The sequence below is a fragment of the Salmo salar genome, chromosome ssa20 (genome assembly GCF_905237065.1).
Source record: "Salmo salar chromosome ssa20, Ssal_v3.1, whole genome shotgun sequence".
In the NCBI taxonomy this organism is placed as follows: Eukaryota; Metazoa; Chordata; class Actinopteri; order Salmoniformes; family Salmonidae; genus Salmo; species Salmo salar.
The window spans coordinates 52,364,290-52,481,588 of record NC_059461.1 but is presented as its reverse complement, the minus strand read 5'-3'; the positions used below and the strand labels follow the sequence as shown (position 1 = coordinate 52,481,588).

Genomic DNA, 117,299 nt, shown 5'->3' with positions numbered 1-117,299 from the left:
AACCACATACTGTAGAGGGAAAACATTAGTTAACAGGTTAGTTCGTTAGCTAGTTAACTAGTTAACATTTCACACAGATTGCCAGGGTCCAGTAAGCAACTAACGCGTTATAACCTGAGGAACGGCAAGGAGTCGTATACCAGTTAATACTATAGCGAATTGGTTAGGTTACTAACTTTAACTCATCTGATGTTGTAACGTTAGATAGCTAACGTTAGCTGTCTGACTTTATTAGACAGCTAATTTTCATAAACTCAATAATTTGATCAGATAAATTAGCTAATGTTGCTCAACATTTCTCTGGCTAGCTAACGGAGAATTCGATCCAGCTAGCAAGATTCTTAACAATGCTAACAATACTTGTTCCACCACACTTTCTCCTTCACCTCAAACTTTCCAAATGCTAGTTGTTTTTTGGTTACAGCTCATGAAATACGCTTCATCACCTTCTCACCCCCATCTCAGTGGTCAGGCTTCTCACCTAACGCTACCTCTTCGTTATCGTTCAGTGGACGTGCTGCTGTAACTGGCAAGCTGCCTTTCCACTCTCTGCTGCCTTTCCACTCTCTGCTGTCTTTCCACTGTCTTTCCAGAGTGCACGCTGATGCTGTAACTTGCAAGTCGGATGTCTCTTCTCTCTTCAGTCGCATGCTGCGCTGCATTCTGTTATATGAACGATTGGCTGAGCCTTGGATACAGCAAGTATTGCTCCAAATGAGCATCACTCGTTTACTACAGCCAGTAGTGATCCAAAGCCCCCCCCCCCCAAACTTTCTCATCGGATCTACACGAATCACGTAGCCCACCTATGTTGGATTCAAAACGGCGAATTTCGCCGAAAGGTAACTAGTTTGCATCCCTGACGTACCCCTAGAAATACACAGGCAGTGCATGAGAAGGTGACAAATAGAATGAGATCCCTATAGAAGAGTTTAACTTAATCTAAACTGAAAAATACTGTCACATATCTGCCATACATAGCCTAAAGACAAGTGGGCTAGTACTGTATTATAGCTAGCAGAGAGAAAGGAGAAGGAGTGATGGAGGAGTGGAGGAGAGGGGGGAGAGGAGGATGGGAGGAGAGGGGAGAGGGGGGGTACATTCCCCAAACCCAGCTAACCTACTGAGATCACTGGCTCTGGATAATTACAGCCCTGCTCCCCCCAGCTCCCAGAGTCGGGATGGGCTGGGCCATACCGCCCGTGTCCTCACAGACACACACACACACACACACACACACACACACACACACACACACACACACACACACACACACACACACACACACACACACACACACACACGCACACACACACACACACACACACACACACACACATTCATGCAAACACATGCGTGCAAACACACGCTGTTGTTTTCGGCACATTTGACCAATAAAATTTGATTTGATTTGACATGCAAGCAAACACACAAGCATGCACAGACGCACATGTAGCGCATGGGAATGTGTGAAACTTTCTCCTCAGCATGAAGTGTGGCCACTTGCACAGTTGAATTGTTCAATTTCGGTTGCATCGACTGGTAAGATGCTTCTGGAGGGCGGTCACGTGTGTTAGCAAAGCAGAGGTCCGGGGTTCGAGCCTCGATGTGAGCTGAATGGAGGAAGTGGTACGTGCTAACCAGGCAGCATGACGTCTGTTACACACATGTCGTGTCGCTCTGTCATCCTCATACACCACGTTTCAGATATCCTCAGAGACAGGAAATTACATTTAAAAGACAATGACCACAGGCTCAGTGGAAAGTGGCAAATCATGAATGAGAGATGAGTCACCTCCTTGGGCCTGCACTATGGGAAAGGGGGGAAACAGACTATCCCCTACTATCAACACCCTGGGTACTCTCAGTCCACTGTCTCCAAGAGGCTAGATGTAATCGTGAGAGCTGGAGCGCATGTGAAAGATTGTGACACACACACGTGCACACACACGCTGAAACTTTCCCATGTGCCAAGAGCTATCAGTCTGTGTGCAGCTTCAACAAAAACTGATACTTCAGTGATGATGGATTCTCAAGGAAGTGAGCAGTGCTGATGTCATACTCCCAGGCCGAGCCAAAACACATCTCTGTCATATCCATCAATTGTTCCCCACAATCTGCTCTCCTATATCGAAACCTCACAACCTTCTCCCAGGCCTCCCTCCTCTGGCAACCAGACGATCCCTGATTCAGCATGACATCATCCACACACACACACACACACACACACACACACACACACACACACACACACACACACACACACACACACACACACACACACACACACACACAGAAATCAGCAGGACAATAAAGGTTGTCCGTCTGTCAAACCTAACATTTTTCACTTAAAGACCCTGAAGTGTGGTTTGGAAACAACATCACTATTTGTCCTGGCAATGAAGGTCTGTCCTCCGGAACACTCATGAAAAAGAGAATGGTTTTCATTGAATTTGTCCACTTTAAAACCCCTTCAGCTTCTCCCTCTCTCTCAGAGTTGCTTGAGGACATAGTAGCGCTGTGGCGAGGATGCACAAGATAGGTCCTTAAAATAACCTACCTAAGGTTACTTAACACTGCAGAAACTCTGGAATCACACCTTACATTTTTTTTATTGAACCTTTATTTAACTAGGCAAGTCAGTTAAGAGCAAATTCTTATTTACAATGACGGCCTACCCCGGGCCAAACCCTAACACTGACGATGCTGGGCCAATTGTGCTCCGCCCTACGGGACTCCCAATCACGGCCGGTTGTGATACAGCCTGGAATCGAACCAGGGTCTGTAGTGACGCCCCTAGCACTGAGATGCAGTGCCTTAGACCGCTGCCCCACTCGGGAGCCCTTGTTGGCATAAAGACACCCAAAATCTCTCTTTTTATCTCTGTACATTCTGTTGCACACCAACGGGTGTTCAGTCCTTGCACACCATATAATGGATGGTGTCATTCCAAAACACCCCTTCACTGCAGTGAACCTGCTAATTACCGAGACAGTTGAACGTTAAAATGATTGAGCGTGACTTTCACCACTAAATAAACTTCCACAGTTCGACGAAGACACGTCAGGGGAAAACAGCTCCTCACATTAAAAGCCTTTCATTATGGCGTTAGCTATTTGCTGCAGTGACTGAGAGCCAAATGAGGCCCACTATTCTCAGTGCTTCTGGGGCTTGTGCAATGCAGGTGAATGTGTGTGTGTGTGTGTGTGTGTGTGTGTGTGTGTGTGTGTGTGTGTGTGTGTGTGTGTGTGTGTGTGTGTGTGTGTGAAATGTTGGATTGTATGGGCACAAACAGAGCGACTTATTTTGGCAACGCATGAAGCAGAGTTAAAAAACAGCTTGAGTGATGAATGACAGGCTGCTAGGAGTGGCGGACAACCCAAAGATCCCTCCTCACTCACACTCCCAGAAAAGGCTTTTGAGTTGCTGTGGATCCAGTGGTGTGTGTGTGTGTTGATGTGTGTGTGTGCGCGTGCGCACGAGGCAGGCTGCCCCTGCCAACTCCTAATGAATGTGTTACTGAGGAGGTGAGTGATAACTCTTAGACAGATGTGCCTCAGCTCACCTGTGTTTGTATGTGTGTGTATGTGTGTGTGTATATGTGTGTGTATGTATATGTGTGTGTGTGGTGGGGGGGAGTGGGGTATGATGAACACATGACATCTGCCTGTGGCACAGATGAGAGCTCCAGGATCTAGCCCAGCCATACTAGAAAAAACTCATCTGAGATTTGACAATAAACTACAGTTTGTAATGAAATACAGGAATGTGTCTTTGCCGTATCGGTTACTGCCACATCACTGAGCTTTCTACATTTATAGAGGTCTTAGGTCTGAATGAGGTTTCTACAGAGATGAAGCACTGTGGTCAGACAGTGGTGTTGACGCTGTGGTGGGGCTGTTAAGCATGAAACACACTGAGAATCTCACTGCCGATATACAGCCGATAGGTACTTACTTTACTTTACTGACTTTATTGTCCCCATGGGGACATTTTGTTGCAGTATCATGTACATTTTTAAAGTGGTGTTTAAATATAGTAGACACAAATTGACAATACAAAATTAATAACAGTTACATACAGTATATACCAATGAAAGAGACTAGCCTGCTGGCCTTACTGGTGGACAGGAACATTAGCCCGAGCTGTTTAGGAGGGATATCACACCTGGCACAAATGATTGTCTAGTTCTGTTTTTCCTGCTGGGGGGTGCCCTATACCTGCACCCAGAGGTGAGTAGTTCAAAGTTCAGGTACTATACTGACTTTGTTTTACACATTTTTCATTGAGAGTATTTTCACTTTTTGCATTGTTTGTTGGTTTGGCTTGGGTCTAAAATGTTTTTGTGAGCCTTGCTGAGAGCCCTGAATTTAAAGATCTCATCACCTTGCTTGCTGTGGTAATAATCCTTCTCAGCATATTGTTCTGGCTGACAGTGGCATTGCCAAACCAACAAGCAATGCAAAAAGTTTAAATACTCTCAATTCAAGATTTGTAAAACAGAGTCCGTATAGCACAGTCTACATTAAAAGATCCCAGCTTTTTGAGAAAGTACAGTCTCTGTTGACTCTTTTGTAGATCAGGTCTGTACATTTACTCCACTAAAGCTTATGGGCCAAGAGGACACCCAGATATTTGTATTCCTCTACAATCTCTATGTTCTGACCTCTGATAGATGTTGCAGAGGTAGGTGTTGTATGCTTCCTGAAGTCTATGCACATTTCTTTGGTCTTGTTGGTATTGAGGACCAAGTGTGATTCATCACACCACTCCACAAATTAATTTAGTACATTTACATTACATTTACATTTAAGTCATTTAGCAGACGCTCTTATCCAGAGCGACTTACAAATTGGTGCATTCACCTTATATCCAGTGGAACAACCACTTTACAATAGTGCATCTAAATATTTGAAGGGGGGGGGTTAGAAGGATTACTTTATCCTATCCTAGGTATTCCTTAAAGAGGTGGGGTTTCAGGTGTCTCCGGAAGGTGGTGATTGACTCCGCTGTCCTGGCGTCGTGAGGGAGCTTGTTCCACCATTGGGGTGCCAGAGCAGCGAACAGTTTTGACTGGGCTGAGCGGGAACTGTGCTTCCTCAGAGGTAGGGAGGCGAGCAGGCCAGAGTTCGATGAACGCAGTGCCCTTGTTTGGGTGTAGGGCCTGATCAGAGCCTGAAGGTACGGAGGTGCCGTTCCCCTCACAGCTCCGTAGGCAAGCACCATGGTCTTGTAGCGGATGCGAGCTTCAACTGGAAGCCAGTGGAGAGAGCGGAGGAGCGGGGTGACGTGAGAGAACTTGGGAAGGTTGAACACCAGACGGGCTGCGGCGTTCTGGATGAGTTGTAGGGGTTTAATGGCACAGGCAGGGAGCCCAGCCAACAGCGAGTTGCAGTAATCCAGACGGGAGATGACAAGTGCCTGGATTAGGACCTGCGCCGCTTCCTGTGTGAGGCAGGGTCGTACTCTGCGAATGTTGTAGAGCATGAACCTACAGGATCGGGTCACCGCCTTGATGTTAGTGGAGAACGACAGGGTGTTGTCCAGGGTCACGCCGAGGCTCTTAGCACTCTGGGAGGAGGACACAAGGGAGTTGTCAACAGTGATGGCGAGATCATGGAACGGGCAGTCCTTCCCCGGGAGGAAGAGCAGCTCCGTCTTGCCGAGGTTCAGCTTGAGGTGATGATCCGTCATCCACACTGATATGTCTGCCAGACATGCAGAGATGCGATTCACCACCTGGTTATCAGAAGGGGGAAAGGAGAAGATTAATTGTGTGTCGTCTGCATAGCAATGATAGGAGAGACCATGTGAGGATATGACAGAGCCAAGTGACTTGGTGTATAGCGAGAATAGGAGAGGGCCTAGAACAGAGCCCTGGGGGACACCAGTGGTGAGAGCACGTGGTGCGGAGACAGATTCTCGCCACGCCACCTGGTAGGAGCGACCTGTCAGGTAGGACGCAATCCAAGCGTGGGCCGCGCCGGAGATGCCCAACTCGGAGAGGGTGGAGAGGAGGATCTGATGGTTCACAGTATCAAAGGCAGCAGATAGGTCTAGGAGGATGAGAGCAGAGGAGAGAGAGTTAGCTTTAGCAGTGCGGAGAGCCTCCGTGACACAGAGAAGAGCAGTCTCAGTTGAATGACCAGTCTTGAAACCTGACTGATTAGGATCAAGAAGGTCATTCTGAGAGAGATAGCAGGAGAGCTGGCCAAGGACGGCACGTTCAAGAGTTTTGGAGAGAAAAGAAAGAAGGGATACTGGTCTGTAGTTGTTGACATCGGAGGGATCGAGTGTAGGTTTTTTCAGAAGGGGTGCAACTCTCGCTCTCTTGAAGACGGAAGGAACGTAGACAGCGGTCAAGGATGAGTTGATGAGCGAGGTGAGGTAAGGGAGAAGGTCTCCGGAAATGGTCTGGAGAAGAGAGGAGGGGATAGGGTCAAGCGGGCAGGTTGTTGGGCGGCCGGCCGTCACAAGAAGCGAGATTTCATCTGGAGAGAGAGGGGAGAAAGAGGTCAAAGCACAGGGTAGGGCAGTGTGAGCAGGACCAGCGGTGTCGTTTGACTTAGCAAACGAGGATCGGATGTCGTCAACCTTCTTTTCAAAATGGTTGACGAAGTCATCCGCAGAGAGGGAGGAGGGGTTGGGAGGGGAGGAGGATTCAGGAGGGAGGAGAAGGTGGCAAAGAGCTTCCTAGGGTTAGAGGCAGATGCTTGGAATTTAGAGTGGTAGAAAGTGGCTTTAGCAGCAGAGACAGAAGAGGAAAATGTAGAGAGGAGGGAGTGAAAGGATGCCAGGTCCGCAGGGAGGTGAGTTTTCCTCCATTTCCGCTCGGCTGCCCGGAGCCCTGTTCTGTGAGCTCGCAATGAGTCGTCGAGCCACGGAGCAGGAGGGGAGGACCGAGCCGGCCTGGAGGATAGGGGACATAGAGAATCAAAGGATGCAGAAAGGGAGGAGAGGAGGGTTGAGGAGGCAGAATCAGGGGATAGGTTGGAGAAGGTTTGAGTAGAGGGAAGAGATGATAGGATGGAAGAGGAGAGAGTAGCGGGAGAGAGAGAGCGAAGGTTGTGATGGCGCAATACCATCCGAGTAGGGGCAGAGTGAGAAGTGTTGGATGAGAGCAAGAGGGAAAAGGATACAAGGTAGTGGTCGGAGACTTGGAGGGGAGTTGCAATGAGATTAGTGGAAGAACAGCATCTAGTAAAGATGAGGTCAAGCGTATTGCCTGCCTTGTGAGTAGGGGGGGAAGGTGAGAGGGTGAGGTCAAAAGAGGAGAGGAGTGGAAAGAAGGAGGCAGAGAGGAATGAGTCAAAGGTAGACGTGGGGAGGTTAAAGTCACCCAGAACTGTGAGAGGTGAGCCATCCTCAGGAAAGGAACTTATCAAGACGTCAAGCTCATTGATGAACTCTCCAAGGGAACCTGGAGGGCGATAAATGATAAGGATGTTAAGCTTGAAAGGGCTGGTAACTGTGACAGCATGGAATTCAAATGAGGAGATTGACAGATGGGTAAGGGGAGAAAGAGAGAATGTCCACTTGGAAGAGATGAGGATTCCAGTGCCACCACCCCGCTGGCCAGATGCTCTCGGGGTATGCGAGAACACGTGGGAAGACGAGGACAGAGCAGTAGGAGTAGCAGTGTTATCTGTGGTAATCGATGTTTCCGTCAGCGCCAAGAAGTCGAGGGACTGGAGGGCAGCATAGGCTGAGATGAACTCTGCCTTGTTGGCCGCAGACCGGCAGTTCCAGAGGCTGCCGGAGACCTGGAACTCCACGTGGGTTGTGCGCGCTGGGACCACAGGTTAGAGTGGCAGCGGCCACGCGGTGTGAAGCGTTTGTGTGGCCTGTGCAGAGGGGAGAGAACAGGGATAGACAGACACATAGTTGACAGGCTACAGAAGAGGCTACGCTAATGCAAAGGAGGTTGGAATGACAAGTGGACTACACGTCTCGAATGTTCAGAAAGTTAAGCTTACGTTGCAAAAATCTTATTGACTAAAATGACAAATGATACAGTACTGCTGGCTGGTGAAGTAGGCTAGCTAGCAGTGGCTGCGTTGTTGACTTTGTTTGGACGTGTAGCTGGCTAGGTAACCTCGATAGTTTCAGTACTACACCTTATCATGATACAAAAGCAACTATGTAGCTAGCTAACATAGCACTAATCAAGACGCTCCTTTGTAATGTATTTAGTTTCTACAATGCTGCTCGTCGGTAATAGTTGGCTAAGTTTGGAAAAATGGCGTCGCGGGGAACGAAAATAGCTGGCTAGCTAACCTCGATAATTACTCTAAACTACACAATTATCAAACTATGACAAAGACAACTATGTAGCTAGCTAACACTGCACTAGTCAAATCGTTCCGTTGTAATGTATTAGTTTCTACAGTGCTGCTAGTCAGTAAAGGTCGGCTAGCTAGCAGTGGGTTTGACGATGACTAGGTGTGTTGACTAAGTCTGGAGTCTGGACAATGGCGTCGCATCGCGGCGCGGCTGGCTAGCTAACCTTGATAATTACTCTAAACTACACAATCATCAAACTATGACAAAGACAACTATGTAGCTAGGTAACACTGCACTAGTCAAATCGTTCCGTTGTAATGTATTAGTTTCTACAGTGCTGCTAGTCAGTAAAGGTCAGCTAGCTAGCAGTGGGTTTGACGATGACTAGGTGTGTTGACTAAGTCTGGAGTCTGGACAACGGCGTCGCGTTGCGGCGCGGCTGGCTAGCTAACCTCGATAATTACTCTAAACTACACAATTATCTTAGATACAAAGACAGCAAGGACAACTATGTAGCTAGCTAACACTACCCTAATCAAGTCGTTCCGTTGTAATGTAATAGTTTCTACAGTGCTGCTAGTCGGTAGAAGTTGGCTAGTTGGCTAGCTAGCAGTGTTGACTAAGTTAGGAGGATGAAAACAGCTGGCTAGCTAACCTCGATAATTACTCTAATTACTCTGAACTACACAATTATCTTTGATACAAAGACGGCTATGTAGCTCGCTAAGAAAAATTGCTCAGATCAAACAAATCAAACCGTTGTAATGTAATGAAATGTAATATTACCTGCGGAGCGAAGCGAAGTGCGACTACTCGCTCCAAACCCGGAAGCAAAACTGGGCCATGACAGTGGGAGGCCGTTCCTTCTCTTGCTAGAACAAAAACGGTACCTGCTGCGTGCCAACCCAGTAGCAACGAACCTACCGATTCTACTTGTCGATTAGCAATGCTCGTCAGTAGCCAATAACTTGACTTTGAGCCAGTCAGAGAGTACAAACCCCCATATGGTAGAGCCAACACGATATATATATTTTAAAGATGGCATTTTCTGCGTACATCCACAGATGAGCCATTCACACTTCATATGCAATGTAGGCTATGGATTATGGAGAGTGACTTAAATTGTTTCTTCGTTATCTTGCTAGGTAGTTATTTAGCTGAGGCCATCTGGCTAGTATGAACAAGGGCTTTCTACAAAATAGCAACATTAGGGCAGATAATGTTGGAATCTAGACCATAAGCAATACGCTCATATATGCATTGCCAAATAACGCTACTGCCACCTTCTGGTTTGGAGTATTTTAGCAAGGCTGAGTAGCTGAAGGTCTTTGCTGTGTGAACACATAAGAGATTGACTGCCAACACTCTGTTCAGAGGTGCTAAGTACTTTCGGCAGGCAAACATTTGACAATCCTACCGGTGCGTCTGAGCTTTTAGAGGGGAGACACCCTTCTGTGCGTCTGTCACAGCTGAAGACCAACACAGAGGAAAAGGGCTATTGGTCTGATAGGAGGAGTGAAAAGAAAGGCAGGGGGAGAGATCAGGGCCTAATGTGCTTAACAGTCCAGAGAGAGGAGTGTGAGAAAGCCATCAAGACCACACCTCTGTTAAAATGAAGAAGCACCAGTAACCATAACGCCCTCTGCTTCCTCCCCTCCATGTCCACCCCAGGCCCTTCTCTACTATCCCCTCCCCCAGACCCTCATTACCCCTGGTGGTGCTGGAGGTAGAGCTCGGTGTTGCCAGATTAGGCAGTTTCACACCAAAAATAATGGGATGCAAGAAAACACACAAACCCCGCACACCCAGCTCACAGAGCAAACTGTTAAAATGTGGCTACTTTTTAGTGGATTGGGCAGGACTTTGGTTCCAATTGTGCTAGAAAGTGTCAGTAGAATCTGGTAACACTGGCAGAGCTATACCGGCCTTGGGATGGGGAAGAAACCCAACCAGCCTCCGAGCAGCCTCCAAGTATGCTTCTATATTTTCCTTTAAGAGTGGAAAACATCAGATTTGTTCATGTTTAGCCTCTGGAAGACTATACAGTACCAGTCAAAATTTTGGACACACCGACTCATTCAAGGGTTTTTCTTTATTTTGACTATTTTCTACATTGTAGAATAATAGTGAAGACATCAAAACTATGAAATAACACATACGGATTCATGTAGTAACCAAAAAAGTGTTAAACAAATATGTTAAACAAATATATTTTATATTTGAGATTCTTCAAAGTAGCGACCCTTTGCCTTGATGACAGCTTTGCACACTTTTGGCATTCTCTCAACCAGCTTCATGAGGTAGTCACCTGGAATGCATTTCAAATAAAAGGTGTGCCTTGTTAAACGTTCATTTGTGGAATTTCTTTCCTTCTTAATGCGTTTGAGCCAATCAGTTGTGTTGTGACAAGGTAAGGGTGGTATACAGAAAATAGCCCTATTTGGTAAAAGACCAAGTCCATATTATGGCAAGAACAGCTCAAATAAGCAAAGAGAAATGACAGTCCATCATTACTTTAAGACATGAAGGTCAGTCAATACGGAAAATGTCAAGAACTTTGAAAGTTTCTTCAAGTGCAGTCGCAACAACCATCAAGCGCTATGATGAAACTGGCTCTCATGAGGACTGCCACAGGAAAGGAAGAGTTACCTCTGCTGCAGAGGATAAGTTCATTAGAGTTACCAGCCTTAGAAATTGCAGCCCAAATAAATGCTTCACAGAGTTCAAGTAACAGACATCTCAACATCTGTTCAGAGGAGACTGTGTGAGTCAGGCCTTCATGGTCGAATTGCTGCAAAGAAACCACTACTAAATGACAGCAATAAGAATAAGAGACTTGCTTGATCTATTTACAGTACCAGTCAAAAGGGATAGAGTGCAACTGGACATGCCTAGCTCTGGAAGGCAGTCCTAGTGGTGCTAGGATTCGTCACAGATTTATTAAGCTCTTAATGAAAGAAGAGTGAAGACAATGGAGGGAAAAACAAACAGAGAGGAAAGAGAAGGGGAAGCTGCTGGTACTTTGGGTGACGATGATGAGTCGTGTCTTATTTGCTGAGGTGCCAAGATAATTCACTGCAGAGGACTCCCACATACTCCCACATAACTGATAGATCTCTGCTGCTAAGAGAGGCCCACACTCTCACACAGAGAGTACACACACAGAGTACACAATGTACCTTTTGGAGTCATGCACTGTATGACCTGACTGCGCGCGCACACACACACACACACACACACACACACACACACACACAGACATAACTGATTAACTGGCTCCCTGAAGGCCTGATAAAACACTGTCTGCATGACCTCATTTCCTGTTGCAGCAGCCAGAGGGAGGATGGATAGACAGTAATCCGTTGAGTGGTAGAGGAGAGGAGAACACACACACACACATTTCCACTCAGGGTGTTTTACTGGCTGGGAATCTGCCCCCCTGACCTTTCCCGTGTCATGCTTTATGGGAGGTGGTCTGATCCTGATCTGTGACCCCCACATTGGCCTTTAACAAATTAAATACATTTGTCCTTTGGGGGTTAATAATGTTTTCCATCCTATCTATCTATATACAAGTTATAAAATTGAACCTCAACTCTCAGTCTCAATTACAGTTCCAGCGAGTTTAAGAGTGATGTCTGATGTGACGACATCATCAGGTTTTCCAACTTCTATCCCTCGTCGCTTAAATCATCCTTCCATATGAATTCATTTTAAATAGTCCTTTGCCTGCTGACGTCTGCCTTTAAATTACTGTATGGCTATGTAGGGAAATGCCTTTTTGGAAGTAAACCCCATCACTCAAGCTTGTGGCGTCAAGCGAGTTTTAGAAGATTCATTTTCAGTGGACAACTTTCTTCTTTAAATGGTGCAATGTGCCGAGGAGTGAGGAAAAACCTGGCCACATTTCCTGGCATGTCCTGGGAGAATCTACACCTCCTATTGGGACCATGACATCACATCAGTCCTTAGAAAAGCTGCACTGATGAAAATGCTCAGACTGTAATTACCAGGAATTGATTCTTCAAACAGGTAAGATGACAGAGGTACCCGGGAGGCCAAGGCCAGACAGCGAGAGGACTGAGGTACCCGGCAGGCCAAGGCCAGACAGCGAGAGGACTGAGGTACCCGGCAGGCCAAGGCCAGACAGCGAGAGGACTGAGGTACCCGGCAGGCCAAGGCCAGACAGCGAGAGGACTGAGGTACCCGGGAGGCCAAGGCCAGACTCAGCGAGAGGACTGAGGTACCCGGAGGCCAAGGCCAGACTCAGCGAGAGGACTGAGGTACCCGGAGGCCAAGGCCAGACTCAGCGAGAGGACTGAGGTACCCGGCAGGCCAAGGCCAGACAGTGAGAGGACTGAGGTACCCGGCAGGCCAAGGCCAGACAGCGAGAGGACTGAGGTACCCGGGAGGCCAAGGCCAGACAGCGAGAGGACTGAGGTACCCGGGAGGCCAAGGCCAGACAGCGAGAGGACTGAGGTACCCGGCAGGCCAAGGCCAGACAGCGAGAGGACTGAGGTACCCGGCAGGCCAAGGCCAGACTCAGCGAGATGACTGAGGTACCCGGCAGGTCAAGGCCAGACAGTGAGAGGACTGAGGTACCCGGGAGGCCAAGGCCAGACTCAGCGAGATGACTGAGGTACCCGGCAGGTCAAGGCCAGACAGCGAGAGGACTGAGGTACCCGGCAGGCCAAGGCCAGACAGTGAGAGGACTGAGGTACCCGGCAGGCCAAGGCCAGACAGCGAGAGGACTGAAGTACCCGGGAGGCCAAGGCCAGACAGCGAGAGGACTGAGGTACCCGGGAGGCCAAGGCCAGACAGCGAGAGGACTGAGGTACCCGGGAGGCCAAGGCCAGACTCAGCGAGATGACTGAGGTACCCGGCAGGTCAAGGCCAGACAGCGAGAGGACTGAGGTACCCGGCAGGCCAAGGCCAGACAGTGAGAGGACTGAGGTACCCGGCAGGCCAAGGCCAGACAGCGAGAGGACTGAGGTACCCGGGAGGCCAAGGCCAGACAGCGAGAGGACTGAGGTACCCGGGAGGCCAAGGCCAGACAGCGAGAGGACTGAGGTACCCGGCAGGTCAAGGCCAGACAGTGAGAGGACTGAGGTACCCGGGAGGCCAAGGCCAGACTCAGCGAGATGACTGAGGTACCCGGCAGGTCAAGGCCAGACAGCGAGAGGACTGAGGTACCCGGGAGGCCAAGGCCAGACTCAGCGAGAGGACTGAGCACGTGGGGTGTGTTCCAAAGGGCACACTATTCTCAGTGAACTACTTTTGACCAGTGCATTATATAGGGAAGAGGGGGTTGTAGACCTATTTACCATGTTTCTGTTCTATTTATTTCCTCCCTGTACTTATCTGTTCAGCACCTGACTGCCCCCCCGATTTAGATTTTTTCCCATTGATTATATACGGCTGCCAGGTGATTGAGATAATGAACTTCAATTTTTAAAGAAACCGGTTGACTTTGTCTTTTAGCTAGCTAGGTCTTTAAAATGTGCACTAAGAATTAAAACAAATACCAAATCGATGAAGGATGATGAAGACTAAATACATGAAATGTAAAATGTTTGAGGGCAGGGTTTTGTTCTTTCTGGATTCCACTAGAATGACGCTATTAGAGATCTCACACATGAAGCCCTACCTAGACTGCAAGGGACGGCTTTTTTTCCTCTGGTCTAAAATAAAATATCGCAATGCCCCAGGGCAGTGATTGGGGACATTGCCCTGTGTAGGGTGCCGTCTTTTGGATTAGACGTTAAATGGGTGTCCTGACTCTCTGTGGTCACTAAAGTTCCCATGGCACTTATCGTAAGAGTAGGGATGTTAACCTTGGTGTCCTAGCTAAATTCCCAATCTGGACCCTCATACCATCATGGCCACCTAATCATCCCCAGCTTCCAATTGGCTCATTCATCCCCCCCTCTTCTCCCCTGTAACAGGTCGTTGCTGTAAATGAAAATGTGTTATCAGTCAACTTACCTGGTAAAATAACGGTAAAATAAAAATGTGGGTGGGAACTAGTGTGCTTGAGAGCACAGACAACTTTCAACCGTATCTTAACGTACTCTTTCTGTTTGTGATAATGATTTACGAAAATAAGGGAAAATAAACGGACTAAACGTATTCTTGGATTCTCCTCTTTTATTGGATTGTGCGAGATTGAATTATCCCCAGGTTGTCAGTAAGTGGCATCAAGTACTTTTTTGTATTTGTTACTACAAACTGGTGAGATGACAGAGAGTTACCGGGAGGTCCAGGCCCAGGCCAGACTCCGTGTAATAACTGAGCACGTACTATAGTGTGTGTCCCAAATGACACTCCATTCACAGTGTACTACTTTTGACCAGTGCGTCATACACTGAGAGTACAAAACATTAGGAACACATTCCTAATTGTCTCAAGGGTTAAAAATACTTCTTTAACCTGTCTCCTCCCCTTCATCTACACTGAGTGAAGTGAATGTAACAGGTGACATCAATAAGGGATCATAGCTTTCACCTGGATTCACCTGGTCAGTCTATGTCATGGAAATAGCAGGTGTTCCTAATATTTGGTACACTCAGCTTATAGGGAATAGGGGGCCATTTCAGACACAAACCAAGCCAACGACATGCACCAAAGAAATGGTTACGAGGATAATGTTTATAATGTGACCCCTCTGCTTGCCCCTCTTACTCCCCTGTGTCTGTCTGGATGCCTCTCCTTTATCACTGGATCCTGGATGAATATAGCCCACTAACGAGCACTCAGACAGGTATATTACCACTCAATCTCAGGGGACTAACTCCCATACTGTATATCCCTTTCAGTTTCCATGTAAACAAACATGTCAACAGTCCGAGGATTAAAATGTTCAAAATATATTGTTACTCAACATGAAACGCGAATCTCAAATCTCAGGAGTCAAAACAACTTCAGCTTTCAAATGCTTGTCATTACCATCCCCACTTCCTATCACCATGGTGCACTTTACAGTTTAACTTCTCAGCCTGGCCTCAGAGCCATACGGAACACAGCCACTTCTCGGTAAAATCGCACAGGGCCTTTAGAAACTGAAGCCTCTTCTGGTCTAACTAGCAGCTGAGAGTTCATACTCATACTCTTACTCACATTGGCCCACATAAAATAACTATCCTATGACACTTATGTTTTTCTGATCGTACTTAATGTTTAGTTGTTGAAAGCCATATGAATCACACTATAGCCACTTACACTTATGTTTTTCTGATCGTACTTCATGTTTAGCTGTTGAAAGCCATATGAATCATTCTATAGCCACTTACACAACGTTTCAACATGAAGGAAAAAAAGTCTGTGCATGTGTCTTTCACATGACATCATCTCTTCCAAGCTGCTGCTTGTATTTATACCTTTCATTACACACTTGGTGAGGCCAGACCTGGGTTCAAATATTATTTGATATATTTTCAATTAATTTAGCTGCCTTTGATTGAGCTTGCCTGGTGCAATGGAAGCAACAGAACAGTGACAAAACCTTTAAAACGCGCCCATCTGGTACTCCAGGCAGTAAAGGACTCCCACAGAAGACTATACATAGACGGAAAACTCAGAGTGGATCCTGCTGAACAACTAGCTGTGAGTAATGATAGGATGTGTAAACAGAACACAGAGGGATAGAGAGCAACTGGACATGCCTAGCTCGGGAACACAGACCTTGTGGTGCTAGGATTCTTCACTGATTTATTTAGCTCTTAATGAAAGAAGAGCGAAGACAACTGAGGGAAAGACAAACAGAGGGGAAAGAGAAGGGGAAGCTGCTAGTACTTTGGGCAACGATGATGAGTTGTGTCTCGTTTGCTGAGGTGCCAAGATGCATGTGTCTTTCACATGACGTCATCTCCTCCAAGCTGCTGCTTGTATTTATACCTTTCATTACACACTTGGTGAGGCCAGACCTGGGTTCAAATATTATTTTATATATATATATTTCAATGAATTTAGCTGCCTTTGATTGAGCTTGCCTGGTGCAATTGAACCAACAGAACAGTCGCAAAAGCTGTGAAACCCGCCCATCTGGTACTCCAGGCAGGCTAATGCAAACATTCAAGGTTTTGGAAAAACTTCAAAGAGTATTTGAACCCATGTCTTGGTGAGACCAGTTCAGGCAACATGACCCAGCCCAGAGACGGGTGGATAAGCAGCACTGGGAGATGAGGATCCTTTGGCTGGGACTGTGTTCAATTTACTTGTGGACCACAATATTTTGCCCTCGCTATCTAGTTAACAAAACAGTTCTGAAACTTCACAACAGGTCAGAAAACTGAATTGGGACGGGGCATTGAGGGCAGTCAGGATCACTCTATCCTCTAGAGACTGCTGCATAATAAGAGCACAGGGTATTTTGTTTATAGTACATAGAGTAATGAGTAGAAAATGGTCCCAGCAGACACAGGCTGGAAGTTGAGTTGATAATAAGAAACTGTGGGATTACTTGTGAGGAGAGAGGGCAATGAGTGTTGGGTTATAAGAGAACAGCCACAGACAGATGAATGCAGGCAGACAGGCAGACAGACAGACGGACACACACACACAAATCTTTCCACTTGCTCTGCATGGATGTTGATTAAGTTAGTGCCAGTTAAAGTGTGTGGACTGTGGCTTTGTCACAAGGCCCGGTATGCTACTAATTCTGACTCGGGTGGACTTTCCCTGGTCTTGACCTCGACATTACACCCTGCTAGCTAGGCTTTCCATAGGTCTGCATGGAGACAACATGGCGACAGGGTCACTACCTGTCACATAGAGGGCAGACACGCACCTTGTGTGTGACATAATGTTCAAACATACACAAACACAAGTTGATGAAAAGAGAGACAGCATGGGCCTCCCGAGTGGTGCAGTGGTCTAAGGCACTGCATCGCAGTGCTTGAGGTGTCACTACAGACCCAGATTCGATCCCAGGCTGTGCCGGCCGTGACCGGGAGACCCATGAGGCAGTGCACAATTGGCCCAGCGTTGTCCGGGTTAGGGGAGGGTTTGGCCGTCCGGGATTTCCTTGTCCCATCTCGCTCTAGCGACTCCTTGTGGCGGATCGGGCACCCGCAAGCTGACTGAAGTTGCCAGCTGGACGGTGTTTCCTCCGTCACATTGGTGCGGCTGGCTTCAGGTTAAGCAAACAGTGTGTTAAGAAGCAGTGCGGCTTGGCAGGGTTGTATTTCAGAGGACGCATGGCTCTTAACCTTTGCCTCTCCCGAGTCTGTAGGGGAGTTGCAGCGATGGGACAAGACTGTAACTACCAATTGGGGAGAAAAAGGGGATAAAAGTACAAAAAAATAGAACAGCAATAGAAGAGGAGGGTCAGACTGTCAGAAACAAAAAGACTGACTGAGGTACAAGGGGCCAAAAATGAGACAAAAGCTATGGCCAGAGGCCAGACATATAACGGTTAAGGATACTAGAAGCAAGTTCATTTTATGAGGGGAGGTAAAATGCAGTGGTGTAAAGTACTTAAGTAAAAATACTTGAAAGTACTACTTAAGTTGTTTTTGGGGTATCTGTACTTTACTTTACTATTTATATCTTTTGACAACTTTTACTTCACTACATTCCTAAAGAAAATTATGTACTTTTTACTCCATACATTTTCCCTGACACCCAAAAGGACTCGTTACATTTTGAATGCTTAGCAGGACAAATGTCTAATTCACACACTCATCAAGAGAATAAACATCCCTGGTCATCCCTACTGCGTCTGATCTGTTGGACTCATTAAGCACACATGCTTCATTTGTAAATTATGTCTGAGTGTTGGAGCATGCCCCAGGCCATCCTTAAAAAAAAAAAAAAAAAAATGGTGCCGTCTGGTTTGCTTAATAAGTAATTTGAATTAAGTATATTTTAGCAATTACACTTACCTCTGATAATTAAGTATATTTAAAACCAAATACTTCGACTTTTACTCAAGTAGGAATTTACTGAGTGACTTTCACTTTTACTTGAGTCATTTTCTATCAAGGCATCTTTACTTTTACTCAAGTATGACAATTGGGTACTTTTTCCACCACTCGTAAAATGCTGTAGCTTTTTGTACACATGATGTCTGCAGCCTCTTATAGACACTAAGGTCTTACCCTGAGCAAATTGTTTAGTTAGTGTAACATCTGTGGCATTTGAAGGGATTACACAAGCAGCATTAATGAGCTCAAGCGAAACCACTACTGTGCCTGTGGCCTTAAACTACACATAACTTACCCTTGTCTCAAAAACTGGGCAAGTGAGGTTCAATGAAGTCAGTTTAATCCTAGCCAACTGGCACAACTCCTACTGTTTCTGTTCCCTTCCTATTGTCCTTTCTGTTTGCTCTTGTTGAACATTGATTTCACCCTCCGGTAAAAGCTACTCTACCAGCACATTTACCATCATTTACCTTATAATTAGTGTTTTTCTCCCAGAACAAGCTTTACACTCCACCAGCAGGTTCACAGGTGGCTGGTTTGGAGGAAAGCCAAGTCTGGCACTGCACTGGAAAACAAAAGCACCGTTTCTTCTGCCTTAGCTTTCATTTTCTTTTACAAGCCTCCATCTACCTTCTTCCACCTCCCAGTGAGATCTAGTGCTGTTTGTTTTCCATTGGAATATTTGATTAAGCCAGGGGCCACACCACATGCCCTTTCAGCAGCGGCAGAGAGGCCCATGGGTCCCAGGGCAGACTGTTTATAGACAGGGGACCAGGGCTGAGGGCAACTCAACAGCCCTTCCATCTGGTCCCACCTAAACTCTGTTTATCCTTCTGGCAAATTTTTATCCCTGACAGACTGACTCCTCCAGTGGAGTTGTCCTCTGTATACTTATTTGTTTATTTGGATCCCCATTAGCTTTAGCAGAAGCAGCAACTACTCTTCCCGGGGTCCACAAAAAACACGACATGACAAGAAACAAAACACTGATAAGAGAGTCACACAAATGTAAAATACAATGATATACAAAAAATGTCATCAAAAAATAATACAAACAATAAAACAATTTGTGTTAGTGTCTCTGTGTGTTTGCGTGTCCCCTCTCACAGTCCCCGCCTTTCCATTAGTTGTTAAAAAAAAAACGTTTTTAAAGGTAATTTTACTGTTTGCTTGAGTAAGATGGAAAGGAGTTCCATGCGATCATAGCTCTGTATAAAACTGTCCGTTGCCGTGAATTTGTTTTGGACTTGGGGACTGTGAAGAGACCCATGGTGGCATGTCTTGTGGGGTATGTATGGGTGTCTGAGCTGAATGTTATTTGATTGTGCAGACAATCTGGAATTTTAGTTAATAACATTTCTGCTAAAAACTAGGAGAGAAGCAGTTCATCTCTAGTCAACCCTCAACCAGGAAAGACTGGCATGAATGGTGTTGATGATAGTTCTGTATGTGCAAGTAAGGGCATGGCATGCTGCTCTGTTTTGAGCCAGCTGCAGCTTTGCTAGGTCTTTCTTTGCTGCACTTGACCATATTACTGGACAGTAATCAAGATGGGCCAAACCTCAAAGCCTGGTTCCTCTCTAGGGTTCTTCCTAGGTTCCTGCCTTTCTAAGGAGTTTTTCCTAGCCACCGTGCTTCTACATCTGCATTGCTTGCTGTTTGGGATTTCGGCTGGGTTTCTGTATAGCACCTTGTGACATCTGCTGATATAAAAAGGGCTGTATAAATACAGAGCCTGAACAACTAGTACAGTTGATTTGTGTCTAGAAACGCAGAACATCTTTTTACAACATACATATCACTCCCAATCTTCACAACAATTTTGTCAATATGACTTGCCCATGATAATTGACCATCCAATGTTATACCTAGGAGTCCTCCTCAATTTGCTCAATGGTCACACCCTTTATACACAACTCCAGTTGACGTTTAGGTCTTAGAGAATGTTTTGAAACAAATACAATGCTTTTAGTTTTAGATGTATTTAAGACCGGTTTATTATTCAATTCTGATACTGACTGTACTCCTTATTTTACATTTCCGTGAGCTCACTGGCTTTGGGTGCTGAGATGTAGAGTGTGGAATCATCCACATACATAGTCATTCTAGCTTTGTGGAAGACCAGTGGCAAATCACTTGTACAAATAGAGAAGAGTAGCGGCCCAAGGCAACTGCCCTGAGGGACACCACTCTGTACATAGATGATGTTAGAGAAGCTTCCATTAAAGAACACTCTCTGGGTTCTATTGGATAAATAACTCTCCAACCACGTGATGGCAGGTGATGTATAGCCATAGCAAGTTCGTTTTTTCAATAACAATTTATGATCAATAACACAAAAGGTAGCATTGAAATATAACAATACAGTTCCAACTATCATCTTATTATCCATTTATTTTAACCAATCATCAGAGTCACAATACAAGTTGAGCGCTCTTCTCTATATGCATGCTGAAAGTCGTATTCTCGGAAAGATAGCATTGTATTTGGTCAAACAATCCTCTCCAACAGTTTACTAAGAACAGGCAGCAAACTGATTGGGCGGCTGTTAGAGCCACTACAGGGTGCTTTACTATTTTTAGGCAGTGGAATGACTTTAGCTTCCTTCCACGCCTGTGGATACACACACTCCGTTAGGCTTTGGTTAAATATATACCAAATAGGGGTGGCAATACAGTCCCTACCATTCTCAAGACTTTCCCATCAAGGTTGTCTATACCTGGTGGCTAATCTTTATTGATGGATAACCATAGTTTTTCCACCTCTCTCACACTAACTTGACGAAATTCAAAACAACAATCCTTCTATTTCATTATTAGATATTTTATACAAAAATATGATGGTTCACAGTTCAATGTCTATAGACCACAACCAATCCTGACCCCAGTAAGACCCCAGATTGTGCATCCTCATAGTTTACAGGAAGCAGATGCTTAGTTAGAACTACCCGTGGGTCTACTCTGTGCATCCTTGAGCCTCCTGATCCCATTACAGCCCTTTCCACTGGTGGAGCTCTGAGCTGGGCTGTGTGGCAGAGCAGAGCCCCCCTGGCCCTCAGCTGACTCCTGAACCACCAGGCACGCAGCTTTACACTGGCTCTGCTCTGTGATGATAGCCTCTCCAGAGCCACAATTCTCCCCATGTGCCAACACTAGAGTCCAGAGGTATGGCTTGGCATTTGCACTAGCAGGGCATTGGCATGTACTCCACTGGACAGCTCTGGAGTGCATGGCTGTCTGTTGACTGTAGACCCAGAACCAGCCACTGAGCATCTACTCTTGGGCGAAATGAAGTGCTGCGGTGGGGAGCTCTGCTTCTCAAGACCCACCGTCCGTGCAGTGGCATGAAACACTGAAGAATCAAGTCATTTTCTGGATGGGATATGGGACATCTCTTCAATGCCTTGGTGAATGGCAGAATATGGAAGGTTCACTTGAGTATATATATATATATATATATATATATATATATATATATATATATATATATATATATATCACACTGCTCAAAAAAATAAAGGGAACACTAAAATAACACATCCTAGATCTGAATGAATGAAATAATCTTATTAAATACTTTTATCTTTACATAGTTGAATGTGCTGACAACAAAAATCACACAAAAATAATCAATGGAAATCCAATTTATCAACCCATGGAGGTCTGGATTTGGATTTGGATTTGAAAACCACACTACAGGCTGATCCAACTTTGATGTAATGTCCTTAAAACAAGTCAAAATGAGGCTCAGTAGTGTGTGTGGCCTCCACGTGCCTGTATGACCTCCCTACAACGCCTGGGCATGCTCCTGATGAGGTGGCGGATGGTCTCCTGAGGGATCTCCTCCCAGACCTGGACTAAAGCATCCGCCAACTCCTAGACAGTCTGTGGTGCAACGTGGCGTTGGTGGATGGAGCGAGACATGATGTCCCAGATGTGCTCAATTGGATTCAGGTCTGGGGAACGGGCGGGCCAGTCCATAGCATCAATGCCTTCCTCTTGCAGGAACTGCTGACACACTCCAGCCACATGAGGTCTAGCATTGTCTTGCATTAGGAGGAACCCAGGGCCAACCGCACCAGCATATGGTCTCACAAGGGGTCTGAGGATATCATCTCGGTACCTAATGGCAGTCAGGCTACCTCTGGCGAGCACATGGAGGGCTGTGCGGCCCCCCAAAGAAATGCCACCCCACACCATGACTCACCCACCGCCAAACCGGTCATGCTGGAGGATGTTGCAGGCAGCAGAACGTTCTCCACGGCGTCTCCAGACTGTCACGTCTGTCACATGTGCTCAGTGTGAACCTGCTTTCATCTGTGAAGAGCACAGGGCGCCAGTGGCGAATTTGCCAATCTTGGTGTTCTCTGGCAAATGCCAAACGTCCTGCACGGTGTTGGGCTGTAAGCACAACCCCCACCTGTGGACGTCGGGCCCTCATACCACCCTCATGGAGTCTGTTTCTGACCGTTTGAGCAGACACATGCACATTTGTGGCCTGCTGGAGGTCATTTTGCAGGGCTCTGGCAGTGCTCCTCCTTGCACAAAGGCGGAGGTAGCGGTCCTGCTGCTGTGTTGTTGCCCTCCTATGGCCTCCTCCACGTCTCCTGATGTACTGGCCTGTCTCCTGGTAGCGCCTCCATGCTCTGGACACTACGCTGACAGACACAGCAAACCTTCTTGCCACAGCTCGCATTGATGTGCCATCCTGGATGAGCTGTACTACCTGAGCCACTTGTGTGGGTTGTAGACTCCGTCTCATGCTACCACTAGAGTGAAAGCAACGCCAGCATTCAAAAGTGACCAAAACATCAGCCAGGAAGCATAGGAACTGAGAAGTGGTCTGTGGTTAACACCTGCAGAACCACTCCTTTATTGGGGGTGTCTTGCTAATTGCCTATAATTTCCACCTGTTGTCTATTCCATTTGCACAACAGCATGTGAAATGTATTGTCAATCAGTGTTACTTCACAGAAGTGTGATTGACTTGGAGTTACATTGTGTTGTTTAAGTGTTCCCTTTATTTTTTTGAGCAGTATATATATATAAGCTTGAAAGTGGAAAAGAGGCTAGTGAATGAGGGGTCGAATAAGTGTAAGAGAGGGTGATGGTGAGGGTGAGTGGGGACTTGGGTGGATGGGGGTAAGGGGGGGGGGGGGGGGGGGTGTACAACGTGCGTTTTGAGAACAGCTGCCATTCCAGAGTGAAGTGTTTATGGATTCCATACTCAACTGGCGGACCGCGGACTGGATCCGGATTCAGAACGGGGTCAATACGGATCGCATGTCCCGAGTATGTTTTGGGCATCGACCCCTGGTATCATATAATCACACATAAGACATTGAAGAATGCATAGAATTGCAGGAAATTAGCTTTCCGCCAACAAGAGGGCAGTGCAGTTTGGGGTCGCATGGGTTGAGAGATGGGGGTTTGTTATTATGCTGATAAATTACATTATCCAGCCGGACCTTTGCCACCTCGGAAATATGTATGACCAGACCTTCTCAAATAGTACTTGAGTACCCCGGTTTATGGTATACTTGACTATGTAGCAACTGAGAGATAGCATTTTGGCACAGTATTTCTCCATTTGTAGGGTACTAAAGACCTTATAACCAAGAATACTCCAAAACCTATGAGGCTTCCAGCTAGGAAACAGATTGGTTTTCAGCAGAAGACAGACAATAGTGTGTCAAACGCATTGAACTACAGCTTTTCATAATCTATCAGAAAAGGGAAAAAAGCCTCTATTTTTACTAATGCTATCAGCTGTAAGGACATTTCGTTGGCGACTTCGTTTGATGCTATACTTTTTAAATGTCAGCCACCAGTGCTGGCCATAACCCTGTATAGGCCACCAAAACACTGGCCCAGTTTCTTTACAGATTTCTCTGAACTATTGTCTATCGTCCTTGAGAACTATGATCAAATCATTGTTTTGGGTGATTTTAATATTCATGTTGACAAAGAGACTGACTCCAAGGCCATTGAATGTATTAATCTTTTGAGCTCTATGGACTGTATCCAACTTGTTACTGGGCCCACCCATAACCACAGCCATACTCTGGACCTGGTTATTACCAAGGGGCATTCTACTGACATATCCTCTATTGTTGATGTTGCTTTATCAGATCACCACTGTGGATTTTTTTACTACCCTGTTGACCACAGCACATGTTGAACACATTATTAAGAAACGCTATTTAAAAACGCTGAAGTTGCTACAGATTTTATTGAGTGCATGAACAATACGCCATCACCTATTCTGCAGTCCTCTGTAGGATTTAGTTGACTACTTTAATGGGAAATGAAGAGCAACCATTGATGCTAGAGCTCCAGTAAGGTTGAGAAAGGCCACATCCAAATGGGGAGCCTCTTGGCAGCGTTATCAGAAAGCACAGCATTTCATTTCACTGCTACACAAACGATACACAACTTTACATTTCTGTGGCACCAAAGGATTTTAGCTCCAAGGATATATTATTAGACTGTATTAGTGATTTAAAGACTTGGACAGCTCACAACTTCAGCTAACCTCCAGCTAAATCATGACCGAGGTACTTATTGTTGGAGCCAAAGCACACAGAAAGAATCAGGCCACACATTTTAATTCACAGGCAATAAAGATAAAACATCAGGTAAAAAACCTAGGCTTCATTTTAGATTCTGAACTCAATTTCGAATCACACATTAGGAATGTGACCAAAATAGCTTTTTACTACCTGAGGAACATTGCCAAGGTGTGGCCGTTTCTCTCGCAGGCTAATACATAAAGATTCATCCATGCTTTTATTACAAGCAAGCTTGACTACTGTAATGTTCTCCTGGCTGGTCTGGTCTGCCCAAGAAAGCCATTGGTCAACAGCTAAACATACAGAATGCTGCAGCACGGGTACTGACCAAGACCAGAGGGAGAGCACATATTACACAGGTCATAAGGTCTCTGCACTGGCTGCCTGTGAGCTGTGGAATTAATGTTAAGATTCTTCTATTGGTTTTTAAATCAATCCACGATTGTGCACTCCAATTCATGTCAGACATACTTTTAAGTTATGTACCCAGTAGATCCCTCAGGTCCTCTGGCACTGGCCTTTTAACTATCCCAAAGCCTAGGACCAAGAGGCATGGAGAGGCAGCCTTCAGTTAATATGCCCCCGGCCTCTGGAATAGCCTGCCAGAGAACCCAAGGGGGGCCAAAACTGTGGACATATTTAAGAGATCTTAAAACACACCTTTTTAGCATAGCTTTTCCTTAGGGTGCTTTATAGTGTTTCAGTTTTCATTGTTATTCTTTTTGTTTTTATCCTCTTGTTTTTATTCTCTTGTGTCGTAAATATTTCAGTTTTTATTTTCATTGTTTTTATTTGTTTTCTTCCTGTGAAGCACGTTGCGTTGCATTCCATGTCGGAAATGTGCTGTATAAATAAAGCTTGATTGGATTTGACATCGCACTCTCTCTGCTCCGCTAACTTAGTAGAAATCTCTAGAGCAAAAACAGTCAAAACAGCAGCAACTATTAAATTCAAATGAAAACAACAACTTCATACAAATACATTTCTTAGTGCATATTTTCATATCAAACATGATCATGCATTTTTTTTAAAGACAATCATTATTCCATGTCAAGTATTTTTTATAGCAAAATTAAACTAGTGGTATTATCATAGAGCAGTGCTATGACCTTGTGGGATAGTCCCTCGTTCTCAAATAATGAAAAACACATGATCAATCTTTCTATATCTTCTGTACTTTTATAATGGGAGAAACATTACCCTATATCAAATGACTTGATGGACACACACTATACCCACATTCCCGAAACAAACCCCCTGATCGAGAAGTACTGAGATGAAGAGAAGGAGGGTAGGAATGGCATGCCTGTATCCATGGAGATCAGCTCTAACCACTCTGGCATGTTCTTTCAGTAGGGCTTTCTCTGAACAGGAGAGACACAGTACAAACACAATGAGCAGGGAAGTCTTTCTCTCTCTCTCTCTCTCTCTCTCTCACACACGTATACAGTCATGTTGGGTTGTCACGATACCAGTATCGCGATACTACAATACCTGATTCTCCATGGCAAAAAGGAAAACACAAAGCAGACTACTTTATGTAAAATATTGTGTGCTATAGCTTGTTAAAGAAACATGTGATTCTGGGTGACAACATAAGGCTGCTTATTTCCAACATTAGGACTGTTTTCCATCAGGAAATTTAGTCTGCTTCACGTTTTGTTTCCTTGCCACGATACCTCGGAGTATCGCAATGCTGGTATCGTGACAACCCTACATTCATTCTACACACACACATCACAACTGCTGCTACCAAACTCTTACTATACTGCTCAGTTTAAACACTTCTCCCCCCTTCTCCAATACACATGTAAATATTGGACTATATATTTTGCCTTCCTGTATTATACTTATGCTAAAATGTTTATTGTATTCTACTGCCATTTACTTTATGTTCATATTCTTATCTTTTATTATTTCTTATGGTTGTTGCATTGTCGAGACGAAATCTGAAAGTCAGCATTTCTTTTGATGATGTATACCATGTGTATCCCGTATATACGACTAATAACACTTGAAAACGCACACACCCGCGTTATGTATGAAGATGTACCCACCTTGTTTGCTTTTCTTGCTGTGAAAGAAAAACAGTAAAAGTTCAAAAGGTTGTCCTAGCAAGCAAACAACAATTAGCAATATCTCAATTGGGTGAACTCATTAACAAACTCAACCTGGCAATGACTAAAAGGTAAAGGACAGAGTCTGTGGTGAACTAGAGATGCTCACCTGAGCTCAGGCGGGGTAGCATCACACACAAAGTGGCCACCATGACAAGGATGAATCCACAGCCAAAGAACAACCACAGGAAGTTCCAACTGTCAACCTCTGATAAAACACAACATCCAAAGTTGTATCAGTCAATGCAGTTTTTGTGGTATGCTCTCCTCTCAAAGCATACTACAGTACATACTGCATGTATTGGGGCTGCCATCAAGTGGCCATGAATTGGTGCTGCATACAGTATGGTATGTGTTTTGGATCAATATCCTCTGAAGACTATATTCATAGAGTACACAAAACCTTAAGAACACCTGCTTGACATACACTGACCAGGTGAATCCAGGTCAAAGCTACGATCCCTTATTGATGTCACTTGTTAAACCCACTTCAATCCGTGTAGATGAAGGGGGTGAGATGGGTTAAAGAAGGATTTTTAAGCCTTGAGACATGGATTATGTATGTGTGCCAATCAGAGGGTGAATGGGCAAGACAATATATTTAAAGTGCCTTTGAACGTGGTATGTTAGTAGATGCCAGGCACACCAGTTTGTGTGAACACCTGCAATGGTGCTAGGTTTTTCATGCTCAACAGTTTCCCGTATGTATCAAGAATGGTCGACCACCCAAAGGACATCCAGGCAACTTGACACAACTGTGTATAGTTGAAGTGGGAAGTTTACATACACCTTCGCCAAATACATTTAAACTTAGTTTCACAATTCCTGACATTTAATCCTAGTAAAAATTCCATCTTAGGTCAGTTAGGCTCACCACTTTAAGAAAGTGAAATGTCAGAATAATAGTAAAGAGAATGATTTATTTCTGCTTTTATTTCTTTCATCACATTCCCAGTGGGTCAGAAGTTTACATACACTCAATTAGTATTCGGTAGCATTGCCTTTAAATTGTTTAACTTGGGTCAAACGTTTCAGGTAGCCTTCCACAGGCTTCCCACAATAAGTAGGGTGAATTTTGGCCCATTCCTCCTGACAGAGCTGGTGTAACTGAGTCAGGTTTGTAGGCCTCCTTGCTCGCACACGCTTTTTCAGTTCTGCCCACAAATTTTATATAGGATTGAGGTCTGGGCTTTGTGTTGGCCACTCCAATACCTTGACTTTGTTGTCCTTAAGCCATTTTGCCACAACTTTGGAAGTATGCTTGGGGTCATTGTCCATTTGGAAGACCCATTTGCGACCGAGCTTTAACATCCTGACTGATGTCTTGAGATGTTGCGTCAATATATCCACATAATTTTCCTACCTCATGATGACATCTATTTTGTGAAGTGCACCAGTCCCTCCTGCAGAAAAGCACCCCCACAACATGATGCTGTCACCCCCTTGCTTCACGGTTGGGATGGTGTTCTTTGGCTTGCAAGCTTCCCCCTTTTTCCTCCAAACATAACAATGGTCTTCATGGCCATTTTTGTTTCATCAGACCAGAGGACATTTCTCCAAGAAGTACGGTATTTGTCCCCATGTGCAGTAGCAAACCGTAGTCTGGCTTTTTTATGGCGGTTTTGGAGCAGTGGCTTCTTCTTTGCTGAGCGGCCTTTCTGGTTATATCAATATAGGACTCGTATTACTGAGGATATAGATACCTTTGTAAATGTTTCCTCCAGCATCTTCATAAGGTCCTTTGCTGTTGTTCTGGGATTGATTTGCACTTTTTGCACCAAAGTACGTTCATCTCTAGGAGACAGAATGCGTCTCCTTCCTGAGCGGTATGACAGCTGCGTGGTCCCATGGTGTTTATACTTGCGTACTATTGTTTGTACAGATGAATGTGGTACCTTCAGGCGTTTGGAAATTGCTCCCAAGGATGAACCAGACTTGCGGAGATCTACAATTTTTTCTGAGGTCTTGGCTGTTTTCTTTTGATCTTCCCATGATGTCAAGCAAAGAGGCACTGAGTTTGAAGGTAGGCCTTGAAATATATCCACAGGTACACCTCCAATTCACTCAAATGATGTCAATTAGCCTATCAGAAGCTTCTAAAGCCATGATATCATTTTCTGGAATTTTCCAAGCTGTTTAAAGGCACAGTCAACTTAGTGTATGTAAACTTCTGACCCACTGGAATTGTGATACAGTGAATTATAAGTGAAATAATCTGTCTGTAAACAATTGTTGGAAAATTACTTGTGTCATGCACAAAGTAGATGTCCTAACCGACTTGCCAAAACTATAATTTGTTAACAAGAAATTTGTGGAGTGGTTAAAAAACGAGTTTTAATGACTCCAACCTGAGTGTATGTAAACTTCCGACTTCAACTGTATATATAAAATATGCTTCTGTAAATCTGCAGAAATGTGTATGAACACATACTCTATCACCGTACATAATCAGATTGGGTTGTAAGGTACTCAACTGTGCCTGAGAAAACTACCTTTACTTGAAGACTTCATGAGAAGTTCCTAAACCACCTAACCTGTGACGATGAGGGTGAAGCTCTTGCGGATGGGCATGCGCAGGGAGCTGTGAGACACCCTGCAGAAGTACTTGGAGCCCGAGTCGTGCAGGGAAGCGTGGAGCAGGAAGAAGGCCGACAGAGAGTAGGTCCCGTCCTGGTGGTGGCGGTGGCTGGAGTACAGGACAGTGTCCAGCTTCTCTGGTAGGAGGCCTCCACCTCCACCACTGGGCTCCCTGAACCACTCCATCTCCACGTCCAGGGGGTAGTAGCCCACTGCCTCACACACCATCTTCTGCCTCTCCGTGTCCACCAAGGAGATGACAGAGTCTACGTTCAGGGACACGCGAGGAGGCTCTGAGGGACGATGTCAGAAATGACTGGCATTACAATGAGGATGTTGGCGGTATATACCGGGAGATCAAAATGGCAGTCTATGACACCTTTAATTGGTTGTTATGGTTATCATGTCATAGATATGTACATATTCATACATATGTATACCATATCAGGTAGTGATAAGTCATTTGTTTATCCTTTCAATTTTCAATGATCGCGCAAATGAGTGAGCAAAGTGTCAACAATTAAATGTGTCTGCCTCATGTGTCGTGACCCCTAACCCCTCCACCTTACCCATGATGTGCAGAGCGATTTCATGGCTGCCAAACAGCGGAGGCACCGAGACAAGGCAGACATACGTCCCCTCGCTGCTCTGCTTGGTGAGGGGGAGCGTTAGGGATGCATCGCCCCTACCGATGCCCTTAAGCTCCACCCCGCCCCCCTCCCTCTGGCCCGAGCGGCTGGAGTGGCTGAAGAGCGTGGTGCGTTCGCTGCGTCGCTGCAAACGCCATTCCACTGTCAGGTCGGCTGCCTTGTGGTCCACGTCAAACTGACAGTGCAGGCTCGATTGCTTCATTAGGCCCACCCACACAGAGGGAGTGCGGGTGAAGACTAGCATCACAGCTACACACAGACACAGGTCACAGCCAAGGCAGGGCAGGGCAGGAAGGGGGGCAGAGGAGGGAGGGGAGGAATTTGGGGGAAAAAAGGGAGGTTATAGCTAGGGACTTGTTCTGTTGTGTGTGTGACATAGACATACTGCACAGAATGTGACTTTCAGGAGAGAGGAGTATTTTACAATTTACATGAAAATATAACTCACACATAGATCATAACTCAAGACAACAACTCCCTAAAGTAAATAAACAAGGGTATAAAAGGAAACACTGACCCCAGGAGGTTGGTGGAGCAGAAAAGGTGGAATGATATCAAATACATCAAACACATGGTTTCATGTGTTTGATGCCATTCCATTAGCTCCGTTCCAGCCATTATTATGAGCCGTCCTCCTCTAAGCAGCCTCCACTGACATACGCTACAGACTAGAGCAGTGCTTCCCAATCCTGGTTCAGGGGACACCAAGGGGTGTACATTTTGTTTTTGCCCTAGCACTAACACAGTTGATTCAACTAATCAATTTATCAAGCATTTGATTAGAATCAGGTGTTAGGGCTAGGCTCAAAACTCAAATGTGCACCCCTTGGGGTTCCCATGACCAGGAATGGGAAGCACTGGACCAGAGTACAGTCTACATCTACTGCAGGGGTGTCAAACCCATTCCACAGAGGGCCGAATGTCTGTGGGTTTTTGGTTCATGCTTTAAATTAAGGCCTAGACATCTAGGTGAGGGGAGTTCCTTGCTAATGAGTGGCCTTAATTCATCAATCAAGTTTTGGGCTCCCAAGTGGCACAGCAGTCTAGCACATCTCTGTGCTAGAGGCGTCACTACAGACCCTGGTTCGATTCCAGGCTTTATCAGAACTGGCCGTGATTGGGAGTCCCATAGGGAGGCGCACAATTGGCTCAGCTAGGGTTTGGCCATCATTGTAATTAAGAATTTATTCTTAACTGACCAGTTAAATAAAAGGTTAAAAAAAAGTGTTTAGAGAAAACCCGCAGACCCTCCGTGGAATGAGTTTGACATGAGATCTACTGCATAACAAATAGACGGAATCCAAAGTTTGAATTACTTGAGGTGGTTAGCATCTCTCTGTCTGCGATGGCCGCCCAGTTGCGGTAGTCTGCCTGGCCAGGTGTGGGCGTGGCAGGGGTATGTCTGAGGAAGCTGGTGATGACGAAAAGGCCGTCGGTGTGCCGTAAGGTGCAGGTGAACCAGATGTCGTGATCCTGGGCTCCTAAACCTGGCCAACGCACCTGGATACCCTCTGTGCTGTACCTGCGGATCTCACACTGCAGCTGGTGCTCCACTACTGCTCCTTCAATGTACTTCCTCATGTCCACCTTAGAGCCTGAACACACACGGTTTGAAGAGCACCTCTCAGTGTTAAAACACCAAACATGAACCATCAGCGTAGAAAACATAACCAACGCTGACATTTGTTTCGCTGTTTCTCTCATTCACCTGTAACAAGGAAGGTGATGGCATTAGGGTTCAATGCACTGTCCCCTGGATGGCCAAACTGCAGCCCAGCGTTTCTGTGTTGGTACTGGGTTTCAGCATGTCCCTCATCATTGAACTTTACACGTTCATCCACCAGCATACAGGGCAGCCAAGGCACCTGTTCTAAAGACTGGATTCCTGGCACCTCTGTCAAATAGATGAATAAGTAGAATAATCACAATGAGTTTAAAATGTTACTTCGCCTTTACAAATCAATGATAATTATAGGCTAACAAATAGTCCATTCATTAGAACTCTGAATGAGCACAGCATGCGAGAAACCGTCTAGGGAAAGAGAAATACTCGCAAAAATAATTCATAAGGTAGCCTACCCGCACAGAGAAATAAACAGATAACAATGTTGACGTTTAAACTCATAATGTTACAAAACTGTCTTCGGGAGATGTCTTTCGCTGCGCCATTCGACTCCAAGAACTTTCACTTTCATTTCGGAAATATTACGCAAGTGAAGAAAAAAAATGGAATCTGCTCGTGCAGTTGTCTGTAAGACAAGTTAACGTTAGATTTTTACAATGGCTTGTAATAGTAAACTAATATCATCAGATAATATGTGAATGAGAAAGACATTTTTAAAAAACTGCAACTAAACATAACCCCCCCCCCCCCCTATACATCCATACCATGAGCGGCGCTGTAAAGTCATGAAAATACATTTCGTCGCTCTTCAATGAAAACACATCCCGACCACGTGACGCGGACGTACGACGAGTTGTTTTGAATGATCGAAGAAGTTCAACACGTTTATTTTATTGGCTTCTTGTAATATCGCATTGGAAAGTAAGTATATATTTAAATGATTCACGTACTTGTCTCATTTTATTGTAAATCAGTATAATTAATTGAAGAAAAGTGTGCACGTGCTCTTCGTTGTAGTTGGCTTGGCGTGCTGTTGGGTGCAGCGTGGATGAACAGACGCACATTGAAGACTGAACTGCGCCTCACCCGAACACAATGATGACTCAAGGTTGCTATGAGATTTCAGTTGAATGCATGTGCTTTGTTTATAGCTATAAACATGTTAGCTGTATTCATTTGCATAACTAGCGAGCTGACACTGAATATACATTATTTTCTGTCAGTAGTACGTGTAGTGAAATGTATCGATGTGTTGGGGTAAAACCACTTGAATCACTTTGACAGGACACCTTTTGATTTGAACTAAACCTTTCATACATATTTGTGACTTTTTGGACCCGAATGGCTAAACATTATAGATAAATGTGCTCAAAGTTGACCGATTTTGCATACCCAACTATACCATGAGACATACAGTGTACTTGGAAAGTATTAAGACCGTTGACTTAACAAAAATTGTTACAGCCTTATAAAATTCTCTTATCTCTTATCTATACACAATACCCCATAATGACAAAGCAAAAATAGCCTTATCAAAATGTTTGCAAATGTATTACAAATAAGAAACTGAAATATCACATTCACGTAAGTATTCAGACACTTTACTCAGTACTTTGTTGAAGCACCTTTGGCAGCGATTACAGCCTTGAGTCTTCTTGGGTATGACGCTACAAGCTTGGCAGACCTGTATTTGGGGAGTTTCTCCCAGTCTTCTCTGCAGTCCTCTTACGCTCTGTCAGGTTGGATGGGGAGCATCGCTGCACAGCTATTTTCAGGTCTCTCCAGAGACGTTAGATCAGGTTCAAGCCCGGGTGCAACTGCACTTAAAGAAACTTTCTTGATATGTTCTGGATTGACCGACTTTCATGTCTTAAAGTAATGATGTACTGTCATTTCTCTTTGCTTATTTGAGCTGTTCTTGCCATATTATGGACTTGGTCTTTTACCAAATAGGGCTAGCTTCTGTATACCAACTCAACCTTGTCACAACAACTGATTGGCTCAAATGCATTAAGAAGGAAAGAAATTCCACAAATGAACTTAACAAGGCACACCTGTTAATTGAAATGTATTCCAGGTAACTGCCTCATGAAGCTGGTTGAGAGTGCCAAGTGTGTGCAGAGCTGTCAGCAAGGCAAAGGGTGGCTACTCTGAAGAACCTCAAATATAAACTATATTGATTTGTTTAACACTTTTTTGGTTACTACATGATTCCATGTGTTATTTCATAGTTTTGATGTCTTCACTATTATTCTACAATGTAGAAAATAGTCAAAGTAAAGAAACCCTTGAATGAGTAGTTGTCAACTTTTGACTGGTACTGTATGTTGTACCTTCGACCCTATTTTACATCATCTGAAGTTCTTTTGACTGCCATAGGTAGAGACACAACATGCTCTTGAATACAGGGTGGGTGGCATGTTTTGGCTGATAAATGTACTAATAAGTTAAAATGTCAACTTTCAAATGGTACCACAAAGATGGAATGTTGACTTGAATGGGAATATCTGTTTTAAATTACTGTTAATCATCATAGATAATAGTATAGATGTGACCATTTAAAGGTGCCACAATTATTTTTTTTAAATTGCGTTGTAATTTCAGAAAATGTCCATAATATCTGCAGTAATAGTGGAATGATGGTGTGTTTCACAGTATTACTTACCTTCCAGTGTTGTGATTGGCTGTGATATTCGCCTATTGATTTCTCCTGCCTGAGAAGCATCCAATGTCAAAATGGGAAAGCTGTTTTGACTTTGTGGCTGTGTTATCTAGTGGAAATCGAGTCAAGTGGCCAATGTAGAATTCGCTCTGTCATTTCTTGGTTGCTAAAGTTCTACACTGTCGCTCAATTACAAAAAACAAGCACTGAATAGTGTAGGGAATCATTGTACCATCGAAATCACTGAAATCTCAAATAGAAAAATATTGTTTCTACATCTGTTTGAAACTGGTGGACCAAAACCTAAAGTAAAAGGCTCAAGCGCAAGTCTCTTCCATGTTATGGGGAAATGGGATGCGGTGGAGGGGGAGATTTTGTTTTCAATGCAGCCTAGTGCCGTTGCAATTCACCTAGCTTCCACATGGGGGAGACATTATAGGTGTGGCACCTTTCAGTTGACATTTGAATCTGTGCAGATCAGCGTACATCTTTGTGGTGGTAAGTTGAAGGTCAAATTTCAATGGCGTACCAGCTAAATTTCAATGGTCTGAAGAATAGGTCCATTCTATTTCTATGATTGATATTACACCCACCCTGTATCCAAGAACATGTCTCAACTGAAGCTTGCAACCGTCTTTGTAAGCTTTTAAACGGTTGAGTTTGATATCATTTATATTTTCCGGTGCTGAAGACATGGATGTCACATGGTATAGTGGGGTATGAAAAATGGGTAAACGTTGAGCTCCTTTATCTCTGGAATGTTTTGGCATTAGGTTACAAGTATGCAATTTTTTTTAAACAAAAGGGATGCTGTCAAAGTGTTTAAATTCAAATGGATTTTCCCTTGGCTCTGGTTTCTGTACTGAACTAACTACTCTCTAGTCTACTCGTGTGTTCATTCGTTCTCACTGTTCTGCTTGTGCTTTCAGATTCCTGGCTGAGCTGTGAGAAGACTGCCGTTCTCCAGGGAGGCTTTCTGTTGGCCAACAGGCTGTGCCAGCCAGCGTCACTCAGTGCCCTACAGAAGGAGGACTGGAGTAAGGTTGGCCACCCAATTCTACAGGCTGTCAGAGAAATCTGTGGGCAGGAGCGAGGTAGCCGTCTGAGCAGTGTCCGCTGGAAGAAGAAAATCATCTGCATCTTATGGAGCAAATTACTGGGGAGGGAGAGCGAAGAGGACATGGAAATCGGCTGGAGGGAGAATCCATTCTTCTCTCTGCAGAACAGCCTACCTGACATTAACCGAACAGTGATGTTTGAGCTGGTCAAGTTGACAGGCTTCTCTCAGATCTACGCCCAGCTGCTGCTTTGCCTCCCATCGGCCCACCTGAGTGCAGAGCTAGAGAAGCTAGTTCAACACGTTACCCGAAACAGCACTGAGGAGGATGTCCGTGTCCTGCTGGAGGTGTGGTGGGAGCTGTGGAAGGGCAGGGGGGGAAGGCAAGAGGAGGATGACCTAGATAAGGTCTTTACTAACCGGTGGACCAGCCTCACCTACACCACCGGCCTTTCACCTCAGGCTGCCAAGAGGTTCAAGTCAGACCCAGACACCCCAACATCACCATCGTCCACCACTGATGTGCTGTCCATTCTTTTTCATGCTCTGGAGGAGATGAAAGGGCATCTGAGCACCTCTGACCTTTGCTACCGTGCCCTATCCAACTGCCTCGACTCCCTGTACACCTCACATCTGATAGACCAAGCTATCATCCTCCCAGCTGAGGTGCAACTTCAGAGCCTGACCAGTGCAGTGACTGTCAGAAAGAGGCATGCTGGGATAGAGAAGTTTGACCTGGTCCAGGTGATAAGCGAGGCCCAATGTGACCTGAAGGCAGCCCACACACCCTCTCAGTTTAAACCCTGTGGAATGACACTAATGCAAGCCCTGCAGACCGTCTCACAGCTCACTCAGACCTGGGAGAAGAGAGGGCTGCTGGAGATGACCGACAGCGGGGACCCCAGTGACTTGACACGCCGTTTGAAGAACAGTCTGGCCAGAGTGCTTGAGTCCCTAGAGGAACGGTCCATGTCTGAGACCATGGATGAGGGTGAGCAGCAGACACTGAACAATGTGCATAGCACTTTGAGAGGCTTGTTAGTCTCACTGTCCTTCCCCGACACAGAGAGCAACGCTGGGGAAATGGCCCACATTGCCGTAGCCATCATTAACCACCGCTTGGAGGGCTTCCAAGATTTCACTATGCTATTTGCCACTGAACTGAGCTGGTCCCTGAGCATGGAGGAGTGGATCAGCTGTCTGGAGAAAAACAAAAACGCATTCCAGCGAAAGGATATTGTCATGAAATTAGTCTCCACTCTCATTGCAAAGTGCCAAATGGATAGTGAAGTAGAGCACTGCAGAAAGCTGAAGGACATTATTGTGAACATTTTCGCAGAGCTCCCCTTACCTGAGAAAAACACAACATTAGCGGAAATGTTAACCTGCTCCAAGAGGGGTCTCCAGGGCTCTCTGCCCCTGGCTGTGACGGAGGGCTTTAGTGAGGAGCTCAACATGACGTTAAACTGCATCATCCAGGGGGGAGCGGTGCAGAACAACCTCAGCTTGGCCGTGGCCGCCATAGCCCGTGTGGCCTTTCAGAACCCCGAGGCCACCCTGCGTCGGTGCTGCCATCTGGCGGTGGTGAACCATGGGGCCCACAGCCTCCTCTCCAAGATACTCCAGCAGCTCTCAGGGCTGAGGGGCGGTGACCCCGGTTGCACAGAGGGGACAGGCAGCTCTGCGGGGAGCTTACTGTGCAGTTGTCTTCAAGATACTGCCATGACTAAACTGTCCTCGGCTAAGGAGGAGGACCAGTTCCTGCACTTCCTGGTTGCACTTATGCAGCCGAGCATTTCGGAGAGCTCAGAGAGGGGCCAGAGTTTCCTGCACCCTGAAGAGGTTGTGTGTGCCTTCGTCCTGCCTCACCTCTCCCCCTCCTCTGGCTATAGCACCTGCAGCCTGGAGCTGTGCCTGCGTTTGCTCCACTCTGCCTTTTCTCTGGAATCCCAGGATCCATCTCCACACTGGGTCATGAACTGCTCCCCGTTCCCCCTCCTCTACGTCCTCTGCCAGATTCTGAACGAGGGCTGCAGGTGCTGGGAGCTTCCTGTAGAGGGCGCACCCCGTCACTTATCCATGGAGTCCAAGGAGATGCTTGTCACTGTGCTCACTGCACTGGGCAAGGTGGTGGGACGGGAGGTGGCCTCAGCCCCCAACACCTGGTCCAGAGCCCTCTTCTGGCTCTACAATAAAGTGGAGGCCCTGGACTGGACTGTTCGCTTCCATCTGAAGGTAGTGTGGGGAGATCACTTCAAAAACGAGGTGCCGTCCTCATTGTTGGCTGTGTGCGAGCTGCCGGAGCAGGAGTGGTCTGGCCTAAAGTTGGCCCAGTATGGGCAGGGCACAGGACTGCTGGCGTGGATGGAGTGCTGCGCTCTCTCTGACGAGGTTCAGGACACCATGCTGACCTCTCTGGCTCTGGACCAGCACCGGCCCGACGACGTCAACATGTTCAGCAAAGGCCTGCTGGTGGCCGTGACACAGACCCTACCCTGGTGCACCGTCGCCGAGTGGGGCAGGCTGCTGAGAGCCATGCGAGAGCTGCTCCGCTCAGGCCGGCTCCACGTGCCTTACTCTCTGGAGTATGTGGACTTTCTCCCCCTGCTGGACCTGCGGGCCTTCTCCTGCGAGCTGCGTCTGTCCGTGCTACTGCTGCGTGTCCTCCAGCTGCTCTGCGGCTCCAGCTGCAAGGACTGGCTGCCCTGCCAGGGCTGGGCCCACGTGGGGCGGCTGTACGCCAGCGCCACAAGGGAGCTCATAGACTCCCTGAGGGGAAAGCTGTCGCCGTCTTCCTCCAACACCTCACCCAAAGACCCAAAGGAAGAGAGGTTAGCTACCACCACCGCCAGCCAGGAGGTGCTGTTTGTACTGAGCCAGCTCTTCTGCCATGTTCAGCACGTTCAGGTGATGATGCCCGGCGGGCAGTGCGAGTCTCTGTTCCTGTGTGCCCTGGAGATCCTGACCCACTACGAGGCAGTGCTGGCCGCACACCCCAGCAGCAGCTCCCACCTGGAGACCGAGAACACTCGCCACTTCTTCACCACCATCACAGACAACCTGGAGAGCGCCGAGATGAAGGCCGTGTTGCATCAGAAAATTGCTCAGCTGTCATCTTCAGGTTGATGTACTTTTTTCAGACAGCACTTGAATGAGAGTTTATTGTTCCCAGCCTCAAATAAAAATGTGTTCTGACTGTGTGTTGAAAATACAATTATTTTGAATTAAAAAACAACAACAAAATACGGACTTATTGCATGTCTTTCAATGGTTTATTAATCAAAACTCACCTATTGAAAAACTTTGATCATCCACACTAGGACACAAGACCAGGTTACAACTTGACAAAAGCTTGGTCTTTCAGTGCTTCACCTCTACTTAATTTTTCTATGTCAAATCTGTATTTTCTTGTGCAATCTTTAACAAATATTCAAGTTAACTTTTAACAATAATTTGCAGATGGAAAGTTATCCTGATAAATCACTAAATATTTCCTGCGAGCTGCGTCTGTAGTAGTACAGACAGTATAACACACTGACCCCTGAGAATTTTGATAAATACCGGTCATTTTGTATTGATAGGCAGTTGCAGGTCCTAAATTCCACACAGACCGTTCCTTCAGAGGGAAGGATTGAAATAACTGCCAACTCATGGCATGGAAGACCAGCAGCAAAAGACGCATAATTGACATTACATGTTGCTAACCATAGAATTAGATGGCAACTCTAATCTGTTTTTGAGCCATCTTTGTGAGCAAGTTGACCCTTTGACGTAGTCTGACGCAGGTAGAGGCGATAGGCCTTGTGACACAGCAGCACAAACCAGTAGATCTGAGGTGCCAGTATGGATAGGTTGGCTAAGTTGCAGTGGAGCGGTAGATGGAAAGGCACTTTGTGGAAGGGAATGGTGTACTGCTGACCATACACCCAGTACATGTAGGGGAAGAGCAGGACACGGCAGGTGAAGAAACTCAGCAGAACCATCACACCGTTGACTCTGTGAAGCCATGACTCCTCAAGTCCCAACTAGAGAGGAAAATATAGGGAACGTTTACTAATTGTACGGCGAGTTACAGTACACTTAATACTATGCTCAGACTTCCTAAAGCACAACCAAAAACAAAGGGGTTTATGAATCTGGGTGTGGCTTTACCTGGATCAGAACCTTTCCTAACGAGACAAAGGGAGTGCTGAATTCTGCCATGAAGAAACAGCCAATGAAGAAGTCTCCACCTAGACCAGTCCTGAGGAACTGAGAAAAAAACAGCCCTATATGAATATTAAACACTAACTTACTGAGAAATGAGCACAGCCAGCTTTTGAGGATGACACGGCAGATTCTCAATAACAGAAACTGGACTATTGTTAAGCAATAAAGCCTGAGGGGGTGTGGTATATGGCCAATATACCACGGCTAAGGGCTGTTCTTAAGCACAACGCAACGCTGAGTATCCAGCCCTTAGCCGTTGTATATTGGCCATATACCACAAACCCCCGAGGTGCCTTATTATAAGTTGGTTAACAACGTAATTAGAGCAGTATAAATAAATGTCATACCCGTGGTATACGGTCTGATATACCACGGCTGTCAGCCAATCAGCATTCAAGGCTCGAACAAATGAGTTTATAATGACAAATTTCAACTCCCGTTGTAACACATCAGACCTAACGTTACGGTCCAGTAATGTTTGTGTTCCTTCCTCACCAGAATGGTGGGCATGAAGACCGTGAGGAGGACCATGTGATGGACTACCAGCAGGGGATGCCGGAGGAGGAACAGCTTGATGGTAAGGAGGGAGTGATTTCTGTACGCCTCGTGCCCTTTTACCTTTTGACTGTGGTAGTTACTCAGATACATGGCGTAAATATCAAACGCCATGTAAGGAGCGCCAAACCACACAAATTCATTGGTCAGTCTGTGCCTAAAGAAGATGGTGACACCGGTACATTAGGATCATGACGAAAGTAAGCACTTACAACAAAAAATCGAGTGTTGTGCGAAACAAATAGAAATGTGACTTCATCCTTATAGAAATCACAGAATCCTCTTCCTCCACCAAATGCAACTTTGGAGCTTTTAGTAAAGTATTATAAATAGGTCCCTGTGTTTTGGTTAATCATGTCACATGACCTGGATTTGAACATTTATTTAAAAAAAGGTCCCAAACAGTCATTCTGATTCGCATGTAAAATAACCTTTTGAGTGACTAAAATAATCACCCATTAAATATTTGCTTTGGATAGAAATGCTCAACATTTGAGAAAAAGTCATTATTCCTCTCATGGTTAACTACCAGGAAGTTTGAAGACAGGCTGAGTGGGCGGGCAGCATATATTCATGAGCTCGCCTTGAGTGACAGCTCTTTGAAACACCCATCTCAAGCAACTTGGATGTGTTGCAGTAAAATCATCAAGCAAATTTGGTGATACACAAAGCAACTCAAACACTGAAATTGCGTCAATGATGTATACATTTTTTTTGACGTCTTCCATTTGGCATGTCTCTTGTGAGGCGGTTCACAGCAGCACTGACAGGTGTTGACTTGACAACTGTGTTGGAGTTTTGAACAACCCCTCCCCCTTTTGTTCCATGCTGGCTGAAGACCTAGCTAGCCAATAAATAGCTAACCCCAGACACAGATGAAAGGGGAAATATAAGTATCTTTGCCATAGATTAATAGGGTCAACTTTTAATTATATTTGCTGAGACCCTACAGTCAAATTTTGGCACCAGTAGAGTAGCCATCTCACTATATAAACCTGCAAACAAGTCTTCTTTGATGTTGGTTACAAGTCGGTACTTATGACACACGATAGGGGACCGACCAGTAACTTTATGATCAAATTTTATTATTGTAGAAGCAACAGTAATTTTTCATACTTTGATCTGTTTTCATCAAATTTCATGAAAACATGATTGACTGTTCATGACCTTTAAAGCTTTTTCAACAAACGGTCCCCTTTTATGTCAGATGGTCCAGAACCATCCTCAGACAATTGCTTTCATTTTTGGTGTAATTCTCATTTCAGGAAAAGGCTGGAAAATCGAGGTCATGTGACATGATTAACCAAAACGCAGGGCCCTAATTATAAAGTAGAATTCTTGAGCGATGACAAACTATATCATAAACTGATCATCAATGCCAACTGACTAGTCAGATATTTGTAGGCTTATAAGGCTATATAATACTGATACTACTGCACAGTGCACTTAGAAGCCTACCTATTCTAATCTATAACCTGTGCCCTGTGATGTGAATAGAGTGTTTGGTATGAGATGATCATGTATAGAGTACTATGAATATTTGAGATACAGTTTCAGTCACTAAGGAAATAAACACAGCAAACCCCTGCTGATAATGAGAATATGATCATTGGGAATGGTTGTGTAAGTTGACCACAGTGTTAAGATGTTCTGCAACCTGCAGTAGGGGAGAAGTTTGGATCTCTAGAGATTACTCTAGTGATGGGCACTTGTACAGGTCAGTCTTGTATCATTCAGCCGACAAAAGTATCACTGGTACAAGTCTCACTCAGAGGAGAGGGGAGGAGATGACTCAATCACTACAAGTTATGATTGCTGGTTTGATGGCAATAATCAAAATATTCATTCTTACCTGTCAGACATCACATCACTGGAGGCAGTAGCAATAATGAACCCAGCAATAGTAGCCAGAGTGGCATGGATGGAGGACACCAACCTTGCAAAGAAATGGGATATATGATGAGGCTATGAAAGTGCACACAATTGGTTTTTCATTTGTTCTGATATTAATTTAAAATAAACACATTTGTATTTATTGGGTGCCAGTTAAAGGGTTAAGTAGACAATATAGGCTACGTTTTAGTGATTGTATATTTCTAGATAGGCTATATTTTGTGTATTTAAATTATATTACAAATATTGCATGAGGTACAGAAGAGGTATTTGGCCCATCCACACTTGGTCCTAAACAATATATTATTTTCAGATAAGGCATTTTTTCGGTTACACGTAACTTTTTACTTAAACCTTTTTTGGAAGTCCATCGGCCGTTTCTGCTGTAATGACGATAGTTGCTCAACGAATCTACATTATTTGGTAAGTACCGAACGCTCGTGATTTGCAAGTTGGATGGCGCCTGGGTTTAAAGGAGAATCGCCAAATTCAATGTCTCCTGTAAATCCAGGTTGTGGTTCAGTTCTGATAGATTGATCTCCGGAGTTGTTTTGATATAACTAGACATCTGCTCACTGAAATACCTGTTGTCACTTACTAGTGAAGTCATTCAAGGACAACAACTAGCTAGGTTATGCATATGTAAATATTAATGTAATAAAGCCTACCTTTCGCTGATCACAAACACATCTGCATCATTCCAACTTTTGAAAGCTGATTTAAGCACTTTCCTGGATATAAAGAACAATCCAGGGAAAAATGCAGTGCCCCAAGCTAACATAAACATGATACACTCGCTTTAACCCGCCCCAAAGTCAAAGTGCGAGGAAGCAGGAAGAGAACATTCACGGTGCAGATGCAAAATAATAGCAGCAGAGCGTTTTAAGGTCAGCTACTATTAAAATAATGTGCAGAGACGTTCCTGTTTTTCAATGAGGAAACCTTCAAAATAAAAGCCCTCATTTCAAAACATTGCAATGTAGATTTAAAAAGCTATTACAATGAATCAGTGGCCATTTTTATTGTGCTAATAAGAAAATACAACAAGGAATTTATGAAAACAATGATAAATATTCATGAAAAAAATGACTAATATATAAAAATAAAAGAAACATGTTGAGACTCGTATACAATAATTAGATGTAAAAAAGAAACTGTTCAGAGATAAAAGAGGGGTTGGAAGTACTTATTATTAGGGTCTCTACTAACCATATATTTTTGTTAGGGGGACTGTGGTCTAAATATCCAGCAGCACTTCGTAATCCGCCTATTTCATTGCCCCCAATGCAATACACCGGGGGTGTCAAACTCATTCCATGGAAGGCTTAGTGTCTGCTGGGTTTTAGTCTTTCCTCTCAATTTAGACCTAGACAACCAGGTGAGGGGAGTTCCTTACTAACCAGCGACCTTAATTCATCAATCAAGTACAAGGGAGGAGTGAAAACCCAAAGACCCTCAGCCCTGCGTGGAATGAGTTTGACATGTGCAATACGCAGTATATGGAAATCATTTGGTTAAAAATAAAAAAACGATCATTTGTGCTGAGGTTAAAGTGGGGTTGGAAGTACTCAGTAAGGTCTGTAAAATCTATATCTGATGTCATTTTCATGGGAGACTAAGGAGTGTTTAAGCAACATATCCTCAAGCCAACAACATATTTTGCATACCTGTACACAAAGTACCATCTTACACAAGATACCTAAAGGAATTCACAGGCTGCCTCCCAAATGGCACTATTCCCTATATAGTGCACTACGTTTGACCAGAGCCCTATGTCCAGACTATTATGAGGTTAACAGTATTTTTTTGCGCTTTGAAAATACTTTTGCACTACGATCATTTCACCCTTATAGTACCTTTTTACACAAGAAACCTTACACTATAAGAGGTCTGAGGTTAGGCCACTAGAGCCTGTCATTAAAGACTGTTAAAGAGAAGATGGACCAGATAGTAGACTGGTCAGGGGCAGACTTTGGACTCCATTCCATTGTCTTGTTCTTCCAGAAACGCAGAAACTCCTATACTCTCCCCTCCCCTCTGTTCTCTCTCTTCTCCCTCATTTTCCTCTCTCCTCCCATCCTCTCCACATTCCTCTCCTATTCCTATCTCCCCTCCAGACCTTCAGGCTCCATCACCTCTCCTGTAGAATAATATAATTTATACAACTGGTGGGTGTAATCCTGAATGCTGATTGGTTAAAACAGTGTCTATTCCACAAGTTGCCACCAGCAAAATCATGATTCAACTGTCATCATTTTTATGGATATATACAAAAAAATGTCACTTGAAAAAAGGTCAAACGAAACGCAGCTAATTTGCAGTCTTTCCTGCTTCAGTTTGAAGTGATTGTGTTACTGTACCTGTGTTGCTGGCTAGCTCCTCTGACCAACAGTGTCCTGACTAGTGAGCACATTTTCTATGCCAGGCGAAATTTCGCCTCATCAGCTTATTATGGATGTATCCAAATAAATGTCACTAGAAAACAGCTTAAACAAATGCAAATGCAAATGCAGCTACTTTGCTGTTATTCTGTCTGCACTTTTTGACGTGACTGTAAGTTAGCCGTAGTTGGCTAGCTAGCGAGCAAGAGATAAAGAACTTTGCCAGCCAGTATGGCAATGGAACATTTAGAACCAACGACTGGGTCGAGTCCATAGATCCAGAACAGAAATACTGAACGACTGGGTAGCGTCTCTAGCAACCCTCGATTTGTGTCGGGACTATATGTTGTGGAAGGATGAAATATTATGAGTAAATTAAGCAAAATAAAGTTTTTAATGAAAATGTTTCAATAATTATTTAAGTATGTTGGTAACCCGTTGTATAAAAGTGATAATGCCCTTGAAGCTGGTGTTTGGAGGACATATTGGCACGGTTTGCCGGCCCTCGACGAATCCTGTTCCGTTGCAACGTTCCATGCTGGCTGGACCAGACCGACAGCCTTACAGTATTGTGGTTAAGGGTGATATTAGGAATTTCTAATTCATTGATTCTTATCAGTAGATGGGATGAAATCAAGTTATTATTTAAACAGATACTAGAAACTCCAGCTAACTTTAGCCACTACTAGCTAAAAAGCAATGGGAGTGGTTACAGTAGGGGCATAAAAAAAGGCCAAATCACCTTTAAGAGTAATGTCAAAACAAATGATTCCTCTCCTCTCTCCTCCCATCTTCTCCTCTACTCCCCTTTCTTATCCTCTCACCAGGGGCCCTAGTCAAAAGTAGTGCACATGAAATGACACCAGATATAGATTCTACAGACCTTACTGACTACTTCCAACACCACTTTTACCTCTGCACAAAGAATAGTTTTTTCTTTATAACCCAATTTGTATTTCATATATAGTGTATTGCATTGGGTGCAATGGAATAGGCGGAGTACGGAGTGCTGCTGGATATTTATAACACAGTTCCCCTAAAAAAACTAAACATTTGGTTAGTAGAGACCTTACTGAATAATTTCCACACCCTCTAGCTGAAACATGTAGTCAAGTATTTTTCTCTATGGCCATATGTATTTTATATATACGGTGTATTGGATTGCATTGCAATGAATGGGGTGGGTGGAGTAAGGAGTCACCAGCACTCTGTATTAAACCAGTTGCCCAGCACAAGATATCATTTATATTCTACAGAATCTATTGAGTCATTCCAATAACATATAAAGTGTGTTTCATTAATTAATATACATAATCGTTTTTAACATAACAGTATTTGTGTAAATCTTCAAAAGAAATGCTGTTATAAATAATACAAAATATAAAAGCTAAAATTGTTTTTTTTTACCCAAGGTCTTTGTTCTTCCAGAAACACAGAAACTTCTCTCTTCTTCTCCAGACCTTCCGAACAATCATGTTTGTGCTGCCAGCATAATTTCCTCAATTCAGAGATGGAAGGCGTCGCTTGTACTGCTCAATTTCTCGGCTGGGATAATGGGATAAAGTTCTACAGCTGCACCATCAAGAGCATCCTGACCGGTTGCATCATCGCCTTGTATGGCAACTGCTCGGCATCTGACCATAAGGCGCTACAGAGGGTAGTGTGTACGGCCCATTACATCACTGGGGCCAAGCTTCCTGACATCCATGACCTATATACTAGGCAGTGTCAGAGGAAGGCCCAAAAAATTGTCAAAGACCCCAGTCACCCAAGTCATAGACTCTTCTTTCTGCTACCACATGGCAAGCGGTACCGGAGCGCCAAGTCTAGGACCAAAAGGCTCCTTAACAGCTTTTACCCCCAAGCCATAAGACTGCTGAACAACTAATCAAATGACCACCCATTTGCTAGCCTTGCATGCTGACGAAGAAGGCAGTTTAATTAACCTAGCAGAGCAATAGTAATGGTGTATTTTTGTAGGCACGAACTCAGTCATGGCTCATTGGCCAAAGCCTATGGGGAAATAAATGTTTTTTAAAAAGATTTTTGGATAAACACCGAAAATATAGTAAACACAGGCTTAGGAGATCTTAAGTTTTGTCCTATGAGATAATATTCATCAGCTAACGTAACCTTTTGTGGATTTTGAAGCATTTATGTAATTAAACAAGCACATAAAGGCTTCATCATTCATAAAGGTCATGTTAACTGTCTGATATCATCTCATAGAACAACACGTATAAGATATCCTAAGCCTTTATCCCCAAACCCCACAAATTTCCCTTAAGAATGGCTGAATAATCCAGAGGTAACCAATTTCTGTTTGTTAGGACAAGTTGGCGAGCCCTATTTCAATCTTCGAATTATTCCATTATCCCAGATCCGTGTACGGTTCATTCAATCAATATCCTAATTTAAACAGCTAAGATGGATAATTTAAACTGCATGAATAAATGTTTCTTATGTTGTCCACAAGATTGAATTAATGAACAGAGATGTTGAGGAGCTGCAACAGGATACCTGTGCTAGCTGTTTTCAAAGTAAAAACTGTGTGACTATCTGACGTTACCTGACCATTGCACCAGCTAAACTCAGCAAAAAAAGAAACGTCCTCTCACTGTCAACTGCGTTTATTTTCAGAAAACTTAACATGTGTAAATATTTGTATGAGCATAACAAGATTCACCAACTGAGACATAAACTGAACAAGTTCCACAGACATGTGACTAACAGAAATGGAATAATGTGTCCCTGAACAAAGGGGGGGGGGGGGGGTCAAAAGTAAAAGTCAGTATCTGGTGTGGCCACCAGCTGCATTAAGTACTGCAGTGCATCTCCTCCGCATGGACTGCACCAGATTTGCCAGTTCTTGCCATGAGATGTTACCCCACTCTTCCACCAAGGCACCTGCAAGTTCCAGGACATTTCTGGGGGGAATGGCCCTAGACCTCACCCTCCGATTCAACAGGTCCCAGACGCGCTCAATGGGATTGAGGTCCGGGCTCTTCGCTGGCCATGGCAGAACACTGACATTCCTGTCTTGCAGGAAATCACGCACAGAACGAGCAGTATGGCTGGTGGCATTGTCATGCTGGAGGGTCATGTCAGGATGAGCCTGCAGGAAGGGTACCACATGAGGGAGGAGGATGTCTTCCCTGTAACGTACAGCGTTGAGATTGCCTGCAATGACAACAAGCTCAGTCCGATGATGCTGTGACACACTGCCCCAGACCATGACGGACCCTCCACCTCCAAATCGATCCCGCTCCAGAGTACAGGCCTCAGTGTAATGCTCATTCCTTCAACGATAAATGTGAATCCGACCATCACCCCTGGTGAGACAAAACCGTGACTCGTCAGTGAAGAACACTTTTTGCCAGTCCTGTCTGGTCCAGCGACGGTGGGTTTGTGCCCATAGGCGACGTTGTTGCCGGTGATGTCTGGTGAGGACCTGCCTTACAACAGGCCTACAAGCCCTCAGTCCAGCCTCTCTCAGCCTATTGCGGACAGTCTGAGCACTGATGGAGGGATTGTGCGTTCCTGATGTAACTCGAGCAGTTGTTGTTGCCATCCTGTACTTGTCCCGCAGGTGTGATTTTGTGATGTACTGATCCTGTGCAGGTGTTGTTACACGTGGTTTCCCACTGCGAGGACGATCAGCTGTCCGTCCTGTCTCCCTGTAGCACTGTCTTAGGCGTCTCACAGTACGGACATTGCAATTTATTGCCCTAACAAGATCTGCAGTCCTCATGCCTCCTTGCAGCATGCCTAAGGCACGTTCACGCAGATGAGCAGGGACCCTGGGCATCTTTCTTTTAATGTTTTTCAGAGTCAGTAGAAAGGCCTCTTTAGTGTCCTAAGTTTTCATAACTGTGACCTTAATTGCCTATCGTCTGTAAGGTGTTAGTGTCTTAACGACCGTTCCACAGGTGCATGTTCATTAATTGTTTATGGTGAATTGAACAAGCATGGGAAAAAGTGTTTAAACCCTTTACAATGAAGTTCTGTGAAGTTATTTGGATTTTGAGGAATTATCTTTGAAAGACAGGGTCCTGAAAAAGGGACGTTTCTTTGTTTTGCTGAGTTTAGTCATAAGGGCCACCAACAAGTAACCATACTTAGTTCAAGGGGAAGTTCACCCAAAAATACTCCTGGGCCTTTTACAACACTTACTTGGCTGTTTGTCAGTACCCCAGACAGTTTTTAGGTCCATTGTTTGAGTATTTAGATGTCTGTATTTTTATATCAATATGCTGATATTCTGAAATTACCTAAATTGCATTAAAAACGGTGTATTCATTGTTACAGAATCAGTGATTGTGGTGTTTAATGTAAAAAGTATAAAAAACAGACCTACTTTGTGCAAGCGCAAAGGACTTCCATATAGTATGTAATCCGGTAGATACTTTTCTTCGTGGTTCTAAAATGTGTGGCCACAGCCTCTCCTCTGTCTACAGTTCCCACTGAACTGGAGGCTGCTACTGTACATTCTGATTCTGTATAGAAAAATGTGGAGGGGATGTCCATCTCTAAAGAGACTTTGAAGCAGTAGAATGTCTTAGGGACGTTAGATTCTCCTAAAGAGTGTCATGCCCTGACCTTAGAGATCCCTTTTATTCTCTATTTGGTTAGGTCAGGGTGTAACTAGGGTGGGCAATCTATGTTTTCTATTTCTTTGTTGGCCGGGTATGGTTCCCAATCAGAGGCAGCTGTCTATCGTTGTCTCTGATTGGGGATCATACTTAGGCAGCCTTTTTCCCACCTTTAGTTTGTGGGATCTTGTTTTTGGTACTGTGCTGAATGCCCTACTGAATGTTACATTTTCGTTTTGGATTATTTTTTTATTTTGATTCGGTGTTCATCTAATAAAGAATGATGTACGCTTACCACGCTGCACCTTGGTCCGATCCTTCAATCAACGAACGTAACAAAGAGATGGACCAGAGAGATCGTAAAGCAAAGGAACCGCAAGCAAATTCCATCTGCTGGCAAGTCATTTAAATAAAGTTGTTTTTTGATAATTGTTCTGTATGTGTTTGTGTTATCCACTTGCTGTATGTGGAGCACTAGTTTCAGCATCCCTTTTCACCATATTATACAACGTTGGGCAATGTTCAGATGAAAAAAAAATGTTGTGTAGAAAAGACATGCCTCTGATATGTAACAATCGCTTTCTCAATTGTCCTTCCTTGTGGATATTTTGTTACCTCTTTCTCAACGCATTGGAGGAGAAGTTCCAAGGTCCCTCCCCGATCGGGAGTCCCATAGGGCAGCGCACAATTGGCCCACCGTCGTCCGGGTTAGGGGAGGGTTTGGCCGGGGTAGGCCATCATTGTAAAATAAGAATGTGTTCTTAACTGGCTTGCCTAGTTAAAACCTGTTGGGGCTAGGGGGCAGTATTTGCACGGCCGGATAAAAAACGTACCCGATTTATTCTGGTTACTACTCTTGTAGTAGATTTGGATAGAAAACCCTCTAAAGTTTCTAAAACTGTTTGAATGGTGTCTGTGAGTATAACAGAACTCATATGGCAGGCCAAAACCTGAGAAGATTCCATACAGGAAGTGCCCTGTCTGACAATTTGTTGTCCTTCTGTTGCATCTCTATCGAAAATACAGCATCTGTGCTGTAACGTGACAAGGCTTCTATTGGCTCTCTAAAGCCGCCAGAAAGTGGAATGGGGTGTCTGCTGTCTCTGGGCGAAGAACAGCAGGAGAGTTTGTAAGTGGTCAGCCTGGGGACAGTGAGACTGAGATGCGCTTTCACGAGAATTCTCCATTTTTTTCTTTAAGCCTTTGAATGAATACAACGTTGCCCAGTTGGAATATTATCGCTATTTTACGAGAAAAATAGCATACAAATTGATTTTAAACAGCGTTTGACATGCTTCTAAGTACGGTAATGGAATATTTTGACATTTTTTGTCATGAAATGCGCTCGCGCGTCATCCTTCGGATAGTGACCTGAACGCACGAACAAAACGGAGCTATTTGAATATAACTATGGATTATTTGGAACCAAAACAACATTTGTTGTTGAAGTAGAAGTCCTGGGAGTGCATTCTGACGAAGAACAGCAAAGGTTATCCAATATTTCTAATAGTAATTCTGAGTTTAGTGAGCCCCAAACTTGGTGGGTGTCAAAATAGCTAGCCGTGATGGCCAAGCTATGTACTCAGAATATTGCAAAATGTGCTTTCGCCGAAAAGCTATTTTAAAATCTGACACCGCAATTGCATAAAGGAGTTCTGTATCTATAATTCTTAAAATAATTGTTATGTTTTTTGTGAACGTTTATCATGAGTAATTTAGTAAATTCACCGGAAGTTTTCGGTGGGTATGCTAGTTCTGAACATCACATGCTAATGTAAGAAGCTGGTTATAGCATTCTTGAGGTATTTGTATTTCGCACCACGTGATTCCACTGGCTGTTGACTAGGGTGGGACGTCGCCCAGGGAGGTTAAATAAAGGTTAAATAATAATTATAATAATGGATAATTACACAGTCTTACTATTGGTCTTCAAGAAAGGAAATCAGAACGAAAGGAAGTAAATAAAGAGATGGTAGCTAGCTAGGCTTAAGTAAAGTAAGGCGAATGTAATGAACACGAGGGGAGACAGAGAGCTGGTTTCAAGAGCAAGGCGCAGCAGGTGTTTATTGTAAAGGACACAGGAGGAGGCAGGTAGCTGGGTCCAGGGGCAGGCACAAGATCATACACAGGTCCAAAAGGGCAACAGTACAGACAGGGAAAGGGCTAGTAACGTAGTCCGGGAGATCAGACAATAGGCAGGGAATAGGCAAACGGCGTCGTTAGTGAGGCAGGCAAAAACTATCATACACGGGAGGAGTAAATAAACGGAAAAATCAGAGCTCTGAAAGATGTGTCACAAAACAAACAATACCTCACAGTGATGGTGTGCAAAGAACTGAAATAAATAGTGTGTGATAATGACATACAGGTGTGTGAACAGGTGATTAGAATTCAGGTGATTGGGATCTGGAGAGTGAGCTGCGTTTAGGGGATCTAGGTGTTTGAGATTGTGAGCTGGAAAGTGGGCTGGAAAGAGAGCTGCGTTCAGGGGATCTACATGTTTGAGGGTGTGAGTTGGAAGCAGACATTACAGTGAATAACATTAATAGTCAAGTAGCTGAGTGAAGTTGGCCAAAATGAAGTGCATTGTACCGGGGTGGAATAATGTTCCGGTCAGATACAAATACACTACACATGTTCGCTCTTTTCCTGACCGCGATGGAGTTTTGTGCTTATGGTGTCGATACGACACCTGAAGTCATTCACCAGCTGCTGTTGACCGTGTCCAGTGATCACTTTGTGGCCACTGATTACAATGGGTACCGGTTGAAACCGGGTTTGTTTCCCACCATCTTTCCGCCATAGACGGAAAAGCTCCAGCCATTCAAAGTATGTTGCTAGCTAGCTAAGTTGCTAACGTTAATACCTGTAGCTAGTCACCACAAAGTCATTTATAACGCTATCTGTTTGCCGTTCCTTGAACTAATTTGTGGTGTTTTTAGCTTAGCTAACATTTACTACTTTAACGGTAACATTATCCTCTCCTACTGACTGCTTTGTTTATTTAGCTTTGTGAAGCAATTCTCTTTTTCATTATAACGTATATTCTTTTCTACTAGGCATCAGTTTTATGTAGTGCTATTGATTACATAAAATGACTTGCCCTAGTTAAGGTACACGAGTAGGACACAGCCCTATCCAGAAACACATAGATAAATATATGGCTATGGCCCTAGCTGGTGCATGAGTTGTCATGACAACAAACTAACCCAACCTTACATTCTTTACATTAAAACATTTAGAATATCAGCTGAATTGACATGTAATGACTGACTCTCTGTTTTATACCAGCCAACATCACCAATCACTCTTTCTGTTTCTACCTGCCTGGGAGGGAATGGAAGAAGGAGAAGGGTGGTGCAACAGACATGAGAATAGAACAATGAACCATACTGTCTCGGATCTTTTGTATCCTTTTCACACCCTTTTCAAAGAGGGGACCCAATGTTCCTTCACTCATGCCTCCTCCAATAATTTTTCAGGAGGACGCAAGGAAAGACTAATTAGGACTCGTTAAAATCTTTGTTTTGTTATTCAGTTACACATCTTTCAGGAGATCCGAGAAGCTGTGTGGAGTAATCCAAACAGGCCAAAGACTGGGTAGAGAAGAGTGTCTGAACAGAAGACATTCAACTTTAGAACCCGACTGGTCCAGCAGGCTGTTAAGCGGCGGGAAGATAAACAGATCGCATGCAAAGATCCAGACTCCGAAGTTGACACACCAGACCTAGCTCCCAACATCGCACCGGTTGAAAAACCAACCAAAGAGGAGCTGGTGGCAAAACCTTTCAGCCTAATGATGGCAGTGTGATGTTGTGGAACGCCATCAGTAACATTGATGGCTGTGTGCAATGTGACTGCTATGTGGACCACCTGGAACAGCACCATTCTCTACCTCAGGGTGTATTCATTCCGGTAAACTCACGGGCATAGACATCAGAATGAATAGAACAGGCTTGGAACCTATAACTCCGGAAATTTGACTGGTCGACTAATGGGTACACTTGCAGTGGATGCCTGATGTTGTCATCAAATCAAATGTTATTTGTCACATGCTTCATAAACAACAGGTGAAGACTAACAGTGAAATGCTTACTTACGGGCCCTTCCCAACAATGCAGAGAGAAAATAGAGAATTAATAGAAAAGCAATAACACGTAATAATAAATACACAATGAGTGACGATAACTATATACAAGGGGTAAAAGTAACGAGTCGATGTGCAGGGGTACAAGGTAAATGAGGTAGATGTGTACATATAACTAGGAATAAAGTGACAGATAATAAACAGTAACAGTAGCGTATTAGGCTTAGTGCCTTTGAATTCATTTTTAGAAACACAAGTTTGGTCAGTCTGTGGCTTCAGGCTCATGCGATGGTGCCTGGAGAGCAGGCCAGCAGCAGCGAATACCTTCTCCGCGCTTGCAGAGCAACTGGGGATGCTAAATACCCTTCAGACCAATCTTGCCAGGCTGGGCAGGGATGCAGAGTTTTTCTATTTTTTATATTGGTAGGCCAAAAAGGTTTTTAGGCAAAATAACCCTATCAAAACGGAAAGTTACTTCAGAGGTAATATGTCAGACAGCCTGTTGGGATATCAGATTTTTTGTTTATAACTACTCTGTTACAATGACACACTTTGCTAGCTACCCATCTCATTCCTTTCTGTTAGCATGCACATGTAGTAAGTACATCATCATGCTTTCGGGATAGGTATCTTCAGATTCCACAAGGATTCTACATCACCGCACTCCGTCTTGCTCCTCCTCATCTTTGTTAGTCACGTTGATTTGTGTTTTATCAGTTTATTTATGAAAATATTTAACAAACTGAATGACAGTAGCTAAAGCAAGGGGCTATAGCAGCACACAAATAGCCTACAAATGCTGGGCCGGGCATGCCCTGAGCTCGTGAAGTGAGCGCTACTGGAGTGAAATTGGAGAATGTCCTGCCTCATGGCCCCAGTATAAAGAGTCAGGGTGTTTTCATGGAGAGAACAAAGGATTCTTCCACCTCACAGAATTGGGGAACCGAACGACATTTATGTTCTGGAGAAGGTATAAAAGATCGGTGAAGAATCCAGCTATGAACTGGTCCGCTTGGTACAATTTTGTGAAGCTCATTAGAGACAATATGGCCATATTACCATACTAAGGTTTATATACTAGCCTCAGCGATGAGACTTACATCTAATGGTTGTATAAAATGATTTAATAAGATTAAAGCTATTTGGAATATGTTGAGATGCTATGTACTGATGTTAATGTGAGAGAATTGTATTTCTGTACAAAGCTTAACTCAGTCATCGGCACGCCCCCAGGGACACAGACTGGACAAGGCGTCATGTGACAGCTTTTCTATGTTCAGCATAAAACCCCCACCCAGAATTTCTTTCTTTAGACCAGGCCTCCACTCCATTACGAGTTGGCCAATAGGTTTGACCATGCATCCCTCTACTGAACTTTAACCATACCACATGGTTAAACTTTTAGACTATCAATACCGACAGAATAATAACAAGTCTTTGATATTAATTACTAGTCTGCAGCTAGAAATTTGTTACCATTGTACGCGAAGACCGGCGAAACATCCATTCTATAACGACATTAATGAATGTCGCATTGAAAGATCCATTCTAACCAAGAGAGAGAGAGAGAGGACGAAACTCTCCAACAAAGATCACGACGACACACTGAGCGTAAATATATATATTGATTGCAATTGTTTCCGAATGAGTGAGCGTTCATGTGCAAAGGCTTAGCATATCAATTGTTAATATTTATCAACTCTGTTGTGCCTTCTCCGCTGCCCCCAACCCCCTTGTTTGTTTAACAAGCCGCTATGCCGGTTTAGCCCACTAGGGCACATTCCTCTACCATTTCTTTGTAATGATACTGTTTTGTGTGCTTTCTGTGAATTACTTAGTTTAGTAAATAAATTATTTTAAGACAATTGATGTATGGATGACTTAGTGAAGACTGGGTTCGTGCAGATAACAACAATTTACGACGTTTGGAATGAGACTGGACGCGAGGTAATAACACATCATTAAAACAAGAAGATAATAGATCAGATCTTATAATATAATATATAATGTTATGTCCAATACGTCCTCTATGTCAACTAGGAACGTCTCAGTATCGTTTGGCTGACCTGGAATGGGGTCAAAGGTGGGGAAATTTTAGACGAGTTTGTCAAGGCATTCCGCGTCAAGTGGGTGGAGAGGGTTGGCTTCATCCTTTGGGGAAATTGGGGCCGAAAGGCCAAGAGGAGAAGCCAAGCTTTGGCTTTGTTGGCGAAGAGGCGCATATTGCTCAGTGCCAAATGGCCAAGAGGAGAAGACTGAGGGACACATGAGGGAGGCAAAGTCTTAAATCTTCTATCGTCTTCACTCCTTTGAGTACCGGGCTCCGGTTGCTTGGTTGGGTAGTCACGCTGTAGCACGTGACCGTTCTGGAATTCCACCACATTGTACCTAAGGGTGGTATTCTGCTGCATTGCAGAGTCTACTTGAGCGCTTAGACTACTGATTTTGGACACGTGAGTGTCGCACTTGCTACTTTCGGTCTCATACTTATCTGTCATGGTTTGCAGATAGAGGTCGTGAGTACGAGAGATTCAGTGATGAGATTTCCTCCGCTTGCTTAGAAATCAATATTTCCATTTGCCTCATCTAAGTTCTCTCATCATTAATTTGGTCAGCGACTTCAATAAGTTCTTCTGACCTGTCATCCAACTTAGTCATTGTGTAAACTTTAATTAACCTGAAAGTGTTGCTTCATCTAGATTAATATGGAAAAGTTTAAAATGTCTCATTTACTTGGAAGAACCTGAAAAGGTATGTTCGACAATTTAACTTATTAAATTGAATGAGACGATTACATCCAATCAATTGAGATTGGCTGGATTATCATAAGCGTAAACCGTAGTTCAAATCTTAGGGTACATTCACCACTAGGGTCACTTATCCCTGAGGCCGAAGCCACATGGGATTCTCGTGAAGGCGGGACTTCCTTCAGTACTGGGTAGTACTGCAAATTTACTTATTAGTTAGTATCATGCCTCATACTGTGGTACGCTATTAACCAATTTAACACATGGTGATGTCACTATGGAAAGCAGAAACTCCCGCCCATGCAAACCTGCTGATTAGAAAATCCTGTGTAGATTGTATTTTCAACCGCAATGATCAGGAAATAACAGTGATCACATTTTCAAATCAAATCAAGGTTTATTTGTCACGTGCGCTGAATACAACAGGTGTACACCTTACAGTGAAATGCTTACTTACAGGCTCTAATCAATAGTGCAAAAAAGGTATTACTTTTACAGTGTTAGTTTCATCAGCTACAATGTGATACAAAACACAGGAAAAACAATGTTGACTGCACTGTTTGCTGCCAACATTTTTCAAGACTATTTAGCCCTCTGGTGGGTATTACGTTTGGTGTAAATTAAACCTAATGTTTGAGCAGTATAAACACAGATTTAACTATTTGAGAACTATCAATTCCGTTGAAATTGATAGTAGCTATTTCCTCGTTTACAAGAGAGAATCTACTGTGGCAATTTACTCGACACATTTTATTAATGTAAAGCTTGTGTTGGTTTACTTATTTTTCATTTCCAATGTATTTAATACATTAATAAAAACGTAATACAGTCTTAATACAGTATGATCATTTCTTATCAATAGGGAAAAAGTAAGTATTCCTGAATTGTCTACATCTAACATTGGTAACTTAAATCAAGCCAATCATGATTTAATTAATATAATCTATGTTTTCATTCACATATAGTCTAATCAAGGAATGTCAAATTACAGCATGGTGATGTCACCATGGAAAGACCAAAACTATATCCCACCAAAACAGGCAGAAATTTCAGGTGGTCTTATCAAACAACTCACTGAAAGGACATTATCATAATTTTCACAATTTCACAGTATTATTCCAACCTCATGGTGTGGAAATATATATTAAACCACATTTTTGGCTGCAGAGGACCTTTAAATTATTTGACTGGATACAGAGAAACATAAACATTGTTTTAGATAAGGCCATACAAGAACTTACTTTAAATAATTTAGCGCAAATAACATCAATGTATAATTTCAAACATTTTATATAACAGGGTGTTTTCCGCAGAGGTGAATGATCCAGTGTCTACAACTGCTCCACCATCTGCAGCAGCTCAATAACCTGGGTGAGGTCGCCCTTAATATTGTTATCTAACACGTGGTACCTGTGACCACACTTCCCCAGCAGCCCACGGAGGGGCTCTCCAGTCTCCTCAATGTGCTCCTCAATGGTTCTGCCTCTTAACTCATCACCATAGGTGAAAAGCACCATGGTGCTTCTCCATACCCCCTCACCCAAAACACTCAGGTATTTCTCCACAGCACACCTATCTTTCTCTGTGAAGGAGTCAACAGGTATGGCCAAGAGGAATGTACAAACAGCCCCATAGGGGCACAGGGATGCACTGCCTCTCATCTCCAGTCTGACCTGCTTCGGGTTGGACAGACCGTATAGACTCCAGCCGGGAGTGTCCACCACCGTGACTGTCCTCCCTTCCACCTCTCCCTGTCCCACCACACAATGGACTGTTCTTTTGCCACTAACAAACTGTCTTCTGCCAAGAATGGTATTTCCTGCTGAACTCTTCCCAGAAACTCTTCTTCCCAGCAGCACAAGGCCAAATGCAGCTGGCCTACATTTAGATGTCTCTGTCAGAAAAAGAAACAAAAACATCTGAATATAGCCTGTGCAGTTATACAATGCTACTAAGTAGCCTAATGTTCTCTATTTGAAATGGTATTCTTTAACCTTTGCCACAAACATTACATTTTACACCCCAGCTCATCATTGAGCCTTGTGAGAGCAGAGCACTTACCTATGGGTACCACTGATGTGACCTGCTGGTTCTGCCTTGTCCACATGTCTTGCATGACAAGCATTTCCATGTCCTCTCCTTGTTTTCCTCCTCCCATCCTCAAGCTCTCTCTCACCTGGGTGTACAACCTCTCCTGTATTTCCCTTGGACGCCTATTTATCTCAACCATCCTATCAATTTTCTCCAACAGCAATTGGACCTTAACCTCTTTGTCCCTGGCATGGCTGTCCAGAACATGGAACTTGTTCCCACACCTCTCCACAAGCCACAAGAGACTCTTGCCCTTCCCTCGGATGTGTTCCTCAGAGGTGGTTCCTCTTGGTATCTCAGCTCCGTGGGTGAGGAGCACTATAGCTCGCTGCCAGATAGGGGCCTGGATCTGCCTCAGATGCTCCTCCATGGCCCTCCATTCTCCCTGACTGAAGTCCCCTATGGCAGAGACCACCAGGAGGATGGCATGGGGCCCCAGGGAACAGAGGGACAGGGCTCGCCCCAGCTCCTGTGCCACGCTGCCAGGGGTGCTGCGCCCCACGTACCATCCAGGCGTGTCCACCACAGTCACCTGTCTTCCTGCAACAGTGCCCTTCCTCTTGGAGCTGTGAGTTGTCATTATCCCTGTTTCAAATTCCCTCTTGCCCAAGATGGTGTTCCCCACTGAGCTCTTTCCACTCAGTCTCTCTCCAAGTAAAAGCAGGATTAGCTTGGAAATACATGGGTCTTGACCTAATATGGAGTTAAAGAGTTAAACACACCTCAAACGTATTGTATATCTATTCATGCTTTCATTTTATTGAGTAACAACACATGATCTTATTAAGAAATAAGGCCAGAGGAGGTGTGGTATATGGCCAATATACCACAGCTAAAGGCTGTTCTTGGACACAGCCCTTAGCCGTGGTTTATTGGCCAAATACCACAAACCCCCGAGGTGCCTTATTGCTATTAGAAACTGGTTACCAACGTAATTAGAGCAGTAAAAATAAACGTTTTGTCATACCCGTGGTATACGGTCTGATATACCACGGCTGTCATCCAATCAGCATTCAGGGCTTGAAACACCCAGTTTATAATTATAGCTAATGCATGTGTGGCACTATTAATGATACAAGAATATAATAACAGTCAAAAGACTTACCAAGAGTGGTTGAACTGTGAGCTGCCATTTGAAGGTGCCACTCTTTATGTTACGATTGAGAAGTGCAGTAGATTGCAACAGCCAAGTCTATGCTCCTGTGACTTACGTTCTGGCGATAACACAACACCTCTTCTCTAGCCTGCTACATTGCGAAGAAGGTACCTTCCATTTGCTTCAAAAGTACCCATTGATTAGTATAACAAACCCACCCTATGATAAGTGGTATCGTAGATTAGTCATGCCCAAGGCATTCACAACAGTTCCAAATTACACTTTACAGTTCTTCAGAAGTTGTTCTAGTTAATATGCAACTAACCAGGCGTGTCATACGTGAGTTGATTCAAGCCAATATACACCGAGTGTACAAAACATTATGAACACCTGTTCTTTCCATGACATAGACTGACCAGGTGAAAGCCATGATCCCTTATTTATGTCACTTGTTAAATTCACTTCACTCGGTGTAGACGAAGGGAATGGTTATCAGTGTGTATCAGGAATGGTCCACCACCCAAAAGACATCCAGCCAACTTTACACAACTGTGGGAAACATTGAAGTCAACATAGGCCAGCATCCCTGTGGAACGCTTTCGACACCTTGTAGAGTCCATGTTTTGATGAATTGAGGCTGTTCTAGACTCAAAGCAAACGAGGTAAAAATGTACTTCCCATTATGTCTTTAAGAATGACTCCTCCCAGTATTCTCTGTTGAGTGATGTCATCCATTGTAACCAGGGGGCAAAGTGAGCAGTATTATTCCTGGGTGTTGTACTTACACGGTATCAGCCCTCGGCAGGACAGTGACATCCATAGGCTACAGAAATAGATCTGAGCTAAGGGAACACCTCAGTCCAGGAGGCAAGTCTGGGATTCCCATAAACAAAGTGTTGAATGGCTGGGGGGGGGGGATTCTCAATACAGGGAAATAATTTTAGAATACATGCCAATCAAGTGGACATACAGCATTGGATGAGCTTGGTGGTTTGTTATTAACACGATCTTTTAGCAGACCCTTTTATCCAGACCAACAGAACTGTTAACCTCGTCCCCAGGCTAATTGTGTATAGCAGCTGAAAGGGGAAGTTAATCAGTATCTTTGTTTTCGAGCATTGGGAGGAAGTGTTTGGTGAATGAGATTACAGCACGGTCAAAATTGAAAGTGATACACATTCAGCATGTTAACCAAGCGGGAATTTAACCCACAAACCTGGTGTTGGTACTATGCTCTAACCCATAAACCATTGCAACCACGGTCTTCGACCATTTAAAGCCACAACACAGGCGGATGTAGATGATGATAATCAAATATAGGTGAAGATCTGTTTGCTCTATTAGCCGCCCCAATAAAAAGCAAGTTGTTTAATAACGTGACTATTTTAAAATATGTGCACAAGCATCCAGGGGCTATGTGCCTTGGCAGCACAATGTTATTCTCGTGTCTGTAATGAAAAAATATAAAACCCATAACTGACTGAACATCAACACAAAATACCAAACTAAAAGCCACTGTTTTTTAAAATTAATTTATATATATAATAAATTCATGTGTTTTGACTGCCACTGTTAAAAAGTATGACTCGTATCACATGTAAGTCACCTGTAAGCATAATTAAGAGCCTTTCTCATTCACCTGTTAAATGAACTGAAAACAGTAACAGGTCTTTTCAGCACCACTGTATAGTACATTCTCTATATTGCATCAGAATATAAAAATATACAGATATGTTTTTTTGAAAACATTCTTTCCATGTTGTTCAATGGCATGACAATTGAGGATGAACAAATTCATACGGACAAGATTGTGATCAATAGTATTACTTCCTACTGGATCGTCCTTTCATTCACAGCACTTTAAAACATCAGTAGCAGCCACACTGAAAAAAATAACATAAGGTACAGGGCATCCTCTGAACACGTAGCACTCTCAAGAGGACAACCTGGGCCCCCCCACACCTTCAGAGGAAGATACAGGACAAGGAGAGAGAGAGAGCAGCCGAGAGAGAGAGAGAGAGAGCAGAAGTGAGAGGACAGAGTAGTACTATACACAGCTGAACAGAGAAACTGGGATGAGACATTGCAGTGTGTTTGCAGGAGGGGGCACTCAGGTTTGTGTGAGCGGTGTGGTAAGAAGAATTTCTGACGGCTCCATGTTGTCCTACTCCAACCCGTCAGCAGGGGGCGACGCAGCAACACAGTTCAGTTAATCTTCCACCGTGATGATGGTGGTAATACCAATACAAAAATAAACAAGAAAATCCAAAACAAAAATTGAAACAACGTCTTTGAATATTGAGGCGATCTCGAACAAGAAGAGAAGAAGGTGCGGTCGGGACGAGAGTTTGGTTTGTTGCAGTGCATAGAGAGGGACTTCGGAGACGGAGATGCTCCCCTGTCTTAGCCTAACACACATACTCTCTGAGACACACACACGCAAGCACAGGCACAGGCCGACTCCCCCGACCACCCTGCTCTCCAAGAGCAGAGAGAGAGCGAGGCGACAGAGAGAAGAGAGAGTGAGGAGGGCTGGGTTGAACGGCAACTGCAAAGATGACAGACTCCTGTAGTGTTTCCATAGTCTGAGCGTGGACGTCCAGCAGTAGAAGTAGTCTCTCACTGTTGTGGATGGAGTTGGGGAGGGGGAGTAGTAGTCTCTCTGTTGTGGATGGAGTTGGGGAGGGGGGAGTAGTAGTCTCTCTCTGTTGTGGATGGAGTTGGGGAGGGGGAGTAGTAGTCTCTCTCTGTTGTGGATGGAGTTGGGGAGGGGGGAGTAGTAGTCTCTCTGTTGTGGATGGAGTTGGGGAGGGGGGGAGTAGTAGTCTCTCTCTGTTGTGGATGGAGTTGGGGAGGGGGGAGTAGTAGTCTCTCTGTTGTGGATGGAGTTGGGGAGGGGGGAGTAGTAGTCTCTCTGTTGTGGATGGAGTTGGGGAGGGGGGAGTAGTAGTCTCTCTCTGTTGTGGATGGAGTTGGGGAGGGGGGAGTAGTAGTCTCTCTCTGTTGTGGTTGGAGTTGGGGAGGGGGGAGTAGTAGCCTCTCTCTGTTGTGGATGGAGTTGGGGAGGGGGGAGTAGTAGTCTCTCTGTTGTGGATGGAGTTGGGGAGGGGGGAGTAGTAGTCTCTCTCTGTTGTGGATGGAGTTGGGGAGGGGGAGTAGTAGTCTCTCTCTGTTGTGGATGGAGTTGGGGAGGGGGGAGTAGTAGTCTCTCTGTTGTGGATGGAGTTGGGGAGGGGGGAGTAGTAGTCTCTCTGTTGTGGATGGAGTTGGGGAGGGGGGAGTAGTAGTTCTCTCTGTTGTGGATGGAGTTGGGGAGGGGGAGTAGTAGTCTCTCTCTGTTGTGGATGGAGTTGGGGAGGGGGGAGTAGTAGTCTCTCTGTTGTGGATGGAGTTGGGGAGGGGGGAGTAGTAGTCTCTCTCTGTTGTGGATGGAGTTGGGGAGGGGGGAGTAGTAGTCTCTCTGTTGTGGATGGAGTTGGGGAGGGGGGAGTAGTAGTCTCTCTGTTGTGGATGGAGTTGGGGAGGGGGGAGTAGTAGTCTCTCTCTGTTGTGGATGGAGTTGGGGAGGGGGGAGTAGTAGTCTCTCTCTGTTGTGGATGGAGTTGGGGAGGGGGGAGTAGTAGTCTCTGTTGTGGATGGAGTTGGGGAGGGGGGAGTAGTAGCCTCTCTCTGTTGTGGATGGAGTTGGGGAGGGGGGAGTAGTAGTCTCTCTGTTGTGGATGGAGTTGGGGAGGGGGGAGTAGTAGTCTCTCTCTGTTGTGGATGGAGTTGGGGAGGGGGGAGTAGTAGTCTCTCTCTGTTGTGGATGGAGTTGGGGAGGGGGAGTAGTAGTCTCTCTGTTGTGGATGGAGTTGGGGAGGGGGGAGTAGTAGTCTCTCTGTTGTGGATGGAGTTGGGGAGGGGGGAGTAGTAGTCTCTCTCTGTTGTGGATGGAGTTGGGGAGGGGGGAGTAGTAGTCTCTCTGTTGTGGATGGAGTTGGGGAGGGGGGAGTAGTAGTCTCTCTGTTGTGGATGGAGTTGGGGAGGGGGGAGTAGTAGTCTCTCTCTGTTGTGGATGGAGTTGGGGAGGGGGAGTAGTAGTCTCTCTGTTGTGGATGGAGTTGGGGAGGGGGAGTAGTAGTCTCTCTCTGTTGTGGATGGAGTTGGGGAGGAGGGAGTAGTAGTCTCTCTGTTGTGGATGGAGTTGGGGAGGGGGGAGTAGTAGTCTCTCTGTTGTGGATGGAGTTGGGGAGGGGGGAGTAGTAGTCTCTCTCTGTTGTGGATGGAGTTGGGGAGGGGGGAGTAGTAGTCTCTCTGTTGTGGATGGAGTTGGGGAGGGGGGAGTAGTAGTCTCTCTGTTGTGGATGGAGTTGGGGAGGGGGGAGTAGTAGTCTCTCTGTTGTGGATGGAGTTGGGGAGGGGGGAGTAGTAGTCTCTCTCTGTTGTGGATGGAGTTGGGGAGGGGGAGTAGTAGTCTCTCTGTTGTGGATGGAGTTGGGGAGGGGGGAGTAGTAGTCTCTCTCTGTTGTGGATGGAGTTGGGGAGGGGGGAGTAGTAGTCTCTCTGTTGTGGATGGAGTTGGGGAGGGGGGAGTAGTAGTCTCTCTGTTGTGGATGGAGTTGGGGAGGGGGGAGTAGTAGTCTCTCTGTTGTGGATGGAGTTGGGGAGGGGGGAGTAGTAGTCTCTCTCTGTTGTGGATGGAGTTGGGGAGGGGGGAGTAGTAGTCTCTCTCTGTTGTGGATGGAGTTGGGGAGGGGGGAGTAGTAGTCTCTTGTAGATGTGATTAGTCCTAAAGGGCCTGGCTTTGCCCTCCTCCTCCTCCCTCCCGCCCGCCGTCCGCAGTGCCCTCCACCTCCTCCTCCCGCCCGCCGTCCACAGTGCCCTCCACCTCCTCCTCCCTCCCGCCCGCCGTCCGCAGTGCCCTCCACCTCCTCCTCCCGCCCGCCGTCCGCAGTGCCCTCCACCTCCTCCTCCGGGAGGCCCTCACATCCGTGAGGAGGAGGCCAGCTCGTAGAACAGCACGTAGGCGTCACTGCTGCGCACTTGGCTGGAGGACATTGGCGATACTCTGTGAGGGGAGAGAGGAAGAGGGGATGCATGTGAATGAGCTGTAATGTTGTTGACAGTCTTAACGGTGCAACGAATTGACAATATTATTGGAGCAATGCAATTATGTTGAACTGGGAACAGCCATATTGAGGTTCCCTTCCACTATTATGTCACAAAACCATGAAAATGGATGGTGTATTCAGACGGTTGTTTTCTAACAAAGGTACTAGTTTTACGGCAGTTTTTTGAATAACATTGCGTGGGTACTATCATACTGTGCATTAAGCATAGAGAAGGTTAAAGGAGGAAAGGGAGGGGAAAAAACAGGAGAGAGAGAACTGCATAATGAATGAGAGTGGAGGAGCAGGGAAAGAAGACACAGGTAGCTGCTGGGAGAGAGAGAGAAGCAGATAGGCTCTCACGAGGCAATGAGTGGGAGAGAGGTGAGAGAGCGAGGAGAAGAGAGGGGGAGGTAGGCTACTGCACACTTGACAGAATTTAGGGGAGGTACTGTTATTAAGAAAGTAAGTAGCTCTGGGTGAGTGGTATGTAGCCAGCAAGCAGGACAGACTGACAGACGGACAGACGGACGGACACAGGCTCCTCATGTCCTCTCTCTGCTCTAGCACTCTCAACATGAGGCCCAGCAGATCAGTTGTTACACAGAGGTCCTACACTGTGGTGTACATCCTATTCCCTACTGTGTAAAGTGGTGCACTACTGTTGACCAGACTAGTGATAAAAGTAGTGCACTATAAAGGGAATAGGGTGCCATTTCAGATGTACCCTGTGTATGGAGTGAGGTGGAAGAGTGCTCGAATGTTCTAAACAGGAGTATTTCCAGTGTTCTAAGATTTCCAGTCGATTCAACGCATATGAGCTCAGTTCTGAGCAGTATGGTTTGCTAGCAGAGCCTTGTGGGTAGTGTAGTTTGATAAAGGGAGAGGGAAAGCTATACCTGGAGTCATTGAACGTGTACCATTCTCCCGAGGTGGGGTTGCGACAGTACGCTGTGTAGTGGCCGCCCATGGTCGTGCCTGAGTGATTGGACACTGCGTACAGGTTATAAACTGCATTTACTGTGGGGGAAAGGGACAGGGGAAAGAGAGGAATCAGTAGAATGCCATTGTCGTACCTCGACAGACGATTCTACCCGACAGACGATGGTACTCACTGCTGTTTTCCGAGGCAAACTCCCTGAGGTCCAGTTTCTCCATGGGGAAGTTGACAAATGTGGACAGTTTGCTGGTTCTCCGCGCTTCAGAGAAGCGTTTCAGATCTGGACAAGTAGGTGGGTAAAGGGAAACGTAGTGCAGGGAGGAAGCGTCCGTAAATACACAGACAGGGGCTTCATATGGAACCTTGGGTGGGTTTCATATGAAGGTTCACATACATACATTAACACATAGGCAAGCCTCTTATAGCAACGGAGAGCACTTCTAGGCTGGTCCCAGATCTGTGTGTTTTAGTTGAACCATAACCAACTCCTCGGACTACAATTGTCTCATACAAGATGTGTTGGCATAAGCACATTATATACAGATCTGGGACCAGGCGTCAGCCAAATCCTCTCTCCTCTATAACATCTAATGCGATAGAGTACTATCAGACAAACGGAGCCCACAAATATGAGCGGCTTGAGAAAGGATACGAAGCACTAAGATCTTGGGGAATTTCTGTACAGTGAACTTCTTTGTGCATCTTCTTCTGGCTTTACACCTGTAGCACGTTGGTTTTTCATCTCCGTCGAGCACATCCTCTTTGGTGAAGAGACTCACGCAGTCCATCAGACTCACTTCTCCGTAGCCCTTCTTGACACACAGACACACGGCACATTTAGGTCACATAAAAAACGCTGGGACTGTATGTGGGTCTGGTGAACGGTGAATGTGCAACACTGTGGGGAAGAAGCTGGTGTGCATTGTCGACACTGACCTTGGCGATGGGTAGTGAGAGATCCCAGAAGGGGTCAAAGACAGTGGAGCAGTAGCCACACGTGCTGCATGTCAACGAGCTCTTCAGCTGACCCACAAACAGGTCTGTGGAGGGCAGGGCAGAGAGAGACCATTACTACCCCCTCACACACACACAAACACACACACACACACCCACACACACACACACACACACACACACACACACACACACACACACACACACACACACACACACACACACACACACACACACACACACACACACACACACAAACACAAACACAAACACACAAACACACACACACACACACGGGAGATTGATGTTTATTGTCATGAATCTTGCCCTGGAGGCAAAACTGAGCAATTTCCGCTAGATGGGCCAGCTGCAAAGTCAAAATTGCCTAGTTATATCGTAAAAATGTACAATAACAAAAAGTAGCTTTTTGGTCTTCATTTAAGGTTAGGCATTAGGGTTAGCGATGTGGTTAAGATTAAGGTTAAAAAAACGGATTTATTTGACTTTGTGGCAGTGCCAGCTAGTGACCACTCTGCAGAGCTGCCCCCAGGGAAAGATTCATGACAATAAATGCCAACCTACGCACAAACGCACTACATCAATCAACAGACTACACATGACCAGGAAACACAATTTATTAACAGCACAGAGTGTTACTCAACCCCTGTGGGTGTTGATGCGTGCCCTTACCCACTATTTTGCTGTCCTCTCTCTCCAGGTACTTGCTCCACATTCTATCCCCTTTCTCTCGGTCACTGTGGGAGGGACGACCGGACAGGAGAGGGTGTGTCAGTATTCATGCTCACTGCTCCCACGCCTCCCCTCTTGTAAACCCACGAGGCGTCACGCCTCCACACCGACTGATGCGTACTAATAATATGGGACGTGCTGCAGCCCTGGCTTTGCCCTACTCTCCCAGTTAACATTCTCTTGACCATAGTCCCACGGTAGTTCATGGAGAGAGAAAGAGCAGGAGGCGAGAGCTACACTCACGGCAAGTGGTCAAAGTCCTCCGAGCTGCCCCGCGGCCGCACCGTGACCCGGTTTACCTCGTTGTGCAGCCCGTCCAGCAGGAAGCGCAGGAACTCCTGGGCGTCCTGTTGGCTGGAGGGAGGGACACAGACAGACAAAACACGAGTCATGTTTTTACACATTGGAAAACCATCTACAATACCATTACTGATACAAAGGTATTCGATTTGGAGTGCCTCTGAAATGGAAACCTATTCCCTACAGATGTAGGATCTTAGGAAATGTCAAACTTGTAGTGTATTTGAAGTTTAAAAACGCTTCTGAAGTTTGTCATTTCCACTTTGAAATTTCTGACTTGATTTTCCCTTACGAAAAATATATCAACCTCTACAAAAAATGTCTGTTAATTATAATCCACATAATAATTCACATTACCTTTTGCTGCTGAATTATTTTCCTGCTGTAGCATACTGGCTCAAATTAAGATCTTACATCTGTATAAAGTGCACACATTTTCACTAAGGCCCATAGGGCTCTGCTGTTGTCAAAAGTAGTACACTATATAGGAAATAGGGTGCCATAGGGCTCTGGTCAAAAGTAGTGCACTATATAGGGAATAGGGTGCCATTTCACAGGTAGCCTTGGTGAATAGTTAGTTGAGGAACAAAACATACTTGTATCCCACGAATCGGGGGGCGTATCTCTGGATCTGAGTTTTGAACTCTGAGGGGCCGACCGCCTCGCTGCTCGAGGACGTCCACATGGTCTGGAGGAGCTTGGCAAATTCTAGAAGCATAACCAGGAAGATAGATCAGATTCCCTCGGAATAGGGGCAAACATTGTAAAATGGGGGACTGGCTGGTAAATACTATGTTCAGCATTCATTGACTGCAGGGGACTTAGGCTAGCTGTCTCACCCTCCATGAGCGCTCCGGTGTTGGTGCGGCTGTTTTTGTTAAGGTCGCGTCGGTGGGAGTTGTGGAGACAGTAGTCCCGGAGGTTGTGCGTGTTGCTGAGACACTGCAGGATGGAGTTCATGAAGCACTGTAGACACACACACACACACACACACACACACACACACACACACACACACACACACACACACACACACACACACACACACACACACACACCTTTAGAAGAGGCTTAACACACACTACCATGCTGTTTGTGGTGCAGGAAGTTACAGCTTCAAAATCGAGATTGTTGAGAAATATATAAAAAATAATTCCTGCATACACAATAATTTGACAATAACGGTTTCAATGTTGAAGATAAATGTGCAGAGGTGAAATTGTGTCTGCTGAAGTTATTTTTAGATATTTGTTTTATATACATGCATGCATGTATGGAGTGGCAGGTAGCCTAGTGGTTAGAGCGTTGGGCCAGTAACCGCAAGGTTGCTAGATCGAATCCCTGAGTTGACAAGGTAAAAATCTGTCGCTCTGCCCCCGAACAAGGCAGTTAACCCACTGTTCCTAGGCCGTCATTGTAAATAAGAATTTATTTGACTTGCCTAGTTAAATAAAAAATTAACATCACATGTTACACGGGCTAGCATGGGGAAAACAAGGAACAGCGGGCTGAGTGAATGGAAGGTAGCAGGGACAGAGAGAGCGAGAGACAGTCAAGTCCCCCAGCCGGTACAGAGTGCAGCAGAAGCACTCTGATAAGGTTACTGTGCAAGTAGACAGTTTATTTTGGGACCCATCCTTCTCCCTGTTGCCTGGCAAATGCCCCCTCCCCTCCTGTTTGTAGAGCCATGAGATGGCATGGCAAATCATCTCAGCTAATGGAAATAGACTAGCTAAGGGAAAGGCGTTCGTGATATCAAAACACAGCCCTTAAGCCGATGGCAGAGGATAGGACATGTGGATTACACTATTTTTCGGTACACTGACAATATTCCACGTTTATTACACAACACACATAAATAGAGGCCTAAATATAGTATAAATATGTGTGTGTGTGTACACATGTATGAGTGTGTGTGTGCACCCAGGCCCTTACTTACGGTATTTCCCAGGTTCCGTAGGCCCACCAGGCCCTGGGTACTCTTGGAGTTCTGGGGAGGAGAAGAACACGACAAGGAAAACATTTACGACAAAAGCATGTGAGAGAATGTGATCTCTGCATAGGCCTACGGTGGAAGGACGTGTGCGATAAACACGGGGGCCATGCTCAGAAAACAGGGGGCCGTTCTACTGTAGGTTAGGCTACTAGAAATGCTATGAGATGTAAAGACGGACATATTCTTTGTCGAACATTAGCCTGGTCCTGTTTCAATTCAGAGGGAATCACGCCGAACGCACCACCTCAGATGTGCAGCGTTTTCTAAACAACTGAAAAGTCTTGGCTTAGCAATAGCCTAAAGGCTAACGGTCTAAAATTGTAGAATAAGGGCTTTGTAGAAAAAAAACATGACTGACGTCACTGCAGTTTAATTATATAAGTTCAGTCGTTTAATAATTGAGTAGTAATGGAAATAATTACCAAAGCACCAATGTGACTGTGGACAAAACTTTACATGAAGTACATATCTCTTTAATATGGAATGCAATGTGTTGTGCCTTAAGGCCTCTGTAGAAATGCTACAATCAATGATTTATGCCTAGGTACTTTGAACATAAGTGAACACAAGGCCCAATCACAATGATACAGTCCCCACATTTAGACCAGGAGGAAGGGAGACTGGGATAGGTAGAGTACAGTTCACGCAGCGTCAGACAGGCCAAAAACCTGACACAATTATGTTCTTATGGGTTGATGTAGAGCACAGCGCTGCTGGGGCACAGGAGAGGAAACCCGATCCAGCTTCCAGCGGAACTCAATATAACACTGAAGTGACCCTGACTGAAGCTCTCCAGTAACCCTCACCTGCATGTTCTGTTCCGGGCTGGCTCATATACCCTCCCTCCCTAGTCTCTCCCCATGACCGCAGGAGTGACCAATCACCACGGGACACACAGTGAAAAACACACACACACACACACACCCATGTGCTCCTGGTGTCTGGGAGTTCAACCAGAGAGTGTGTTCCAGTTATGAGAACACAAACTTAGGATGGGCTGTAGCGTTTTACTATTACATAAATAACCCAAAGCCATCTGTCCCCATTTCCCAACAGAACGGAAAAACCCATCCAACAGTTTAATTAACTCAGGATTATCTAAATCCTTCTTTCTCAATTCCAACGTAAAATAAAGTGATTTATTAGTCCGCAACCACGTGAACAAAACATGTCCTGTTGTCAGTTATTGGTATACAGTCAGTTCCTTGTAGTGGGTTGGTTCCTACTGACCAAGGCAATAATCTCACTCCCCCCCCCAAGTATTCGCTTGTTCACTTCCCTTCATTTGAAAGGAATTGACTGGTATGATTCCTTTTGTAGCCTACACAAATCCAATGCTTTTACATTTGTGGCAAGTAGTGTGCGAGTGTAGGCTACACTTCAGGAGGACGGGCAGATTATTAGGTCGATGCAAGGCAAGGATCATACTGGATAATGCTCATAACAAACTCACACCGCTTTTCACCTCCAGAACAGTTTTCCGGAACGAGCCCCATGACGTCACAACGTGCCGTACTTTGCTGAGTAATATCATCGGAGCCCAAAATAGCACCTTTCCTTCGGAACTGACTGCCGCGTTCTCATTGGCTGGTTGCCGTCAGAGCGGTGTGACTGTCACTGCAGAAGTCATCCTGACAGCCTCTCTCTCAGGGAACGCTATTTTTACATGAACAAGCTAGAGGACAATATGACAAACGCACTTGGTCACATTCACAACATCTGGCAAGGGCTTTAGTGTGACTTACTGATTAACTGACTGACCGACCGGTGTTCTTCTTTGGACAAGCAACAGATGAATCAGTGTCACCCATTATGAAAATGGTCTTATTCATTAACCTTTGATAATAAACTTAGTTATAGAACTCTAGTCTTCACAGTGGTGTGACAAGCCCCGGCACATGCAAGAAGCCCACTGCTGTTAATCATCATTGCAGTGCACTAATCACCTTGTGATCGGAAAGGTTGCCGGTTCAAACCCCGCCCCCCGAGCTGCCTGCGGTGAAATTTGCAGAACAGGCAGCGTTACCGGCTTCAATATCCCTGTATGCTGCTCCCAGCCTGTGTCGTGTGACAGCAAAAAATGAAGAATATCTGTGCAAATGGACCAATATTGTACTCTCTGTCTGAATGCTAGCCGTGCAGGTCCCATGCTGTCTTGCCAACTCCTATTGTCATGCAAGAACACCTCCAGACTATGTGGAGCGTTAAAACATGCCCAGGCACATCCATTACTCCAATCCATGACGGAGGCCATTCGGTAATAGGCAGTGTTTGGTTCAAAATGTTGCTACAGTAGTCCAATCTCTAGTCTACAGTCATTCCATTTACAGATACAAATTTGGTCTAGTTTTCACATAACACAGAGACTGATTAATGAATTGCCTTGCATTCTCAATGTATTTACACATAACATGATTACTGCCACCACGCTATCAATCCGAGACATTTGATTTAAATGTTATCTGTTGTTTAGCTGTTTTGGGTTCCGTGGCCCTTAGCAGTCACTGACATTGATACTGAGCTGAACTATCTCATGCTGAAACAGCCAGGTACAAGTTGAGCCCTGAATGGGTTGAGTAGGCCTGGCCTGGCCTGCCTGACACGGTTCCACCTTGCTCCATGGAATGCGCTATAATCATTAGCTGGCAGCAGTGTTGTGTTGTGTTGAGTGAGAGCTGCTGGAGATGGAGAACAGCATGTTCTGACCTTCCTGTGCCTGGCCCCTGCTGGGGGACGACAACAACAGCAACCCACCAACTGTCTTCACATGGAGTGACGGACCAGTCATGGACCAGTCATGGACGAGTCATAGACCAGCTTAACCCATTGATATTTACATCCACTGTCTCTCAAGACTATTCAAGACCAAGATAATGCACTGAAACAATAGCAACACGTTCCCAAAACAGGTTATAGAAAAGCCTCACAAGACCTAATATGAGCCATAGATAAAACATTTGAGGGACAAGCGAGAGAGAGAAAAAAAAACACACTCTTCATTGTGATAGCCAGATACTAGCGTCTGCCACAGATAGAGTAGCCAGGTGCTTTCAGTCACGCCGCTGCGCTCCTTCTATTGACTTTATTCCATTGAAACGCTCAATACAACACACTCTCTCTAGGACGAGCCCAGATTATTGAAGATGATCAATGAAGTGTCAACGTTGAAGGTTGAAATGAAATGGTTAATCAGAATATAGTGGATGACTGTGGACCAACGAGTTATCCAGTCACTGCTAGAGCCATAAACACCATTAGCTCATGTCAGATGATTTCAACATCAGTCTGAAAATAGACCCCTTGACCAACAATTTTACCTTGATTTGTTTCTCTCTATGGACATGGAATTATGGATAAAAATAGGGAGAGGGTGGGACATATTGTCTCATATGATATTACAGATGTTGCATAATAAAAAAGAATACAAAACCCCATTCTAAATATATTTTGATACAGGCCTAGGCTATGTAATATAATGTATCAAAGGCCTGCTATGGAGTGAGATTAATTTGAGATTATATAACTAGTTTAATGACCTGCCAGAATACTGATCCTCCACAGAGGTTTAGCGGGGTTTAGGCTACTGCTGGAGTGACTGCAATGCTATATCGCTGTCAATGCTGTGTAGAAGAACCCCTAGTGATTTTCATCCAGGAAACGCAACATCAATCCTCCTAGATCCTTATTGATTAACAACATATATATTACTGTAACTAATACGCAGACAAACATTCGATAGATTATCTTGGTGCCAATATATCCTCTTGTTTTACCTTGGCTTGATTAATGAGAAGTCCTACAAAGGTTGACACCAGCACCGAGCCAGACATGCTCGAGCTTTTCCGCCGCATCTCTTGCTTCAAGAACGGGAAAGCAGAGGCCGGGGGTTCTTCGGGAACGGTCACCGTGTATGACTGTCTCATGCTGGGCATGATGACTGTCTGATATTGTCGGCTACCGGTGTGTTCTGATGCTCTGCCGGTATCAGGCAGATAGAGCCGGTGCGCTCTTGATTCACCGGGAGTTGCGCTCGTTCTCCTGATATTCTATGTCGCAGGATCTTTGTGTGAAAGTGGAGCCTACGTTACGAATATTTTAGTATTTTTGCTCGAGTTTGTTCGTTTCCTTTTTGCGGTCGTCATGAACAACCGAGCCATTCATCTACACTCGATATACAAGCGATACATACCAGACTGGCACTCCTGATATCATGAAAAAACACATAAACAATACATTCATTAAATAGTTTCGCAATGAAAACAGACTGAGCAATGTCTCATTTTCTCCCCTATATATATTTCAGAAATCGAAGACCTTCAGTATACGTAAATCAAAATAATTTCACTCGTGCAGTAATCAATCCCCGGGCTGTTTGAGAAGTGAACGACCACTGCCTCTCCATCGTTTTACAACACCGAAGACACGCCTCTCTTCGGCTTAGTACTACAGACGTCAACCGCTGCCACAAACCTCTCCGACGTCAAACAGGGTCAGAGTGGTCCATTCACATTTCTACGAATTATGCTTATGCGTATTACTCGAATGGTGCTTCCGAGGACACCCGTGGAACATTCATTCCCGTTGTTCATACATCAAGCAATGAGATACAACACATTCACTGTCGAATATGGCCTTTCTGAAGGGCTACCCAGCGTGAGACCCATTCATCCAATGCAGGTCTACATTTCAGAAGAGTACAGTATATCGTGTTGGGGAGAGTAGCCTATTACTACTGTACTACATGCTCATAATCTGTTAGGCTATTGACCATGGCTGTAATAATACAGCTCTTCATACAGTTGAAGTCGGAAGTTTACATACACTTTAGCCAAATACATTTAAACTCAGTTTTTCACAATTCCTGACATTTAATCCTAGTAAAAATGCCCTGTTTTAGGTCAGTTAGGATCACCACTTCATTTTAAGAATGTGAAATGTCAGAATAATAGTAGAGAGAATGATTTCTTTCAGCTTTCAATTCGTTTATTACATTCCCAGTGGGTCAGAAGTTTACATACACTCAATTAGTATTTGGTAGCATTGCCTTTAAATTGTTTAACTTGGGTCAAATGTTTTGCGTAGCCTTCCACAAGCTTCCCACAATAAGTTGGGTGAATTTTGGTCCATTCCTCCTGACAGAGCTGGTGTAACTGAGTCAGGTTTGTAGGCCTCCTTGTTCACACACGCTTTTTCAGTTCTGCCCACAAATTGTCTATAGGCTTGAGGTCAGGCTTTGTGATGGCCACTCCAATACCTTGACTTTGATGTCCTTAAGTCATTTTGCCACAACTTTGGAAGTATGCTTGGGGTCATTGTCCATTTGGAAGACCCATTTGCATCCAAGCTTTAACTTCCTGACTGATGTCTTGACATTTTGCTTCAATATATCCACATAATTTTCATGCCTCATGATACCATCTATTTTGTGAAGTGCACCAGTCCCTCCTGCAGCAAAGCAGCCCCCACAACATGACGCTGCCACCCCGTGCTTCACGGTTGGGATGGTGTTCTTCGGCTTGCAAGGCTCCCCCGTTTCCCTTCAAACATAACGATGGTCATTATGGCCAAACAGTTCTATTTTTGTTTCATCAGACCAGAGGACATTTCTCCAAAAGGTACGATCTTTGTCCCCATGTGCAGTTGAAAACCGTAGTCTGGCTTTTTTTATGGCGGTTTTGGAGCAGTGGCTTCTTCCTTGCTGAGCGGCCTTTCAGGTTATGTCGATATAGGACTCGTTTTACTGTGGACATAGATACTTTTGTACCCGTTTCCTCCAGCATCTTCACAAGGTCCTTTGCTGTTGTTCTGGGATTGATTTGCACTTTTTCGCACCAAACTACGTTCATCTCTAGGAGACAGAACGTGTCTCCTTCCTGAGCGGTATGATGGCTGCGTGGTCCCATGGTGTTTATACTTGCGTACTATTGTTTGTGCAGATGAACGTGGTACCTTCAGGCGTTTGGAAATTGCTCCCAAGGATGAATCAGACTTGTTGAGGTCTACAATTTTTTTTCTGAGGTCTTGGCTGATTTCTTTTGATTTTCCCATGATGTCAAGCAAAGAGGCACTGAGTTTGAAGGTAGGCCTTGAAATACATCCACAGGTAGACCTCCAATTGACTCAAATGATGTCAATAAGCCTATCAGAAGCTTCTAAAGCCATGACATCATTTTCTGGAATTTTCCAAGCTGTTTAAAGGCATAGTCAACTTAGTGTATGTAACCTTCTGACCCACTGGAATTGTGATACAGTGAATCTTAAGTGAAATAATCTGTCTGTAAACAATTGCTGGAAAAGTTACTTGTGTCATGCACAAAGTAGATGTTCTAACCGACTTACCAAACTATAGTTTGTTAACAAGAAATATGTGGAGTGGTTGAAAAACAAGTTTTAATGACTCCAACCTAAGTGTATGTAAACTTCCAACTTCAACTGTAGTTAGCTTCACAGAGGAAGACTGTTAATTCTGACACCTGCAACTCAGCCACAGCATGAGGTTTTCAGGCTATTTGAAGGTCAAACTGTGATCCCTACAGTATGGCTCTTCTGTTCGTGGTGGCAGATGGGGAGAAACATCAGGATCAAACCTTTTGTAAATTCCTAGTAAAGAAGAGCTCCTTCTCTGCAATGTGAACATTCTGCTGAAGGAGAATATGGTAGGCCTTTTAGCTACATTCAGTACCAAAGGTGAGAAGTACAAAAGGTGAGGTTTTACAACATGGTAAAACAGATTGTAGGGTAGAACATGTTTTCCTCATGGAACAAATAGGATTAATTGACAAACCATTGTCAATTTGCTGTTAATCAATAAAAATAAAAGTGCTGACTGCACCCTCTGTAATAAACATTTAGCACTGTTAGTTCTGAACTCTCACCTATGAGAGACAAACATGTTTGCTTGTTTACAGGCTTCAACACTCAATCTCCTTGCTCACCCCTCTTGCTCAAAGTCTAAAAATACCCTGATTTATTAGGACTCAAAAAGTGAGTGGGAAAATACAGATGGCTTTATGCAGCTAAAATTCCATCACTCCATTTCAATTTCACCACCTCTCTTAAAACCTAACAAATGACATAAGCATTGGAAAAGTACAGAGTCCCCGACACAGCTAATTGTATTTGCAATGATGTTGCCTATTACATTTGAGGAGATCAGAATGACATTTCCTCACACCACTCACACATAGAACAGCAGTCTGCCAAGAAAGGCGATTGGTAAACAGGAGACATTATGAAGCGGGTCTAAACATCGTCAGCCATCAAGTCAAGTCAGCCTCAGCTGCTGAAAGTAGCATAGGCCTAGCGTGAACAGCAGACTGCTGCCAGGAGGCCTGTCTACCTATAGGCTACCTAGACTATTGCCTTGATTCCATATGAAATGATCTACTAAATAGGTCTACTAAAATATAATAACGCTGCCATAGATTATGGGTTAATGAACCAAAACTGCTTTCATGCTGCCACAGCTACTTTAGCCTTTGGGCTTTAGACATGTCTTCCTCTGTAATTGTGCTTCTGATCTAGAAGGAATCTGACGTTCAATTCACATGTCCTACCAAAAGCGTCGCTGGCTGTGACGTGACTCATGCTCATCTGAGCTAAATTGTACCAGACTAACTTTATTAAAAGCCGTGAGCATTGCGTCTGTAATGTATGTGTCGTCTACGACCACATTCTGTTTATAGTGTCTAGGTCTGTAAGTTGTGATGTCTTGTATTTGTCTGAAACATTGTTCCCCCTACAACTGCTGTCTTGTCTGAATCAATGAGACTAACCTTGATAAATAAAGGTTCAATAAAATAATCAAAACATGAATGTGAGTCAAGAGGGGAGGTATATTGTTGTTCGTACTGGGTTTCATTGAAGTGATGTGTAGGCTAAATGGGAGAGAGAGCAGTATGTCCTCAGCTCAGTCTTGTGACCTAGCATGTGTACACAACAAATAGCCAAGGAACACATTCCATTACTCACCAGGCTAAGCGTGTGTGTGTGTGTGTGTGTGTGTGTGTGTGTGTGTGTGTGTGTGTGTGTGTGTGTGTGTGTGTGTGTGTGTGTGTGTGTGTGTGTGTGTGTGTGTGTGTGTGTGTGTGTGTGTGTGTGTGTGAAACAATCCCGCTATCAGGGGAGATGCAAGAAAACACAGAGCCTAAAGGATAGCAAACTACAAAACACGACAAAGAAATCCATTTTTGTATTTTGACTTCTGAGATAAAGACCTGGTTAGCTAGGCAAATCATTACACATTTGATCAATGAACATCTGCCGACCACATTTCCTAGTTAAGGGCACATCAAGGAGATTCATTTGTTTAAGTAAATGCCCAAATTGGTTAGCACAACCAAAAGGAAAGTAATACCGTGGTTCAGCATAAACTAGGCTAGGCTACCTTTCAAAGTTCTGAAACTCGGCTAAATGCAGCAGTCACTCAAATACAGAACACAACATTAATGAAAAGGACTTTCTGTTTCTGTCGATATTTAGGCTACTGATCATTCTGCGGGCACCGACTGTAACGGAACAGAGGAAAACGCTCTGAATGGTCATCGCTGCACTTAAAATACCAACATCAAAAGGCCTGCTGTTCTCAGTGCCAAGTACAGATACAGTTTTGCTACACACTGAACTGTTTGAATCCACTCCCCAAGGCTTTAAATTCAACAGCCAACAAGATTTTGACGTTGAGCAGTGTGAATGTTAGGCTACTGTTTGACATCATGGGCAGCTTGCTGAGTGGTAGACCTATTTCTCACCATCCAGCCCTCTAAACTCCGCAGAATGAATACGATGCCTAATGAGTTCTGGGTAACTGTTTTCCAAAGGGCTCAGTATTAAAGCTCTCACACAGACCAGACTGGCGTTACATTTTCACCAAAGCATTATGCTACTGTATCGGACTGAACAAGGTGGCAGACATGCAAAATATTGTTGGTTCCACGGGAGTCTAGACTTAGGCTAAAGCAACCAAGAGACAAACCACAGACAAATTTCACCCACGTGTGATAGGCTGGCATCACTTATGCAGGGTTGCGGACACATAATGGGAAGCCAGGGGTCCCATCTGACAGGAGTTGTACAATGGTTCTAAAAGTGTGTTAATACCCGTTGTAATGACCTGGCCACTAATTCAGCCACCCAAAACTCCTCCTAGCCCTCTGAGGTAAAGGGAAAAGGGTTGCTGTGCGGATTATAGAACACAGTGGGCCTATGTAACTCAAACTTAGCGCTAAGGGTGATAGAGAAGTAGCCTAAAAGCTAGGCTACTGGATCAAAACCTTTGCATGAGGTAGGCATTTTGCTTTTTTTTTCTTCATTTAACTGCTTCCATTTCTGCTTCCATTTGAAAGCCCAGGCTTTTCCACCCCAGACTAGAGTACAGTATAAAGACAGAACAGTAGGCTGTGCATGAAGGTGCAGCGCTACATAGCGTTATTATTACTGTGTCCAGGACTGTGCCAGCCAGCTCGTCCCGGGTAAAGAGATAGGATGATGGAGTTGACTTTACTACCAGGGCTATTTCTAGGACCACTGCCACGAGGGAGTTTAGAGTTAGATGCCACCACACCAGTGATTTTGCATTGAAAATGAGTTTATGGGATTTGGTGAAAATAACTGAGCTATTATGCTCAGTGCCACTTCTAATGTCGATGCCATTGTTCGTTGTAACTAGGAGCTGTGTATTGGGGTCGTATTCATTATGCTCCAAATGGAAGAAAAACGAACTGAATTAGGGAAGGAGTACCTGAACCTGACCGATAAGAAACCCTCATTTTCTTTTTCCGTTGCAGAACATTTTGCTACAGTGTGCCTTAATGAATACAACCCAGGGCACTTGGTAGTGTGCAACAGCTGGAGCAGGCAGCACTGAGCTTTAGGATTAAACCGTTTGCTTGGCCGTGCCTGGCTGGATGACCTAAAATGGCATGATGTGAGATCAGGATGGCGTCACAAAAGCCTTCGTTTTAACTAACTGGACATTTCCTTCACAATGTTTTCCCATGGTTCGTCGGTCAGTCAGCTTTGTGAGGCTAAACACAAATCCCACGCAGTAGGCCTATGTGGATCGACTCCCAAGGACGCGCAGTATAATAGGCATTGAGGCCTATTTTACAATGCCGCTTGCTAACAGTCACAGGAAGTGGCACCCAATCACACGTCATCCTACCCACTTCTGACGCTCTTAATTAGGAACGGTTTCAGTTGACTAGGCATCATCACAGCCGAATACATCGAGTTTACCTTGGAATCAGTATCTGTGAAGGATCTCGTTGTTACTCTGAGTCTGGACCCTGATCTCTCTTTTGACGAACATATTAAAAAAATATTTGAGGACCAGCTTTTTAACATCTTTGTAACATTGCAAAAATCGGAAACTTTGTCCAGAAACGATGCAGAAAAGCTAATCCATGCTTTTGTCACTTCAAGATTAGACTAATGCAATGCTCTACTCTCCGGCTACCTGGATAAGGCACTAAAACGTCAGCTAGTACAAAATACAGCTGCTAGAATCATGACTAGAACCCCAAAATTTGATCATACTGTATTATTCCAGTGCTAGCCTCTCTACTGTCTTCCTGTTAAGGCTAGGGCTGATTTCAAGGTTTGACTGTTAACCTACAAAGCATTGTATAGACTTGCTTGTACTTATCTCTCTGATTTGGTCCTGCCGTACATACCTACACGTATGCTACGGTCAATAAGATTCCTTATTGTTCCTAGAATTTCTAAGCAAATAGCTGAAGGCAGGGCTTTCTCCTTTAGAGCTCCTCTTTTATGGAATGGTCTGCCGATCCATGTGAGAGACGCAGACTCAGTCTCAACCTATAAGTCTTTACTGAAGACTCATCTCTTCAGTAGGTCCTACGATTGAGTGTAGTCTGGGCCAGGGGTGCAAAGGTGAACGGCAAGGCACTGGAGTGACGAACCACCCTACTCTCCACTAGGAACCTTATTACGGGGGCTGAGTCACTATTTTGCTCGCACTCTCCCATTCTGTCCCTACCAGAGCGCATCTTGTCATGCCAGGCTTTTTTTCGTTATACTCAACTCCCTTGGGTGGGTTGAGTTATTAACTTAATCTTCCTGTCCGGTTCTGCGCCCCCTCAGGCTCGTGCGGTGGGGAGAGATCTTTGTGGGCTATACTCAGCCTTGTCTCAGGGTAGTAAGTCAATTGTCTGTTGATATCACTTAAAGGGAAACTGCCCTTTGTGATTTGGCCTCGTTTTAGATTTGGTTCATTAAGAAATGGTAGTGGCCATGACTGAATTCAAACGTGAGTTTCAAATGATTTTGCCAATTGGCTTTAGCCAGCTGGTGTGCGACCATGGCAAAGTTGGTTTGACATTGGATAGCCTATCTCCCAGGGATCGTTAAGGACTGTCAATAAATTACACAATGTAAATTAGACAATAATTTCATGTTTCACACCTTTTATTTTCTTCATTAAATGATTTCAATATTTCTATATGAATTTCTACAATTTATAGTTGGTTTGAGGTTTTTAAGTCATTGAAATTTTGAGATATTGGAATTTTAATATATTGTCCCATGTACATTGTGTAATTTACCAAGGGTCCAAATTAGCCCAATAGGCAGCTGCAGTCCAAATCGATGATCACTTGTGTATTGCCAGCTGTGGGCATGTGGGCAGGATTGTAACAAACCCAACCTTGATTAAAGTTGTGATGCAGTCACAACCACAATTCTCACAGAACTCTAAAAATTATCTTATTTTCAGTTTGTAGTAAATTTTGACAGTAGAATAAATGTTTGACTCACATCGATGCCACATGGGCTGTTTTCCAAATGAGAAGTTGGTTTTTAGGGGCAGTTGCTCTTTAAGTGGTGTGGGGGCTGTGCTTTGGCAAAGTGGGTGGGGTTATATCCTGCATGGTTGGCCAGGGGTAACTTCGAATGGGGCTACAGTGTCCTCTGACCTTCCCTGTCTCAGTTCCCAGTATCTATGCTGCAATAGCCAAAATTATTGGCACCCTTGATAAAGATGAGCAAGGAATAAAGTATAAAATTAATAATACAAATACTGAGCTATATTGTATTCTCCAAAAATGTATATTATTTTATACTAATACAATTGCTCAGAGAAAGAGATTTTGTTAGCAAGTAACAAATCTAAAAATGATAGGGGTCAAAATTATTGGCACCCCTGTTTTCAATACTCTAGCACCCTTTCCTTGCGAGGATAACGACACTGGCCTTTTTCTAAAATGTTTTATGACATTGAAAGAACACATTGGGAGGGATCTTGGACCATTCCTCCATACAGAATCTTTCCAGATCCTTGATACCCTTTGTCTGCGCTTATGGACTGCCCTCTTCAATTAAAATCACAGGTTTTCAATGCGGACTGAGATGGTCATTGAAAAATGTTGATTTTGTGGTCAATTAACCATTTATTTGTGGAATTTGATGTGTGCTTGGGGTTATTGTCTTGCTGGAAGATCCACTTGCGGCCAAGTTTCAGCCTCCTGGCAGAGGCAACCAGGTTTTTGGCTAAAATGTCCCGGTACTGGGTAGAGTTCATGATGCTGTTGACCTTAACAAGGGAAAAGGGCTTTATAAAATACAATTGATTGATTGATATCATTAGCTAGGTTTCCCTTTAATTGGCGACAGATTTTCACCTGAATATTCAAAATGTTCCCACAATAGATGATTCCATCAAAGTGTGCGTGATGACGTAGTGCACATGAAAATAACGTCTGCAGTTATATTCCCATGTACCGAATAAAAATTGCATTTTAAACTCTATCGATGGTTTTGTCACAAAAACTGTTGCGTTAAATTATAGCAAATGTGCCCACTCTGGTCTTGGCACCTGCGCTCAAGCCAGCAGCTCGCAGATCAAGTGCGGGAAGCTAGTCTACATTATGATGAGATTATCTTGGATAAGAGCGAGATCATTTGATATTTGTCAAATGGCAGCCATCATCATCATGTCACCAGAATAAGACCCTCAATATTTATTGGAAAGGAGTATCAAGATCATCACCACGCACTTTCACCACTCTGTGGAATGTTCATCAACGAAGTTCATCTGTAGCCTAACAAACTGCATGCTTTCGAGAGTCATAGTGGGAAGACCACGCAACATGCCATCGCGTGACTCAAAACCTGTGTTTGAATACCCATACTATCAAATCATTATTTGTCACTTGCGCCAAATACAACAGGTGTAGTAGACCTTACAGTGGAATGCTTACCTACAAGCCCTTAACCAACAATTTAAAAAAAGTAAGAGATAAGAAAAACGAATAATTAAAGAGCAGCAGTAAATAACAATAGCGGGGAAAAGAGTCAATGTGTCAATGTGCGGGGGCACTAGTGTCGAGGTAATTAAGGTAATTATGTACATGTAGGTAGAGTTATTAAAGCGGCTATGCATAGATAATAACAGGGAGTAGCAGCAGCATGGGGGGGGGGGCAATGCAAATAGTCTGGGTAGCCATTTGATTAGCTGTTCAGGAGTCTTATGGCTTGGGGGTACAAGCTGTTTAGAAGCCTCTTGGACCTAGACTTGGCGCTCCGGTACTGCTTGCTGTGCGGTAGCAGAGAGAACAGTCTATGACAAGGGTGGCTGGGGTCTTTGATCATTTTTAGGGCCTTCCCTCTGATGCCGCCTGGTATAGAGGTCCTGGATGGCAGGAAGCTTGGTCCCGATGATGTATTGGGCCGTACGCACTACCCTCTGTAGTGCCTTGCGGTTGGAGGCCGAGCAGTTGCCATACCAGGCAGTGATGCAACCCGTCAGGATGCTCTCGATGGTGCAGCTGTAAAACCTTTTGAGGATCTGAGGACCCATGCCAAATCTTTTCAGTCTCCTGAGGGGGAATATGTTTTGTCGTGCCCTCCTCACAACTGTCTTGGTGTGCTTGGACCATGTTAGTTTGTTGGTGATGTGGACGCCAAGGAACTTGAAGCTCTCAACCTGCTCCACTACAGCCTCGTCGATGAGAATGGGTGCGTCCTCCTCGGTCCTCCTTTTCCTGTAGTCCACAATCATCTCCTTTGTCTTGATCACGTTGAGGGAGAGGTTGTTGTCCTTGCACCACACGGTCAGGTCTCTGACCTCCTCCCTATAGGCTGTCTCATCGTTGTCGGTGATCAGGCCTACCACTGTTGTGTCATCAGCAAACTTAATGATGGTGTTGGAGTCGTGCCTGGCCGTGCAGTCATGAGTGAACAGGGAGTACAGGAGGGGACTGAGCACGCACCCCTGAGGGGCCCCCGTGTTGAGGATCAGCGTGGCGGATTTGTTGTTGCCTACCCTTACCACCTGGGGGCGACCTGTCAGGAAGCCAGGATCCAGTTGCAGAGGGAGGTGTTAAGTCCCAGGGTCCTTAGCTTAGTGATGAGCTTTGTGGGAACTATGGTGTTGAACGCTGAGCTGTAGTCAATGAATAGCATTCTCACATAGGTGTTCCTTTTGTCCAGGTGGGAAAGGGCAGTGTGGAGTGCAATAGAGATTGCATCATCTGTGGATCTGTTGGTGCGATATGCAAATTGGAGTGGGTCTAAGGTTTCTGGGATAATGGTGTTGATGTGAGCCATTACCAGCCTTTCAAAGCATTTCATGGCTACAGGCGTGAGTGCTACGGGTCGGTAATCATTTAGGCAGGTTACCTTAGTGTTCTTGGACACAGGGACTACGGTGGTCTGCTTGAAACATGTTGGTATTACAGACTCAGACAGGGAGAGGTTGAAAATGTCAGTGAAGACACTTGCCAGTTGGTCAGTGCATGCTCGGAGTACACGTCCTGGTAATCCGTCTGGCCCAACGGCCTTGTGAATGTTGACCTGTTTAAAGGTCTTACTCACATCGGCTGCGGAGAGCGTGATCACACAGTCATCCGGAACAGCTGATGCTCTCATGCATGTTTCAGTGTTACTTGCCTCGAAGCGAGCATAGAAGTTATTTAGCTCGTCTGGTTGGCTTGTGTCACTGGGCAGCTCGCGGCTATGCTTCCCTTTGTAGTCTGCAATACTTTGCAAGCCCTGCCACATCCGACGAGAGTCGGAGCTGGTGTAGTACGATTCGATCTTATTCCTGTATTAACACTTTGCGTGTTTGATGGTTCGTTGGAGGGCATAGCGGGATTTCTTATAAGCTTTCGGGTTAGGGTCCCGCTCCTTGAAAGCGGCAGCTCTACCCTTTAGCTCAGTGCGAATGTTGCCTGTATTCCATGGCTTCTGGTTGGGGTATGTATGTACAGTCACTGTGGGGATGACGTCCTCGATGCACTTATTGATAAAGCCAGTGATTGATGTGGTGTACTCCTCAATGCCATCGGAAGAATACCGGAATATAGTCCAGTCTGTGATAGCAAAACAGTCATGTAGTTTAGCATCTGCGTCATCTGACCACTACTTTATAGACTGAGTCACTTGTGCTTCCAGCTTTAATTTTTACTTGTAAGCAGGAATCAGGAGGATAGAGTTATGGTCAGATTTACCAAATGGAGGGCGAGGGAGAGCTTTGTACACGTCTCTGTGTGTGGAGTAAAGGTGGTCTCTAACTGTTTTCCCTCTGGTTGCACATTTAACATGCTGATAGAAAATAGGTAAAACTGATTTAAGTTTCCCTGCATTAAAGTCCCCGGCCACTAGGAGAGCCGCCACTGGATGAGCGTTTTCCTGTGTGCTTATAACGGAATACAGCTCATTGAGTGCGGTTTTAGTGCCAGCCTAGGTCTGTGGTGGTATGTAGACAACATGTAGACAATTTAATTACGCTTTTTTTGCTGACGTTTACTGACATCGGCCATATTCAACGGGTGTTGAGCGCTCGTAAATTAATTATTCTGTGCTCTGGTACACTCAGACGAGAGTCCTCTGAAATCGGAGTAGATAGCCAGAGCGAATTTACGAAAGCACAAAGACTATACCATTTAGCTAAGCTAATAATGACGGGAATAATCAAGTCAATAAATGTTGGGTAGTTAGTTAGATAGGCTATAGTTAATATACTGGCAAGTTTGAAGTATAAGTAGCCAAATAACATTAGGTAGCTAGCTAACAACATACCGGTACATACTGGTGTAATGATATGCTATGTGGTTCTTTAGGACAACATACAGTTGAAGTCGGAAGTTGACATACACTTAGGTTGGAGTCACTAAAACTTGTTTTTCAACCACTCCACAAATTTCTTGTTAACAAACTACAGTTTTGGCAAGTTGGTTAGGACATCTACTTTGTGCATGACACAAGTAATTTTTCCAACAAATGTTTAGAGACAGATTATTTCACTTATAATTCACTGTATCACAATTCCAGTGGGTCAGAAGTTTACATACACTAAGTTGACTGTGCCTTTAAACAGCTTGGAAAATTCCAGAAAATGATGTCATGGCTTTAGAAGCTTCTGATAGGCTAATTGACATCATTTGAGACAATTAGAGGTGTACCTGTGGATGTATTTCAAGGCCTACCTTCAAACTCAGTGCCTCTTTGCTTGACATCATGGGAAAATCAAAAGAAATCAGCCAAGACCTCAGAAAGAAAATTGTAGACCTCCACAAGTCTGGTTCATATTTGGGAGCAATTTCCAAACGCCTGAAGGCACCACTTTCATCTATACAAACAATAGTACGCAAGTATAAACACCATGGGACCACGTAGTCGTCATACCGCTCAGGAAGGAGATGTTTTCTGTCTCCTAGAGATGAACGTACTTTGGTGCGAAAAGTGCAAATCAATCCCAGAACAACAGCAAAGGTCCTTGTGAAGATGCTGGAGGAAACAGGTACAAAAGTATCTATAGCCACAGTAAAACAAAGTCTTATATCGACATAACCTGAAAGGCCGCTCAGCAAGGTAGATCCGCAAGGAAGAAGCCACTGCTCCAAAACCGGCATAAAAAAGACTATGGTTTGCAACTGCACATGGGGACAAAGATCGTACTTTTTAGAGAAATGTCCTCTGGTCTGATGAAACCAAAATTGAACTGTTTGGCCATAATGACCATCGTTATGTTTGGAGGAAAAAGGGGGGGCTTGCAAGCCGAAGAACATCATGCCAACCGTGAAGCACGGGGGTGGCAGCATCATGTTGCGGTGGTGCTTTGCTGCAGGAGGGACTGATGCACTTCACAAAATAGATGGCTTCATGAGGGGGGAAATTATGTAGATATATTGAAGCAACATCTCAAAACATCAGTCAGGAAGTTAAAGCTTGGTTGCAAATGGTCTTCCAAATGTCTTCCAAACGTCCTCCTAACGTAGTCATCACTGCTAGCTAGCTAGTCAACACTGCTAGCTAGCCAACCAGCCAACTTCTACCGACTAGCAGCACTGTAGAAACTATTACATTACAACGGAACGACATGATTAGTGTAGTGTTAGTGTTAGTTAGCCAGCTACATAGTTGTCTTTGCTGTCTTTGCATCTAAGATAATTGTGTAGTTTAGAGTAATTATCGAGGCTAGCTAGCCAGCCGTGACGCGACGCCAGACTTAGTCAACACACCTAGTCATCATTAACCCACTGCTAGCTAGCCAACCGTTACCGACTAGCAGCGTTGTAGATACTAATACTTTACAACGGAACGATTTGACTAGTGCAGTGTTAGCTAGCTAGCTACATAGTTGTCTTTGTCATAGCTTGATAATTGTGTAGTTTAGTAATTATCGAGGTTAGCTAGCCAGCTATTTCCGTCCCCCGCGACGCCATTTTTCCAAACCCAGCCAACTATTACCGACGAGCAGCATTGTAGAAACTAAATACATTACAAAGGAACGTCTTGATTAGTGTTATGTTCGCTAGCTACAAAGTTGCTTTTGTATCATGACAAGGTGTAGTACTGAAACTATCGAGGTTACCTAGCCAGCTACACGTTCAAAGTCAACAACGCAGCCACTGCTAGCTAGCCTACTCCACCAGCCAACAGTACTGTATCATTTTCGTCATTTTTAGTCAATAAGATTTTTGCAACGTAAGCTTAACTTTCTGAACATTCGAGACGTGTAGTCCACTTGTTATTCCAATCTCCTTTGCATTAGCGTAGCCTCTTCTGTAGCTTGTCAACTATGTGTCTGTCTATCCCTGTTCTCTCCCCTCTGCACAGGCCATACAAACGCTCCACACCGCGTGGCCGCTGCCACTCTAACCTGGTGGTCCCAGCGCGCACGACCCACGTGGAGTTCCAGATCTCCGGCAGCCTCTGGAACTGCCGGTCTGCGGCCAACAAGGTTGAGTTCATCTCAGCCTATGCTACCCTCCAGTCCCTAGACTTCCTGGCGCTGACGAAACATGGATTACCACAGATAACACTGCTACTCCTACTGCTCTCTCCTCGTCTGCCCACGTGTTCTCGCATACCCCTAGAGCATCGAGCCAGCGGGGGGTGGCACTGGAATCCTCATCTCTCCCAAGTGGACATTCTCTCTTTCTCCCCTGACCCATCTGTCTATCTCCTCATTTGAATTCCATGCTGTCACAGTTACCAGCCCTTTCAAGCTTAACATCCTTATCATTTATCGCCCTCCAGGTTCCCTTGGAGAGTTCATCAATGAGCTTGACGCCTTGATAAGTTCCTTTCCTGAGGATGGCTCACCTCTCACAGTTCTGGGTGACTTTAACCTCCCCACGTCTACCTTTGACTCATTCCTCTCTGCCTCCTTCTTTCCACTCCTCTCCTCTTTTGACCTCACCCTCTCACCTTCCCCCCCTACTCACAAGGCAGGCAATACGCTTGACCTCATCTTTACTAGATGCTGTTCTTCCACTAATCTCATCGCAACTCCCCTCCAAGTCTCTGACCACTACCTTGTATCCTTTTCCCTCTCGCTCTCATCCAACACTTCTCACTCTGCCCCTACTCGGATGGTATTGCGCCGTCCCAACCTTCGCTCTCTCTCTCCCGCTACTCTCTCCTCTTCCATCCTATCATCTCTTCCCTCTGCTCAAACCTTCTCCAACCTATCTCCTGATTCTGACTCCTCAACCCTCCTCTCCTCCCTCTCTGCATCCTTTGATTTTCTCTGTCCCCTATCCTCCAGGCCGGCTCGGTCCTCCCCTCCTGCTCCGTGGCTCGACGACTCACAGCGAGCTCACAGAACAGGGCTCCGGGCAGCCGAGCGGAAATGGAGGAAAACTCGCCTCCCTGCGGACCTGGCATCCTTTCACTCCCTCCTCTCTACATTTTCCTCTTCTGTCTCTGCTGCTAAAGCCACTTTCTACCACTCTAAATTCCAAGCATCTGCCTCTAACCCTAGGAAGCTCTTTGCTACCTTCTCCTCCCTCCTGAATCCTCCTCCCCCTCCCCCCCCCTCCCTCTCTGCGGATGACTTCCGATCCTCGTTTGCTAAGTCAAACGACACCGCTGGTCCTGCTCACACTGCCCTACCCTGTGCTTTGACCTCTTTCTCCCCTCTCTCTCCAGATGAAATCTCGTGTCTTGTGACGGCCGGCCGCCCAACAACCTGCCCACTTGACCCTATCCCCTCCTCTCTTCTCCAGACCATTTCCGGAGACCTTCTCCCCTACCTCACCTCGCTCATCAACTCATCCTTGACCGCTGGCTACATCCCTTCCGTCTTCAAGAGAGCGAGAGTTGCACCCCTTCTGAAAAACCTACACTCGATCCCTCTTGATGTCAACAACTACAGACCAGTATCCCTTCTTTCTTTTCTCTCCAAAACTCTTGAACGTGCCGTCCTTGGCCAGCGCTCTTGCTATCTCTCTCAGAATGACCTTCTTGATCCTAATCAGTCAGGTTTCAAGACTGGGCATTCAACTGAGACTGCTCTTCTCTGTGTCACGGAGGCTCTGCTAAAGCTAACTCTCTCTCCTCTGCTCTCATCCTTCTAGACCTATCTGCTGCCTTTGATACTGTGAACCATCAGATCCTCCTCTCCACCCTCTCCGAGCTGGGCATCTCCGGCGCGGCCCACGCTTGGATTGCGTCCTACCTGACAGGTCGCTCCTACCAGGTGGCGTGGCGAGAATCTGTCTCCGCACCACGTGCTCTCACCACTGGTGTCCCCCAGGGCTCTGTTCTAGGCCCTCTCCTATTCTCGCTATACACCAAGTCTCTTGGCTCTGTCATATCCTCACATGGTCTCTCCTATCATTGCTATGCAGACGACACACAATTCATCTTCTCCTTTCCCCCTTCTGACAACCAGGTGGCGAATCGCATCTCTGCATGTCTGGCAGACATATCAGTGTGGATGACGGATCACCACCTCAAGCTGAACCTCGGCAAGACGGAGCTGCTCTTCCTCCCGGGGAAGGACTGCCCGTTCCATGATCTCGCCATCACGGTTGACAACTCCCTTGTGTCCTCCTCCCAGAGTGCTAAGAGCCTCGGCGTGACCCTGGACAACACCCTGTCGTTCTCCACTAACATCAAGGCGGTGACCCGATCCTGTAGGTTCATGCTCTACAACATTCGCAGAGTACGACCCTGCCTCACACAGGAAGCGGCGCAGGTCCTAATCCAGGCACTTGTCATCTCCCGCCTGGATTACTGCAACTCGCTGTTGGCTGGGCTCCCTGCCTGTGCCACTAAACCCCTACAACTCATCCAGAACGCCGCAGCCCGTCTGGTGTTCAACCTTCCCAAGTTCTCTCACGTCACCCCGCTCCTCCGCTCTCTCCACTGGCTTCCAGTTGAAGCTCGCATCCGCTACAAGACCATGGTGCTTGCCTACGGAGCTGTGAGGGGAACGGCACCTCCGTACCTTCAGGCTCTGATCAGGCCCTACACCCAAACAAGGGCACTGCGTTCATCCACCTCTGGCCTGCTCGCCTCCCTACCTCTGAGGAAGTACAGTTCCCGCTCAGCCCAGTCAAAACTGTTCGCTGCTCTGGCACCCCAATGGTGGAACAAGCTCCCTCACGACGCCAGGACAGCGGAGTCAATCACCACCTTCCGGAGACACCTGAAACCCCACCTCTTTAAGGAATACCTGGGATAGGATAAAGTAATCCTTCTAACCCCCCCCCCCCTTAAAATATTTAGATGCACTATTGTAAAGTGGTTGTTCCACTAGATATTATAAGGTGAATGCACCAATTTGTAAGTCGCTCTGGATAAGAGCGTCTGCTAAATGTCTTAAATGTAAATGTAAATGGACAATGACCCCAATCATACTTCCAAAGTTGTGGCAAAATGGCTTAAGGACAACAAAGTCAAGGTATTGGAGTGGACAACACAAAGCCCTGACCTCAATTCTATATAAAATGTGTGGGCAGAACTGAAAAAGCGTGTGCGAGCAAGGAGGCCTACAAACCTGACTCAGTTACACCAGCTCTGTCAGGAGGAATGGGCCAAAATTCACCCAACTTATTGTGGGAAGCTTGTGGAAGGCTACCTAAATGTTTGACCCAAGTTAAACAATTTAAAGGCAATGCTACCAAATACTAATTGAGTGTATGTAAACTTCTAACCCACTGGGAATGTGAGGGAAGAAATAAAAGCTGAAATAAATCATCCTCTCTACTATTATTCTGACATTTCACATTCTTAAAATAAAGTGGTGATCCTAACTGACCTAAGACAGGGAATTTTTTACTAGGATTAAATGTCAGGAATTGTGAAACTGAGTTGAAATGTATTTGGCTAAGGTGTATGTAAACTTCCGACTTCAAAACTATAGCTTACAAATTGTCAGCCAATATAACGTGTAAGGTAACTTATTTGAAAAGTCATTACTTAATTACATTGCTCAACTTCGACTGCATATTTTCCACCATTTTCTTCAAATCTGGAAACGATGTGAAGCCACGCCCATTTCCTGAAGAATTGCATTATGGGCCTTAAAGTACGGAAATATTGTCCTCTCCATGTATACTTCATATTTTGGTGAATTTAGTACAACATCCGGGAACTTTTGGCATATTAACTATATCCCTACTATGACCAATAAGCATACAATATACTCAATTCACGTCACAAATAGTACGGTTATTGTGGTTATTCTGAGTATTCGAACACAGCTCAAGTTTACTTCGATATGGTGCTTATTATATCAATATTTGCACATAAAGATGTCTCCACATTCATTTCTCGCATCATTAATTTTACAGACAAAAAGATCCCACCACGCCGGGCGAACAAATTGTTTATCAACAATTATTGAATTGTACAGGAATGTCCTGTTTCCATCAGCCCTGTCGTGACTTTTTTCATGCATCAGGTAATTCATGGATGGAAACCTGGTTAAAGTAAGCAGCTAGGCCAGTTGTCTTTTGGTGCCTGTGTAAAACACAACATCTTGTTTATCAATGAGAGAGAGGTGAATAATTAGATGTTTTTGAGAGCGGGCAGGGAAGGGCCGAAAATCAGTTTTCCTAGAATGATCAATACAGCAGTGTACTTGACCGACACAACCTCTCTTCTTCCATCCTGATCTCCCAGCACTCAGCCTGGGAGAGAGCTGCTCTGATGAGGAGCTGCTGGTCCGACTGGTCTCTCTGAGTCATAATCCAACACATTCCTGAAAACATGACTCCATAAAAACTCCTCCTAATCCATAACGAGAATAAAGGCTTTCTTTTCATCCATTGGACTGGATGAGCTGACAGAACATTGTGACTCAGCCAACCGGGATGCCTGACAGTCAGGACGAAGATTCAGCGCAGATATTTATTTATGCTGACCTTTATATAACCAGGAAAGACCCTTGCGGTTTGGCAAGTTTGGCAAACCCCTTTGGCAAGTTGATCTTCTAGAGTGGGGTGAACTATCAGCCCATATCTCCTAAATCAAACCCACATACAGCGCAATCACAGTTATCACACAAAGTTTGCATACATGCCCCCGTAGCCCTTACTTCACCTGCTCTGGGCACCTGCCTACTCTCCTGTCATAGTAAGGGGATTTATTGTCTAAACTCCCTGCTCTAAACCCGGTCCGGGTGGAACATTATGAGAATTAGGAAGGATAATTAAAATGACTTGATGAGAACATTTGAGCACAGGGCTCACGAAATCCTCTCGTGGCATTAATTACAACATGTGAACCTCTTGGTCCAATAGGCAACCCAGTTCCACTGTTCCACGTACAGGAGATTCATTCCCTCATTGATTGATAACTGTTAATTACCGAGAAGATTCCATACCACCTTTGAGTGGCTTCAGTAATGCAGATCTGGTGGCAAACAACTGTTAGCCTCGATGCATCCTTCACAGAAGAGTTTCATTACAGCACATCAACAGCCTCTTTGCCTGCCTGAGCCTGACGCTAATTGTGATAGATGTTTGCGAAAGCAGCCCCGTAACAACAACAAAACAGTCTTGTCAAAGAGATTGGCTTGGCTGGTTGTGAAACAAATGTCCTCCTCCTTCTCCTTCCCACAGTGGTCAGCAATCAGGGCTAATCCCGTAAGTGGGTTAATTCACACTCCGCTCTCTAAGGAGAGGGAGAGGAGGATAGCCAGGCCAGCCACTCCCACAGATGTCATTACTCTCCATGCAAGGTCTCCTGAGTGGAGCAGCGGTCTAAGGCACTGCATCGCAGTGCTTGAGGCGTCACTACAGACCCGGGTTTGATCCCGGGCTGTGTCGCAGAAGGCCGCGACCGGGAGACCCATGAGACGGCGCACAATTAGCCCAGCGTCGTCCGGGTTAGGGGAGGGTTTGGCAGGCCGGGATGTCCTTGTCCCATTGCGCTCTAGCTACTCCTTGTGGCGGGCCGGGCGCATGCACACTGAATTCAATCGCCAGCTATACAGTGTTTCCTCTGACACATTGATGCAGCTGGCTTCCGGGTTAAGCGAGCAGTGTGTCAAGAAGCAGTGCGGCTTGGCAGGGTCGTGTTTCGGAGGACGCATGGCACTCGACCTTCACCTCTCCCGAGTCCATACTGGAGTTGCAGCAATGGGACAAGACTGTAACTACCAATTGGATATCACGAAAAAGGGGTAAAAAGTACCAATATTTAGTATTTTATTTTATTTACTCTCCATGCGTCACAGAGGGAACACAAGGAGTCTAGTCAATGGGACACCTACCTCTCTGACAGTCAGTAAGCAGGTTTCCATCGACCCAGATTTATTCGACATAAGCAATGTCGCAAACAAAATCTTTGCGACATTTGTAATGGAAACAGCAGATATAGGAGACATTTTCTAAAGATTGACAACATTTTTATCCGTTCCACAGGGGTGGATTTTTCTTCTAACTTTCTTTATTGCGACCAATGATGATGGAAAAAGTGTTTTTCTAATAAATTATGATTCCTGAATACTTTTGAAGGTATGCGAGGCACGTGATGTAATCGCGTAACTATAAGCTCCAGTCCTGATTTAATTCTACATGGCTACTACTTGCAAAATCGATTCTTTCAACAACAAAGTTTCTTTGCAGGACAAGGATTATCCTGACTTTAAAGGCCTGAATTGCTTCGCCTTTCTTTTCTGGTTGGCTGGCAAGTTTCACCATCCAATTATTACAGATCTACGGGAGTGCAAGTCTCACCATGGCACGAACCGTGGCGATACGTTGGCACATAAGAATTATTAGAATATGGCAAATATTAGTAAATTATTGCATTCTATCCATGCTGGCTTTTGCGGTCTACATGAGACATGATAGGGGGGATGTCATACAGGCTGTCGACGATTTATAAAATGCACAATTTGCCTAAACGGGTCATTTTTTGTTGTTGGTATGACATCATTACATCCAGCTGTTTTTAACGACACACGATAGATTTATTTAACTATTTTCTATGCAAACTTTCTAAATGTTGACTTTTTTTTAAACACTGGACAAGTTCATGGAAACATAGCTAGAGACACACAGACAGACACATAGCCTGTTTGGCTAGCCTGGTCCCACTGCCTTGCCAACCCCTATGGTCATTGTCACATCAAACATGCAGGACCCATAGGAGTTGGCAATACAGCAAAAACAGATCTGGGACCAGGCTATAGCTACGGACTCACTGAGGAACTTCCTGATTCATCATCATAGAGAGAAATTGAATTTCTGAGGACCTTATGGGAGCTATGGCAACAGGAATGTTTACAATCTTACATACAGGGGCATAGAGATTTTGTTAAGCATGTTCTTGTCTCTGTGAGATTCATTTCCTTTCTTATAGGAAATGGACCTAATATAGCTAGCTGACATAGATGCATTTTCTAATTCAATACTGTACGAATGAATGAATACTGTGACAATTGTGTAAGGCCTATTTTATACTGTGTAGTGAGTGACAGTGTTCCCCAACACAGGATCTTAGTACTGTACAGTAACAGTGCAGAGCATCTGTACTGACCATGAGTGCCCCCACATGGTGTCAGTCTGCCATGTCAGTGGCCTGAGAGACTAAATCTAAGATCACAGCAAAACATTTGAGCAAACAGAAGAACACTGGTCTTACCAGGGAGTCCCTGGTGGGGGAGCTGGATCGTCCATTGCTGCTGCTGTCGCTCCTCTCATAGGAGGAGGTGAAGCGGCTACCACCACCGCTCTTCAGGCTGCTGCTGCTCAAGGCCTCCTGTGTGGCGCTGTGGGACAGGCCATAGCTGGAGCTCTGCAGGCTGCTGTTGTAGGAGTCGGCCACATCGCTGGCCCTGCTCCGGTAACCCCTCAGGGCGCTGGAGGAGGAGGAGGGGGACGTGGGCTCGTTGAGGCCCAGGGACGACAGGTCCCGCGTCAGGTCACTCTGGCTCGACGACCTGCGGCGGCTGAGGGAGATGCTGGAGGCCCCGGGCGACGAGGAGAGGTAGCTGGAGCGGCTGGGCGTGGTGGACGAGGAGTAGCTGCTGTAGCCAGTGTAACCGGAGCCGCCGCTCAGGCCCGACGAGCCATAGGTCTTCACCGGGGTGCGGCTCAGGCTCTCGCTGCGCCGGCTGCTGCTGCTCAGGAGGTCAGTGCGGGGGATGAGCCGGCCCCGGTCGAGCTCTGAGGAGGTGCTGTAGTTGCGGGCGCGGCTGGCGGCGCTGCTCAGGTAGCTGGAGGAGGAGTAGCCCGAGGAGGAGGCAGCGTTGCTCCTGTAGGAGGGCAGCCTGTCCCGGTCGGAGGTGTAGGAGCTGAGGGAGGAGGGCGTCAGGGAGGAGCCATAGGAGCTATAGGCACTGGTATAGGAGGAGCCGGTGTAACGCTTGGCGGTGGTGGAGACGCGAGACATGCTGTATTCTCAGCCACGTGTGATGCGGTGGAAGACCGCATCGACTGCAAGACAAGAGAAAGAACAGAAATCAGTGCGTTTCTATTTTCAGACTGTGAGCGGGAAAAACTTCATTTCCAAAAATGAAAACTTACTTAGCAACATTTGAATCTTTATAACCACCAAATTCAATTGTATATTTTATATCATATCGGTTCCATCTTAGTTTTTATGGGTTAGTCTTGTCTGATCACGAGAGAGGTAGGATGCCATCTGATTACGAGAGAGGTAGGATGCCATCTGATTACGAGAGAGGTAGGATGCCATCTGATTACGAGAGAGGTAGGATGCCATCTGATTACGAGAGAGGTAGGATGCCATCTGATTACGAGAGAGGTAGGATGCCATCTGATTACGAGAGAGGTAGGATGCCATCTGATTACGAGAGAGGTAGGATGCCATCTGATTACGAGAGAGGTAGGATGCCAAAGGTCACTAGGGCATCATCCAACTCTTAACATATGGGTGCACTATTTATCAACAGGCTGAATATACTGTACCATGGCTCATTGCTCGAGCCTGAGGTTTTACTCGTGTACAGGATACAGATATTTGACAAACAACGTTATGTGACCCTCCTTGGAACACATTACACAATATCAGCTGTGTCATCAGTATTCACCCTGTAGTAGAACGCTGAAACACTGTTTACGCAACCAACTGGAAAGTCATGCTTGATAATGTGATGTACTGTCGTATCGATGGGTTGCACAACGTTGTTGCCGGCTGAACGCACCCCTGGGAATCCTGTAATGGGAGAAGCACCTCAGCGAAGCACTGAATGTTTCTGGTGGCACAGTCTGTTCCTGAGGAGAGACAGGCAGTGCAGCGTCTGAATAAATAAAAGTATCTGGTGTTGTCGATCCGTGTTGGGTTCAGTGGGGGGAGGTCTCTCTCTCTCTCTCTCTCTCTCTCTCTCTCTCTCTCTCTCTCTCTCTCTCTCTCTCTCTCTCTCTCTCTCTCTCTCTCTCTCTCAGGGGCATCAATAATTCAGCATATGGATCGTGGATCTGGAATAGGTAGAGCACTGGGGCCAGGCGGAGCAGTACTGCTAGGTTAGATTAGCTGGGCCATGCCCAACCTAGCCTTGCTTAGGCTCTTACCAAAACTCCACCGTGGGTATAAGAGGCCTCTGCACCCTACCATTTCGTCTTTATCCTGCGCAAAGATGGCTGGACTGTAAAGGTACACATCTGATAAACATGGGCCAGTATCTCAAGTCAATATACTGTAGTCTGCATCACTATTGTTTTGTTAACCCCCCCCCCCCCAAATAAAACAGCAGTACTATAACACCCCTAGGTCCTAGAGTGCGCAGACATAATGTAGCTTGTTTGTGATTCCCTGTTTTCCCTGGGATGAATGTTTTCAAGTCAACCTCTCTTAGTGTGTTGTTTAAACAGGCAGAGAACAGGTGATAACAAACATAGAGCACTACCGCCACCACACTACCAAACAACAGTGACAGTGCCAATTTGCACCACAAGGCAAACCTGGCCATGTCTATCTAAATGTACAAACAGAGAGAGTGCTTGTACTTGTAATCCCTGACTCCTACTTCCACCCTTTCCTAATTGCCCTCACTATAAACATACACATCATTTAGGCTGCTGCAGGCGTCTCGTCCAAAAAATGAGGGCCTTGACTGAGACAAGTTCAGGCTAGCTTGGCGGCGTCACTTCAAAAAAGAAAACGCAAACAACATCCGTGGGGAATACAGCCTAAATGGACATGGGATTTATAAGATGGCGCTATCACAGCACTATAATGTCATTCACTTCTCAAAACAAAACACACAAATATGCTAGTTGCCCTGCGTTTCAGCTTACCCAAAGGCGCTGTTAAACGGTGCTTTCCATGACTACATGGCAGCAAGCGCCATTTGACTGCCACACAATCTCACTGTCAAAACAGGAAAGCAGGTGTTGCACTGATCCCATTGACTTCCTGATTCCCTTGCACTGCAGAAACACAAGGTCTATCTAGCTAAGGCCTAGGGGCCAGTATATGGGACTCTACTTGAGAATACAGAAAGGGCAGATAGTCTTTTCAATCTATAGGCCTAATCCAAGTTTATTGCCGAAGAGGATATATTCCTATTATCATCTTTACCTGTAAAATCCAGTGATTCCCAAGCAGGTGTAGGCTATATAATTGAATAGGGCCTAAACTCTGAAACCTCACACTGAGCCACTCTTTCCCACAGTCTGTCCATTCCTACTTCTCCCACTTACCACAGTGTAACAGTGCTCTTCTGATCTCTCAGAGAGAATGCCAAGCGTGTACAAAGCTGTCATCAAGGCAAAGGGTGGCTATTCAATAATCTTTTTTGTTTACTACTTGATTCCATATGTGTTATTTCATAGTTTTGATGTCTTCACTATTATTCTACAATGTAGAAAATAGTCAAAATAAAGAAAATCCCTTGAATGAGTAGGTGTGTCCAGACTTTTGACCGGTACTGTATGTATGTATGTATGTATGTATGTATGTATATATATATATATATATATATATATATATTAGTCATCTTACAAAACCAAACGCTATTAGGAATACTGTTAGAAATCAGAGCACGTAATGTACCTTGTTGGCTGGATCTAGGGGGGAGCTATATTTACCCTGAAATGTGAGCAGATAAGAGACGTGTCTGTGAGGTGCCACACTGATGCCAAAGCCCTAACTCGGCCCACCGGCAATCGCACCAAACTGTCCATGCCAGCTTAGTCTACATCACAACGCTATGCACAAAAAAAACTACATTGATTCAACGTACAATTGTAAGGCAACCAGCTGCAATAGGATTGTGAGTTTGCTCAACATTTCGGCATATAGCTGACCCAACATACATTCTCAATTGTATGTTCACTCAATTTTTTATTTTCGGTTGAGCAAACATACAATTGAACTTGAGAATTTATTCTATCATATTTGCATATTTCCCAGTGTAAAATTAAATTCTTTATGACAATACAATACAAATATCAAATTTGAGAAAAGTCAACCAGTGCTGTTTATCTCATTTCAACCAGCGTTGTAAACGTTGAAATTAGGGTAAAACTTCAACTTAAATACATTAACTTAACAGGTTGCTACATCAATATAATATCAACATAATCATCAGAACTATGTATTTTGACAAATCTTTTTCATCCTATATTCAATTGGTTGGTTGAAATTATGTTGAATTTCATATTTGATTAGACATATTTCATGTGACCTTTTTATCAACGTTGATAGTAAAATGGTTTGTTTGAATCCACATCATTGTTTCAGTGTCACGCTATAGCAACCTAAATAAAGACTGAATTCAAATGTGACGCCGCAGTCCAACATCTACTGGTATATATGAGGGGTAAGGCATTTCAGTGAGAACTAGTCCACCATCCAGATGCTCAGCTGAACTATCATGTCAACACATTTAGACATTGATCCGCTTCCATACTCATTTACATAGACTACCTAAATAACATTGAAAAGTTGAAGGTTACTCCTACAGGACACCCAGAGATTATCATAACTCCCAACTACAAAAGACTAGTCCTTTTTTTTCTCAAAGTAAGAAAAGCTATTCAAGAATTGACTACATGTAAAAACAAAATGCACTCCACAACACATTGGGATCTAAAATCCATGATATAGTGATGCCAGATCATTCATGCTTAATTACACCAACAGAAAATACACTTAGTGACAGAATATGAGGAATGAACAGAGCGCATCTTCAAGACCCGAAATGTATTAAATACATAAACAAAAAAATAAAGACCTTTATCATTACAAATGTAGACATAGAGGACACAGAATAGCCGACCCGCGACATGATTTGGGAGACTTTTAAGGCGTGCATTAGGGGAATGATAATCTCTTACTCGGCAAAAGATAAATCTGTGTTAGAAACCACTATCTTAAAAAAGGACCATAAAAAAAATCTTTACAAGGTAAAGAAAATACAATTTCTGAACTTAAGCAGGATTTTGATCTTTTACTTTTGAAGAGAGCCAACAACTACAAGTTAAACTCAAATAAAGCACACCATTTAATGGCAAACAAACCTGGTAAACACCTCGCAGCCCTCACAAAACGAATACACGGCAAACCAGTTATCATTTTGAAAGATAAGGATACAAATGATTTAATTAGAAAAAACAACACTATTAATAACTTTGAAAATCTATATCAATCAGAATGAAATAACAGTTGAACTGATCCTACAGCCTTCTTAGACTCGATAACCATGAAGCAACTTTCAGCAGATAAAAAATAATCACAAAAATAGGTATCACCCCCCCCAAAAAAAATAATGTGACACTGTAAAAGTGTATTATCAATATCATACATTTGGTATCCTATTTATAGGGCTAATGGTAACTACTTCTAAACTTCCAAAGATCTAAATCAGCCATGGATGAATGAAAGTACCTAGCCACATGTTGAAATCATAGTGTCCTTTGTTGGGCAGATCAGATGTTAATGAATCCTACATCAACCCAACCTCACTCCAAATGTACTTTCACATACAGCTTGTGTAAGAATGAGTTCTTAACTGACTTGCCCAGTTAAGTAAAGGTTACATGTAAGAAAAGTTAGTTACTGGCCTTCCCTGTGGCTCAGTTGGTAGAGCATGGTGTTTGCAACACCAGGGTTGTAGGTTCAATTCCCACGGGGGCCAGTACAAAACAATGCTTGAAGTGAAATGTATGCATTCACTACTGTAAGTTGCTCTGGATAAGAGCGTCTGCTAAATGACTAAAATGTAAATGTACTTTCAATGTTATTTAGGTAGTGAATGCAAATGAGTATGGAAGCTGATCAGTGTATAAATGTGTTGATGTCATAGCTCAGCTGACAATAACGCCGCTTTTTCCAAAAGCCAAGTGGGATACATAGAGGATGGCATCTGGATGGTGGACGAATTCACACTGAAGTGCAATAACCCTCATATACCAGTAGGAGTCCCTGTTCAGGAAGAAATCGTTGGACTGTGGCTTCACATTTTATTTCAATCTAAGTCTTTATTTATGTTGATAGCATGACGTTGAAACAATTGAGTTGATTCGAACATAGCATTTTACTATCAACATTGAAACAAGGTCAAGTAAAATATGTCTAATCTAATCTAAAATTCAACATAATTTCAACCACCCAATATAGACTGAGCGTACAAAACATTATGAACACCTGCTCTTTCCATGATATAGACTGACCAGGTGAAAGCTATGATCCTTTATTGATGTCACTTGTTAAATCCACTTCAGTTAGTGTAGATGAAGGGGAGGAGAAAGGTTAAAGAAGAATTTTTAAGCCTTGAGACAATTGAGACATGGATTGTGTATCTGTGCCATTCCGGGGGTGAATGGGCAAGACAAAAAATGTAAGTGCCTTTGAACGGGGTACGGTAGTAGGTACCAGACACACCGGTTTGTGTCAAGAACTGCAACGCTGCTGGGTGTTTCACACTCAACAGTTTCCAGTGTGTATCAAGAATGGTCCACTACCCAAGGGACATCCAACCAACTTGACACAACTGTGGGAAGCATTGGAGTCAACATGGGCGAGCATCCCTGTGGAACACTTTTGACACCTTTTAGAGTCCATTGCAACTCAATATTAGGAAGGTGTTCTTAATGTTTTGTACACTCGGTGTACTGTATATTGAACATAGGATGAAAAATATATTTTACGTTTCTATGTGAAATGTTCAACACAATTTCAACGTATACATAGTTCTGATAATTATGTTGAAATTAGATTGATGCAACAACCTGTTAGTCAGGTTAAGTCAATATATTTACATTTAAGTTTGACCCTAATTTCAATGTTTACAACGCTGGTAGAAATGAGATGGAAGCTGAGAAATGGGGTTGGAGAAATGTAACCACTCTCAAAAAACACTCTCAAATATAATTTTAACCGTGTTTTGAGGCTACAGTATACACTGTTTGTTTACATTTATTTTGTTTACAAACAAGCTAATATTTTGGGTCCTGATTGGGGTAAGACAGTTGAACTAAGCTCATGAGGAATTTATAAGTTATATTCTTCAAGAATCAATGGGTACATATCATTAATTTAGATGTCCACAAATGGATGTTGCAACTGCTGGTTGCCCGTTTAAGCCTCGTGTCTGTATGAGCGTCGGAGCGACTGCATTCTTTGAACATGTTTTCACTACCAAAGTACCATCAGTCCTTGAGAAAGTATTGCCGCTCATCGTGTTTGTGAGATGCATGCTGATTGCTGACAGTGTGTATGTGGGCATGTGCGTGTGTGTTTATACAGTTATGATCACCTGCTTTGTATAGAGCGGCGTCTCTCAGTCCCCACAGGCAGCGATAGAGTGGGGCCCGCTCATCCTAATGTATCTCACAGACCCATTCACAGTCACAGGGACCTCTCACTGATCAGACCTGTGGGGAGACAGACACATCAAATGAGAGACACACATCACACAGCCATGCGGACGTTACCTGGGCGGAAATGACTAAGGTAATGGATTTGCAGTCTCGCTAATGTGGACTTTGTTGGATACCACTGCCATGAGGCTAGCAGATCGATGTTGAGCCATCAGAACATACATTTTCTAACATTACTGATTCGATCATCTCCAATTATCCTCTTCAATTTACACAGAATTCAATGAACTGCACTAAAACAACACTGCTCTATGACTGCTTAATGGGAGGAGCAAAACATCCCATAACAAAACAATCTACCGGAAGCCTAAAGTAGCCTAGGCTACACCTCATGCCTCCTCATCAACTGCATCACTTGACAGGCATAGAAATAGGTCCAAGTCATCATTCACCACAGGTCTCCAGTCAACAAGTTGTCAGTATTTTAGATATCTATATAAAATATTTTTAAAAAGCATAATGACTGTTTGTTGTCAAATCCACAAAAATTATCTTCCTTGAAAATATGGTTTCAGGAAAAAAAAGATTTTGCCTGCCTATTTAAAGTCCTGTTTCAGAAATACTGTACTTGTTGAGTATCTTAATAATCCAGCACTTGCGTCCCAATATGGTCCAAACACACCATACCAACAGACCTGCGCCCCCACAACCCTGGAACAGCCAATGAAGTTCAATGAATAGGCCTAGCACAGCCAACAGACAATTAATAAATAGGTCTCAAGATGATTTTCTGAGTAATGTTATCCCTTGTCTCTTTAACAAAACAAAATATGGATAAGCAAAATGAAATAACAGTAGGCCTAGGCTTCAAACAGCCAATACCACACACAATGATTGTCAGGTAAAATAACAGAAAGGTACCCTTGTAAAAGGGAAACAAAGTGTAAATTGGTGGAGAGGCTCACCAGTGGCGTATCAAGCGAGCAGACAGAGTAGGGTGCTGTATAGGAGGCTGTGGCACCAGAGTGAGAGGAGCCAGGGAGGGATTGTATGAGCACAGCGATCCAGAATGCCAGAGATCAAGTTACAGAGATGGTAAATATAGCAGTTGCCTATGACCTCCACAGGTCACTCAACACTCACTGACATTCCAATTTGCTCTTAAAGGACTAGCATTAAGTTTTTTTTATAGGCCACGAATAGGCAACGCTGCGTAGGCCAGCAGCAACCACTGGGATGTGCCCTCTGTTATCTAAAGGTGTTTTCATTGTAAACCTACAAGGAATGGTAGTCAGTGAAATGTCCCCATACATTTAATCCAAAAGTGGAAAAAGACTAATTGAAATATCGTTTATATCTACTAACCATGGCTAGTTTTATATTAAATATATACATTATACTTCTATTATAATGGGTGTATGACACCATTTGGATACAAACAGGCAGCTATTGTCATAATTTGTGTTAGGCCTATTTTAAAAACGGGGGTAGTTCACCTGCAATATTACATAGTCTGGCTTGAAATGCATATCACATAATGGATAGTTGAAAGTGGTGAAAACTGAAACCCTGGGCTGATAGCTACTTTGAGTGCAGGGATGAGTGCAGGGATGAGCGTAGGTGTACGGGGGCGCGGAAGCAATAACATTACAGCTAGCTACTATCAGCGCCAAATTCAATGATAGCAAGCCTCTATGACACCGACCTAAAAAGTCAGCCAGAAGTTGTTTTAAGCTTCTATAGCAATTCATGAATTATCTCGATCAACGGTTATGCATTTGCAGTGGATGAAAGACTAACGGTTAACACACTAGGAGCTTAGCAGCTCCCCAAAATGATATACTGTAGCGGTAGGTTGGAACCTCGTACCACTCCCAGGGCAGGCAAGTTGGCTAGCTAGGCTAACGTGTTAGCAGAGCGTGCACGCGAACTAGTCAGAGCGCGGGCGTGTGTTTTATTTTAGAAGGGGCAGAATGTGACTCAAGACCACCGGTTTTTAGCTTAGATGCATTCATATTAAGAGATGAAGCATACACATATGAAGCATACACATTTGAGATAAACTATCCGAGTGGCAACAGAGCAACTGATCAAGGTTTGCCTGCAGCTACTGACCACTGCATTTTTCACTCACCCCAGTCCGAGATCATCCCGTCTATTGTCAGTCCGGCTGGCAGAGCGTCCCCAAAGTGGCTTCTAGCTAGTCTATCCGCGTCGTTAGACCACAATTCTGAATATCGGTATGCTGAACCGATAACATTTGACAGATAAAAAGAGCTAGATACTTTTCGCTATCTCTCCTTTTGCGTTTCAATTGTTTTTAGCTGACCCAAGTAACGGACGTTTCTCTTTAACTGTGACGTTGGTTCAGCAAATAGCTGTCGTGGATTGGTTTATTCTGGTCCACGAACGGAAAACCAGAGGACCGCCTCCCACACCGATCACCTTAGTGACGGACGTCAACAGCAAGCAGATCACCACACTGATTCAGGTCCACACACTCACATATGATCTGACATTGCTCACGCAACTGCTTGCAAATCATTTTAGATGTATCACAACTCCCCCTTGCGTCCCGTTGAGTTCTAGACTCTGACTCCCGTCGCTTGCCTTTCCTTTTTTCTGCTGTTTGTGGCCATGACCACACACGGCCGGGGGGGAAATAATCAAGTTTAAAAAAACGACAATCCAGAAGAGGGCAGTGTTGTGTCATGAGTGCCTGTTATGTCACAACAAAGCTTTTCTACTATCCATCTGGACACATAACCACACAGACATGTTTATACATGACATGGCTAAGGATAAGGATAGTGGTTGACACTTGAAAATGTTTGATTTGGAATTCAGTAATAACACATTCACACACCCAACACCATACAATATTTAATACATGTTTAATGCAAGATTCAATTAGATAAATTAAAGGTGCATGTGTGTCCCTTGGTTACAAATCCTTTAGTTTGTTTCACAGCTACCAAAGCTGATGAGAATAATTTAGTTATTTGCATTCTAGTTACTCACATTGCAGCGACCAATTGTCTTTTTTTTTGTAATTCAGCAGGGGGACAGATAATTCACATAATACAAATCATAAATCTACAATCTGTCATTGAATGTTTTATCACCTGTCCTGCCTCTTATGAAAATAATGGTTTAGAAGCCAACATAATCTTTAACATTATTGTAGCAGCACCTCTATAAGTCCCATGCCCTAAAAAAATGTGCCACATTTATTTGGATTTATAGTGTTGCAATGTATTTGTGCTGAAATGGGGCCATTTTTTTGTAACTTCCACCAATGCAATGGACAGTAAAATAACTGGGGCTGGAAACAATACCACAGACAACTTCATAATAAGCCAGCCTTACAAAACTGAGGCTGATAGCAATGACTGCATAGACAAGATCAATGTCTTCAACATCTCACAATCAAAGCAATAGTAGAATAATTGAATGCTACACTGTAGAAAGAACACTACTATTTATTCTTGTATGCATCTTTCTCTACACAGGTAAGTAATATGGAGTTCAGAGGGATTACATCAGTCTGCTCATTTACCATTCAAATTGCATTCGATCATGTAAACTCAGAAAAGCCATCAATGAATGATACATGTTCCATACTTATATTTATGCCACACAGATATACCTTTTCTAAACATTTGCATGTACTGTAGTAAGCACATTTGTACAGCACTGTTACATCCAGGAGGCAGACAATCAGAAAACAGTCTCTATACTGGTTGAACCCATGGAACACACAGATATCAGGTGTTTAGAATCATGCTAATTTCAATGTAGCTAGCTGCCCAGTTTACCTATCCTGTAATGGCTGAAATGGTCAGATTATTTTGCCACACGTAAACCCATTCCCTTCAATAAAACAGTAAGTGGTACGTTACTTTAGTATTCCTTTCTTCTTCTTCCCACATTTTACACAATGATGAGAATATACTAGGTTAGGTTGAATAAGAAGGTTTCGTACCTACAACAGAACAGCAGGAGATATATGTACTGTACCTGATTATTGTGGAGCTGCATAATGGCTTTATAAATTATTTGCAGTTCAGGATAGGCACTGACCCACAACAATGATAAATAGTTTTACTACTCCGGAACAAATAAACACATGAATGAATTCTAAAGCATTGGCTATCAAAGCCAGACAAGAGTGAGGTGGTGACATGGAATAGATCAAAAGACAGATCCTTCACACTAAAACCTACCTAGTGCACCAATTCAGTGTGTGCTGACACTACTAGGGAAAGCATATCAAACAAAAATAAAGAAAAAAATGTATTACAAATTTCTGCACTTCAAACATGTCAAACTCAAGCAGATATAAGTTGATAGGTTGATTCAGAATCTTTAAAATGTGCAACGTTTATGCTGATGAAACTGAAACAAAAAACATTGCAGTAAGAACTGGACGTCCAGGGAGCAATGGTTACAGGCTCAGATGACTGTCGCGTACCACTAGCCAATAGCTGATTCAATTTTCCTTTAAAATGACTGTAGTGTGCCACTCAATTTTCACACTAAGCAGTGGTGCCTACTGCCTACACTGAAGCATTATTTCAGAAACCACGGGAAGCCATTACATCTAGGCCTATGACATTATCTAAATGTACATGGAGCCACGGCTCCAGATGAATGTTTTATTCCTTTATATTTGATTAAATCTTTATCCCTTTATACAGTGCCACTCTCAGTAGTAACATTCATGCGTTAAGTGTGCCTGCCAGTGCATGCTGACTCCATTAAAGCATGAGTTCACTAACCAAAGGAAGCTGTCTAGACCACATAAAAAGACTAGGCCTGACGAAAATAATGGACCCTTACTGCTTATTACTATCTAATGGCAAAATACATACAACAAGCAATATAAAATATATTGCTATGGTCTAACGTTCAATCATTTGAGAGATCTAACTCTGCTAAGTGCATCTTCCAATACTTTACTGTCTTCCAAATCAGACAATGACATAAATCTAACAAATTCTGTACATTTCTGGGAAACAAGCAGCCTGGAAATTGGGATTTAAAGTGGCGGTGCCCCTTGGCTGTGAAGTACCAAGCAATGCCTTAGTTCTACTGGCCCAGCTACTGACCTAGTGACCTTTGCCCTCGCGATGACAAAAATAACACCAAGCATGAGCCTCTACACACAAGGAAAATGCGTCAACAATGCAATGAATAGCACAGAGTTCATACAAATCTTTGGTGAACACACAAAGTCTCTGTCTGCAATAGACCTAAAATACTGTGGCTCTGGCACAGAAGCAAACGTGTCAATCGGTGTTCAAACGTAACCTAGACCTAACATGTACTGACGGTCCCAGACAGTGGAAGGATCCCCACGAAAGCAAAAAAACTGAACACAAACTACATAAAAACATACTTCGCAAAGGACATTGTCATGCAGCACTATATGGTACATCAATTTTTTTCAGTCAGAGGCATCAATAGCCTAAGAACACTACGGTACAACTAGCCAAAGAAAGCCAATTTGAAAACTCAAGGTGATTTGAGTTTGAATATCAAGTATCCTCCAAAAATACTAATCTTACTGAACACAACTTAGAATAACTAAACCTAACTTAGAATAACCCATCAAAAACTATGGCTCGGTCTTGTGAGGAAGTGGAATGACACAGCGCAATGAAGACTTCCGTTAGCTACAGTACAATCCCCCTAGTACACTCAAAACAGAGTCTGTGGCACAGCAGTATACCATATCCTTTCATCAACATCCTCTGCATACCACAGGGTATGCAATGGGAGATTGATTGTCTTAAAGATAAAAGATACACTGGTTGTACTCTGCAATATCTCCTGTGCTCCTCCCCCGAAGATAATACTTTTTAGGAGTCAAGGGCAGAGGTGCTACACCAAAACGAAGAGGGGACTCAGTCACACAGAATATGCACACCTTTAGAGGGCAGCATACAAGACACATTTGTTGTGATTAGTTGGTGTGTGTGCGTGTGTGGTGCAGTGAGGTGAAACACAACAAAGCCAGTTAGAATCAGAGTCAGAGTCGCTGTTATTCCTGATAGTGTGTCCCACACTGAATGTAGAACATAGGACGGGCGAAAGGAGGGGTGCAGGGAGCTCTTCAGACAAGATTAGGATGGGGAAGGGTATGAGCATAGAAATGTAATTACTAGAACTGCACCCCCTTCAAATCAATGTGCCATGATAGGTGGACCGTTCTAGTAATTCTATTTCTATGGCGGGGGAGTTAAGGTTTTGGAGTTAAGGTTTGATAGTGGTTTGGCAGTGGTGGTAGTCCCCCGGCCAGCCTTAGGCACCACCAGGAGTTCGTCCCCGTCCTGGATACTGTAGGAGTGGAGGGCTCTGGTGTGGTACTTCATCTCCTCCGGCCCAAAGACACACTCCTTGTCGATGTAGTAAAGACGCATCTGATTGGCTGACAGCTGCACCACTGTCCTCAGCTGTTTCTTCAGCTCGGCCACAGTCTGGTCCAGGCGGATACTCACCTCCGCCACCTTGTCCTCGCAGTGCACCTCCACCTTGGCGTGGCAGCGGGGTCGAAGGTCGATCTCAGCCAAGGGTTCCAGCTTCCCGTATTTGGTCACCAGGCAGTGGTACCTAGAACGGCAGGTATAGACGGGTTTAGCAACACACAAACACACTAAATATACCACAGTCATCTAGACTAAGCTGTTTAACATTACGGTTAGGTGAGGTTACAGTCATTATTTTTAACGAACATGAAGATTTTATTTTGAATGTGCACATTTTAATAGGCACCTGATACTACAATTAAGCCAGTAAAGTATGTGCCAAATCCTATTGAATGGATATATGCAGTCTCATTGGACCAGTTAAAGGTGTAGCATAGTGTGATATACCTGTAAGGTAGCTCCTCCTCTGGGTAGTCGACATGGTAACGGATGAAGAACCTCTCGGAGTCCTCTCTCTCCCCGTCCGTCACCACACTGCCATTGAGTGATGATACAGAGGGCAGGCTGCGAGGATAAAGGGTGAGCTTTTCACTATCTACAGATATATGGCACTGTTGCAGTATTGTGTGTGTGTGTGTGTGTGTTAACGCAATGCCACAGTGAGTACGTTTACATGCAGAGGAATAATTTGATATTAAACTGATTATGGCAGTAGGCAGATTATGCAATAGTCATGTAAACACCTTAGTCTGTTTAGCATAATTGGCGCAAGGTCAAAATCGAAGTACGCATACACCGATTTAAACACCTGCTTTTCTGAATAATCTTTCTAATTATTAGGACACATAAACAACTTAATTGGCGTTCCAGCAGTGTCTTTGATCTGCGCATTCGCAAGCCCCAGCAGAGCGAGCCTCCCTCGTTAGAGCGAGTGAAGTGAGTTCGGAACAAATTAGAAGTCGTTTTCACATACAAACTTTATATGTCCGAACTTCGGATGAAAATTGCCCCCCAAAAACAACATGGTGGCTGTGGTAGAATGTTTATTTCTGATTGGCGATGTTCTGCACTCATCAGAGTCCCATCAGGCAGCCTGATTTCAGATGTGTCCATGTGAACAGGGTGATTAGGGAAATGGTTATTTCCAACAAAGCATGTAAACATTTTAATCAAACTATTATATTCATCTGACATTCCACAATTATCACATTATTGTGTGCATGTAACCGTACTCAGCGAAAAATGATATCTTTCAACTATTTGTGTGTTGAGGTCTGTGTGGTTGCCTCACACACCCAGTAGCTCCCAGAGAAACTTACTGTGCTACCATGAGGCTCCGACGCTCCGTGTTGGTGTAGGTCTGCAGTAAGGGAATCCCCTGCAGCCTCACATCTTCCAGTTTAGGAAACTGGTTCAGCTTCTCTATGTCCTCCCATCGGTTAAGACCTGGCACACACAGAGACGCATAGGAGACCGCACACCCGCGCGCACGCACATAAGCACACACACCTTATTAAACACATTTCCATAAACAGTCAAACAGAATGATCTTTACATTTGTGCCCTGGCTCTGTCACAAACGGTTGAGATAACTGATGGTCAAAGAGGATAGATAAGATAGATAAGATAGATCAGAGAAAGTAGAGGGGTGTTAGCGATCAGGATGTTGGGTAAACTTCAAATATCAATCTCAAGAACTGAAAGGAGTCCAAGGACAGTTTCCAGTGAAGGACACAACCAATAGATTCTGCTCTGGTTGATACCTGAGTTGTGCAGATTGATGCTGCGTAGGTTGGGGAAGAGGCGTCGCAGCATTTCTTCTGAGTCCTGAATGGAGCTCAGGTTGCAGTTGGACATGACCAGAGTTTCCAGGCCGGGGAACATGGGGCCAATCTTGCGCACCTCGGCCCAGTCCTGCAGGTTGTTGTCGGTGATGTGCAGTAGGCGCAGTGTGGGGCAGGGCACAGTAGAGGCTGACACGGTGGTGTACTCATTAAGGCACAGGAACAGCTCCTCCAGCCTGGCGGGCAGGGCAGGGAGCAACACAAGGCTCAGTATATAGACCATTAACTTTTCTTAATGCTTCTACTGTAATGTACTGTTGGCTGCCTGCAACCTGGACCTCATGACAGATGACCACTCACTACTCTCTCCAGTCCACAATACTCAAGAAAGACACAAAATCCCTCTCACTGACTTAGGAAAACACGTATTTCTCTCTCTTGAGACGTGAACAATCAGAGTTGCCTTTGATAAAAAGGTGTTTTAAAGCAGTGTAGCATTAAGTTTTATCTTACTCAGGCATATCCCGTGTTAGTATGAGCACCGTGTTCCAGGACACTTGAGTGTTGTTGAGGACCAGGCGTCGGACTCGGGCAAAGGCCTTAGCACCGCTAGGCTCCAAGACAACCTCACTTAGCGGGTTGGAGCTCAGGTTGAGGAAGTCCAGGTTGGGGATGTTTGACACAATCTTACTGATCTGAAAGGAGTGGCTTGAAACTTAGTGTGACATCCTCAATATAATTATTCATACATACATGTAAATAGCTACAAGGATATGGGTGAGCTTGCATACTGGTAGAGGAATTATTGTACAAAGTTACCATAAAATGTACCCAATTCTTGTACTCAATGTTTCCCATCTTGGCAGAGTATCCTAGTTGAGCCTACCTACCTCATGCCAGTCCTGGAGCTTGTTGTGGGACAGGTCAAGCTCCATCACGTGGGCACAGAAGGCTGCGATCTCTCTCTGCTCTCCCGCATGGCTGATTCCACAGCCAGCCAGGACGAGCACACTGGGAAGGTTCAAACGATCTGGAGAGAGAGAGCAGAATAACTTGAGTAAACCAGGCGTATCTATACCACCGCTCAATCATCAAAATCCTCATCATCATCCTAACTGAGCTGCTGAAGAGGAAAGAACCTACTCAGGGATGCCAATGGCGTTTTTAAAACAGGGTTCAAATGGGTAAAACTGTGGATGGATCATATCGAAGACCTCACCTTTCATGGGCGAGCCTTGTGGGAGAGTTGGCACTACCACCACGCCCATGCCGGGCCCTCGGCGGTACGGGAAGTTCTCCGGGCTGTACTTCTCGCTGAGAACCTGCATGAAGGTGCGGCCCTCCTCCTCGGGTGGATCCACGGCCCCACTGTCCCACATCCCCTCTGGGTCGGCTGGGTCGCCGAAGTGGTAAAAGAGCCAAACACTCATAGAGGTTAGCCTGGCAAGGTGAGCTGGCTGAGACAATAGTGGAAGTCATTCACCTTCACGCCCACATCCAATCCCTCGGAGGGGCTCGGCCATCACTGACATTAGCCTGACCCGTTTCACCTTCTAAACACTTATGGTCATACAGTGCATTCGGAAACTATTCAGACCCCTTGACATTTTGTTACGGTATAGCCTTATTATAAAATTAATTGAATTTATATTTTTCATCAATCTACACACGGAGATGTTCGATCAGGTTCAAGTCCGGGCTCTGGCTGGGCCACTCAAAGACATTCAGAGACTTGTCCAGAAGCCACTCCTGCATTGTCTTGGCTGTGTACTTAGGGTCGTTGTCCTGTTGGAAGGTGAACCTTCACCCCAGTCTGAGATCCTGAGTGCTCTGGAGCAGGTTTTCATCAAGGATCTCTCTGTACTTTGCTCCGTTCATCTTTCCCTCAATCCTGACTAGTCTCCCAGTCCCTGCCACTGAAAAACATCCCCACAGCATGATGCTGCCACCACCATGCTTCACCATAGGAATGGTGCCAGGTTTCCTCCAAACGTGACACTTGGCATTCAGGCCAAATAGCTCAATCTTGGTTTCATCAGGCCCGAGAATCTTGTTTTTCATGGTCTGAGAGTCCATTAGGTGCCAAACTCCAAGCGGGCCGTCATGTGCCTTTTACTGAGGAGTGGCTTCCGTCTGGCCACTCGACACAATCCTGTCTCGGAGCACTACGGACAATTCCTTCGACCTCATGGCTTGGTTTTTGCTCTGACATGCACTGTCAGCTGTGGGACCTTATATAGACAGGTGTGTGCCTTTCCAAATCATGTCCAATCAATTGAATTTACCACAGGTGGACTCCAATCAAGTTGTAGAAACATCTCAAGGATGATCAATGGAAAGAAGACGCACCTGAGCTCAATTTAGAGTCCCATAGCAAAGGGTCTGAATACTTATCTAATATAAGGTATTTCTGTTTTTTATATTTAATACATTTGCAAACATTTCTAAAAACCTGTTTTCGCTTTGTCATTATGGGGTATTGTGTGTAGATTGATGACGAAAAAAAATAATTTAATACATTTTAGAATAAGAGTTTCTATACTTTCTGAATGCACTTTCCAATACATACCAGTCTTCACTGAAAAGTATGCTTTTCACATGCAACACATTCTATTTTCATCTACAGTATTTCAATCAGGAATGTTAACAGATTAGATCAACAACACATTCCATTTTCATCTACAGTATTTCAATCAGGAATGATAACAGATTAGATCAACAACACATTCCATTTTCATCTACAGTATTTCAATCAGGAATGTTAACAGATTAGATCAACAACACATTCCATTTTCATCTACAGTATTTCAATCAGGAACGTTAACAGATTAGATCAACTAGATTCTGGGGCGGCAGGTAGCCTAGTGGTTAGAGTGTTGGGCCAGTAACCTGGATAGAATTGCTGGTTGCTGGATAGAATCCCTGAGTTGACAAGGTAAAAATCTGGCGTTCTGGCCCTGAACAAAGTAGTTAACCCACTGTACCCCGGTAGGCCGTCATTGTAAATAAGAATTTGTTCTTAACTGACTTGCCCAGTTAAATAAAGGTTCAATTACAGTTACTATTTTACATGGTCATTCAGTTGATGCTGCTTGATATAAATGCCTTGGAGACAAAACAGCCAGAGCATAATAATATGTATTTCAATATGTACTTCAATATGTATTTCAATATGTATTTCAATATGTACTTCAATATGTATTTCAATATGTACTTCAATATGTATTTCAATATGTACTTCAATATGTATTTCAATATGTACTTCAATATGTATTTCAATATGTATTTCAATATGTACTTCAATATGTATTTCAATATGTACTTCAATATGTATTTCAATATGTACTTAAATATGTACTTCAATATGTATTTCAATATGTATTTCTCTATAAGAGGGAAAAGGAGGCTCAGTGATAATACTAAAGAAGGGAGTGACGGAGGGAGTCGTCTGTCCTAAAGTCCTTATCAGTAAAACGCAGTGAGACTTTGCCATTTAAACTTTAAAGCCCTCTGAACGCCTGAGGATAGGGTAGGCCTATCCCAGTGATTCTCTTTTTATGTACTCGAGACCAAAAACGAATGAATTGAAAAAGTGGATAGACTTCTGTTCTAACCAACTGAGCAGGCAAAGTGTGACATAATCCGGGAAACACTGATGACATCATCTGGTGTGCGTCATGTGATTTTAAACAGCTATGAGCAGGCAAACGTTAGTAGTGTTTGACTTCAAAACATAGAAACCGTCATTTTCAAATATGTTGATATTGGGGTGGTGCTAGAGATGATGAATGAGGTTGTCAAGTGTTGACATTTCGACAACAAAAAAGACAAAAAGAACGATATTCAACTGTGAAAAAAAACAACACATTTTTGAATGCCTCAGGTTGCTGGCTAGGTTGCTGGCTATATAAATAATGTTGAGGTTTTACTGAAATGAAAGTTATAGTATCATATTAAAGTACTTCACCAGCAGGTGTAGGTCACAGTAAACACTTTTCCACTTTTGCTTATTTATTTCAACTCCTGTTGTATACTCATTGTTTCTAAGTCAGTGTTTATGGTCGTCACTACGTGTTAATGTTTTATGTTCCACAGTGTCATATTGATAAGTACAAGAGAACGGTAATGAAATGCTATAGAAATATTACCTATGATGACATGTTCTTAAACAGTGGAATTTTCCTATATCTGTGATATTACAACAACCATAACAGGAAATGATAGATTACAGTATCCATAATATACTTATCATTGTACAAAACTGACACGTTATTATTAGGCTATTGACTAATATGATCAAAATGATGTCATTAACATACATGAGAGTGAGGAAAATAATAGCTAGTATAAAGTACAATGATAATACAGTAACAAGTGTGCTCTGTAGGCTAAGTGTCTTACCTCCAGCAATGTTCCTCTCCACCAGTCCACTATCACAGCTCATTGTGGGTTTCTGCAGAGAAGGCCTGTCAGAGGAACACAGTTTTTGGAATTGAGGGCCAGTCATGTGCTGGTGGGACGGACTTGCGAGTATCAAATCTCTCTTACTCCCATAGTTTGACTTCTAGATGGATAAACCTGTTTTGGCATGGACATTGCCATTGAGTGCTTACGCCATTTTCAAGTAGTCAACTGGGTGGGACTTCATATGGGTTAAAGGAGGATCACATGATTCTATCCAGGTCATCAGGATTGTACTCGTGAGCAAACATTCCATAACTGTAGGCGGCAGTAAATCGATAAACCTTGGCTTTATACCTGTTCATTCAAAACACACTCTAGGTGGCAGTATGCACCCTTTCAGTTTGTTTGCCAAAATGGACTACTTCAAAATAGAGATGCCTCAATGGAACCAAAGATATTTATAACTAACCCAAAATCTCATTTCCAATGGGAGCAAATTAAGCATAGTGGGCAGAACAAGCAAGGAGGTGGGCAGAGCCAAGCACGAGCTAGAGAGATCCTATTGACGTATTCAATCATGCATTTGCATATTTCCATTAGGGAACACCTTCTTTGAACAGTGTGCAATAACTCAATTTCCCATTGCATTCCTTGTAAACAATGCCATTTTTTTTATTTGTCAAAGGGTCAAGTCTACAAAGCTTAGTGCACTCTGTTCACAACAGATTGTAGTTTAGGGAACTTTAAACTGTATTGAGATTGGGCTTTTCTTCAATGAGAAGATCAGCAGAATGTCGGCCCAGTTCCATCTCAGTCCATGCTCTACAACTGCCGGCCACTGGGCTTCCTGTCCTCACCATATTTGATTGATACATCTGATGAAACATCTGGCTCCTTGTTCTCTGTGATGGCGCTGCCTGTGCGCACACAGATGCCATAATGGGACATTTATAAAGATGATATCTCTAGCGTTCTCAATGCTTACTCCATAGTGGCTGGCTGGGCAAGGGAAGAGAGGCTGAGCCCTCCTCCTTCAGACTTCTCTCCAGTGAGGGGCTGCTAGGTGAACAGGAGGGACACGCAGACACCACGTGAGAGTACACACTGGAATCAAAACAAACCATATGCAGTTATGCATGATATTCAAATGACATTAAAGAAATGTACATAAATATATATGGTAAATAGGCCTAGGCCTACTAACTATATTAGTTTGAGTGACAGAAACAATCTCAAACAGATATAATATTTGACTAAAACATAATCATTTCAAACCTTGCATACAATCACATGCTGTATCTCTCTATTATGCCTGGGAATACTTTGGAACAGATTTCCAAAATTAAAATCACTTGGGGCTGATTTGCTGGTGCTTTCAGTCTTTTATATCCAACATCGAAAAAATTGTTGGACATTTTGCACAGACAAACTGAGGGGCCAAATAAAATCAGTTGGGGAACCCTGGCCTAGGTTATGTCACTGACATTTTATCATGTTTTGTGAATAGCTTGGCTCTGATGAATATCAAGTGGCACATAAACTGTCCATAATATGGTGCTTTTAGCTTCAGAATAGAGGGAATAGAAGGACCAAATGACATATCTGAACCTCTGTTAAAAAGCTATGGTCATAAGAGAGGTTTATTGCCAATTACATTTCTGTCATTGTCAAGCCAAATATTATGTTTGTGCAATCCATGGCAAATACCTGTCACTCATTCTGTGAGAATAGCTATCTAGCTAATTTACAGCTCAGATTTTGCTCAAATTAAGTCTTTGATATACTAGCTAGTACAACAGTACAGCAAATGTACATAATGAGTACTGCAGAGAGCTAGCTGATAATATGCCAATCATATCAAGGACAATTACGTGCAGATTGACTCGAGCACGAAAAAGAACACGAAACAAGAACCGTGAACGGGCAACGCTACGTTAGAAAAGAAATATGTCAAGCGTGAAACGTATTTTATAGCGAGGATAAACGTCGAGGTTGATTACAACGTGATTTCATAAACGTCACACATAATCATTATGTACAATTTGACTGCTAGTTATCTGCAGGATCAGTGCTTTGCAATCTTGCAATTTATTACGATTACACTAGTACGATTAGCAAACCAGATTAGCTAACCAAAACGTTACATGTCATCTTCTCTACGAATGGTCAGACTGGTCCAGACTCCACACTCAGCATCATTGAATGACCCATGTAAAGACAATGCATCAACATCACACAACTACTATTGTCATCATACGATTGCATTAGCTAGATATAATCCAAAGCGATAGACATACATTTAATATTTTCGCATTTCCAAACTCACCTTTATTGACCTACTCTGTGTAAACGTCTTGTTGTTGATCCAGCTGTCATTGCCCCCCCTCTCATCCCGGAAATGACGTCACTTAATGAAACGTCTGGATATTTCCTTAGATTGTGGATGCGCAGCTTTGTACAGTATAGTACATGTATTTGAATACATCATTGGTAACAATAACCCATTTACAGTCATAGGTAATGCTACTATAGCTGACTAGACTTAACACTGGTAATGATGGAAAGGCTTGACAATCAGTTTGCTGACTAAATATGGTGCATGTCGGTATCTCTGCTAAAATTTGTTCAGGGATATACTTCCTTCTTTTCTTGCTGTTGCATACAAATACAAATGATGAATTAAGTTTGATGACTTTGACTGGGCAAAACCTAGTACATTCACTTGTTCATGACAAGTGCCACTGAAATTCCCCTGTCAATCACTTTCTTGCCCTGTCCTACACTGCTCTCTCATGGTAGAGAAGCTTGTTGTTTCGGTTCAATCTGAAGAGGCGCCATCTCTACTGAACATCCCAGCACAGTTTCATACTAGACGTAACATAGTAAATGTAAATTCGAGACACTCAAATGAGTATATTACTTTTGATACTGTATGTTATTTTTGTTATGGTTATATAAGGCAGATGGCTACTTAAGGCAAAAATTGAAAGGAGGATGGTTGGTCGGGGTGGATGTAAAATGCAAACGTCTAGCAACCCAAATGGTG

At 44.3% G+C, this 117,299-nt stretch overlaps 6 protein-coding genes across 16 annotated transcripts; 1 reads left to right on the top strand and 5 right to left on the bottom strand.

The window, feature by feature from the left end:
* Positions 1-24,797: 24,797 nt before the first annotated feature.
* LOC106580779 (tapasin-related protein) lies at positions 24,798-32,506 on the bottom strand. The gene is made up of 8 exons (XM_014162185.2): positions 32,201-32,506; positions 31,830-32,015; positions 31,438-31,716; positions 30,041-30,370; positions 29,429-29,764; positions 27,004-27,102; positions 26,835-26,851; positions 24,798-26,141 (listed from the first exon to the last, which is right to left on the bottom strand). The coding sequence occupies exons 1-8, from the start codon at positions 32,244-32,246 to the stop codon at positions 26,127-26,129; spliced, it is 1,308 nt and encodes a 435-aa protein (XP_014017660.1). The 5' UTR covers positions 32,247-32,506; the 3' UTR covers positions 24,798-26,126.
* A 37-nt stretch (positions 32,507-32,543) lies between these two features.
* Positions 32,544-38,664, top strand: LOC106580777 (gem-associated protein 4). Of its 2 annotated transcripts, none has more exons than XM_014162182.2 (3): positions 32,544-32,666; positions 32,763-32,853; positions 35,337-38,664. In XM_014162182.2, exons 2-3 carry the CDS (start codon positions 32,841-32,843, stop codon positions 38,588-38,590), a joined length of 3,267 nt encoding a protein of 1,088 aa, XP_014017657.1. In that variant the 5' UTR covers positions 32,544-32,666; positions 32,763-32,840; the 3' UTR covers positions 38,591-38,664. The 2 variants fall into 2 exon arrangements, with proteins under 2 accessions (XP_014017657.1, XP_014017656.1); XM_014162181.2 differs by having other exon boundaries at positions 32,740-32,853.
* Positions 38,665-38,714: 50 nt separating this feature from the next.
* Positions 38,715-43,038, bottom strand: LOC106580778 (TLC domain-containing protein 3A). Its single transcript, XM_014162183.2, has 5 exons — positions 42,790-43,038; positions 42,081-42,164; positions 40,169-40,385; positions 39,617-39,715; positions 38,715-39,489 (listed from the first exon to the last, which is right to left on the bottom strand). The coding sequence occupies exons 1-5, from the start codon at positions 42,906-42,908 to the stop codon at positions 39,190-39,192; spliced, it is 819 nt and encodes a 272-aa protein (XP_014017658.1). The 5' UTR covers positions 42,909-43,038; the 3' UTR covers positions 38,715-39,189.
* A 13,262-nt stretch (positions 43,039-56,300) lies between these two features.
* On the bottom strand, positions 56,301-60,506 carry LOC106580776 (GTPase IMAP family member 8). The gene is made up of 3 exons (XM_014162179.2): positions 59,125-60,506; positions 57,990-58,712; positions 56,301-57,822 (listed from the first exon to the last, which is right to left on the bottom strand). The coding sequence occupies exons 1-3, from the start codon at positions 59,150-59,152 to the stop codon at positions 57,260-57,262; spliced, it is 1,314 nt and encodes a 437-aa protein (XP_014017654.1). The 5' UTR covers positions 59,153-60,506; the 3' UTR covers positions 56,301-57,259.
* A 3,266-nt stretch (positions 60,507-63,772) lies between these two features.
* On the bottom strand, positions 63,773-104,028 carry LOC106580775 (ubiquitin carboxyl-terminal hydrolase 2). Of its 5 annotated transcripts, none has more exons than XM_014162175.2 (13): positions 103,769-104,028; positions 101,571-101,688; positions 94,490-95,283; positions 69,086-69,136; positions 67,986-68,112; positions 67,743-67,854; positions 67,090-67,200; positions 66,787-66,851; positions 66,079-66,182; positions 65,795-65,954; positions 65,318-65,422; positions 65,102-65,222; positions 63,774-64,162 (listed from the first exon to the last, which is right to left on the bottom strand). In XM_014162175.2, exons 3-13 carry the CDS (start codon positions 95,237-95,239, stop codon positions 64,078-64,080), a joined length of 1,791 nt encoding a protein of 596 aa, XP_014017650.1. In that variant the 5' UTR covers positions 95,240-95,283; positions 101,571-101,688; positions 103,769-104,028; the 3' UTR covers positions 63,774-64,077. The 5 variants fall into 5 exon arrangements, with proteins under 5 accessions (XP_045559549.1, XP_014017653.1, XP_014017650.1 ...); XM_014162177.2 differs by having other exon boundaries at positions 65,795-65,951; XM_014162176.2 differs by lacking the exon at positions 103,769-104,028 and adding an exon at positions 102,600-102,747.
* A 476-nt stretch (positions 104,029-104,504) lies between these two features.
* On the bottom strand, positions 104,505-116,654 carry LOC106580774 (tubulin-specific chaperone cofactor E-like protein). 6 transcript variants are annotated; one of them, XM_045703591.1, is made up of 10 exons: positions 116,580-116,654; positions 115,239-115,357; positions 114,251-114,315; positions 111,069-111,306; positions 110,740-110,879; positions 110,363-110,544; positions 109,829-110,085; positions 109,385-109,511; positions 108,513-108,629; positions 104,505-108,249 (listed from the first exon to the last, which is right to left on the bottom strand). In XM_045703591.1, exons 4-10 carry the CDS (start codon positions 111,277-111,279, stop codon positions 107,865-107,867), a joined length of 1,419 nt encoding a protein of 472 aa, XP_045559547.1. In that variant the 5' UTR covers positions 111,280-111,306; positions 114,251-114,315; positions 115,239-115,357; positions 116,580-116,654; the 3' UTR covers positions 104,505-107,864. The 6 variants fall into 6 exon arrangements, with proteins under 6 accessions (XP_045559547.1, XP_014017646.1, XP_014017647.1 ...); XM_014162171.2 differs by having other exon boundaries at positions 111,069-111,302; XM_014162172.2 differs by having other exon boundaries at positions 111,069-111,242.
* Positions 116,655-117,299: the final 645 nt, after the last annotated feature.

Coding starts and splice junctions, on each gene's coding strand:
- LOC106580779 (XM_014162185.2), bottom strand. CDS start 32,246: ATGAGTTTAAACGTCAACATTGTTATCTGTTTATTTCTCTGTGCGG. Junction 30,371..31,437: donor AGAGATGCTAACCACCTCAA/GTAATTCAAACT, acceptor GTCTGTGTGTAG/CTGTGATGCTAGTCTTCACC. Junction 29,765..30,040: donor AATCGCTCTGCACATCATGG/GTAAGGTGGAGG, acceptor ATCGTCCCTCAG/AGCCTCCTCGCGTGTCCCTG.
- LOC106580778 (XM_014162183.2), bottom strand. CDS start 42,908: ATGTTTATGTTAGCTTGGGGCACTGCATTTTTCCCTGGATTGTTCTTT. Junction 39,716..40,168: donor TCTTCATGCCCACCATTCTG/GTGAGGAAGGAA, acceptor TTTTTTTCTCAG/TTCCTCAGGACTGGTCTAGG. Junction 39,490..39,616: donor TAGGAAAGGTTCTGATCCAG/GTAAAGCCACAC, acceptor TTTCCTCTCTAG/TTGGGACTTGAGGAGTCATG.
- LOC106580776 (XM_014162179.2), bottom strand. CDS start 59,152: ATGGCAGCTCACAGTTCAACCACTCTTG. Junction 58,713..59,124: donor TCACAGTTCAACCACTCTTG/GTAAGTCTTTTG, acceptor ACTCCATATTAG/GTCAAGACCCATGTATTTCC. Junction 57,823..57,989: donor CACATCAGTGGTACCCATAG/GTAAGTGCTCTG, acceptor TTTTTCTGACAG/AGACATCTAAATGTAGGCCA.
- LOC106580775 (XM_014162175.2), bottom strand. CDS start 95,239: ATGTCTCGCGTCTCCACCACCGCCAAGCGTTACACCGGCTCCTCCTAT. Junction 65,955..66,078: donor TCTCACTACCCATCGCCAAG/GTCAGTGTCGAC, acceptor CTGTGTGTCAAG/AAGGGCTACGGAGAAGTGAG. Junction 64,163..65,101: donor TACACGTTCAATGACTCCAG/GTATAGCTTTCC, acceptor CTCCCCTCACAG/AGTATCGCCAATGTCCTCCA.
- LOC106580774 (XM_045703589.1), bottom strand. CDS start 114,356: ATGACTGGCCCTCAATTCCAAAAACTGTGTTCCTCTGACAGGCCTTCT. Junction 111,303..114,250: donor GGAGAGGAACATTGCTGGAG/GTAAGACACTTA, acceptor TGTCTCAGCCAG/CTCACCTTGCCAGGCTAACC. Junction 108,630..109,384: donor CGGAGCCTCATGGTAGCACA/GTAAGTTTCTCT, acceptor TTATCCTCGCAG/CCTGCCCTCTGTATCATCAC.